Raw genomic sequence first — 144179 nt, forward strand, 5'->3', positions numbered from 1 at the left:
GAGGTTGGCGAGTGACAAATCCACCTAAAGCACTTGTTCTCAGGACTGCAATGCAGCCCATAGTTTGGAATGGAATTATAATTGTCCCAGTGCCAACTGTGGCTGGCAGCCCCGTGAAGCCGGGCATCGTGCATCATGGGAAGGGATTCTGTCAGAGTAGTGCAGAGCAGAGCAGCCCTTCTGCTTGATCAGAAAAAGTCATTTTGAAAATCATTATAAGCTCTCTGTATCTGTGCACAGATTACTCATCCTACAGTTCATTTTCAGGGATTTCTGGCTCTTTGAGCACACACTTACACTTACACACGTGCAAGCATATACACATACATGCTCACACACATACACACACACACACACATATGCACAGACACACAAATACACATAAAAAGAAGAGGGTATCCAGATGGGAAAGAATAATAAGACAACCTGCTGGTGCACCGGAAAATGTTTTTGTTTTTCTTTCCTGGAAAAAGGGAAGCATCATCAGCAAAGGTGAGGCATTTCTGAAAAGATTCCAACTATCATCACCTCCTGGGGTTTGACAGGATTTTCCTCTGTTTTGACATTCCCGCTAATTTTATCATTAATTAATTGCCCATATGAAACTTTATGGCTCCCAACTGACCATGGCTTCCACATTGCCAAAACCCCAGTCAACAGAGAACACCGGGCATTCCTTCTGCATTACAGTCCTGCTGTGCCTTGTAGAGAGGAAGCACCATCTATAGTACATTAAAATCAGCCTACATATTTAGAGAATTTAAATCTGCCCGATGAACTGACCATGATTTTGTGCATGCATGTTTCTGCACTGTGGCCAGCAAGACCCATCAGCTTGAGAATACAAACATCTTATTCCAAGGAAAACAAATAATTTGGCCTAACGCGTTATCCACAGCGATACAACACAATTCTGAAATATATTGCACAAATGGGGATCTTATTTGACATAAAAATGCAATCATTAAAAATTGCAGTGTCCACTTTCAAAAAAAGTTTTAGATTTCAGCCTTGTCTGGTGGAACTTCACATGTTCTTGCATTCCCAGCACTCAAATGAAAACATGTCTCTGTAGTCTTATTTTCCCTTCACAATATGCCAAAACATTACAAAGCTGGATTTTTTTTTTTGCAACTTAATCATGTCTACAAGCAGAACAATAGCATGCTATTTTCTTTAAACTGGGCCGTGTCTTTAATCTTCAAACAGAATCTTCTTTATATAAAAGTAGAAGAGGAGGAAGAAAAAAGTTGAAGCGTATTCCCCTGTTAAAAAATGTTTTCTTTCTGTCAGTGGTTTGGGAAAAAATGCTTCATGAGCCAAACTCATTTTGTGGTTGATCAAAAATCCAAGAAAATAGAATCAGACAGTAGAGTGGATTACATCTTAAACATAGAGGCTGTTATTAAAAAAAAAAAAAAAAAGTTTGCCATGATTTTCAGCTTGTAAACATGAACAGTCAACAAGAACAAATGTTTAAGATTTTTTGTTGTTGTAATGGTATTCACACATTCTTACAATTCTGAATACAATATTAAATACAACCTCACAGAAAACATTGTTATTAACTATTTTATTTTGTAAAACAAATTAAGGCAAATCCTCATATGCAAATAGGTCTCTAAAAAATATGATATGTACATACAAAAAAAAATATTTCCTAAAATCGAATCTTCTTTCTGGCAAAGTATGGAAGATGTATATTATTCACAACAGACTGTTTTCAATTTATTTAAAAAAATTGTTCCAAGTTATTTTGTTTTCTCGTCCAACCATTACTTATAGATTATTGCCACCAATTACCACAAAAAGCATTGGAACATTTAATTAATATCAGATTTCTATCAGATTTTTTCCCCCCAAGTGCTGCCTAACAGGATGTAAAACCTTTTTAACAAAGAATGCAAATACGTTGGGAAGAGTTAAATGCAGAAGTAAAATAATCATGGAAAATAATTTATAGTCACGGTAAACCATTACAAATCCATATATTTAAAAGAAAAATCATTTTTTTTTCAATTGTATTTCCAGTCTTCTGTATAAAATGTATCAGCATTTACTATTTTGAAAACAGCACATGTATTCAGGCATTTGCAACAGTATTTTCTGTACACTTCAAAGTATTTTCTGTTCACTTCACTTCTCTGGAACCCAGTGCAGATTTTTACCCCAGTTATTCAGTATAATACAAAAAGTTAAAAACACAAAAACACACAATAAAAATCCTTCACAAAAAAGGTAGATACAGACGTTTCAATACAATGTAATGTATAAAATATTCACATTCTTATCTATAGCATTGAAATGGTATGGCTTTGGATTCCGTATTCTCAGGCACGATGTGAGGGAGGCGGACATTTGGAGTCTAGCCGGTAATGCAGGCGCTGTAGTAGACGGCGCTGCTGGCATCAGACAGGGCGGATATCAAGGGGCTGCTCTCCTCACAGGATGTGTGTCTGCTGGACACCTTAGACATGGCGGCGCCATAGCCCTGCGCCGCCGCGGCGCACTCCAGGCGTGTCCGGCTGGAGTCCAGGTACTGATCCAGCTCGTTGCGGTCCACTTCCGTCCAGAACTCCGAGGGGGGTCCCAGCTGCTCCACGGAGTCCAGGCCGGAGGCTGGGGACGCCGTGGCCGTGGCGGTGGACTCGGGAGGAGGGGAGAGCTGGCCCAGGTGCGAGGTGAAGCCGCCCGGCTGGCCGCCTGCGTACAGGTGGCCGTAGTAGGTGCCGGCTTTCGTGGCCTCGGGCAGGCCGGGCTGGCTCTGGGAGTAGGGACCGTTCGTAGCTCCCGGGAGGTGGCACTTCTGGTGCCGAGGCTCGGGGGGCGCCTTCTGGCCATGGAGAGGGTGAAGGTGCCCGGGCCCGTGACTGTGGGGATGGTGAGGGTGGTGGTGAGGATTGGGGTGGTGTGGGTGGTGATGGGGGTGGTAATTAATCCAAGGCGGGAGGCTCATGTCGTCCTGCATGTGCGGGGGAAAGAAGACGGGGTCTCCTCCTTCATCCAGCACGTCCAGTGGTGACATCTCGGGGGTGGGCAAGCCATAGTTCTCGAAGTCCGGGCCGCCGCCAGGGTGCAGGTCGCTGAAGTGCCCGAGGGAGGACAGCAGGTGGTGGGAGTGCCCTGGCTGGCCGTAGCTGTCCCCCGCCACCCCGCCCCCACAGGCCTGGGACAGGCCATGGAGCAGTAGACTGGGCTCCATGCGTTTGATCTTCTTGGCCTGCTTCTTCCTCCGGGGGCGGTACTTGTAGTTGGGGTGATCCTGGAGGTGCTGCAGCCGGAGCCGCTCTGCCTCCTCCACGAAGGGCCTCTTCTCTGGGGTGCTCAAGGACTTCCATGACTGGCCTGCAGAATCACATACACTGTGAGCGTTAGCTGTTAGCTATGGCACATTCAGACTTAATTCAGACATTCAGACTTACAGTATCTGTCCAAATTACATTGTGATAACAACCATCACCTGATTAAGATAAAATATTATTTTTTCCTGTACCATCAACATGAAAATATTCATTCAAAAAAAGTCCATGAACTGTATTTATATATATTTTTAGACTACAACTGTAACAATGCACTTAATTAACACAATTGCTGCAAAATCAGAACACACAGTCAAAATGTACCGAGTAGTTTGATGGCGAAAGGCTCTGCTTACCCAGAATGCTGAATGCTGCTAGAGCAAACAGGGCAAAGAGATGTAATTACAGGCAAGTGGAAGCTCTTACCTAGCATCTTGCTGAGGACAGCGTTGTGTAGGTCTGGGTTCTGCAGCGCCAGCCGTTTCCTCTCGTCTTTAGCCCACACCATGAAGGCGTTCATGGGCCGGCGGATCCGAGACTCTGCCCCTGTCTTTCCCGCGGGGTTGCCCAGGGCCGGTGCTCCCGCACGGCTGGGATCGGGGCTCCCCGTCCGGCCCTCCGCCGCCCCTCCTGCTCCCCGTCCCACTCTCAGCGGTACCGTGGGCCCCAAGTCACCAACCAGGGTTTGGTCGAATCCCAGCCCGCGGTCAGAGCCGGGGCTGGGGGCTGGGACCCATGAACCCTCGCCCCTGGGCTGAGAACTCTCCTCTCGACAGTAACTAGACTCAGATATATTCATTCCAGCAAGACAACCTTGAGTTTGTCAAACTTTTTTATGGTGTTCTTTTTCGCAAGGAAAACAAACAGAAAAAAGCAAACTTAATAAAACAAATTGCGCGGGAGAAAACAACAAAACACAATGAACCTAGAGGATTTTAATAAACTGCAAAATACTGGTAAAATCCTAAACAAATCACTCTTTAAAAAAATCACACTGTCCAAAACTTGTCCAGAGCTTTTTTTTATCCCAGAGTTTGAAAGTTGTGGTGAGGCTTGTTAAACCCGTGGTGTAAATATACGAAGCGTGCACCAATCAGACGCCAGCGAGGCACGAGGGGGTTGCCTTTGAGAAAGCAGGAGGAGGAGTGCAGAGGGGTGTAATCTGAGAAGAGCATTGTTCCTCCCCACACGGACAGCACAGCCAGGAGAACAGGGCTCTCAACAGTGTTCTAGCACAGGAAATCTCACTGCGTTTCTGTGAGCTTGTGAGTTCTGTGCCTAACGCGAGGCCAGCTGCAGACCTCGGCTGTAGTCATACTCGTCTGTGGCCTGTTTTAATGAGAAAATTCTAATTTGCATTAATTAACTGTGACCACTATGGCCCTTAAAAGAAAAACACTTTCTTTATTCATTTTCCAAATGCACTTCAGACTCCAAAGTACTGACTGCAATCAAAACATTTGTACATTTTACACCCCATGAATCTTTCATTTCATGCAGATGCATTTGGATTTTGTTTTGCTGTTGTATGCATTTTTGGCTTGCAAATGTTATTAAATTGTTTAAATGCCAAAGTTAAAGTAAAACAATTTTTACATTTATATTGCAGTTTCAGTGCTTTTCTGAAATGAACAAAAGGTCTTTTTGAACAATCTGGAAAGTATCAATAATTTCATGTTTATTACAGACAGCAGTTTAAGGGTTTTTAAAGCAGTTTTTATCTAAAGTTGAAATTATAAGGAAGTCATACCAAATAAGGCTCTGTTTGACCTCAATTTGTGTAGATGTCCCCATAAATAGGCCAGGCACGGTGACTGACGAAGAGCCGATCCAATCATATCAAACGAAAGAAGAACTGGAATTAAGACCGCAAACACAGGCCCCTGGTGTTTGCCCGGCTCCTCCTCACCTACTGTAGGCTTCAGGAGCTGCATGGCACACAGCCCGCTCATTAACGCTGCGCTATGGGGTCAGTGGCTGCCCCTCAATCCCCCCGTGATGAAGATCTCACTGAATGCGTGTCATAAAGGACGCCCCAAAACATCATTCAAATGGAAGTCATCTGCTGAATGCATCCTACTTTCTTCAGCACGGCTGAAAAGAACTCATCAGCAAAACCGCTTAACCCCCATATTGCCTTTTCTCTTAATAAAAGGATATACCGTCAAGAGGTGTCAATCTCCAAACCTGAAACAAAAGCCCCTTGAGGTTAGCAGTTCAAACCATATATGCCTGACTATCAGATGAGGTCAAAGGGCACCTTAAAGTGGCATTAGAACAGCAGAACACTTTCATATGAAACACCGACACCTGCAGAAAAAAACTTTTTAAAAGTTTATCTTTTAAATTCAAATGTTTTCAAGTATAGAGCATTTCTGGCTATTTTATCAGCATCAAGGTTCAGAGAAAGTAGATGTTGCGAATACCTACTTTGGAGGCCCTGATTTATCTACTCCATCGCATGCTGGAAAGGCAAAGACTGAGTTAAATGCTTTGACTACTTTAACTCTTCAAAGGTTTCAAAATCAGCATGGCAGGTTGGAAACAAAATGAAGTGATTGTACAGACATGTGAGTTAACGTGCAAGTGTGCACAAATATAATTTTCTGTGTGTGTTCATGTGAGTGCATACGTGTGTGTGTATGTACTCCAATCCATGCCTTTTGTGTGCGTGTGTGTGTGTGCGTGTGTGAATGTCAGTTTGTTTGTGTCCGTGTGTGTGTGTATGTCCATTTGTGAGTGTGTGTGTGTGTGTGCGTGTGCGTGTGTGCTGAAAGGAGATATGAGGCACACCCACGCTGCACAGTCACTTTACTGGAAAGGGAGGAGAGGGGACAGACAGGGAGACTTCTGGAGGTAAGTGGCGTCATGGTCATGGGTGAAAGTTAGAAAAGTGACAAAGTGCCCCACGCTCCCCTGCTTCTCCTGACATATTCTCACACATTCTCACTCCACCCACCCCCCTCCAGCCTGGGACAGGAAGGCAGGGATGTTCCTGCTGGCCGCCGTGGCCTGGGCTGATAAGATCGGCTGCGAGGAAAGCTGGACGGAGTGCCGGGCGGGGAGGGACGGAGCGGCTGGGGAGACGAGGGGGTTACCTCTTTCAACCTCCACTACGCCCACCCACCCACGGCTACCGTGCCAGCCCTGGCGTCGGACGGGGCTGGCTCCCGGCCCAGCGCGCCGACCAGCGCTCCCCTCCACACGGCCGTCTCTCTCGCCCTCTTCCTCTGTCTCTATCCACCCCCGTCTCTCGCGCGCGCTGCCAGAGAGCTGGGGCACCACACCTACACCACAGCGGAAATTTGGCCACAACTCCAGACTCAGTGGCTGTAAAGAACTTCTCTCTGCTCTTGTTCTTTTCTTTATGCTTTTTTTTCCTTTTCTGTAAGGGAGAGAACACACACTGAGACTTTCTGATAGTTAGATACAGGGAAACAAACATAGATGCGCACACACATGCGCACACACACGCGCGCGCACACACAAACACACGCGTACACACATGCACACACACAGATGCATGCACGCATACACAGAAACACGCACACACACACTCTCTCTCTCACACACGAACACATATACACACACGCACACATACCCACCCACACACACCACAAGGGGACACAAACACACACAGACCACACAGGGACACCAACGCTCTCTCTCTCTCTCTCTCTTTCTCTCTCTCACACACACACACACACACAAAACAGATAGATATGCACACACACACAAATACCCCCACACACACACACATATCCACCCACCCACATACACCACAAAGGGACACAAACACACACAGACCACACAGGGACACCAACACTCACTCCCTCTCTCTTTTTTTTTTCTCTCTCTCTCTCTCTCTCTCTCTCTCTCTCTCCCTCTCTCTAACACACACACACACACACACACATACACAGGAGTGCTCCAGTTTGTGCACTGGGAGTGGGAGAGGTCAGGTTCACACACGGTGCTATTTTAGATCCCTTCAAGGAGGGAAGTGTGGTGATGGATGGAACATCATGCTTGGGAATCCCCCTCACCCCTGTTCCCTCACCCCAGTTCCCCTCCCTCTCTTCTCACAGACACACGCGGAGCTCACACTAACGGTACAACCCCATGACCATGACCTTTGCCCTCATGCACCTTTCAGCTATTGTGACAGGTTCTGTTGAATCTCCAGCTCATGACTTCATATTTATTCATTCTTCTTTTAAAAACAGAATAATCAAACAGTGATTGCTTTGGAAAGATAACAAAACAAAACTTTCATGTATCATACCTGAGAGGTGTGATGGTCAAGTGATCCAGGTTCTGTTTCTCCTCTTGGTAATTTTTTTTAAAAAGTAAAAAAAGTGTAAGGCCAGCACAAAATGTTAGAAAAGTGTCCAGTTTCCTTTTTTCAAAAGCCTTTAAAGATTTAAGAGAACAACCCCATGTTTTTAACCAGTCAGATGTCACCTCTGTAATTCTACCCAAGTCAGGATATCTAATCACATTTCCCTTCCCTGACATCCTCCTGCCTCTTCCTACAAATATAGGCAGAGTATACAGGAAGTAGGTTCTAACTTGATTGAAAAATGCCACTTCTGCAAAGAGAGCACTTCAGGAAGTGTGTATTTATGTTGAATGTCTCATCTGTGAGACACGCTCAATAAATATCTGTTACAGTACCAGAGAATTGCAAGCTCACTTTTTTGGGTGGGGCGCAGGTCACTTTCCCATGGTATGACTCACTGCTATCTGCTGGCCACAGATAATTCAATTTCTTTCTCTTTCCATTTTTAAAAACCTAAAGGGTCATATTATCACAGCGGGAACTGGACGGAGATAAAGAAGATGGAGCCCTTCGTTTTTTTTTTAGAGACGCAGCAATATGGGTTCCAAGCCACTTCCGAAACATTACATTTTTTGTTTAACCCAAAAAATGCTCAAAGAATACCTTGAGGCGTACAGTCTGCCTTAATTGTGATGTTATTACAGTAAAATTCTACATCAAAACTTGTTTCATTTTGACAGCTTTCCCGCAACGAATAAATAAAACTATACCCAGAGTACCCAATCTGAATGATAAATAATCCAACAAATCAACATATTTGTTTGTTATTTAATATCCATGTTCAGGGCCACTTGCCTTGAACAGTACTCGCGAGAGAACGGAAGACATACTGTAAGCAAGTTGTTTTACAAATGCATGACAATTTCTAGCCTTGGCCTTTTAGTGGGCGTCTTTCAGTAAACTGACTATTTTTCTGCCTCATATCAATTTCCGGTACAAATCTGTTTTTGCAATCCAATGCTTACCAAAACAAAACGAAGCATTTGCTCTTAAAAAACGTTTCGTGAGAAGTTAATACTGGATTGAAGATAACCCACTTCGTTTGTTGTTGCGCTGTGGGAACATAAATCAGATTTTTGTGATTCCCAAAACCCGACCCACAGGTCAATGCTATCAGCACAGGACACACTTCTACTTGGCTGAAGTTCACGTACAGCAGATAATGAATGGGACTGGAATAGTAACTGCAGTACATGCGCTGACCTTTGTCTGGATTTGCTAGTTTTATTTACAGATGAGGGGTCAGGAAACTTTTGCATGTACAGTAGGCACTGGGAAGATTTTTTTTTCCTTTTTTTTGATTCACTTTGATTTGTTCACTTTTTGTTTTGTTTTGTTCATTTTTCTTCCTCGGCAGTTCTGTTTTCTCATGTAATGTCAAAACTCTGCTGAAGGACAATGGCTCATGAAAAAGAAAAAAAAAACATTGAGGATAGCTAGAAATCAAATGCACATTGCTTGGGACATGCTTGAATATTTATTATTTAATGCCAGTATTATCTTTGGCTGTTTCATATTTAGGTTTTTGTTGTTTCATGTAAGGTCTCAAACTTAATGATTATATTGCCGAGAACTACTACATGTTACAACCAAATAATTATTTTTCATCCATTGTGGTGTCGATGCTGTAATTGTCATCCCCCCAAAATAAGTGGGTATAGCTTTACAGTAGAGCAGCATGTTAAATTCAGTTGTAACCATCTTAGAAAAGGGAGAGTCTCCAGTATTCCACTCACCACAAAACTAGGGAAACTATTTTGTGGTCTGCACAGCTATTTGGAAAATGTTAAATACATGAGGGAGGGGGTTTTAAACTACAGTCTGTGTTAAAGAGCTGGAGTGTAGCAGAGAGAGTGAAAACACAGTGCTGTTTCTTACAGTCTCCACAACAACAATTAGATTTAAATATAGCACGTTTAACATTTAACATCTCAGAGGGACCTCACTGTAATATTCCAGCGTGACCTCAGGGTTCACTTACCAAAGTCTGGAGCCTCTGAGCTCCCTGTAGAGGGGACAGTGGGTGTAGAAGAGGACCACAGAGGTGCTGATTCTGCAGTACAGCACAGACTGGTGGAAAAAACAAACACACATACACTCGCACAAGGACACACACTCACTCATACACTCACACCCATCCCCCCCCAGCCCTAACACACACTAACTCTCATACAATTATGAGAGTCATGAGGGAAATGAGGTTAGTCCAAGGCTTGTGAGCTGGATGAGTCTGTTAGTGTATTAGATCCCGGAGCAGATTAATTGTCCAGTGTGTGATTCCTGAATGAGGATGGCAAGGGTAGGCCTAGGGGTTTCTGGGAATTGTGCTGCTTTGGTGGGGCTTGGGGGGGCTCTTATTGTTGCTAATAAACAAGAAGTGCTGCTTTTGTGCACTAACCTGCAAACAGAAATCCTTGCATATTTTCATTTGGCTGTGCTAATATGCTATGCTTGTTTAGAGAATTCTATAAAGTATCAAGGACAATGTGGATTTAAAACAAAAAGGAATAAAATGAATGAACTGAAAATTGACTTTATGTATTTTTGCAAGCATGAATAAACCATATATGATAAATAACTAGTATTAACAATGTATTTTAAAAACTATTTTTACATGAATTTTTTTTTACTAATGTGAATTATTTGGTTTTGCGAATCACCGTATGGAAGAATGTCACTTTGAGGCTGATAAACGTGAAAAAAAAAAATTCTTGACTGGCCAGGTCAGTCACCCATTCTGATTCTAATTGAACATGCGTTTCATATGCTGAAGAGAAAACTTAAGGTACCTAGTTCCTGAAACAAGCAGGAGCTGAAGTACAGGCCTGGTAGGGCATCATCAGAGAAGATACTCAGCACCTGGTGATGTCTATGGTCACAGACGTCAAGTAGTAATTGCATGCAAAGGATATGTGAGAAAGTACTAAACATGACTACTTTCATTTACATAACATTAATATGTCCCAAATATTATAATGCCCTGAAATGGGGGTATGTATAAAAAGTGCTGTAATTTCTATATGGTGAAACCAAAAGGCATAAAACTACTCTGTAATAAAAGCAGTGAATCTGCACTTCAACCACATGCAAATTGTTTTATTACACATTATAAATTGTGGAACGTACAGCTAAATCACAAAAAAAATATGTTGTGTCCCAAATGTTATGGAGGGCACTGTATGTCCATTTTAATGTTTAAAATGTTCTCACATTTTTAAACATATATTTTTACAGGGAATATCTGCATAGTTATAATGATTTGAAGTAGGTAATGGATCCATTGGTGAAGGCATGTGGTATAATAGCACAATGACTTAGTGAATGTTAATGTTGAGAGGGACAAAACCATTTTAAGGTGAAGTGAGTGATGATTGCAGCTAACAGACATTAATGTCACCCCAGAGCCAACTCCATGGACGCTATGCGAAGGAAACACGCAGACTTTGTGTTTTGCCCTGTTTCTCTATTCTTCTCAGAATCCCCCCTGGAACCTACCTCGTTGTTTTTTTTTGTTTTTTGTTTTTTTGTTTCGAAAAAAAAAAGAAAAAAGAGTAACACATCTATCTGGTGTTGAGCAGGCTATGTAGGAAGTGTTGAATGGGAAGAACACTGTGTGAGAGTTCAGCGACCCATGCCTTCCCACAGCGGGCCAGTACCGGCCACCTTCCACAGCCCTACTGAAGCTGGCCAAAGGGAAGTACTATAATTCCCCAGCAGAGCTGGCCAAGGATGTGCCGGGGGGAGGGTGGGGGTGCTATGCTGGGAGGGCTGATGGGGGATGGGGGGGTGGGGGGGCGGGTTGGGGATTGTGGCATGGCACCATTGTGCACTGTATCACTGTACTTCCTGTCACTGGAATTGGGAAAAAAAAATTCCCTGTGCCCCAGTTGAATCTCAATTTCAGGGACAGGATGATGATGTCATGTCTCTTGGTGTGCGTGTATGTGTGTGTGTGTGTGTGTGTGTATGTTGGGGGGGGGGGGGGGTGTTGATAATTGTGCTGATAAACTAAAATAATGGCATCAGTCATGGCCTAAGTATGCCCTTTGTCTTGTGCCCTTGAGCCCTGCTTTATTCAAGGTGTGACCTTTTCGTCTCATGAAACACAGGGCAGACAGCTCTGACACAGCACAATTCACATGGATCATCATCAAAAATGCATGAAAAACATAGTAACATACTGAAACAAAAGCTGCTGAGCTTCACCTTAGAATACATATTGCTTCGTTAAAGGGGACAAAGGAAGGACAAAATTGCATTCGTTATCTACTAAACAAAGCAAAGATACTCTCTATTTCACTTGTCCACTAGGCTACTGTATTCAACAAAACGTTAATGTTACTTTACATTTACATTTGGACATTTAACAGGTATATAACTTTGTGGTGTACAAAACATAACAAATCATCACTATTCACTTGGACTATCAAGATTGTCCAAGATAGTGTTTTATGTGCCTGGGTACAGGTGTTTGAGATTTAGAGCATGTGCTTCTGTCGACAGTGAAGACTCTTGACAGAAACAAGATAACAATTCATTGTTTTGAATAGTCTTGGATATTTTTCAGTCCTCTCTTGTTTGCGGCTTGCCTCTATCTGTTCATGTGCGTACTGTATCTGTCAGACTGATTCAGCACAGAATTTTCCTCTGAACAGGCCTTTCAAATGAGACAAAAGGGTCGATATACCAAATGCAGCACAGCATGCCAACTCTATGCAGTGCTTTCCAAAGCAACTGTGCCTCTGTTATCTCATGTGAAAAACACCACAAATACCACGATGTGCTTGTCTCAGAAAAGGTAAAGCTGACACTCACAGAATCAGCAGACTTGTATATCATGGCTAAAGCTAGCTGTGTAAGTTACACAGCTGTTGTTGGGACCAAACCCCAGATCCATAATAAATATATACCAACAGCCTTACATGCACATGCTGTATGTCAGTTTGAAAAAAAATGTCAAGGGTTGGGTTGAGGAGTATTAGCATCCAGACAGTGCAGTGTGCCCTCAAAAATGTGATTGTTCTCTGCACAGTACATGCAAATAATACACTTGCAAACTTAAAATCTGCATCTGATCTGAACTGTTCAAATGCAAAGGGGAAAAACCTCTTTTCGGCCTCATGCAAGAAAAGGGACCATGTTACTCATTGCACAACCATTCCTGAAGGTTTGTCTCCCTCAGCATTACACAAGGCTCTTCTGTTCTCTTACCAGCAAATGGATATGTATGAGAAAGAAAATCTGCATTATTCCTCATTCGTCTTTTATTTGCACATGATGTCCCATGCACATTCTAGTCTCGATTAAAAGATGTGTTTGCTGTAGTTTTTTCGTGGGGTAATATCTGAATTGACGATGTGGCCTCACCTCATTCACAGAGACCTTTCTGCATGTGTGTTGGCAGTTTGTGAAAATGTATGCCTTGGACAATGCCTGTGGTGGTGACATGAGCAATTTCATCTCTTTCCACAGGAATGCAAAATTACATACATAATATTTATTTTCCTTTCTTTACCAAAAGTGTGTGATTGCAGATCTCCCTGCAGGGAGTTACAGAAGAAAATGTTTTATTCAGTGGTTTGGGGGGAAGAAAAAGTTGTTATGGGGTAGATATTCTTCTTTAGCACCAATAGCATGTATATTTCCACACTCTTGTATTTCTACTCTTGTTTTCTGGCTAAATTAGCCAGATCTTCTCTATACTACTTCACACTACTCCACAACACTCCCCAAACCAATACAGTTAATTAAACAATGAAGTGTTAGTCTTACTTCTGAGGACTGAAGATTCTATTCACAGTCCTCCAGGTCCTGAGAGACTGAGCCTCCTTTCACATAAAAATAGAACAAACAGTTTACTGAAAACAATTACTGAAAAAAGTCTATGCGAATGTATATTCATTGGGAAAGAGACTTTGGGCTTTCTGGGAGAATGATATTCTGTTCTTTGGTAGTTTGCCTACTATCTACACAGAGAATGCTGCTTTTCAACAGTGTTATATCTACCTAAGTCTAAAAATCCCAGTCTTGTCCGGATGCATTAAAACTGATGTGGCGTTGCTGTGGAATACAACATAAAGCAAAGTATATCGGTGCAAATAATGCACACAACTTTAAGCCATGTACTTGTTTGCATGTGTATATGATTTAAGTAATCAAATCAGTTAACAGAAAGAAATACAGAAAGTTCTACAAATTGTTTTTTTCTTGGCGACACATTGCACTGACTGAAAATAAATAATTCATGCAGCATTTTACAGCACATTTATTTGTTTAAGGGCTTCACACAGACACACACACACACACACACGCACACACACAAGCACACACACACACACACACACGCACACACACACACACACACACACATCTGATACGTATTAGACTGGATTATGGAGTAACCCAATCTTTCACATTTTTATGTTCTTCCCAAGAGTTCATTGTCTTGACGAATGGTACATTCAATGACAGGCCTGTCTTGTTAAAAAAAGTACTTGTCATTTCATGTCTATGATCACTTAATAAATGTTTCATGAACTGGAATCACAAAACCTAATTCACCAAAGGCCAGAACAAGAACATATGTAATCAGCGCTCTCATCACAACAAAACTGCATCCTGAAAAACAAAAGTTGTATCAATTTTGTTTTCATACAAATTTAAACATGCTATGAAATGCTCTTTAAACATTTGATTCATTGGTCAAAATTAAGAAGAAATATGCAGATCTATGTACAGTATCTGAATCAATGACTAGCATACAGTTTTCTAAATATTCAAATTTTATTTTAACCTGGATTATAAAAGTTATAGTAATATCATTGTTTGGAGTAGACAATACTTAATGTCTACTGAAAATGCACTAGAATCAGTGATAAGTGGCATTCAATTTGATAATGAATGGCAAAATTTTTCAGTCAATAATATTTTGTTTTTTAATGTAAGAGCACATAATTTAAATTGGTTAAAAATTCCTAATTTTGTTCTAATAATTACCTTGTAATGGTATAGATTTGGCCTGTCTACTGCCCTTTATGATTTGAACAAAAATCTGTTCCACTTCAACTGTTGTGTGAAACCCAAATTTATAATTCAGCAGATCCTACTCTTGAAACATAAAATGATTATCATTACTTAAGAATGTCGCTACAAAAATGCAGAGTTGTCACCAGCAGTGTCAGGAGCTCATACAATGGCTCATCACTGAAGTGACACAACAGAATTATTGTGTTCAGAGGTGACATCGAGCCCTTTGAGCAATACAATAAAAGAAAAGGCTCACAACAAAGAATCAAATAACACAGCAAATAAAATAAGTGCAACTGCGGTTCATGGCACAAAGTCACTAGAACCCATTTTGTGAATATTTCTCAACAAACTCAACCTCATTCTCTGTGAAAACAACAACTGCACCGACACTGATGTTTTTTATTTGTAGAAAAATGGTAATGAATGAAAAGGCCATAAAACAAGATGAATGAAACAGATTATTATTACACTAGAATGTATAAGTTTCCCTTTTTGAAGAACCATTTTATTATTTATTCAAAGATTGTAAAAGCCTGTGGCCCTCTATTTGACTGTGTAGGATCTTATATAGATTTTCAATGCCAGAAACTACAAATTAACATCAGCTGAGACAAACATAAAAGTTTTACCGAACTGCCAGAATCTCAAAATGCCTATAGGTCAGATTAACACTCATAAATGTCAAACATGATCCAGGCACAATGGGGAATGTATTTATGTATCTGAAAAGCTAACAGTAGCAGTGGGTGGGTCCTCTGTAAAGCAGGTTGGCTCCTGCTGAGGTGGGGTTTCCTTGTGTTACACACCACCACCCAAACACGCAGCGCATGTGAGCAGAGGCCCCAGGGGCCTGTGAATTGATCATATCAGCAACACTCTCTACCATTGCGGTTACTTCTACAACCTTACCACCACCACCTCTGCTACAACTGTTGCAACTGCAACTTCACTGCAACCATCATCAATGCTGCTACAACTACAATCTTATCACTGAATCCACCATCACTGCTGTTACCACTGCAAGTACAGCAATTAAGCTTCCACCGCTACAGTTGCTATCTAAAGCTGTATTATTACCAGAACTACTTTTTTGTTCAATGTGTTTTTCATGAATCATTTGTGTTCATTTGTAGAGGGGCAACTGGCTCCAGCTCCCACTGCGTTTTCTTGTAACTTCATATTTATCTTTTCTTTGCTATTATGATTCATATGAGGAAAACAACATATATGTCCTCATCCCTCACCGCCCCCCCTCAACCCGATTCACACCAATATGCATTTTACCAAAAGTGGGTCATGGACGTGAGGACCGAGATTGGATGTTGATAGTCAGTAGTACAGTGACCTCTAGTGGTTACCAGTAGAAGTCACCCCTTCCACTGTTTCCTTTCCAGTCTATGATGATGCTTCTATATGCACAGTATGCACATTTTTCACTGGGTATAAACAGCCTCAGTGCATGTACATATATTTTTAGCTATACATTCCCAGTTTCATACAAATTACAGTCACAATATTGGCAAGTATTTTTTAAATGTATGTCCTTAATTGTCCCAAAATATTTTTTTATACAGGCAGAACATATTTTTATATTCTAACTTTGAATGTTACTCCCAGCAGATGTCTTGTTCTGACTTCTGATTAGATAATCTGATTCTCCAAATCCACAAAGAGTTATTCCTGTGGCACATTTCAAACTGGTCTTGTGGTGTGCACAAAGGCCTGTTTCTTTGTCTAGGTATTGAAAAGGCAGGTACGCCATCCGCCAAGTCATGGCTTGGCGGGGCATGCCCTATGCCTATACAGCACAAACAGTTTGGCACTTTTAAAGGTGTCCTTCAAAAATAACCACAATGTCCACTCACTCTCAGCCCTTAGAACACTAACTTCTGCACTTTCTGACTTAATGTAAACGCATGGAATTCAGATACAACCTCACACATCCACACAATAAAGCTGCAAACTTGGGTTTTTTCCTGAGGTGCAGATGCAACATACGAAAACAAAAATGTGCAGCCCTGAAGTGCAAAACACAAATACAAAAAGAAAATGCAAAAACAAAAAAGAGCAGCCCTGAGGTGCAAAACACAAACATACAAAAACTAGCAGCCCTGAGGTGCAGATGCAACATACAAAAACAAAAAGGAGTGGCCCTGAAGTGCAACAGTGCACTTCTTTTTGTATTTGTGTTTTGCACTTCAGGGTTGCATGTTTTTGTTTTTGTATGTTGCATCTGCACCTCAGGGCCACTCCTTTTTGTTTTTGTATGTTGCATCTGCACCTCAGGGCTGAAAGTTTTTGTTTTTGCGTTTTCTTTTTGTTTTTGTGTTTTGCACTTCAGAGCCACCGTAGTTTTTCACATTTCACATATGAATTTCATGCAGTGACAATGGTCAAATTGACCGCAGTGGCATTTCTAGTGTTAACTAATTAAAACAACAAAAAAATAGGCTACTGTAGCTATTTTTCAAGTGGCACATTTTTTTTTAAATTAATGTAATGAACCCTACAAAGAACAGTTCAATGGAACCTCGTTGTCTGTGTGGCTCCCAAGAAAACTCCACCCACAGTTCTTGGACTCCACCAGATTCAGCCACCGCAGAGGAAAAAACTACAATTCCCAAACTCTTTCATGCTAGTACATCTCTGGACAGTTGTGTCCTGGCAGGCGAGCGCCATACTGCGGCACAGCAGCGGTTCACCTCGTTTACGCAGTAGACTGTGTAGAGCAAACTGTGGGCACATTTTGGATATAAATGGAGGATGTTGTAGCGTGTGGGAGTGTTTGGAAAATATATTGTTAAAATGGCGAAGGACCAAGAAGTCGAGCGCATTGCTAAAAAGCTTGATAAGATGGTGAACAAGAAAAATACGGTAAGTATGCTAGCCGTACTAACTAGGTAGCTGACTTTACACGCTAGTTCGCCAAATACTCCAAGCATCCGAAATCGTGTATCAATCTGCAGGCACTATTTTGCCCATTGTGAGTTACATTTGTTTAGCTGGAAATTTCTGGAGAGTTCTGTTCTGGAGAGCAACGTTTTGTTGCATCACCTGGCCCGCTCTTGTTTTGAGTGTTAGCCACTGTTCGGCCAGGTTGCTAGCTATCTATCTATCAGCCACAATTAGGCCATTCTAAAATATTGTCATGCCGATTCTTTCTAATGGTTTAATGAACTCTTGCAATTATAAGGTTGTCAGACACATACGTTAAATTGGCTAGTCGATGAATTTTACTTTCATTTTTGCTTCTCGAACACAGTTTACTGAAGTGCTAATATCCACCTGATTGGAAGGTAGCTAATCGAGAATGACCAGATCAGTTGCAACACGGTGTTAGCTCATGGAGGTCCGAGAATTCGTTTTTTGTTATCACAACACCAGTCTTATTTGCAAGTATTTATTAGCCTGCTTACTACAACGGGCATCTGTCGTAGACGGCTACTATCCAACTGTATCGGTGCTTGCCACACCTTGCTTCAGGGAATGGGAAATCTCATCAATGATATTGGTAACGTTAGCATAAGTATATTTACCTATCTATGCAAGTTACTGTCCAAACAAACGTATTTAAACCGAAACATAAACGGTTTCACTTCAAACACATTGGATGGTTTTACTTTCGGTAGTGCAGAAGGCAGTTGTTGACTGGTTAGCTACTATAACATATATTGAAATTGACTGCAGGTCCCAGGCTAGATAAAAAATCACGAGTGTCATTAATCCCATCTCAGAACGTTAATTGCTCTCGTTAAATGTAGCCTAACGTTTGTAATCACGATTTGTTTTCATCTGCTTAGTCTCGTGGTACGCTACAGCTACAGCTGATGAGGTGGCAGCTGGTCCAGCTCCAGAATGGTCTTCCGTGACATCATCTCTGAAGGACCCCATAATGAGGAGGGATGCGCGTATTTTTCTCATTTTGGGGCAATATTTCCGTCTTTGCGTTTTGGAAATGAAACACTTTTTTCCAAAAAAAAGAGAAGAAGATTCTTCTGCAAATCTTTAAATAAACGAGTACCCCATTATACGACAACGCAATGGAAAATTCATGAAAATCACCGTAAAACCAGAAAATGCATAGATTTACTAGCATCTGAGCTCCTCCCAAAATTGCATATAATGATCTAAACGTGGTTTACACCATCGTGGCCAAAACGTTATCTTTTAAGTAACGAGTCGTATCAATATTTAGAATCATGATCGTACGCAAAATAAGTAGTGATTTAACTGGTTTAAGGGGCAGAGAACGTGGGCCAGCAATACCATTTGTTTGGTGTTGGCTTGTCTAGAGGGCGGCACGGTGGTGCTGTGGGTAGCACTGCTGCCTCACTGTTTGCATGTTCTCAGCGTGTCTGCATGGGTTTCCTCCGGGTACTCCGCTTCCTCCCACATTCCAAAGTCATGCAGGTAGACTAATTGGAGACTCTAAATTGCCCATAGGTATGAGTGTGTGAGTGAATGGTGTGTGTGCCCTGTGATAGATTGGAAACCTGTCCAGGGTGTATTCCTGCCTCTCGCCCAATGTACGCTGGGATAGACTCCAGCACGCCCTGCAACCCTGATCAGGAATAAGCAGGTCTTGCCAAATATAAACTGAGAAATTAGTCAAGAGCAGCATTGTCAACTTCTTGTACTGTATCTGACCAGCCTTAACAGTTTAGCTTTAAGCCTTGCATAAATCTTTATATCACCATCAGTAAAGGGACCTTGATCAGCCTTTCATTTGAGATCAATGCAAATATATAAATGCAGTCCATAAAGTATACACAGATATACACAAACAAGGAACTGTCAGTTTTCTGTTGCAGCCATGTTAGTACCAAACAGGCCTTTGGTGAAAAATCCATCCATTAAGGCAGTGTTTTCCCAATTCTTTTTGGTCTAAATGATGAATGGAAATGCTGTTTCCCTAGCTAAGTCAAAAATGGCAAATATTTGAATAGAATGCTTACAGATTTGCATACCAGAGTAGATGTTGACTATGGTTGGCAAATGTTTTTTCATGTATTTTTTTCTTACTTTGTGATATGTTCTCATAATTTTCATTCATTTCAGGATGGGGCTATTGATTTGCTGAAGGAGCTGAAAAACATGACGATGTCTTTGGAAACGCTGCAGGTGAAATGAAGCGTATATTTACCGCAACGTTCAGCTGACTGCACCTCTTTAAGCCGTGGGTCTAAGGGTCTGTGTAAATATTGTTTGCAGTCCACCAGGATCGGCATGTCGGTGAACGCAGTGAGGAAGCAGAGCTCCGAGGAGGAAGTGCAGAGTTTGGCCAAGTCCCTCATCAAATCATGGAAGAAGCTGCTGGGTATGAAAGCACACGATGTGGCTCCAGTTATTATTTTCTGCCAGATGCAAAAATATTTGGGGTGAAATGCATTTGTATTTTCAGGAGTACCTCTACTCTTTGTTGTAGTATCAACATGTATTACAGTAAGTACAGTGTAAATTATTGTCTTTGTGGGAGTCTCAGACTTTTATATTTGAGTGGCTTAAGCGTTCTGCTGTTTATGTCGATATACTCAATAACATACTGATAAATATAGAAAAATATTTCGTTAGTAGTTAGTTAAAGTGACCGTTTCAAGTTAACGGATAGGAAGGCACATAGCTATAACTCACACTTGACTAGAAATTATGTCGAATTATGTTTGTTTTGGTGCAAGTTGGTGTGCAAGGTTTAAATTTTTGAGCATGATCAAAGTGAAACCTTCATTGTGTTCTGTTTGGCTGTAGACGGTTCTGACGGCAAGATGGAGAAGAAAAAGGACTCTTGCCCCCTAACGCCATCCTCCAATGACAGCCCAGGGTCTAGTGATTGGAGGTGGGTGCTCATTGGCTGCATACAAGTCCAGCATTTGCATTCATCTTGAATGTAGTCCATTAGCAAACTATGAGCTTCACCTCAAGTGGCTTGATTTTGGCTTCAAGTACAGTATGTGCCTACGCTTCAACTAGACACCTGAAGGAAAGGTTTTTTTTTGTTTTTTTTTTTCAAGAAAAAAAACATCACCTTCTTGAGTAGTATGACAGTATGGAAAGGAAAATGAAATGTAAAGGTGCCAAGTCTCTGAATGTCACCCAACCTACCCTCTCAAAATTTCTCAAATGTGGGGACAATGTCATGCGAAATTAGGCAACCTAGCAAGGCCGATTTGAGCATTTCAAAAGCGTGCAATAATTGTCTTTAACGGTGGGCAGGCTTATCTAAGAGTAACATTGCTACTTGATTGCTGCCAAATTGTTTAATAATGTGGTTAACGCTGCTAATTTACTGTATTTTATGGTAGTATAACTGACAGGATTGTGTTTTGAGCCATAGATTTTCTACATAGCCGGAAGTGTCTTCCTCTAGCTAATGCCTGTATGCTCTCAATTTGTAAGCTACAGTAAGATGAGCAGTGAAGCTTGATATGTTCAGGAGGTTGCAGATTGTGGAGTTTGCCGCAATTCTGATGAATATAATTGGGCATTGCAAAATGGGGGGTGGGGGGTTGCATAAACAGATTTTAGAAACGAGCTCAACTGTGTCAGTGCTATGTCCCTCAAATTGATGCATTTTTATTCACACACATTCAGTCATTTCATACATTTGCTTGATTGCAATTTACTTCTAGGCTGTATATAGAAGGAGGAATAAAATCTTACATGGTAAATTTTCATTGAACTGTTAAAAATGCCACAAGTTGTTTACTTGTAAATATGAACCTTCAATGGCAAATAGGCTATATATTAAAAAATCATTGTTGCTATATTTGGGGGGGGGGGGGGGGGGGGAGGGGAATCAATCATACTTGAATTTGATTTTCCAGTAGCAGTTACGTACAACATGTATCATAAAGAAGAAATCCTAAATGTATTTTGTCATAACAGTTGAGTAATTGAAAACAGGGCCCAAAACTTAAGTACATCAATCGTTTTATAAAACATGGAATATTCTCTTGCATAACCTTATCGTAATTAAAGTGTGAACCTGAAAATTAGGTTGCAGGCTTAAAAAGTATGTAATCTAGAGGATGCCAGTTTGACCCCTGCATTACTTGAATTACATTACATTACGTTACCACTACATCACTAGGCTCTGAGGGAGCTTTCCCGTGACAATTTGCATAGCTTTTCAGCAGTCACTTTAGCCACAGGCTAGCTGGTTTTTGAACAGCCGAGGTTCCCTCAGGGCATGACTACTGGTGCCGGTTCAGTCGCGTGCTTGTGACTCATCTTGCTGGCGGTTTTGTGGCGCGGCAGTTTTAATTGCACTATTTTGACTGCTGCATCGCAGTGTTTCCATACAATGCGTTTCAGTGACTCAAAGGCCTGCACGCTTCAGCAGTGCAGTGAATGAAGGCTTTGTTACGGATTCACACCGTGAACCTTTCACAACCGCCGAGCGCATTGTGCACTGTTGACAGCTTCAAAAAAAAAAAAAAAAAAAAAAAAGGAGTCAACAAAACAGGTTTTGGGTGTTCGCGGCTCACCGTTCTCTATTTTCTGTTTCAGTTCAAGCAAAACACAAGACATCCCAAAGACTCCCACCACCCCAACCACCCCCACCACCCCGAAGTTCACCACCTTTCCCCCAGCCCCTGTTACCGCCGACAGCGTCCGCACCAAGTGCAGGGAGCTGCTGGTGGCGGCCTTGCAGACGGATGGTAAACGCCCTGGCTTGTGCCTCTGTTCCTAAGTGCTGATCAGCTGGGTAGCAAATTAAGCTGTTTGTGCTTGTGGTGTTTCCTGTTCTGCTTCTGGTCTCGCACTGTAGGCAGTGCAGTGGCACACTCGGCTTCAGTGACAGATGCTCGTAAGGAGTTAGAAGAATGTGTGTGCAGTGCAGTGTGTGTGGTGTAGAAAGACTGCACTTTTGGATGAAGGTGGCCTTGATGCCTTAATCTATCCTCAGGATCAAATGGTGAATGCCTAAGGATAAAGAGCAAGGGGAAATTTAGTCATTTAATGGTTTGATATCACCTACTGTTTGTTTTTAAAAAAAAAATATTGCTAAAGAATATTATGAGCAAATAGAAAATAGTGTTTGTTATAAAGACGGAACAGAAAAAGAACTGACTTTTCTATTTGGATTGAAGTGTCCAAACCTGAGGGTTACCCCTTAGAGAATCCTGTTTAAACCTCTTGGTGCGATGCGAGGGAGAGGATTGAAGGAGAGAAAGTACTGCCCGCCCACCCCGATCTTTGGCCTGGGATTGAACAGGTCTCTGCACCACAAGCAGGACTTTGTAGAGTCCAAAGTCTTAGGCATGCCTTCTGCACAATTGGCTAGAAAGGATGTGCCAACTCTGTGGTCTCAAGTGGTGTCTGGTGTCTACAGTGCTCTGCTGTAAATTTCAACAGTGGCCACAGGAGCCTTTCTAAGAGTGGGTGTTTCTTTAAAAGATTTGTCCAATTTTTCCTTGGTTGGGTGTTGTTCATTTAGGCTATGCAGATTTGAGAAGTGTTGTGATAACTAATTTTGTGTTCATGTTTTTCCCTCTCCTCAGATGATTACAAAACTATTGGAGTAAATTGTGAGGACTTGGCTGCACAGATTGAAGATTATATCCTTTGGCTGGATTCACAAACCACTTCTAAGCATTAAGCCACTAATGTCTGAGCAGCTCCATTTCTTGTTTGACATTGAATTTGTGCACTTTTTTGAACGGTGAAGGATTTAACTATTTTCCATTTATGGTCACCAGATAGGGACAGAGCTTCGATTTGAGTTTCGGTTTGATTTTAGTTTTATTCGGTTGGTTTTTAAAGATCACATTTAGCATTTCGGGGTAGGTGCCCTGATGTCTGATGTAGCCGCTGTCCGTGCAGCGGGGACCGTGTCTCCTCCGTGCTTTAGCATTGTCCTTGACGGGGGCCTCTGATCCACGCATCTTCCAGGACTTCAAGTCCACAGACATGAAGTACAAGAGTCGGCTGAGGAGCCGCATCTCCAACCTGAAGGACCAAAAGAACCCAGATCTGCGCCGGAACGTCCTCTGCGGGAACATCTCTGCCGAGCGCATCGCCACCATGAGCGCCGAGGTGGGAACTCCGCCTCCCTCCTGCCGTCGTCACTCTTTTTCTACCAATACGCTGCTTTCAGTAGTGACATCACTGAGGAGTAATTTATCCCTATACTTTCTTCATTGCAAAACGTGAATTTGGTTGTTTGTGTAAATCAAGACCAACAGTGTTGTCCCAGACTATGTCAGGGTTTTTCCTTGCATGGAAAGGGTCTTTGGTGCTCACCATCATTGGGACAGGGTTAATTTGGCTTTTTTTTGGTGTTTTTATGTCTGCATGTTATGTCTGTAATCCTGTTTCCATAACTGATGTCAGTTTATTTTAGTCTGTATTTTCAACAAGAACCAAAGTCTTTGCTTCAGTATGAAGTGGTGATTGCCTGCGTGCTTTTCTGTAGCAGTATTGTTCCCAGTCTTGCAATGTTAGCTATTCGAAAGGGTCTGCAGTTAAAGGTGGGAAGTGGTCATTTGCAGTGGACCTGTAAGGGTTAAATTTTGTGGCAGTGTGTACATTTTGATTGAACGGACTTCTGTGCATATTTTGATGCAGGAAATGGCAAGTGCTGAGCTGAAAGAGATGAGGAAGGCCCTGACCAAGGAGTCCATCCGTGAGCACCAGCTCTCCAAAGTGGGTGGCACAGAGACTGACATGTTCATCTGTGGGAAGTGCAAAGGGAAGAACTGCACCTACACCCAGGTACAGTCTCCTGTCCTCACATTGTGCACGTACGATACACTCTCATAACTGCACCTACTTCCAAATCATTCACCTCAGGAACTACACTCAGACCAGGGACGGCACGGTTTCTGCTATGACCACGGATAGCAGGCAGCATCTTTCACCAGCCATGCTCTCTTTCTAATTCTCCCCTAGGCTGAATTCACACACACACACACACACTGTCACATGCACCTAAGAGCAAAGCAGCACACAGACATGACAGAGCGGAACCTCTGTGGGCTCTGCATGTTACTGCAAGCCAGGTCACACAGTGGGGGCTGTGAGTGACAGGGGGGGAGCTCAGAGAAGTACTCTAGAGTCGGCTCTGGAAACCTTGCAGTCTTCTTTCTCAGCACAGCTGGCCTCGTATTGATTTTTTCTTTGCCAGATAGATTAAGGTTATCCATAGTGCCCTTGGTGAACTGAGTGACAGATGGCCCTTCGATAGCACATGTATGTATTCACTGTGCGTGCGTGTGTGTGTGTGTGCTCATGTGTGTGTGTTTTACAGGTGCAGACCCGCAGTGCTGATGAGCCCATGACCACCTTTGTGCTGTGTAACGAGTGTGGGAACAGGTGGAAGGTAGGTGAAGCACTATACACACGCATCATAAAGGAACATGCTCACATCTGATCAAGTACACATAGGGACACGGCTAGTTATACATCATAGGAAATGCTTGTAAAGTGGGTCTGTTGTCAATGGTAACATCACGTGCTGGTGTACAAGAGGTTCTTGCCTGTCATCTGTATATTTATATATGGGTGGGAGGTAGAATACAGTACCGTCATGACTTCACTCCCTTTTGCACTTTTCTTACTCGGGTAATAGTGGAAATGTTGACTGCTAGCGTCCGTTGAATCACAGGAAATGCTATATGCTGGAAAGAGCGCAGTAGTGCTCAGGGTAATAGCTGTGTTTGCAGCAGCTTTGCATGTGTTTGTTCCTTGTTTATGTGTTGGTTGTTCACTAGTGCCTCGATTCCATCACAGATACTTTTAGGACAAAAATTCACTGCAGTTCTTTAAGTAAATATGTAGTTATCTTTATTTTGCCATTTTCTTACTAATATATAGCGAGATTAATTTTTGAACATTCTAGAATGTACCTTTTAAAAATTCTGTTGTGCTTGGCAAACCATTATTATAATTTGGCATTGTTATGCTTCTAATCAAGTGTGCAAAGACTATTACAATGAACTAGTGGAACTTGGAACTCGAGGCTGTTTTACCCTTTTGCCGGATAATTCCCCCTGGGTGTTGGTATCAAAACGTAAAGAAATGGGTGATTTGAAAGCCCATCTAGTCTCCACTAGGGAGAACTGAAATCTTGGCCCAAGGCATGACACCGCCTCGCTAGTTGCTTTTGATTGAAACTGCCCAAACGAGTGGTTGCCAGGTTCTCTAACAAGCCGTGTCTTTGTTTGAGTTGTTGGTACAGCGCTGAATGCATTATGATGGGACGCTGGCTGTTGTAGCATTCAAAATATCAAGCGATGAGTCTTACGTTGGAGAATTGGCTAATGAATAAAATATTTATATAGCAACTTTACAACATTTGCAAAGCATTAGCTATTCAGATTGCAGGTGACCTGATTTGTCTAATGTGGGCTAGCTAGCTAGCGTTGTTGTTCAATATGCATGTAGATTAGTGTTAATGACAGCTAACCTTTCTTCAAAAAGCCAGACTGGTGTCGACTCTTGTAACTCTAATAGACAACCGGCTACGCATTTTATTAGTGAGGAAAAGATGGGCATGCTACTGGTTTAGGAGCGTTGTTGGCGGCGGATGTTTTAGACAGATGCAAACACAACCTGGCTCATGAACCATAAAATATATTCAAAATTACAAATTCATAGTCACTATAATTTCTTTACTTTGCATCTTTCTATTTTACTCTGCAAGCTCTGGATGTCTTAATAATAAAAAAAAATATATACTTGTCTATGTTAGAAAATTGCAAATGTCACCTTTAATGTTTGTTTTTATTTGATAGTCTATTGTAATATTTTTAAACCTCTAAGTGAGGTTCATAGCTGGTTAAACCAAATTACCCTAAACTGTACATTTGACATGAATGATATAGTGTTGTTTGCAAGCTACATCTATCTAGGAAATCTAGTTTGTACTGCTTTCCTCAGAAATAAATGTACACAATTGATTGATTACATCAAAGCAGAATTATATCTGAAAGCTCTCACTGAAAATACTTGTGTGGGATATTCTGTGGTCAACTCTGTTGCAAGCTCTGTTGTAAACCCTTTACACTTGGAGCCTGTCACTGTTTCTGAAGTCTGTAAAGCCCTGGAAGGTTTAGTCGGTAAAAAGTCAGCAGGCCCAGACGATCTAGACCCACACCTCCTAAAGACAGCGGCTGATCTTATTGCAGAACCTATTCAATTTTTTTCTGTCTTTGTGATTTGCACCATCCACAATGTGCAGAAATCTACTTATGCCCTTCCTATTATTATAGATCCCTCCGATGTGAAGAACTATCGGCCCATATCTAAGCTCCCTGTCCTGGCCAAAGTTTTTGAATCCCTTGTGAATGCTCAATTAAAGTGGTTTCTGCTGGATAGTAACAGGTTCAGTCAGGGTTCAGGTCAGGGCGTAGCACCATAACTGCAGCCAACAACACTGTCTGTTGATCTGTCAAAACCGTTTGACTCTATAGATCATGGATTACTGCTGTATAGGCTGGGCAACATTGGTCTTGGTCAGGGAACAATGAACTGGTTCAGAAATTTACCCTGCATATAGAACACAGTGTGTATTTGTAGATTACTATAAATCAAGCTTCTTAGAAAGCAACAGAGGTGTTCCTCAAGGGCCCGTCCTAGCCCCAGGTTTATTTTATGTTTTTGTAAATGATTTGGGCAAAAGAGTCCGTACAGCCAAGCTCCATTTTTGTGCTGATAATTATATATTCAAGTACTCCCTCCCTTACATTGGCAATCAGAGCCTTGCAGGTTGCTTTTCATTTCCATTATTGGTCTCAATCTAGTCCTGAATGCACAGATAACAAAATTCAAGACCTTTTTATGTGCTCGTTTGTGGCCAGCAGATTATGTTAATATTGATACTTTAAAGGGAGTGGCCTTTGAAAGTCTCATCCTTCTGCTATTTTGGTTTATGGTTGGATGAAAAGCATATTGAAAACCTCATAAGGAATCAAACTGAAACTTTTTTCTTCTGCAACAAGCAATGCTTTTCTTTTAAGGCTAGACAGAAGCTTGTTCAAGCTGCATTCTTGTCTCGAATTGACTATGGTGACCTAATGTATATGCATGCTGCCTCCTCCCTGCTAAGAAAGATTGTGTTTACCATGCTGTATTTACATAAGAAGTTACACATGTACATCTTTATATATAAGACCATCGTTGGGAAGCTTCCCCGCTATCTTTGTAGCCTGCTTTGCTTTGCCTCTAGTAGCTACTGGACCAGGTCCACGAGAGGGCTACTTTTCAAAATAGCTAAAATAAATAAAGGTGAAATAAAATAATAAAGCATTTTTGATTTGCGCTGCATAAAATAAATATACAATACTAGCTCCTAGGTTGAATAATTGAACACAATGAGTACAAAAATCCACTGTGTTTTGATTTGATAAGTACACTAATTGTAGTATAGACAAGTTGAAATAAAGACTTGCATTTCTCTTCTTTTCTTCCTAGTTCTGTTAAGGTGTGGAAGAGTCCAGATTCGTCCTCAAGCACTCACATGGATAGCACCGAAGGTTACTTAGTTATAATTGCAGATTTCTTTCTTTTTTTTGTACATAAATAATACATTTAGAGTATTAAGCACTGCATATATTAATAAGTTAAGGTTGTTAATTTTATTTTTAGTTGTTTTTCTTACTAAGAACATGAAATCTTGTAAATATTTTGTTGATATGATTACTGTAACTTTAGATCTGATCATGTAAGGTCTTGTTTTGGGTTTTTTGCGGGTGGGGGGAGGGAGGGGGGCATTTTCTCAGAACGGTTATTTTCCACTCAACAGCAGGTGCTGTTCACTGGGGTATGATATGAAACTATGAAGCACTGCAGTCTTAACTTGCATACATTACCTATGCATTTCTGTTGTGACCAAATGAGCATGAGAGTGTTCATGCCAGAGTGCAGCATTGTGCAAAAAGCAGTGAAATGAGAATTTGGCAACTAAAACTCTGTTTCGCCTCAGCCCCTCTTCAAATAATACAGAATGGGGGAAGGTAGGGGCCAGAACATGGAGGGTTTTTTTATTTTTTTATTTTTACAGATTTATAATTTCTTCGCTATACATTTCATTTTTACTTTTCTTTGAGGGGTTCATGAATTTCATTAAAATTATGACATAAGCTTGTAAGTTGCTTTGCACGCTTCTTTCTTCATACGGTAGTTAATGAATATAGTTGAGAGGGCTTGTGAAAAATAACGGTAGCCTTAACTAGAAAGGGGCATCCTCTTCTCTAAAGAAATAATTGCCTCACACTGCCTAGCTGCAGTGTACGCTATGGAGGGGGTTGACAGGGTAACACTAGATGGGAAGTTTGGAATTTGCTTCTTAGACGCTGTATCATTTTCTGTGCAACTGTATTTCCCCTTCTTCCTTTGATATCCTAATTTATAAAGTGTATGTGGTAATGTTGTCCCTTAACTTAAAGGAAGATGATCACATGTGGCAGCGTGATAGGAACAAAAACATTAGTTGAAACTTGAATGAATCACCAAGAACCTTTTATTGGTTGTAGATATGTACTAGATCACTTGTCTTACACAAATTGGCCACAAGAGGGTGTGTGTGGGTTTTATGTAAAAAGGGTGAGATTCCAGTGCCCTTGGAAAATGCATTATTTCTTGAGTCAATTTGTATATTAAAAAAACAAAAAAAAACCCTGCTGATGATGAAGTAAAGTACTCATGAGGTGGGACTACAACAGTTTCTGGAAGGGAATAAGGTCACTGAATAGTTATAGTGGGGGATTCATTCAATTATTTCTGTGTACAGAAGTACAAATATAGACTTGATGTTCTCTACCTGTACAGTAATTGGACAGACCTTGTTCTTGACGTATGGTTCAAAAGCAGCAGTCAGTCTAGGCCCTTGTCACAGAGGTAGGGTTTGTGTGTCTGTAGATACTAGTTTAGAGTGGGACTCAGGAGACCTACAGTATGTGGAAAAAAATATATTTTTTGTATTTATTTTGTATATGGGGGGTGAATGATGTTGGTCGTGCCTCCAGTTTTTCAACAAAGCCGCTTGCTCTAAAAGCCTCAAGCAACATGCTGATCACATATCTGTTTTCTTCCAAATTTAGATTCTTGCTCTCGCTCCAACACACAAGCACTCTGGGTTTTGAGAATGCCCTGCAAGTCCACCCACAACACCATTACTGGCAGAGAGCAGCCAGCAACAGCAGGAATTTTCCCAAAATAGAACTTGAGAACATGTTTGGTTTACTTAGTTATAAACTTTTTGTGTGCAACTTGTGGCACAGAAAAATACAAAATAGTTTGGATAGAAGCAGTTGCTTTAACTATTAATTGTATTGGTTCCTTTAAAAATGAGTAAATGTAGACAAAATGTCATCTTTCTTCATTATGGGGCTTCACAAACATTTGTTACCCTCATATGAATGCACAGGCTGGTGCTGGTGTGAAACATCCGTCCAAAGTCATCATCATTGAAGTGAACCATGCCACCCACAAAATAAAAGGAGTGTCAGAAGTAGCTGGAGAAAGGGACTTTTGAACCCCCCCCCCTCCCCCCCAATGACCGAGTACACTCTTATCATTAAACAGCAATAGCTCAGAATGCAAGTGCTGGCATGACTTGGATGCTGTTCAGGGGGCAATTCAATTCTTAATTACCTCTACCATAAATAAATGTGCCGAGACGAGTTTAGACTGAGGAGATTAGAAGCAAAGGCCTGCTATGATCAAAGTCAAACGGCAATGGGCAGATTAGGCCTCGGCCACCCCGTCTGAGAGCAAATCGCCTAGTCCGTTTCAGCTGTTATTGTTCAAACAGGAGATCTGGTGGGGCTTAACTGTGGCTAAGCTCAATACTTTTATAAGTTAGCAGCACAAAAAAAAAAAAAATGGGTGGCTAAATAGATACATTTCCCCATCAATCTCTGACAAAGCTCCTGTGGTGGCACATGTCTAAACCAGTCCATCACTGGCCAAAGGGTTGTAGTTCTAAAAGGATTGAGGAAGGCATTGCAGGACTCAAAGTTTCATAAATTAGATCTGAAAGAGCACCGACTTGCGGTTTCTGTTTACACGTCTACCGTATGAAACTAATAATGCACATTTCTGGATCTACATCCCCACCACCCTGAGCCATTTGAGGTGTTTGAGTTGCTATAAGCCCGAACAGCTTGAGGATGTCACTTCCTCCTTCAAGTGGATTTAGCTTTTTGTTTTTAGTAAGTTTAGCAGCCTAAAACAATGAATGGCTAAAATTATATTTTAGTATAGCTACTACAATGCACCTACTAATATTAATTACTTGATCTGGCAACTCAGATTAAATAGCCTATGTTTTGTAACAAAAATACTTGAACTCCCATTTGCAAAATAACTGTCAAGTCAGCTTTTTTTGTTGAAAAACACCAATATTGCCAAATTTAGCATGTTCATTCATGTTTAGTACTAAGTACAGCCGGTTGTTTATGATGAGGCACACCAGTTTCTGGCGTTCCCCTTGAGCTACAGTTCTGTCTGATGACAGATGACGAGGTAAATGGCGGTGAATGTGATTTTACTTTGTTTTGGAAACACATTCATATGTCCATATGTGTGAACAGCAGCCAAGAGATATGTGTGTGTTGCTGTACCTAAACCTTCACGTTGTGCACTTTATTAAATGCAGTGATCTTTTAGTGGCTTTATGTTTACTGAGTTCTGGACTAAGCCTGGCCACGCAGCTGCTCCCCACCATGCCTTGGACGTATTCATGCATTAATAACCAGGAAAAGAAGATCCTGCTTCATGTTTGCTTGGAGACAGACATCTGGCGAACTTCATATTGCTTCATATTAATACCACATGCCTCAGCAGAGCCACTTAAAGACTAATTTATATGACAATATATTTGGCACAAACAGTACTGGGGAACTGCCCTTGGGTTAATAGGAAAAGAACTCATTGTGCCCTGTAAGTGTAGGCTGTGCTGTAGCATTACTGGCTCGATGGGGGATTCACTCCCTCCTGCTGTTGATCTGGATGCTCAGGGGGCAGAAGGGAATTGAAAAGGCAGCTTAGTTTACCACTGAACCTGCACACTGAGAGCTCACAGCATGAAATGCACTTCCCCCATCCTCACACCGTACATGATAACAGTTTCAAATAACATACATTAAAATCATGTTATTTCCTATGATTTTGTGGTAAAAGGCATTGCTCTCTTTTATAACCCATTTGAATAAGGTGGAAGGGGTCATGGTCATAAGATGCACAGTACTGCAGGGTCAGTAGGTCATTGCTGGAAAAGAACATGATGTAGATGGGGGGGGGGGGGGGGGGATCCTGAACCATGTTTAGGCATTGCCCAGAAAGGTTTAATCCTGGAGATCATTGTTAGCAAACCCAGTCTGCTTCAGGCCCGACACAAGGAACTCTTCTAGGGATGCATGAATAATAACACAAATGTCTTTATTATCATCTTTAAAAAAAAGTTTCAGCAATTGAATCCACCTTTTTACCGTACATTACAGATTGGCCCAGCAGAGGTCAATGTGAGTTGTCTAGTGTGGAGGTGTGTTCTTGTACTCTACAGAGTTCACCTTGCCTTAAGTTGAACTGCAAAAGCTGATGAGTACAGCTGGACCAATTTCTACATCATGACAAATTTGAAAATGGAAAAAAAAAGAAAAAGAATTTGGTCCTGAATCCGTCCACATATTGTCATACATAGTTGGCTTTGTTATTAAAATAACATGATATCAATAAATAAGTGTCCATAGGTCCTTCAGTCTGAAACAAGTCGTACTGCTATATTGTGTTGTGGCACTATACAGTATTGTGGCAATTTGCCAAGGCTGCTCAAAGAGAAGTATACAGGAAGTGAATCGATGGAATATATTCAGCACAGACAGAGCAAGAGAGGCAAGGAGTGATGGGTGTACACCTCAAACCCTACCTAACAAGCTGATCAACCAACTTCACCAGAACAGAGTGAATGAATTACTGTAAAATTACTTTGGGGGGGAAAAAAACGTACTGCTAAAATAAACCTCACGGTATTGAAAACCATGATGCCTCAAACAGAGCATGTGGTGTATGCGTGTATGCGTTTACACATGCACGATAACTCGGTTAACCTGACGGGGGATGTCTGAAGTCTGTTACTTTCAGCCCAGTTGCTAACTGTGAGACACAGACCATTTCAGACATATGGTTTCTGATTGTGAGACAGCAGGGATTATTGGCACCTCAAAGATAAGAATATGTAAACATGAGTCAGTCTATCTGTTAATCACTCTCTTGAAACCAATGGGAAAATGACTGGTGGCTTATAGAAAATGACCAGGGACACTGACTTGCACACAACTATTTACCCGTGCTACCTGACAGATGCTATATTACACATTCAGACTTGATGGCCATGTTATGAGCCAGCAGTCCTATTTTCCTGAACCATTTTTAAAAGGGATGAAAGAAGTCCACACGCAGTAATTCTGGTAATTCTGTTCTCATGTGAAATACTGGACCTGGCCCCCTCCGGTGGTTATTGAAATATGGAGATCTGTATGCAGAATCCCCATGTGCAAAGCAGTGCTTTGTCTCCGGGTTCCTATCTCTGACGCACCTGGGCCAAGGCACATTCAGGAGTACGGTTTTGTTTTTTGTTCCTTTGACTGATTTGATTAGAGAAAAACAAAAGCGTCAGGAGGTGAGAGGCCCAGCTCTTTGGGGCGTTTGCTCGGCTCTGTAAAAAAACCGAGCTGGGGTGTGTGACACTGAGCCCACACTGTCACACTCATCTTCCTGCTTTCACCCTCCCTCCCTCCCTCTCCTCAACTGCTCTGCCAGGAGCTCTCCTGTGGCTTTCTGTACAGCAGCCCATAAACACCAGATTGAGTATATGCTTGTGTGCACGAGTGAGTGTGTGTGTGTGTGTGTGTGTGTGTGTGTGTTTGTATGTGTTTGTGAACGTGTATGTGTCCACACATATATATATGTGCTTGTGTATGCGAGTGAGTGAGAAGGTTTTTTGAAGCAGGGACAATGGGTTTCTGAGAAGCAGCCTACAACTTTGTGGAATAATAGAGATTGAGGTACGGTTTAGGGCACTGCTAGATTCCCAGGTTGCACTAACCTGGTGCCAGGTAAGCAGAGATCAGTGGATCGTCAACCCACTGTGGGCCTAAATTTGCTTTGGCCTACTCACACGCAAGCCAATCTTCAACACCCATTCAGCCCTGATGTCAGCAGCCCAAACATTGCACATCTTCTATAGGCAGTTTCCTCTCCACCAAGGCAGACACATACAGTACCATCCATGGAGATAACTGTATCAATATTATTTACATATATGTATGCATATATATCCATACATATGTGTAAATAATACACATCATGCACAACTATTAAATCTTCTCATCACAAAAATAATTTAACATCCAATGCATCTGTCACTCTAAAAATAACAGCATTAAAAACTGCATTACTCCCCTTCATGAAGCCTCTGAAATTATTTTAAAAAATGTCTACATTATTTTAAATTTGATGTTATATAATATCATATACAAATATTTATATACTATTTCCATTTATTTACATTAAAATTGTAAAGGAATAACGCAATTTAAAACACTCCAAAAAAGTTAAAAAAAAATAACTTCAATGTAAACAGTGGGCAGACTTTCCTCTGCTGATGACTACCCTGCTCTATTAATTGGACCAAATGTGGGACAAAGTGGGACAGCATATGGACCACAGACCTACAATTACTAGGTTGAGGCAAGCCAGTATTGGCAAGGTTGCATGGATCACATAATCCAATCATATATCATATACATGTAATATAAATGGAAATACACATGAACCTAGTTAATGCCTGGAATCCCTACATTCAGCTTTGCATCTTTGGAAAATAAACCTGGTTAACCATAACCCATCTTTCTTCAACATCTCTAAACACCCCAATGCTGTACAGACATGGTGTACATTAATATGGTTGATCTATAATAGTTTGTCTATGAAATTGACTGACTTGCCTGTCAAACTTCAAGATGTACAGTAACTCACTGTCTCTTTATCTGTTCAGGACGCCATTTTGGATGAGTAGCAAACTCATTTGACCAATATAGTAATCTATATCTATGGAGGGACAGTCACTCGAGTATTCGAGCAAAGGTCTGCAGTCTCATCTGCCTGTTCATTTGACACAATCCCACATCAATTCCTCAAAGCAGCCAGGACACACCACCTTCCTAGCAACAAATGACAGCATGCAGCTGAACTGTAATTTTATCTGCTTAAAAACATGCAGGACGTCGACCAGTTTGGCCCTACCCAAAAGCCAACCCGCATTAGCCAAAGTAAAATACTAAGTGCTGGTGAGTAAAGTAGGGGGGCTCTCTCATGAAAAAGCAATCTAAATTAAAACAGGTAATGAAGACTAAAATATATTTTTCAAAGATGTCAAACATCTCACTATAGTCAAAATATATAAATTATTGCCACTTTCACTGACAGTATATTATTTTATGCATGTATTGTCAAATATTTAGTTCTCTCTACAATATATGCATATTGTAACATTTAACAAAGTGGTAACTATACATGTATTTTCAGTGTCTGACACATTTTTTTTTTGACATATATTAGCTTTTTCGTGAGGGCTGAGACCCAGGGACCCAGTGTTAGCACCAGATAGAAATATATTTCTCTTTTTAAAAAAAAAGAACAATATCATGTGCCTTCTAGTAACATCTTTCTGAGAAAAAAGTGGCACAGTTGCTGTTAAAGATATATTCTGTCTACAAAGTCATAGCAACAATGATAAAATCTTTTTAAAAGTCAGAACTGCGTGGTTGTCACTGTTAGAAAATGGCAATCAAACAGAACTGAAGTTTACATATACATATATTCATAAATAGGCTTATCTTTTGGAAACATAAAGACCCGTTCAAAGATCCAGCTATTATTTACATGGAACATTTCATCATAACCATCTGCTAATACTCCAGTAACTGGTCAGCCAGAACTCTGAATATAATCCATCTGTATACAAATGAATTGCTATGCTTAAATAGTGCAGAACATTGGTCAATAAAGAACTGCGCTCTTCACAAAGTGTAAAAATAAAGATGAAACCTGACAAGAGCAGAAAAAACAAGGTGTGTCAAAACTGTTTGGTAACTCAGCAAGGCGTATTTCTCCTTATGTCCAATCTGTAGAAAAATGGCATGGAGAACCTGATAGAATTTGCTAGAATGTTGTCAACGACTGGACTGATGGCTGATAAAGCTCCTTGAGCTTCTTCTTTCACCAGCTGCAGGAGCTATCCAAGTCTCCAAAAACATTCTGCCTTCAATAAATCTCTCTAGGAAAAGAATACCCACCCCTAATCCTGACCACTTCCATCTAGTGAAGAAAGTTTGGAAATGAGGATCATTTCCAAGATCAGTGTTTTGAGTGCTTTTTGATCTGTCCACACTTTTCCATTCCAGTGAGCATGGGTACTAAGATATGGAAGTCAGCTAGAATGGAATGGAATTGACAGATCTGGACTGAATACAGACTCAACGGAACTAAACACTATTGGAACAGTCTGGACAGAGCTTAACTTAATGGAACTTGCCAAAGTGGTTAGTAAGACAGTGTAGACATTCTCAGCCAATGAAACGGTCAAATATATAAGTGCACGCACGCATGCACACACAAACACACATGCATGAAAATGCATGCGGATTCAGACACGCACGCTTGCATGGACATACACAAACACACCTGTATTGTAAAGGGCACATATGCCTCAGGTGTTTAACATTTAGTAAGTGTGAATAACACTCACCAAAATCCTTCTCTTCCTTCAGAAGAAAAAAACTTAAACACTGAGGCTTTAATACCCCTTCCAGAATTAGAGTCCAGTGGACTATTTGATATGGACATGTAAATATGTAACTCACCTATACAAACACACTACCACACATGCATACACACAGTTTAGACATGGGAACTGATTTGTCTCTTACTCATGATGTGGGAGATTTTGTCCAGATGTATTATAGAATACAGCGATGTGTTTGTATTTTCCATGATTATTAATCAATTATCATTGTTACTTGTATGTAACTGACTAACAGGCACACACACACACACACACACATGCACGTGCTGTGATTGAGATGATGATAGCTCTTCAGTATGGGTATGGCAGGTGTCCCAGTAAAGGAGAACAGAAGAGGACAGAAACCATGCATTCTCTCATGACCCACAAGTTGCTCGGCTTGTGTTCTTGTGTTTGACGCTCCAGGTAGTTCTTACATATGTACAATAATATCACAGTTAACAAAAAATAAATAACATCGATAATACTTCTTTAACAGTGCTTTTTGTGTGACACTCTAAGACCTAGGGATCTTATCTGAAGACAGCCATTATACTTGGCTCTTGTTACCAATCAGTTGTTACCAATCACTAGCACTTGTTTTTTTTTCTTTTTTGCACCTGGGAAAGCTCTTGCCCCACCTCTCCCTTTTCACCACCATCACTCAACCCCATGCCTCAGATGGTCAGTCACAGCAGAGAGGTCAAAGGTCAGATTAATCCAGAGTAATTTAAACCAGCAGTGCCCAGGTGTAGAACTTAAAAAAAAAAAAAAAAAAACAGACTCCAGTGTCTTATTGCAGAGCTATCTCTGGGCTCTCTTCACTTTGTGGCATCAGGTGAAAAATAACATATGTATTTACATACAGTATATTCTAAAGTAATTTGTAAATCAGTAGTAAATGCAGTAGAGCTGTAGCCATGAGCAGTGGAATGACTGAACGAAAGTATTTCTCTATGAACGACCCTGTGTCTTCCAGTTTATGTCTGTGTAGCTTCAGTAAGTCCATCAGTAACGAGGGATTTTAAAAAAGCATGGGGATAACAAAAATCCAACAATGATAATAAAAACCCCAGAAGAGGGGTGTTTCTCCTTCAGTGGTTGTGCAATGGAGAGAAAGAGAGAGAGAGAGAGAGGAGAGAGAGAGCGAGCAGAGGACCTATGATTCAGAGGAGGAGCGAGATCCCGTCTGAAGAAGATTTTTGTATATAGAGGAGTTGAGGAACCTAGGGTAGGAGTCTCTGTGCATGAGGGTGTAGATCTGAAGCTGGGCATCCTCAAAAGTGTGGGGCGTAGGCTCCTGCATTTTCCTGTTGATCACCTCTCGCACCCTGGAGTCCAGACTTACCTAGCGGGAGAGAAAGAAAGGCACGTGTCTCTTACAGTGAAGAGACCAAAAGGCATGGTTAAGTGCTAATGGTCAAAATAAAATGATGAAAAAGGAATTTTCTCTTTGATATTGCCTTTCTTCTGTATTTTTAGAAATGGGAATTTAGAGACTGGTATGGTATGTACAGTACTGCTTCCACAAATATAGCTGTGCAAACAATAGTAAGAGAGATGCCAGGTTACATTATGGCAAAAATTCAATGCTGATTACTTACTCCAAAGCTTAACTTTACTGTGGAAGAATTGTTTTCTGTGTTTTGTCAGCTGGTGAGACATTCAGTTATTAACCTTGTACCTTAAATCCGAGCTGGCCTCCTCACCCCATTTTAAAGAAATCCCAGAAAATCATTTTGCTTGTTTAGTGTGGGGGGAGCTGTCTTTGTGAAGAGCACCATGTGGCACTGGTGCTCTGGGCAGGGGGTGTGGGAGAGGAAAGACTGAGAGCCCCTATTAATGGACTGTTCACTGGATGAGGTGGGGACACACTGAAGAGACTGTTAGCCGTATGTCACAGCTCGCTGAGCACAATTTCGGGGACACCCTGCACCGTTGTATGGACACACAGGAAACACGGAACTCTCCTGTGAGTGAAACCCTCCCTCCGTCTATTTATAGACACTTCTGCAGCGGCAGGGGCCGCAATTTGTGGCTTCCTGTATCCATCCTTTACTGCAGAGTTGTTTTGGGGGGTTTTGTCTTGGAAAAGGACTAGAGTAGAGACTTAAAGAGGCACCAAGCTGTGCACTTTACAGTTCTAAATCAGACTTGTAATCAGACCTGACAGACTGCCCCAGGCAGACTCTAAATCAGTGGTTCTTAACCTTGTTGGAGGCACCGAACCCCACCAGTTTCATATGCTCATTCACCGAACCCTTCTTTAGTAAAAAAACTAACTAACTGCAGACTAGACTGAGGGGTGGACCTCTGCGGCGGAGGCTCCACCGAACCCCTGAGACCGACTCACCGAACCCCTAGGGTTCGACCGAACCCAGGTTAAGAACCACTGCTCTAAATGAAGGAGGTTTCAGCAGACCACTAAGAAAAGTAAAGTAAAAACATACCAACAACATAAAAATAACAGACGTGAACTCACACTTGTCAGTGAAAATAACAAAAGAAACAAAACAACAATTTGCATATCGCCTATTATTTCTGTAACACCTCTTCCTTTTTTGCTTTTGTTTTATTCATATTTTTTTAATTAGTGAAAATAAAAGATACTACAAAGAAAACAGATATTCTGTTAATAAGTAGTAATATATATGAATACATATACATACAATAAATGGCCAAAAGTATGTGGACACCCCATCTAATAAGTGGGTTTGGCTACTTCGGACGGCACCTGTCCGACAAGTCAGATCGTCAAATTTCTGCCCTGCAAGAGCTGTCAACTGTAAGCACTGTTATTGTGAAGTGGAAATGCCTAGGAGCAACAACAGCTCAGCCATGAAGCGGTAGGCCACACAAGCTCAACGAACGAGACCAGTGGTTGCTGAATCGTGTAGCACGTAAAAAGCGTCTGTCCTCGGTTGCAACACTCACTACTGAGTTCCAGACTGCCCCTGGAAGCGATTACAGCACAACAACTATTAGTCAGGAGCTTCATGGAATGGGTTTCCGTGGCTGCCCAGCGCACGCAATGGCAAGCTTCGGCTGGAGTGGTGTAAAGCACACCGCTATTGGACTCTGTGATGTTTGGGTGTCTTTTGGCCATGTAGTGTATATCGCTGAAATACATGTTAAAAGTCATATTTTTTTGGGAAAAAATGTGGAAACCCTAAATATATGGTACAGTATGCCTACCATAACATATGCTCTACTAATTATAACATCACATGATCGAGTCCCTTTCATGCCAGATGAAACCAAGTGCAACTACTCTAAACAAACTAATAAATTAACAAAAAATAAAAATGAAAACAAACAAAATTTGACACACAAAAACAACATAGAAATTGTTGTCCACACAAAACAGTAAATGCTTAATGGGCAGAATGTGGTGTGGGTCATGTATTTGTGGAAGTGAAAGCCAAGTAGGCTAGACAGGGAAGTGCCATCCTCAGCTTTAAAATGTCAGTGTGTGTTTGTGCGTGTTTGTGCGTGTGTGCATGTGTGCGTGTGCGTACGAGCAGACAACAAGCGGGAGGCACTGGCCTGCTTTTTTGTGCAAGCATAGATGGAGCAGAAAAATGGATTGGTCTCCCTTTCACTCAAGTGTCTGCCGACTTTAGTAATTTTTTAAAATATACTGTGGTGACACGATACTGCTGCTGCTAATTTGGCTCTGCTCTCCCAACAAATTTCACTCATCCCCTGCTAAATTCTGCTAAATGAACCGGTTATGGAAGGAACAGCAGTGGTTTGGGGAAACGGTATAAACCCTTACCTCCTTGGGTGAGAGTATCGAGATGTAATCCTCGTAGATCAAGCGGGCCTTCTCCTCGACTACCGATTTATTCAGCTCTTTTTTGAGGTCCTCGCAGGCTAACCAGAAAAGCATGTTCTCCTCGCTGTACTCAGTCCTTAAGAACTCCCTGAAGACGTTGCGTCCGGCCGGGCTCTTCATCAGCTTGTCGAAGCACTGCGCCCACAGCCGCATCTCGTCCACCGTCGGTTTGGTGCTGCGGACGAACGGCGGCACGTGTGAGGTCACCGAAACGGAGCGCGGCGCCGCTACGACGCTAAACACGCCGCTCAGCTGGAAACATTAACCGCAACCATAGGCGTAGATTTCGGGGGGGGGGGACGCAAGGGATACGGCCCCATCATTTGTCCCCCTGAATTTTGTGTTTTCCTTTACATAAATAAAGACATTTCCACCATAAATTGATGCAGAAAAGGCTCAAATTGGTACATAAAAATTCACCAGAATGCAGGAAATGAAGTGTTTGACACTCAAAATTTCCTGGGGGAGGAACCTCAGACCCCCTGCGTAATGTGTCCACCCCAATATTCAAACAAAACCTACGCCACTGACCGCAACCCCAAACAGTACACACAGACAGAAATCCACCTCTCAACACAAAACACTGACACAGCTCCTCTGAGTGCATGTACAGATTACCATGACCGATAAGCTGATCTGCAGGTTCTTTCTTTGTTTTTGGTTGGCGCTTGTTGTTCTGTAACTACTATGTCTGTAGCAAGTCCCCGCAGCCTATGGATGACTGGGAGAACATGTCAGTCCACATGTGTGTATTTGTGTGTGCGTGTGCTTGTGTGTGAGATGCGCTCACCAAGGTTCACAGTTTGGTATGGTCTCCAGCTTGGTCTCCTGGGACTTCCTCCTCGCCTGGTTCTCGTCTTCATTCCTAACAGTAAGACTGGAAGGTGGTAAAAGGGCATTGAGAAATAACGGCACAGCCCACAGCTGCTAGGCCCGGTTGCTGTCGACTTATGACATACAAACATCCCTGTACACACACATGCGCACATGCTGAGTACACTACTGCACATGCCATGCATACATGTATACGTGCACATACACGTTTCACAAACACACAGCATGCATTCAAATGTACATGCAAATACTGACAGAGACCTGTAAAAAAAAAATAAATAAAAAACTATTATCTTTGTCTCAGAACAAAATCTATACACTTACTCTCTCCTTCACACAAGTCCCTGTAAGTCACAGTCAACCAAAAGGACTTCTCTAAAAGTATAGTTTAAACTGGATGACAGAGACATGCATAAGAAAACAAGTGTTTTCTTGTGCAATAAAATAAAGAATATCATGTCATCTCACTAGTTTTTAGGCTTGCTGAAAATATAGGCTACATGTATCAAATTGAGGGTGCACTTTGGGGGTTGCCAGGCGCTATGAACAGATGAGGCCACTTGCACTTGTGTACATCACTTCCTAGTTCAGTGATGTACACAATAGTCTGGATGGAATCCTGACCCTGACAGGTTTAACTGTAATCTGAAGTCTAGTGATGCATAATTGGCCTTAGTGTCACCAGGGTAAGAAGGGGCTCAGTCATGTTACGGATATTCCCTACATCACTGCACTGGTGATTGGATGCCTGTGATCTGCCAGCACCTGCTGCACAGTCTTCTGTCACCTTTGGTAGGATAAGCATGACAGTGTTCTCCCTTCCACATTTACAAAGGATGCTACAGCGATGAAACAGATTACAATTTTATTTAAGTATTCCAAATTGGGGAACAAATAAAGCATTTCACTAAATAGTTGTTAAAAAAGGGAACTGTCCGGTCTGAAGGAGGGCAAATGGCTTGAGTTTGCAAAAAAAACCCCTCATCTTCAGATAAATGCTGAGTCAGCATATCCTTAGTAATCATACCAGTGAAATGCCTGTTGGCTTTCTGCAAATGAGCGAGGGTTCTGGTGGCAGGCAGTCTCTCTAGCAAATATTATGACAGACATTTTGGTTCCTCCATCTGTTGCTATGTGCACTGGTTTACCTATGTTGATTGTGTGCAGGGATACATTGAGCTGGAGGTTTTCTGGTGTGCCAGCTTTCATGATTAATTTTGCAGACTACCCCTCTCTTACTAGACTGTCCATAGGATAATTCTTTTTAATTGTGCAGGAGATGGCATGATCCATCAAATGAATACATTAACTGTGTTATCAAACTGCAGAACTTTAAATTGTAGAAAATGGCTAGCAAATTTGTTTATTGAATATTATCAATATCATTCGTTGACATGGTGTTTAAGTAATCATATTTAGAGAAATCTAGATGTGTTTTAATGTCTGAGCACTATTTCTACACTTGTGCATATGCTCAACAGTACTCTAGTGATATTTTACGACCTCAGTAAAAATATATTGACATTATGGATGCAAAATGCCAATGTTTTCCTTTCTGAATGACAGCATACCTCAAAACTCAAACACATAAACATACCCTAAGTGAGGTCAGACATAATGAACCATGAATAATTCTTTATATTTATATTGGTCTTCTGAGACGTTGTGCCATTCTGGCTTTTCAGTGATTGGTCATCAGTGTCTCCAAAGGTAAAACGACCACACAAATTGACTTTGATACGAAAGTGAAAACAGTGATACAAAATAGGAAAAGCGAGAGGAGAGAAAAAAGTACAGGGAGGAAAAAAGAAACTAAGTAAAACAACCAAAAATGTGACCAGTCCATTATTTCAAAGACCAAGATAGTTTTGAAAATTATAATTTTGTCGCATTTGCTAAGTGTTGATTAATTGCCCCAATAAATGATAATGAAAAGTTCTGGTAAAAGTACCTGCTAAAAGACAGGTGCCAACGAAAACCCTGAAGTCACTGTTTACTGGTGATTAAAATCCTGTCAAATTTGCTTTGAAAGTATTTATTTTCCCCCAGGGAAACACACGCTTCCCTTAAAGATTCCTGAAGCACTTTCCTGCCAAAAAGGCAGAGGCTAAATCACAGGTGTGAAAACAGGTCTACTGTCAGGGATGTGCACACATGACTTATGTGCATGACACATGATTTATGTCAATGGCTTCTCTGGCAACAGATCTGGATAGCTTTGTCAGTTCTCTATAATTACACTGCAATTACACAGTTTAGCCTCAGATCAGACCTCTGCTGTTATTCCAATTGTCCATTACACCATCCGTTTTCCAGGTGTTCCTGTGATCACGGGAAAGCCTACGAGGGCCACAGCATGGACAAAGGCAGGCATGTATGTGTATCAGACCTGGGTCAAATAAGTATTTGTTTGGGTTTCAAATATTGTTCTACGCTTCACTGATCTTGTCTGGTGTATTGGAACCAATGAAATACTCTCAAAATGTGCAAACCCCAACTTTTGGTCATATTGGCAGGCTCAATTACACCAGGCAAGATCAATAGTTTGAACCTAAAACAAATGCGTATTTGACCCAGGTCTGATGTGTATATGTGCATGCTTGCGTATGCACTGCAGTGCGTGAACCCCCTGCGATCACACCGCTCCGCTTCCTCTCGGGACACGCAGAGACGAGGCGGCAATGTCAGGGAGATGCCCTAATTACTGGCACTCGCTGTGACTTCACTTAGCGCACGGTATGAAAATGTGGCCAAGCAGAACTCAAACACCCTCAGAGGAGGGGAGTACTTTAAATACTGCTCGGACTGGTGCTTAAGAAGTCTGGAGACTCCACACATTTTCTAGAGCACAGAAAAGGGTATCACTTAAACAAGGAGTGGAGCTTTTATGTAGTAAAAAAGGCAGTGAAAAAGATTGCTGAAGAAGATGCTAAGTAGCTCTGATACATTGGGACAGAGGTAGGCCTTGCTTGTGCATTCCATTTGTATTTGCCTTCTCTTCAATTTTGAAAGCATTCTGGAAATATTTATGATGAGTGGGAAGCACTTTGCTGAAACATGGACATTTTTTTTCTAGTGGAAAACAACACAAACCACTGAGAAAACATACATTAAATCCTCATCCATACTGGAAAACCTAAACAAACATTGATTGATTTTTTGTGCAATGACTCCACAGAAGGCAAAATGTGTGGAACAAGTGCTCAAATTCAGTCCTGCCACTGACATTTTCCCTTACCTTCCAATAACAAATGTAAGGTCAATCATTGTTTTGGGACTTCCTTTCATTTTTGCCTTGAAATTAGTTAAAATGTGTCAGTGATATATAAAAGAAGTGATTGTAAGATCAGGCAGTGAAGTGGTGGGGCTGAATCCCTTGCTGAGGCCACACATTTCACACACACGGTGCGGTGTAATGGCGCATGTGACGTACCATGAGCAGCTACAGCAGCAGCACCAGCAGAAGCAGCAGGCGTTGGGGCGCTGTGCCCCCACCGGGCGAGCTCTGCCGGGGGACGTCTCGCTCCGCGGCATCGGAGACTCGCGCTCTGCCGGGATGGGGCCTGTGTACTGCACACACACACACACACACACACATACGCACACACACACGCACGCACACATACGCACGCGCACACACACACACACACACATGCACACACACACGCACACACAAACACACGCACACACACACACAGGCACACACACACACACGCACACACACACAGGCACACGCACACACACACAGGCACACGCACACATACGCACGCACACACACACACACACACAGGCACACACACACACAGGCACACACACACACACGCACACACACATGCACACACACACAGGCACACGCACACATACGCACGCACACACACGCACACACGCACGCACGCATGCACGCACACACACACACACACACATACGCACGCACACACACACGCACACACACACACACACACACACGCACGGACACACACACACACACACACACACACACACACACACACACACATGCACGCACGCACACACACACACACACACAGGCACACACGCACACACACACACAGAGGCGCACACACGCACACACACACACACACACACACACGCACATGCACACAAACACACACACATACACATAAACATAAACAGGTCAGCTGCACAGTCAATAGTCCATCAACATGCCTAATGATGCCCATGCCAGACAGCTACAACAGCATATGGTCAAATTAACCATTTTAGCCAGAGCCAAAGGATAAATCACTCCAAATCTCAACACTATAAAATTTGCAGAAACAGCTAAATACATTGGTTTAGCTGTTTCTGCTCATTTTTAATTATGTACCTTAATTACTTTGTGCACAGGATACTACTGTTATCTGTGACAATGGCCAGCTACTTAAATAAAATGCATTCAAAAATCTGGTAACTAGTAACAACTGTAATTGCCTAATCAGTCACTACAAAATTAAAAACAAAATAGTGGTAGCCAAAAGTACAAATTGCTATTAAGCAAAAGGGCAAAGTGTACAACCCCCAAAAGACTTGGATCAGCATATCTGGGAAGAGTACTTCCTCAAACCTCCAAAAGACTTCAGCAGAGCATCATTTAGCAGAGCCTTCCCAGAAGCATGTATACATTAATGGCTTGTAAACTGCTAAACAAATCTGATCTTATCATATTCCTTTTACTACATTTCACATAACATTTTAGAACCACATTTTATCACATCGTCTTATTCATAGGCCTGTCCAATGAATGCAAGGTCTTCCATAAATTCAGGACACTCAGACACGTGTTCTCTAAAGCACCTGCTGCCAGCTGCTGCCAGTTTAGTTTCACTCTGCAGTCCACCAGCTGGGCTGCACAGTTGCAGCAGTAGAGGAACACACTTCTGACTGCAGTTTCCCACAAACAACAGGAGGCACTCTTGAGTGCAGACAACCATCAAAACCAAAGTATCTTAGAGTGCGTACATGCCAGTGATTTGCACTATGAACACTGAGGGAAGCTCAAAGGTTTGATCATTTCTGTTGTTAATGGACGTCCATGCAATCTGGGACAGTTCTTTAAAATATGCTGTGCAAATATTTGTTATAATAGCTGAGTGTGAACAATGTTACTGCTGTTTCCATTTGTGCGTTCAGCTAAGACAACAGCTCATGGCATGATGGCAATTGCGGTTTTGACATCTCTGGGCAGGATATAGGATGTTAGGTCAGGTCAGGTCAAGACAGTGGCTAGACCAAGTGTCATAGTTACCAAGCAGAAAAAAGCATACCAAGCAGGGTGCCTGCAGAGCAGGAAGTAATTTGCACAACCCGTGCTTGTGGGAATAGACACCATTACATCTACATGTAAAACATAATATCTAAACACACGTAGTAAAAATTCAGTATTGTAAATAACAAATGCAATGGTCCTGTAATACTCCCAGACATGCAACACACTTTGAATATTTTCACAGACATAATAATACATTAATAATACAGATAAACTATTTAAGTTAGCTCATTTTGCATCTCCTTCAGTCTCTGAGGATTAAATTAACAGTAAAAGAGTCACAAGGATGAACCACTGGGCATTGTCTGTTTTCCACTTACTTCTTCAAACTTATACACAAGGGCGGATAAACTCATCGATGCAAGAAGGTTGAGTGTTCAGTTGATTTCTTCCAGGAAACACAAACCTGACAGCTGGCAGTGTAACTGGTTTCCGTACCTCACACAAATGAAAGAGCATCATCTGCTGCAGAGCACTGCACTGGTAACCCCATTAAAGGAATGTGTGGTGACACGCTGTGGCCTGGCGGTTGGGGCGGAAGCGCAGATTTGACAGGCATACGCAGCCCTGCGCATGCCGCTCAGGTCGCACACGCACAGTGTACTGTGGAGACATTTGCATTTGCTTCCGGAACTGGTGCGTGCAGCGAAACGGCAAGGCATCGTGTGATTGTGCCATAAGCACTAAGCTTGGTCTCTGTCATCACAAGCTTGCACAGGTGCACACGCATGGTACCGGGGAATTCAGATGTACACATGCACACACGCACATGAACACAAACGCACAGTCGCATGCATACTCATGAACACACACATGCACACACACACATGAACACAAACGCACAGTCGCGTGCATACTCATGAACACACACATGCACTAGAGTTTAAGATTTAGATACAAAAATCTAATATTCCTCAAATAGGAAAAGTGTTAAAATTACCGTTTAAATATGTTTTTCTTTTAATCATATCGGCACCCTACAAAAAGTTATTCAAACATTATCTCTTACTTCTGAATATCGGAAAGGGAACTGTACTTCATGACTTTTTCATCACAGCATTGTATATTTTGTTCTTCGGGTCATTCTTACAGAATGGGAAAGGGTATAACCCTAAAGGGTATAAACCCACTTAAAACCCTGGGCTTTTTGTAAGAATCCCTCGTCTTACATAAACACTATTATCTCCAAAACTATATACAGTACAGACACGGTACAAAACTGAAAATAAAAAGCACATTTGTACCAAATCGTTCAAATCCCTGATCCTATGGGAGTCTCACTCAGTAAACATTCAAGACATATTTATTCTGAAAAACAACAAAGAAATTCAAAAATCGTTTTGTAATTTCTTTATTCTGTAGTGCTTACATGTACTTCTGATTTGGACCAAACCAGATTTATTTTTCCAATTGGACCCCAAGATGTCTACAACAGGAAAATTTGAAGTAGATTGAACAAAGCAATACAATTTGACATGTTATTTCTTTCCCAAAGGTGGGCCCAAGGGTCCTCAAAACCTCTCCAAATGGCACCAAACCAAATGATAAAATTGTGTTTATCTTTTTTCCCCAGCCATATTTCACTTCCAGAAGATAATACTTTTGAGAGTGGTACCCTCTGGAACCCCAGAAAACAAATACTCTTTATTTATCCATTCACCTTATTTGGCTAAGCCTTGTATTTAAGTCAAAATGTGTCCTTTTTGGAGAGCTTCTATGTTCAAAACATGTTCATAATGATTACTCATCACACTCTAAATTCACTTAGAAACAGTGAAACCACGTGGTTTTACCTTGCTGTGCACTCTGACCTGCACTCAGCTGCAGGCTGCTGTAAGTCAGGCTTGTAAGTAGTAAGTAGGCTGCTGTAATTTGTGTATGCAAACATTCGCTGTGGCTGTATGAAATGAGGCAAAGCCACTAAGCAACCTTGTATTCGTTATCAAAGCTTACAAAGGAATTTCACAGGGAAATGTGAAGTGAAGGAACCAATATCTTTCACCAACAACCTCATACGCAGACATAGATACACACACACACACATCAGCTGGCAGTGCTCTCTACAATAACAGTTGATTTGAATGTGCTGACCTCTCATCTTAGATTTGTCGCAACACACATCACAACAGGTGGAGAGCCCACAAGGAGTAAATTTGAAATTATTTACAAAAATATATAATCAAATCATAAATAATTTTACAATAATATAGTGCCTTTTATCACTATCTCAGTGTCCTTTATGCAAACATTTGCCAATAAAAAAAACAAAGCTCAAATAAACAATCGACAAAGCGTACGTTAAGCTGCCACTAGTGTGCTATGCAAAAACAGGAAGTGAAAGTATGTTGGCACACAACAGAATAGCTGACCTATTCAGCTAAAAGGAAGCCGTAAACTATGCTCAAACGCTGTGTAAATAAGCTTGAAGAACACAAGACTGTAAGGTTTCTGTAACATACAGTATACAGGGTTTCCAAGCAGTGGGAAAAGTCACGATGGATCGATCATAGAGAAGGTTCATTTTTTCAGGTAGTAGCTTGTTTTTAGGTAATTTAATTGCATTTGAAATTCTATTTTCCTACATAGAAATGATCGTTTTAAAATGCACCTGAAAATACTTTCAGCTCAATGGAAATAATGCATTGACTTTTCCTAGGCTATATACAAAGAGAGGTTTGATTGCTTATGGCTCAGAAGTGGATTTTGGCAATCACTGTAGTATTAACAGTTGTTTGACTTGTTGCAGCCAGTTATTAGATTATAAAATATCATAATCATCAACCTGAGGTGTCAATTTCAGCCCTCCTTTGTGAAAAGGGACTGCTTTGTTATTTAATTCTTTATCTGTAGTTGTTACACCAATCGAGACAGGGATTTTTTGCATCAAAGTGCGGAGAGTGTAAGTTTTACAATGGTATATGGGTTATAGCGTTGTATCTTGAATCAATGACACATAAAAGCAATAATTTAAGAGAATATCATTGTTAGACGCTGGCATCTAATTGCATGGCTATTGGCCTTTAAGGGATTAATTGTTATGTAATCTCTTGTAAATAAGCTTTAACCAATACAGCGTTTCGGTAAAGCCATTTCGTGGAACTTTACCCTCCTTTGCCTTTGTGCCCTTCTTGCACCCTGCTCTGGACACACATAACAGGAAGTTATCCTATACAGTAAATGACCTTGCAATGATTATGTAGATTTTGCAATAAATATTTGAATATAATCAAATCCCAGTTATTTTTGTGAATACAATATTCAAATACATTTTTTTGGTCTGTTTGTGTATTAGACAGCTCTAATGCACATATGAACACTTTACTGAATACTTCCAGACTCCATACTTACTGTACAGACAGACACAGGCACCAAAATCCTCATCAAACTCAGACATACATACAAAGACAGACAGACACACACACACACACACAGACATCTAATAGAAATAGAGTGACTATGACTACGCAATCTGAAGCTCTATTTTATGAGCTTCAGATACTTTTTCCACACTCTCCCCCATTTGAAGCTATTTTTAATTTGCTAAAAAGCTTGAGCCATAATTCTTTTCCAATTACATTTGGCTCAGCTGTCGCGGACAGGGAAGCCCTGTCCTGTACTGTATATTAAGTGCCTGTGCAATGAATCACAATAGACTGACAACAAAGGAGAGAACAAATGTGCTAAAACAAGAAACTTGTTCCCAAATGGCCTGTTTGGGCTTCAGTGAAGTGTGTATAGACATTCGGACTGTTAATACTGGGTTAAATCAGGAGAGAAAAGAAAGATTGGAATAAAAAAAAAATGGAATCATAAATCAAGGAACTACCAAATTATATGTGAGGCCTTTGACTGGCCTGGTGCACAGAAAGAAAAATAATAATAATCAGAATGACAGTTTAAGGAGGAGAAACAGGAATGTGAATGAGCAGAGTGTCCTAATATGCACTGAAGCTGCAGACGGGACCTTTGTCTTTTGGTGTGTTTATGTGTTTGTCTATGTCTATGTGCTCAGATCTTGTTGTGAGTCTCTCCTACTTTTAGATATGAGGTAAGAAGACAGAAGGCAGCACATGTTGTCCGTCACAAGCAGACACACACAAACAGGCATGACACACACACACAAACTGACAAAGACACAGACTCAGAATACCAATCTCTCCATCACTGGCCTACACAAAGTGTATCTCTGTCCACAGTTTTGGATTAACAATGAGTATTTTATCAATCCAAAACTTAAACATGGTAATCCATGAACCATGGTTGTTTTACATTAAAAAAATGTTACGCCAGTGTAACTCTAAGAATGATTCTCTCCCTCAAACTATTTATTTCTGTGCTAATACTCTTATTTCCCTAAAAAACATGTCACTTTGGTTCTTCTGGAAACTAGTGCTCATTACTGCCAGTGGGTATATGATTCATACAAAGTACAGTTGATCATTTGCACATGTAAGAAGGGAGGGTTGGTTTGGTGGGACATGGTCATGGCTTGCAACACTAAAGCTTAGGGTCAAGAGGGAAGCGCTGGAGGCAAAGTCTTTCAGTTCTGTCCAACCAAATCAGAGTGACTGTGACTGCCCATGGTACCAACAGTCAATTAAAATGACTAGTCAACCACATGTGTGGAGAGTGGTGATACCTTAATTCACCCAAGCATCACTTACTGAGAACTGGTAAATAAATGAATATGTTTAAGCACATACAGGTAGTTCACAGTAATCACTTTTTCAGTGTTTCCATTTCCTGTGCAAACTATGTTTTCATAACTGAGTGAAACAGCCAGTGGTGACGTCTGATAAAAAGTTCTCACCGCTAAGGCAATAGCAAACAACTAGAGATTAAATACTGATCCAGAAACATCAACTTATAGAATGCCTAAAGTTTCTTTCTGAAAGGAAATTAAACCGAGAAGCAGTGGCATGAACATACCGATCATTTCTGAAAGGGCTGTCACATCTGCTTAGACGTCGGAGCTGTGGCAAGGAGCCCGTTCCTGTAATTAGGTCACACAGTTCAGCAAGTCTGCTCAGTTTAATGGCTGCTCTGTGCCCCACAGTGTTCTGTAAAACCGCATACAGGAGCTCCAGTGTGGACAGATCAAAGTTGGATATGTAGTGTTTCACACGAAGGGTGATGGGTGTTAGCTCTTCACAGCACTGTGGTGCCGTGGCAGGACCCATCACTTTAGAGAGGTTTTCTGCTTCCAGTTTAAAAAAAAAACAAACAAAAAAAACGTGACACCATAAAGATGACAATATGTGACTCTGAAGGATAAATGACAGCATTGGCTTTGTATGCGTGGTGCCATCTTTCATTGCAATTAAGAGCCCTTTCTCCCCTAAATTAAGAAAAATACCCTTCCTGATTTAAAGTTTGTTGTCCAAAAACTTAATTCTTGTTTTATTGCCCTTGCAAGAATTCAGTTTTGCTTGAATCATATTCCAAATGATGCTTTAATTATATTCCTTTGATATTTTGATGAAAAGTAAGGTGAATTATGAATATGAATTATGTCACCATGCTTATCAGTTCTGTAGGTCTGTCCTGCTTCGAGCATACGTTTGCTTGGTCTTCAACCAAACCTTTGGTTCTGCCAATTAATGCTGTTTCATTCTCCCATACATTGCATATTCACTGAAGTGGCCAGAAAAAAGTATGTGCAAATACCTACAGTAAATAAGCAAGGCCTATGACAGCAGAGATAAAACATTCAAGGTTCTGCAGCTGGTTTCCTGTCAGAAGGGCATTTCCTATTGCTACACTGCTTGCAGGAGGTTCAGCCCATAAGTTGGGTGTTCACAAATATCGTACTCCTACTGAATTTGATAGTCAGCTAGAAAAGCGACAACAAATTTAGTGTCAATTCAGCATGGCTGGGAAGAGTGATGTTTATCTCTGTTTTATTCCATGCTATCACGTGACATTTGTCGAACACAACGCTGTGTGTCCGTGTAAGGGGGATGATGTAGATGTGTATATGTGTATACGTGTATGCATTTCCCTGAATACACGTATCTAACTGGGTCTCTCTGGGTTAAGGTATTTAAAGGTAACCTGAGGGGTGAGAACAAAAGCGTGTTCAGCCATGGAGAATAGCAGCACGGTTTGTTAAACCCTGTGCATGTGAATGTGTTTATCTGTGTATGTGTTTACCTATGTGTGTGCGTTTGTATGTGTGTGTGTATGTGCTCATTTTTCTATCTATGTGTGTGTGTGTGTGTGCATGCGCGTGTGTGTTTGTGTGTGAGTGTGTGTGAGTGCGTGCGTGCCTGCTTGTGTGTGTGTGTGTGCATGCGCGTGTGTGTGTGTACATTCAGTGGTTCACACTGGGGATGCAGATGAACTTGCCGATCTGACCCAAGGTAGGCATAAAGAGAGGCCCATTGAAGGGCCAGTTGTCTGACGCTGCGCTGTGTAATCTTACACCCCATGAATGTCACTTCACTCTGAAAAAGCCATCCGTCTCCATCTGTTGTTCATCATTTTCTATTCACTCTTTTTTTTCCTCGTTGAGGTGAGTCAGGAAGCCAAGAGGCAGTGGTAAACAACTGCATGGGAACAACGTATCATCTTTACTCGTACTCTCCGCTGACCAGTGCAGGAAAACCCTCAGATAGCACGACAAGCCCACAGCTGTTACTGCTAAAATGTGCCAGTGATGCTAACAATACAACCAGGGTTCAATGCAAGATGAGGCAGTAGTGTGTAGGGGTAACAGCAAGGCTTTTATAAAATACGCTAACACAAACATGGACCTCTAATTTGAGTATACCACACATGCAGACCTAAATGCCTGTTTCTCTGTGGCATCTGATGAGCCTTAGCACAGTCTAATGCATACCCTCAATTGTTCTTCTGTGAAGCACATTGGGCTGCAAACCATTGTATGAAACATGCTATATAAATAAAGTTATTATTATTATTATTATTATTACCTTGCCTGATCGACCAGCAGTCCCAGCGAAGAGAAACAGTCCTTTTAGACTAATGTGTGATGCTTGTGCAAAGAACTACTGGGCCTGAGATCTTGAGAATGAGGAACCCCTTTCCTGTTTGGCCTCATTACATATCCAGGGCTTAACAACACCAGCTGGAGTACATGTCTTCGGTTTCAGGCCGATAATAATATAAAAATGTGGAAGCGGAAACGACTACATAAATCTTAATTTTATTTGGCCGTTACATTGAGATGTAACATGAGAAACAGCAAAGGCAGCGTAAACATGAACTTACAAAAACAAATAAAGGCTTTGACTGCTAGCTGTGCCACACTATCTGTATGCATGTAAGACTATGTCGACGCAGATCTGAGAAAGGGACCTTATTGTTCATCACTTTAGCAAGGTTACTTGTTAAACAAGACCAGGTCAAAACCTAGTATATGGCTGGACCTAACACACTTCATCCGGCCGACCAATGGTATAACTTCATAACTCAGTCACTCAGTCACAGACATTCGCGTTTGTAGGGCTGGCCCGGCTGTTGCGGTCCAGCCAAAAAGCTTATTCAATCACCAAGAAAAATAAATGAGTGTCACAGTACTATAAACACACCCCTGCATCATGCCCCCCAGCGCTCGTCTCAAAACAGCTTTCTTACAGAGTTATTGTACAGCTGTGAACTGAGGACATCTTTCTCTCTCAGTCACCCCCTGCTACCCCCAAGGGTTTAGACAGACTCCGAGTCACCCGCGTTTGCACTAAACAGCTGTTGGTACTCTACGTGTATCTTCATAAGGGGAGCCTCTTTAATCAGATCATTTTCAAAAAGCCTGTTTTTAGAAAAGGCATGACCTTTCGCAGAGTTAAATAATGCTTCTCCAACAACGGCGGAGGTGTTTTTAGGTCGCTGCAAATTTGCAGTCTCATCTCCCCGCCCCCTTTTTTTTTTCCTTGTTTTGTTTTTTTCAAATGTCTATTTTTTAACACGGGGTCACTGCAGATGCGAGTGGGCAGCGGATCCTGTTTAACTTCAAGGCAAGCGGCATTAATCGCTGCAGTGTGCAGGGGGCTGCAGGGCTCCTGAAACAAACAAGCTAACAGTCTCGGGCCCACACACTCACAGACACTGTCAAAGCAAGCAGCGCTTTAAAATAATACGCACCCTGTTTGTTTTCCACACTCTCCAAAAACGTTTCAGTTTCCTATGCTCTCCTTCTTAGTTTAAAAACCATTTTTGCAGGAGTAACATAATGAGATTGCGCTTTTATTTCCATGACAATAATTTCATCCTGAGATGAGCACAGTGAGCCCAATGTGTATGTTCACTGAAACATGTTGAAGGGACATCTAAACACTTTTTTTATGTTCGGTACACTTAGCATAACTTTGTTAGGCACCATAGTTGAGAACTATTTTAACTATTGTTCAGATCGATACTCCAACCTGTGGTGGAACAAGTGCTGCATATAGTTCTGAAACACCCAGTTGCTTTCTAAAGAACAGTTTTTTAGTGCAATCAAAACTATGAGGCATATACACCCACTTCTGCTTTAAAATCCCCTTTCTCTACCCATTTGGGGAAGGACCAACCACCATTTTACTCCATGTCTGCCTGTGTTTCCAGTCTACATCTGCTGGAGGTCTTCCATATGTAACAATCCTTTTATATGGGCAAATATATACTGAACACCGAACCTCACAAGAGCATGTCAACATTATCTGCATGCTGATATTTCAGTAGCATAAAAATGTAGGTGGTTGATACAGGGGAAAATTTCAAGGATCGGGGCCAGCAGAAGTTTACTGAAGCTTTTACTGAAGCTTCAGTAAACTTCTGCCAGTTACTGAAGCTTTTTTTGTTAATTCAGCATTCAATACCAGACAATGGGCCCATCCATACTCTAGAACAGCGCTTCAACAGGAGGAGCCACCTAGCAGCCCCATGACTATTCTTCATGTTTGAAAATTCACAGAAACTGCCCACCTGAATTAATGAACATTCTGTAATTGCAAGTCTTGTTGTCAAAGAGAGGACCAACTTCTATTCAAGATTAAGCATTTTTAGGTGTGCACAGTACATTTTGAAATGCTATGTGCAAATTATGCTCCCTTCAATGAAAGATTTCAGTCTAAGCATTATGCCAGTAAGAAAGACGAATTATATAAAGTGAAAATAAAACATGTCAGATATGGTAGTTTTCTTAAGGCTGCGATGCTCTCCGCAGTCCAGAGTGGATTCTGATCAGCGCTGAATGTGGCCAGGCGTCCCTTGGGGTGATGCATAATTGGTCACTCAGAAAGCAAGGGTTTTAGCCAGCAGGGTGTCCTCTGCCAAATCACACAAGAGTAAACACTCTGGTTGATAGGGCATCTGTGATCTCCCCGTGCCAGCTGCAATGTAACGGTGCAGCTCAGCTGGCAGACTGCTGATAGAAAAGAACCAGTGTCTGGCTGTGTGCATTCTGGAGGACACCAGTATGCTAGCACATATGTATATGCCCTCCCAAATATGACAAAGGATATTATACTGATGGGATGGCTCTATGATTACAACTCAGCAGTCTAAACTGGGGGACAAAAGAAAAATTGGGAATTAAAGAAAATAACACTGACAAAATTATTTAGGACAAAAACATAGTTAGATGATATTACAGGACCTGTAATGTGCTGATGGGGGCACAACTTTAAATACAGCCTACCCAACTACACATGCAATGCAGTGAATATCAGACAGGGTCAATTTCCCTCGTCTCTGGAAGCTCAGGAGGGGTGAGAGAATAAGCCTGTACATTGCATAAGACAATAATTCTGGGATTCCTACAAATGAAACAGAACGTTCCTTCTGGCTGAATACACATTTCCTCTTTCGCATAATGTAAAGTAAGGCAGGACACTTTTTTCGAGCTAACAATTTGTCAATCTGTTTAATTTCATTTTACCACTCAATAGGAGCTATAATTAGGGACACGTGAAATGCAGTATTAAATTTTAGGGATCTAAATTAGCTTTTTCTGGGACTGGATCCCCAACCTTTGTCATTGAGAACCACAGAAACCAGATAATGTGGAGTCAACTGTTTAATGTGGAGTCAGCTGTTTAATTAGTTAATTTAGCAGAGAGTAGCTGACTAGTAAAAGCATAAACAAGCAGACCCCACGGCTCTGTAGGACCAGGGTTGAGGGGTTTGGTGGTCCAGCTCTTAGGACTCAGGGCCGTGTGTGTGTTTGTGTGTGTGGAGGTGTGGGGGGGGGGGGGGGTGGGGGGGGGGGGGGTTGGGGGTGCTGCTGGCATGTCCACAGCGCCCAGTGTGGAGCACACCCAGGCAGGGCTCTCAAGGCAGAGTTTCCCTCTTTCTCTCAGTGTGAGGCAACGTCCCTGCGTTGCGACACTTCCCCACTTTGTGACATAGCCAAGAAGCCTTCAGGGTCAGTCTTAAAAGCAGGGGCACTCAGAGCCATTTCACAGCCACAGGAAACGGGACCTTGGAAAATCCCATCTTCCGAGTGCAAATGTTGATTTCGCATGCATGACCACTGAGGCCTACTTAAGAAACCCGCCAACTGTACAATGACCTGATCTCAACCAATTCAAGCATCAAAATGACACCAGGTGCAAACCTTCAACCTTCCTCTTATTTACCATCACCTATGCTTTTAAGACGCCTTGTGTGTACTGAGGAAAATGTATTACAATAAACTACTGTAGCTTTTATGAATATATGACCTTTGGAACAGAACCCTGCTATTAAAAAGCCCATAACTGTTTAAAATTACACACAGTAACAACAAGACAAAACCTACTGGCTTAAAGCTCTTGATTATTGTGAACAGTGAAAGTGTCAAGGTTGGTTTAAAGGCTATGCAATACACCTGCCGTCAGTGTCTCTTATTGTAGGAACCAAGATGATCTGCTGTAATCTTATTACTACCCCTTCAATCCTGTTAGGAGATTTGGTTTAGCTTTGCTGTCTTCAGTATCACCACATTTTGCTATAATCCAGTAAAATTACATACGATGGAAGTGCGGGTGAAAAACACATATACAACACTGCATTTCACCCAAACAGGAATGCTGCAAGAATGGCAAGTTACAGCTTGTTTCAAATCAAAGATCATTGCCAAGACATCTCACAGATTTAGCCATCAGTAGGAGCTTGTAGGCGGTTACTTGGATAGTCATATATATCCCAGTGAAACAAGTGCAAATGTGTGTGTGTGTTTACTGTACATATATACATACATATGTACACACTACCTGTACATGGAAATCAAGATGACTGTAAGAGAGAGTTTTTACAATGGAAGGGCCCAAACAGAATGACTACAGTGCTATTTCCTCCCACCCTACTATAAGAATAGTACAACACAATAAACCTCTAATACTGCTTCCACCATCCACTTCAGACATAATATGACACACACGCTTTGATCTGAGATTATAATACTGTGCAGGATGTGGGCAGAGGGGCTAGGGTTAGATAGGGAACTGAACCATAGACCTGCGTGCTTAAGCCCCATTTTGAGAAGCTGCTGCTGTCCCCTTTAAGGAGACACTTCACTTTCTCCACCAAATAAACAAGAAGACACTTCTCAGTTTCTCAATTTCTCCAGGATATAGGACACATCCATAGGAAAAAGACTATACTTTGTCGTGGTGGTTGCTAACCAGGCAAATGCAAAATTGTTTGTCCAAAGATTATTCTCATATACAGGATTTGGCTTGAAATAACACAATTAGGGATGAAAAGAACAAACATTCTGGTCCAATAACAATGGCCAGTATTTGTCAGGCCATGTTAGCAAATACTGGTGCATGATAATTCCTTGTTTTACATTAAAGCATAAATCCATACTACAGTGAGCTCTGCAATGTTTGGGACAAAGACATATTTTCTTCTTGATCTGGCTCTGTACTCCAGAATTTCATATTTGCAATCAAACAATTCATATGTGGTTAAAATGCAGAGTTTATAAAAAGGTATTTTTACCCTTAAATTACAGCAGTTTTTGTACATAGTCCCTCCGTTCCAGGGCAACATAATGTTTGTGACAAATAGCTTCACAAGTGCTTCTGATGTGAACCAGAGTTGTGCCAATGAAAGTCAAGGAAGCCATTATGAGGCTGAGAAATAATTTTAAAAAACAGTCAGAGACACAGCCTAAACCCTCATCAATTGTTTTGAATATCATCAAGAAGAATCAGAGCTCTGAGGAGCTCAGTAATCGCAGAGGACCTAGTAGGCCAGGAAAGACCTCTGCAGTTGATGACTGAAGAATTCTCACCATAAAGAAGAAAAAACCCCAAACACTTGTCCGACAGTTCAGAAACACTCTTCAGGCTTGGATGTGTCAGTTACTACTGTCCACAGAAGACTTCACAAACAGAACTACAGAGGCTACACTGCAAGCTGTAAACCACTAGTTAGCTATAAAAACAAGATGGTCAGGTTACAGTTTGCTAAGAAATACTTAAAAGAGTTCTGGAAAAAAGGTCTTGTGGACAGATGATACCAAGATTCACTTGTATCAGAGTGATGGCAAGAGCAAAGTATGGAGGCCTGCCCAAGATCCAAAGCAGACCCACTCATCTGTGAAACATGGTGATGGGGGAGTATGGGCATGTATGGCTACCACAGGTACTGGCTCACTTGTCTTAAGTGATGATGTAACTGCTGACAGCAGCAGCAGAATTAATTCTTAAGTGTACCAAAACAAGTTCAAGCAAATGCCTCCAAACTCATTGGACCGTGCTTCATTCATCAGCAAGACAATGATCCTGAACATACTGCTAAGGCAACAAAGGAGCTTTCCAAAGCCAAAAACAGGAAAATTCTGGACTGGCCTAGTCAATCACCCAATCTGAATCCAACTGAACAAGCGTTTTACATGCTGACAGAAAAACGTAAGGCAACTTCCTCCAAAACAAGCAGGAGCTGAAGATGGCTGCAGTTCAGGCCTGGCAGATCATCAACAGGGAAGATGCTCAGACCTGGTGATGCCTATGAGTCACAGACTTCAAGCAGTCACTACATGCAAATTATATGTGATTACTTTCATTCACATTACATTATTATGTCCCAAACATTATGGAGCTCACTGTACATCCAGTGATGGGAGAGCCTCTGTAAAAAGCAATCTTGGGTCTAATTTTTATCCACATTCTTTTGAACAAGTGCAATCTTCATGAAGTAATATCACAGCAGTGCATGTCTTTTTTCTGCACTGGCTAACACAAAGCAGCTCTTTAAGTCTGCCAAATTCCTCCTTGAATCTGACAAACATTCAAGTTTTGGCAATTTATTTTCCTGCCAATTGGAGATTCTGCAGTAATCAACTGTAAATGTTTGTGGCTGTAAGGTGACGGCTAAATAACTCATTCTCGTTACAAGGATGTGCCCCATGCTATGAAATCAAATCTTGCCACTTCCAAAGCTGACTGTGGCTGACAGACCCACAGGGTGGTGCATAATTTCATTCATTCATTCATTCATTTGGGGAGGGAGGGATGGTGTCAGGGAACAGGGTTTCCCTACTTTTCTTTTGGTGTCCTGTGGTCAATAGAGGATCTTTGCCAGCTGCAACAGTAATGGTGTCCTCTGACATAACTGACTACACAGCAGGGCTGCTGGGTTAAATTTCCACGCCCAGGCCAAAAATATATTATTATATAATTCCCGGTTGTCGTACCTGGTTGCCCCTGAAAGCACTGAGCAAATTCCTGAAGGAAATTAAAAAACAAGAAAACCAAAAGCTGGCAGGGAAAAAACAGACCTGAAAAATGATAGTCGAGAAATGCTGTAGAGAAAGGTGGTCAAACACAACAATGAAACAGAAATAAACGAACGCAACCCTGATTATTATAAAGGCTGCTGTGCTTTAGCTGAGCTGAGCTCTAAATTCCCATTAGCAGACATGAAGAAAGAAGGCCCTCCTTGACTGACATGCTGTTTGTGAGTCGGACTGAACTATGACAAGCAACACACTGTATTTCTCCTGTTAGAACATGCTAGAAACCCAGTTCAACACAGCACCATCTTAACTTCTCCTTCAATTCAGACAAGCAGATTTCTTGAAAGAGAGAAGTAGTGGCTGCTTGTTAAAATAAGATGAAAGTTCCTGTGTCCTGGTTGCTAAATGTATAGCTATAAACCACACTAAAAAAGTACTTGAGCACATTACAGGCTATAGGAAATTGTTCCGTCATGTGGGATATTTTTATATGGGAAGGCCTAGAGGGCAGGGGACAGAGTGGCGGCAAAAAGCCCAATGTTTTCCCACCATCCAGGGAATTCTCCCATTTCTGTACCAAACATGGAGCTCTGGTGGAGTAAGTCATGCATTTTTAACAAGTGAAGTTTTCCACAAGTAACCAGGGGCTTAAAGCCACAATAAAGCCCAAAACTATGAGTCCTTCTGAATGAAATCCCAGCAAAACTACATTTGAATTTTTTTTTTTTAAAGCACAAGAACATCAATTACATGAGGAATTCTAAATTTATGCCTGGGGATGTTAGAAGATATTTCAATAAAAAAAATGCCTCAGCATTATCAGCAGCCTTGTCTTGTCTTCTTTCAAAGTAAACTTAAATCAGGGATTTAAGTCACTTCAAACTACTGCAAGTATAACATGCACACATGACCCAAAACACAAAGCCAAAGTATTTGTAACATCTGTGATTAGAGTCACATATTAAATGAGGCAACACACGCACACAAGCACATGCACACACACACACATACACACACACACATACGCTCTCACCTTCTAAATAAGCCAATTTAAATTGATTACCAAACAACTATTTGAAAAAACTGTTTGTCCTCTTATTTTATGGGAATCCATAAGCTTAGCTTAGTTTTTTCCATTATGGACAATATGTTTCAAAAAAAGAAGAAAAACAAAACTCACCATCCAAATAGAAATGTGAGGATTACAGATGACCAAAATATTGGTCGTCTTTTCTTCTTTTTATATTTCCCCCCGAATCCTTCCATCCACCAATGGGTCGAAAGTGAAAAAACGAGTCAAAGTGATATGGAAACCCCTAGAGAGCACATGGCAAAAGACTCTGTGATAACTCAGCTAAGCCCAGCACCCAGAGAGAGAGAGAGAGCAAGAGAGAGCACAAATGCACAGACCAAGCAAAGGGGAAGTGTCGAAACCATGCAGATGTTGTAACTGACATGAGGTATGTGTGAGTCGGCCCAACCCACCCCCTCCCCCCGTTTCTGGTGTTCCTTTTTCAGAATGGTGATTACTAATATACAAAGACACAGGCCTATGCATCATCCGCTTGAGTTCCTGTGGCCTGTCCTCTTTATTGTGGTACTTCATTGCGAGAGCGCAGTAACATGCAAATTTCCTGTACTCTGAAGGCTACTGTATTTGTAATACAGGTAAATATTACAGTACAGGCTCTCAATCTTCAGATCTCAACAGCTTCTCTGTTGATGGATGGGGTTATAAGGACTGAGCCGAATGAGTTTATCTACGTGTGTGTGTGTGTGTGCATGTGCGCGTGCATGTCCGTGTGTGCATGCACATACGTGGCTGTGTTGCCAGGGCGAAAGTGTCTAAGATCTATTCAGGAAAAACTGTACATAATGAAGTGTACAACAGTACAGTCTCTAACAGAAACCCACATACTCAAATCTTCTAACCAGGCATCCCCATATATGGAAGAGGGGCATCAATGCGTTGCAGTGGCAAAGGTTCTAGGCCCTAGGCCAAAGAGGCCTGGGTTCAGATCTGCATGGAATGCTTATATACTTCAGCAAGGCAAAACACAATCCATGGATACCAGCATCTGTTAAGCAAATAAATGGTGTTACGTAAAACTGTACAGCACTGTAATACAACCTGACTGATGGCATCTGATATCCAAACAAATAGGCTAATCTAATATTATTCTACTCTATTCTTGTCTTTTAATAAAGAATTTAGCCTTCCCAAATATGCCTATTGGTGATCGACAGAAAATATACATTTCTAGAGGGAATCTTCCTCTCTTTTGACTAACAGGTCTGAGGCAGTAATCTCATTTACAATAACAGAGACGGATTGCCTCCTCCAGGTGACTGAACTCTGTACACTATTATTCTAATCAGCATTAGTGCATTAGTCATTTTATTTCTGGTTAAAGTGGCCCCACCCCAGGCATCCTGTTAGGCTTATATACATATCATAGACTCTGCCACCCTGACTGTGGATATTTCAATGGAACGGTTTGAGAATGTAGCAGAGAGCGAGGGGGGGGGGGGGGCAAAGATCAAAAAGGGGCTATATATAGTTACTGATAGGACAGTAACGTGAAAATAATTGAAACTGAATTTAGTTGCTGGTGTGGTGGTGAGGCCATGGCTGAGGCTCAAAGGAAAGTTATCCCCTTTCCTTCAGGGTAAGAAACCAGGGGCAAGCTGAGCTTCAAACGCCGGGGTAGGAAGTGGAGCACAAAAGAGCCACCAGGTCTTATCAGCAATGCTTGCAAGAGCTTGTCTCAAGATGAGCCTCACTATGATTACAAAAAAAGAGTGAGAGTAAGAGACTGCCCCTGCATGTATGTGAAGTCATGATGACCACTTAGTGATTCTGTCAGCAGATCAATATTGATTAGATTTAAATTTAAATAAACTAAATTTAACCTGAGCAGGCTACCACAGTAATTTATTTACGGCATTAGTCGATGTCATTATCTGGCAATTACAATAAAGTTAGCTTATTTACGGCATTAGTCGATGTCATTATCTGGCAATTACAATAAAGTTAGCTAACTAACAGCCAGATCTTTGCCAAAGGTTTAAAAAAAATTTTTTAAAAGTTATAAACACAATTAAAATTTTTTTTTAAAATCTGAGGTAACAAACCGCAACATTTGAATGCAAGCCGTAACCTAACTTCCTACACCATGTGCTGCATATTCTCATCCTTGTTAAAACAGGAAGGTGTCCTACTCTAATCTTGTTCCTTATGTAATACCAATAATTAGGCAGAGAAAGAAACACTAGACAGTGGAATTTGCTAAGGCATGACCTTACCAGATCTTCACATAGGGGTGACGGTTTTAACCCTGTTCGAGCCTGCATCCAGCAGTCTCAACAACATGAGAGCAGCTGTCTGGTGTGCAGTACCACCATAATGTTACAGCTGGCAGGACTCCAAGAGTACAATCCCCATTTTTACTTTTAGGTGTCTAAGGGGTTGGAATATGCAGCATGTTGATCAATACCAACCAAAGATCACATGAGAACCAAATGCTTTTCCTGCAGAATGTTTATGGTAAAAAAAAATAAAATAAATAAAATAAACAGACGTGCAGGCCTTGGGCCCCACTCAGCAAAACACAGAGAACGGGAGTAACAGGAATAAACCTGAGCTCTGTAGGTCTCATTTGAGATGACTACACAATAATACTACTACAGTTTCACACCTTGCCTTTACAAAGCTTTACTTTCACAGGGATAAAAGAGGGCGTCCACACTATGACCATCAGCCTCAGTGCTCTAATCTGCAACCACACCGCTATTCGCTTTAAGATACCATTCAGGAAAATAGTATTCATATGGTCAGAATCTGCAGTGTGTTGGTTGTTTCCCCTACTTTTCGCTGTTTCTTTTCACATCTGAAACCCGTATTCGAGTACGCACATCTATCCCCCTCTGATCAGTCCTTCACTGAAGACCCGTAAAAACATCTGCACACACTTGATTACAGTCTTCAGGGATAACACAACAGCTTTCACATGAACAGTAAAGTTCATGGTCTCAATGGCCCCAAAAACAAACTAAACAAAGAACCTAAATCAGACAACAGGCTGAGTTTCCACTGCAGGTTTCTCTACTGACTACAGACAGTTCCTGGCTGTGTTCGCTGATGAGCTAATCCTGCTGACATTACTAGAGTTCATCAACCTAATCTTAAATAATTATATGCACTACTCAACAGTTGTGGTTTCTGTCCCAAAAGTAGAGGAGTAACTGGCCTTGTGATCGACTGGGCAAAAAGTGGACTTCAAAAACAAAGCCCCGCCCACCCAGTACCCCTAAGCATCCAGCCACAGACTGACACGTTCACGACCTGCCATGAAAACCACCTAAAAAAGGCAAAAGTACAACAACAAAAAACAAAAAAACAAAAGACAAAACATAAATGGGAGAATACAATACCAGTATGTCCATCATGGCTTGAGAGCTCGCAGCCTAATAGTCTTAAAATCCTCAACGTTGTTAACAGCCTGGAAACATGCATGTCATCCCCCTGTTGGCCGTGGACCTCTCCTGTGCACACCACAGTAACAAAAACAGAAAAAAAGAGAGGCCACATTTTTCCTTTATATGACACAGGAAAAAGGACGTCACAAATAATGTAAAATACGCTCTAGACCCAAGGGCATAGTCTAAAATGCCAATAACTCTTGAAAATATTACACTTGACAGTATGTCTCAGTGACTTCGTGGAATCTGACATGCATTACAAAGTTGAACATAAAGTTTATTTATTAATATATTTTGTGATCTCTAATTATGACTCAGGATCAGACATCCCAATTCTAAAACATACCTTTTGTAAAAAATATAAATACTCTTTTTTGTTTAACTTAACCCCATTATAATGCCACAGAATGCATTATCATACTCTTTTATGATACACGACATTAATATAGAATTGCAACCGAGACAAATTATTTTTACAGGCTACACGCTTCAGCACTTGCCAGTCCCATTCTGTGAGCATGTGAGGCCTACCGCTTCGCGGCTGAGCTGTTGTTGCCTATGACAGTGCCATACTGAAAGTCACTGAGCTCTTCGGTATGACCCATTCTACTGCCAATGTTTGTCAAAGGAGATTGCATGGCTGTATGCTTGATTTTATGCACCTGTTAGCAATGGGTGTGGCTGAAATAGCCAAACCAGAAATTATTAGGAGTGTCCACATATTTTTGGAAATGTAGCATATATCTCCTTCCCATATTGACCATGTGACATGTTAAAATGGTTTGCAAATAAAGAGCAGATCAAAATCCTTAACTCACTTGGAAATTATCATCTGTAATATAACTTTGTAAGTAAAAAGTACAAAGAACAAAGCTGAAGTGTGTTGGTCTTATGATCTTCTGAAGGTATGACAGGGCAGTGCTCTTATTAGCCCAATAGGCTAGCACAAAGGTTTTAAATTTGATGTGAACAGTTACGGCTAGTGAGTGAGAAGAGGGAGTGGGAGGCAATGTGAGAGTATTTAGGGAAGTTGTATACCAGGTGAGCAGCAGAGCTCTGGAAAAACTGCAGAGGCCTGACAACAAAGACTGTGAGGCACAGAGGAGAAAGTTGCAGTAGTCCAAGTGGGACTAGAGCCTGGAACAGAAGCTAGGCTGAGCAGGTGGTGATGAACAGCTGGATTCTTCTGATGTTGCAGAGGAAGAATCTGCATACCAAATGCAAACATCTGAACATGGAACACAAGGGACAGCAAGTGATCACACAGCACTGTTTTGTGGATGTTGAGAGAGAGACTGAGGCCATCTCTACACCCGTTAAATTGAGCAATGCATGTGTTGTTAAATAATTATGTTTGTATACAGTAGAACCTCACAGATACAGCAGCATCAACAATGAAAGTAGCTTGGAACAACACGTTTCTACAGTAACTTTGAAACTGACAACCAAATTCCAAATATAAATAATTTTAATCCATAAATTACATTACTGTTACCTTATTTTTAAATGGGTTCCTCTAACTTTGTAACTATTAACCCGTAATAAAACCAGCTGTAATCAGAATCTTTTAACTGTTTTATGTGCTTTCTGAACATTGTCTCCATCTCCTTTTCAGTGATGCACTATCTTTGGATTTGGTTGTAAATGTATTTTATTCTGGTGTTTCTTACATTATAAAGTGATTTTTTGGTTTAATGTTTCTCGTTTGGCATTAGAGCTTGCTATTTATAAGCCATAAGCTACTCTGAGTTTCATAGGAATATAGCTGACTGGAAGGTGCACCAAAGAAACACAGTTGAAGTGGAAAATACATTTTATGTTACTTACAGAGCCTGGTAAACCCAAAAAGTAATACAGTGTACAATTTCTATTTTTAAAATGTACAAGTGATAAAACAGTATTTTGTATATCCATTTAAGATTTTAAAAAATACACTAAATAAACGAACATGAGTCCTCATACTCTAGTTCAAAGACTGTTGCAACGACATAATTTGTTTGAGGTGGGTTTTTTGAGGTTCCATAAATGCACATGTGGCGAATGCATCTCCCAGAATATATTTGACATGACAAAATTTCCAATTCACAATTGACTTCAGAATCAGAATCAGAATCAGAATCAGAATCGGGTTTATTGCCAAGTAGGTTTACACATACAAGGAATTTGTTTTGGTCAGGTGGTGCGTAACAGTGAACATAAAATAAGATAAGATAAATAGAGTAAGATGTACAGGTATTAAAGGGCAATAGTGGTCAATCTGATTTGCCGTAATGAAATCAATCCTCCCAAACACTCACATGTAAATCATTCTTCTTAATCCAACCTGTTGGATCTCTGTAGTCAGAGTTGTCTAAATTAAGAGGATATGCTTTCATTTGCTATTTCCTTGAGTTATTGTGAGAGATTTACAAATGCATATTGACTGTTAAAATATTAAAAAATAAAAAAGACTTAGCAAGCTAAACTGATCCACTGCAAATTTCAACCTAGGATGTAAGCAGGCAGTTTTTATCAAAAACTATTGTGAAGAATGAACTGTCAAGAACTACAGACCAGGATACCACAGACAAGTTGCAATGCAAACCACTCATTACATCTGACAATGCACGTTTGCAATCATAGCCCTGCTAAAGAGCACAGGCACTGGACTGCTGAGCAGGTCGGATGAATCATCCTTCTCCAATGTTTGCAACAAACAAATGAGTGCAAATGCTGCACGCACCTAAACAAGCCTAAAGGCCGGAGTACTTGGTTCCAACAGTGAACGGTTCTGACACATGTAATGATGTGGGCTGGATTTTACTGGCATGGTTTGGGTGCATGTAGAAGGCAAGATCAATGTTAATCACTACTTAATGATTTTAAGTGATCACCTTCATTGCATGCATGACAGTGTTATCCACATGGCATGGCCTTCTCCCACCTCCATCAACAACTTCAACAACTTTCTTGTAGAAGAATGGTGCTGAATTTCAGGTATTGGCAGATTCTATGGCATGACAATACAGGCTGTTCTATTATTATTATTATTAGAATTATTATTATTATTATTATTATTATTAGTAGTAGTAGTAGTAGTATTAGTATTAGCAGAAGTAGTAGTACTCAAAACAAAGGTGAACAAGTGCTGAGGCAAACAGCATCTCCTTTATGAGACCGAAGAGATGAGCAAAAGGAAGCTGAGCTTGAAAAGAGGAAATGAGTAACAATATGTGAACCAAAGGTGGAAAAACAAAATCAAGGCCAAATGGTGGCAGAGCTAATCTCAAGATCGAGGCTTCAGTGCCAAAAAAAGTAATAATAAAAAATAATAATAACAATTATAATAAAATATCTGAGTGCTTTTACCATAGTAGTAATACACAACCAAAATAGCACTGTATTTAATAGAATGAACAGGCATTACATGGCTCTGCTGCACCATCTATTCTGATCAATTGGTAAATCAATTATGTTTTCATGACTGGCTATAGCCTTCCTGTGTGACACTATTAAAGGAGAACTGCTTCTCTTTTGGAATGAGTTTCATGTCCTCTTCCATTTATCTTTCCTGTAAGATACAGACCTGAGACAACTGGACTAAAAAAAGCAAGATGGGTGCTTATTGACATGAATGAATCACATTTCCACTTGACAATGCATTCTCATTGAGAAAAGCTGTATTCAATTCTGAAGTGTCCAGTGTCCGCACACTTTCTTTAAACATAGTACAATAAGCCAAATACAATTCCTACTTACACATACACATGCATGTGCATATCCAAGAATAAACCTAAGCCACAATTTTTTATTCTTTTTTTTTTTTTGCTTTAGATATTTTTAATCTTATGCCCTGAGGCAACAAGTACATGAAAGGGACCCATTTACCATGACTATAGCCCCTGTTTGAGCTCCAGGCCTTTTAAAATAATGTGACCTCATGAAATACAGACCCTGTACTGAACAACTTGTACTGTTCGTTTATTCATACACTCTCCAAGACATAAAATGAAGGCACAGTTCAAAGCACACTGAAAAAAGGACATTTCAGATTGTTTTCTATCAATTGATTAAAATGTATGGAAAACTCGGTTCTATAAGTGAACAGAATCAGTATGAGGCTGGTCCTGACGTTAACTCTAAAATGCAGAACAATCCCACAAAGCTGTCCTGTAATTCTTTTTTGAACCAAACTCGTATGAAGACCCTTTCCTGCTTAGATAGTACTCGGTGTGTTACAGTTATCTGTGCTACACCTGTTTATCAAGATTTTATGGCTGTCCATTTCTCTGATCAGTACCCATTGCAGACAATAAATAATCTCCCAAGTTTCCATAGCCTTGAAACAGATTTAGCTTCCACTCTTTTGCATGTAGACTTCAATTCATTACACTTATAGTGTAAAGACCTACAGTGGGAACACTTGCACATAGGGCACAATAACAAATACAGGCCTGCATGTAGTGTGTGATGTTTTTTGGACATCATACAAAAAACAAGAGGACTGAAGAATTTTAGTCGTGCAACTTGAATTGTTATATTTTCCATAGGAATTTTATCTCAGTCTTAATGAATTAACTGTCTTAATTAATTACGTGTCTTCATTAGCACCTATAATCGCATCTATAATCACATCATAAATTTCAGTCACAGGTCCAAGTTTTGCTTACCTTATAATGGTACCTGTTTTATTAAAACACATCCTGGTAATGTAAAACCAACGTAAAAAATATACATTATAGACAACAGAACTGTGTGTCACTTAGCAGCAACATACCAGGGTATCCTTATTCTCTATATGGCTTTTGTCGATGCAGCTTATCATTACGAAAAAGCTCTTTTGCACATATCTATCTGAAGGCTGTTTTTATTGTATTCTCGCTTGTTTTCCCAGTGTTGACCTGTCGACCACAACGTTTCTCCTGACAGCTCCGCCATTATCGTATTATAAAGATTAACATCACATACCCTATTTTGAGAGATAAGTATTTTTAAGAAGAGTTCATCTAAAATGTCACAATTCATCCAAGATAATTCTACCAACATCGCTGTTTAAATAGCTGTTGTTGCATGCCCAGATAGATAGGGGATCTCTGCATATACCAAACTTTAGTTGGTAGACTATATCAATACCACGTATCTGTGTTTAACACCCTAAGACAAATACAGGCGAAAAGAGGAAACTGGGTAATTAAAAAAACAACTAAGCAGTTATCCACACTAGAAGCACTCGAGCCTGTATTATAACGGAAACGTTATCTGCTCTTTGATTTCTCTTTTAAAGCGCGTGCCCCTTACATTTGCACGCGCAAGCGTCCAAAGCGCTGCGCCGCCACGCGACAGCGAGGGTCCCGCCCCCTGAACCTTCTTTTCCAGTATGAGTACTCGACTCCCGCCACGCGCACACAAAATTCATTCACCCGAAGGTCTCGCGCAAACGTCGTGAACGCGCCTTACTACACAGCCACAGAAGGGGAGAGGGAGTACATCCTTTCAGGAGAAACACACGCGAACCTCAAGAATTTATTTTACAATCTGCAGTATCGCCAACTACCCCCATTTAGTTTACAAGCGCAGACATTAAGGTGAAAGAAACGCTACGATTTCCATGTCATATGGTGCACTTTCAGGCAGTAGCAGTCATTTTATATTAATACACGTTTGAGTTATAACACAATATACAGAATTTACCAATTATAAGTGTCACCTTAACATGCCCCACATTTGACGTCGTTCCATGCGTGCCAATTAGACAGAATAATCGATATGATGTTATATGATGTTGTATTCATAGTTGTATGCATTTAAAAATACGTTTGGTATACCATGTGGAATTAATTTCTCATTTGCATCGATAGTTTAATAACAGATTAACTGAAATGGCAGCTCATGTCCTGTAACATTGGACCGGTTTCAACCGACACAACTGGCAATTTACCATCACACTTTGCCCATGATATGGTGACAGCAACCCTTCTCGTCTTTAAAAATTATAACTAGCTATTCAAATTATATCACACCAGAAAATAAATCACTCTCCTTTTCAAAAAGCTGGCAGGCTAGCTACAATGAACATATCGTTCGACCTATGTCGTTTCACCTGAGAATAAGCCATATACTTGCGGGCTTAAGAACAACATCATAATTTTATAGAAAGATATAGGACACAACTACGATATACAAGCAATTTACTACTAACACAAATTAAGCATTCAAAAACTTATACACTTATACACAAATAAGCGGTAGCTAGTCATTCCCCAGTAAAAAAAGAAAATAAAATTAGTACAGTGATTATAGAAAAGACAACCACCCGTCTAACCCGAGGAAAACATAATTCACAATGCATCTATGCAATTTTGTCCAAAACTACATCGAAAAGAAGTCTGGCGGTGTTAGAATCATGGGGAATCGGGGATTGTTAAAAGACGACCTATTACAGAGGAATCACGAACCTTTTCTAAACGGGTAAAAACCACAATCTAGCCAACCTTTTGTTTTAAAACATGCGATAGTTAACAATACTTACAATGTTTGCATTACAATTATTTGGAGGGCGGTAGCCGTTTCGTTTTCTGAAGCACATCCGTGTCTTTTATGCTGCTTTATGTATATAAATATAGTATCTTTTTTTGCTCCAATGTTCCAGCTTCAGAATCGACACCCTAACACGGGCAGGCAGAGGTTGAACTGCGCATGCGCTCATTTAGACAGTTCTACTCAGGCGGTTCACAGAGGACTTCCTCCATAATTGTCATTTCTGTTGGAACTCCTTTCTGTGCGCGCAACAACTGAAAACTAGGGAGCCATAACTTAAGTCACGATTTACACTCATTCATTAAAACGCACACGCACACACACGAGCGCACACACACACACACACACGCACATACACACACACACGCGTTATCGGATTCACATGTAAGGTAGGCAATAAGCTCTATTCTGTTTACTGTCATTGGTAGGCCATTGGTTCTTCCTACTACCAACAACAACACCACCAACAAATAATAATAATAATAATAATAATAGTAATAATAAATAGAAGAAGAATGTTGTAATTTTGTAAAACAGAATGGATCATCATGAAACGACTGCTTTAACATAATATGCGGTAAAACAAATAAAAAACATGACAACAATTCATCATTATTTTAATGCATCTCACCGTACCTGTGAACAAACTGTGCTAATTACCGTTTATATGCTCAGTAGTTCGATAGTGGTTAAATTCAATGGGAATTGACATAATAATGTGCCTGACAGCTTATCCAGGTTGTACTAAATGCGTTTGGTCATAGCCATAATGTCAGCTAGGCTGATGTTTTAATGTTAACCTACTCATATCATGACGCTCATGGAAAAATTGTATCAGTTCCACAACGGTTGTTGCCTACGTGTCGCTACCACATATGGTGGTTTGGCAGCTCGTATATGGTCATCATAAAAATGTATAATTTTAATTTATAACATTTATTATTTCTCTAAAAACATAATTATTATCATTAATTGTTTACTGATTTGCAGATGCCATTTTTTTTATTTAATCCTTTGAATAATACTCCACAAATTAATTAAATTATATTACAGCTTTATTTTATTTATTAATTCCATTTCCTGTAGAACATTTTAGTACACGCTTCCCTACATTTTACAACAGAAGCAAAACAAACGTATTTATTTTGTACTTGCATGCCCAATGCGCAGTGGAGTGCCTTGATGTTCTTCACTTAACCAGCAGGGATCGCCCAATACCAACAATAGAAAAACAACGTTTTTTTTTTTACTTGCCATAGGCCTATGTAATTGTAATTCTACTCCATTGTTGTTCGTTTTAGAGCAAGTATTAGATTTTACACTCTGAAGCTCTACAGGTTAAGAAACTCCAACGTCTAAATACATACTGTTTTTGGCCGAATTAAAACGTTCTAGGTAATGTGGTTTTGGGATTAACATAAATGTTCGGTAATAATCCATTGCTTTATTTGAAATACTTCTCGTTCATAAAACTTAATAGTCCGTGGTTTACAGCATACGGCATGCTGACAAAACAAATCAATTTAATTAAGCAGCTATTTACTTAAACATAAACAAGTAAATGTCCTACAAGTACACCATAAATCCAAGCCTCTGTATTGCATTCTAGTGTAGGGCATGCGAACCAACCACTTGGTGTCAGTAAAGCCACCGTTTGCCTGTTTAAAGCTGGGGGGGGGGAGGGGGGCTTCTCTTTATAATTCTGTATTGGGACATTTCGGGTGACACGCTGACTGCACGAATGTTAAGACACATTTAATAATATGTGCTGACGACACTACCTTTGTCTCATTTGCTCTTTTAAACACCAAAGTTCATACCTGCATGACTGGATTACTTAGGAAATCCAAAACGTCTGTTCCTCCTGATAAGGGGTTTCTCTGCTGATTTTCCAGTCACTGTCACAAGCTCTACAGTGTCTCCTTCCTGCTCAGTTAAGAATCTTGGTGTGACCTTAATTGACCAGCTGAGATTCTCACGGCACATTGCAGGAACCATCTAGAACTACAGTTTGTCCCTTCACAACATCAGAAAAATCCACCACATTTTTAACTAAGAAGGCAACATAGCTACTTTTACAAGCTCTCATAATCTCTAGTCTGGGCTATTGTAATGCCTTGCTGGCCAGCCTACCAACCTGAACTACTGAAACTGCTTCAGAATGCTGCCTCCGCCCTGGTCCCAAATACCATGCCACCTTTGAACACCCTTCACTGGCTTCTGGTGGTTTCCCACATTCAATTCAGATCTCTCACTCTGGCATAACAAGCTGCAAATAGTACTGTCCTTTCCTATTTTCAGACAATGATTACACTATACACTCCAACCAGACCTCTCTTGCCAGCTAGTTGTCACGTCTCTTCAAGCATCTGGCAGCCACTGTCTGCTGCTTTATGGCTTCTCTGCCCTGATCACCTGATCGTGGAATTACCCCAATACATATGAAAGAATTAAAATGTTTAAACAATCAAAATTTTTTACAGTATACTTCTGTGTGTCTCACCCTTTAATCTCACAGTTCTTGAAGCATGCACCTTGACAATGGCACTGATCTGATTGTAACTTTTATCTCTAGCTCTTGTGGTACGTTTGCATACTATGTGAAATGTACATTTGTAAGTTGCTTTGGCCAAAACCATCTTGAAATTGCAGGCATTTGAATGGCTTTAGGTAGAAAGGATAATTTATCAGTGGACCACAGACAAGGCTGGGTACCAAATATAATGTGCACTTATTTCCCCCAAGCAATTTTTCCTTTGTTGTTTGAAAACTGATTAAACAGACTTTGTGGTCACAACATTTTCAGGACTTGCTGGATAACTAACTAGATAACTGTCTAGATATCTGCACACTGTCTTGAACAATCCTAAACATGTAATTGCACTGTAGGCTAGGGGTTATGGATAAACATTTTATATCCAACTGGACACTAAATATACATGCTCAGAAGTACAAGTCTGCTGCTATAAAGTAATATCACCCTAATGAATCTGAGCACATGACTATTTGTTCAACATTATTGTTCTTTTTCAAGCAGAAAGGAGAAAAAACAACCAATTTTTACTGCAAAAACCACAAGAAAAGCAGCTGTAGGCTTAAATATTAATTTGTCTTCAATTATAAAAATGACGTTTGATGTAGATGGACGTGGATAATTTCAGGTTCACTGGTTTGCTAAAAATGAGAAAGAAAAAGTCCAGTAGTTTTTCATTTTATTTCTAGCAATTCAGTGAGAAATCTGATGCATGCTAAAAAGTATCTTGACAAAGTATGGCCACTCTTATTTTTCAGATGTAGAATCTGAAGCAACTTCCAAGTGAATGTAATATGGCAGGACACGCTCAAGATCCTGGGTTCTGTCTGAATTGTTACATTGCTAAAAACAAATGAGGTCTTTAAACAGAAGCATGCTTGGGAACCAAGAGAGATGAGCAGGTTTTTCAAGACAATGCAGCTCCACTTCAAGAAATTCAGTCTGACTGTGTTGCTGTTCCTACAATAACCTTGCAGTAATGGTTTAAGTCTCAAAGTATTCAAACTCGATTTATTGTCAGCCCCTTCTCATCCTCCAGGATCTCTTCAATTCTTCTCCTCTGTAAGAGAGAAACGGACAACTATAGAAAGGCTTTATAAATAAAGCTCAATCACAGAAAATATCTCTCAACCTAAATAAATAAATAACTAAAGAAATGACCTCAGAATAGGAGGTGAGCAAGAACACTGGAGGAATCATAAGAAAGTTTCATTCTATATATTTGAAACAGCAGCCCATGAACTTTGCTACTACATTTGTAGGAGCACACTAACACAGTCATGTGTCACATTTATCAATATAATTGGGATACACAATTGTGGATTGATTTTTGTTCAGCTATTTCTTCTTTTCCTGAGATGTCAAGACATTAGCACTTTGTAAGTAGTGAACATTTCAGTAAAATATTCAAACAAACCTGTGAAGGTGAGGGAATAGGTTTGTTTGAGCCATGTAACAACTTAACAACAATCTGAATATATAATATAGCTAGCTTTGTAATTATACGCACAGTGGCCTCCAAAATTATTGCCACCCTTGATAAAGAAAATTTTCATCACTGTATACTAGTACATTTGCTCAAAGAAAAGGTTTTTTTTAAAAACAATAACTTTATTTCTCAAAAAGAAAGGTGTCAAAATCAACAGCACCCCTGTTTTCACCACACCTGTGTCCACCGTCCCTCCATCTCCTCAGTGTTTTATAAAATTGGTGAAAGTATTGGGGGAATCATTCCACCATACACAACCTTTCGAGATCCTTCAGATCCTTTGGTCTACACTTGTGCACTGCCCACTTCAATTTAAATCACACATTTTTGGTTGAAGTGCAGACTGAAGTGCAGCAAAACAGTCATTTCTGTAGTCAGTTTGCCATTTCTCAGCGATATGCGACCCATAGCAACTTGGATGAATCAGAACTCCCAGCTAGATGGAGGTCAATGGTATTGGGTACAGATAATGGTTGGGTAAGAATGCTGCCACTTATGGAAAGGAGTCTAGTGGTAAACAAGGCAGAGAATATGTGGCAAAATATACACTTCACGTCAGGGAGAAAATAAGTTAGCAACAACCTGTTTACTGTATAACAAATAGCAAGACCCAGAATTATTTTCCGAATGAAAGTGGCAGTACAGTGAGAGTATGGGCCTAGAATGGCCTGACTATATTTGGACAATGTATAAATAAGGGCTGAGTGATGCCTTGAAACAGCAGAGTCAAAAGTATCAAACTCAGTTTTACAGACATCTCCAAGTGAGAAGTTATATCCAGATAAGTGAGATACATAAGGAAATTATGAAAGAATTCAGCCCCTTTATGTACTCTTTGATTAAACATCATGCCAATATTAGAGTTGAACTTCAGTTTGAAGCAGTTAAAAACTGAAGCAGTCTTGGTTCTTGAGAGAATATGCATGAAAAGTACAACAGTGTTCGGTTATGACATCAATCCAACAGGTAAAATATGACTCACCATTACCTAGAAAATGCCAGAGAAGCCATGTCTTTCAGAAGTGGGTTTTTATAAAAGATTATACTTTTGTTCTTTTGGATAAAGTGCCTTAGGAAACTGTAGAATAGAGATAGGCCCCATCATAAGAACACTGATTTTTACCATTAAGGCTATAAACACAAGACTAGCTAGAAATGTCAAAACCCCAGGTATTAAAGTAGAGGGAACCATCAGAACAAATATATACAATGGAAAAATGAATCTATAAAATCAATGGGCAGTCAGATCTGTTTGAACGAAGGTGTAGTAGATGGGAATGTACATTAATTAAAATAAAACACAAATAATCTTTAATTAATATACATTCAATTTGCATTGGGCTGGATAGTATCCTTGAATGAGGAGCAGAGCCTACAATGGGGAGTAATATTTTACAGTTTAAGTCTTGAGCATGGTTTTCATTTCTGATTACTTTTTACCAGTTCTTTTAATTGAACAGCTACAAAAAAGTATTTAGTAATTGAGCTAAAGGCTTGCTGTCTGAATATGTAACTACTACACACCTAATGTATTGACCAAGCTGAACATTAACAAGGGTTTCTGCCACCACCACACACACATCGATTTACATAATTGTTTTCTGATTAAAGAAATCACCAAGAATCCCAAAGAGCAATTCCAGATTTCCTGCCTGTACTGTCATATACACAATTATCATGTTAAATGTCCCTTTCTCTGTACATCATCATCATCACATGACAAGAAGCACTTGTTATTACATTGTATCTTCAGATGAATTTGTCCTTTGATATTGTCAGCTCTCCTGTCCGTGCACATTGCATTATGAGGCCATCAGGCAGTGACAGGCTTGCTGAGTCTGACACTAATATAATGCATAGATAATGACAGCCCACAGTAGGGCCTGTCTTCCACAAGGCTCTTTCCATTGTCTAGAGTGCCTTCCCACTCTCACAAGTGCAAACAGAATTAAAGAACATGATTCTCTCTTGTGGAGTGACCGGAGTTGTTGGAATTGCCATATTTAAACAAATTTGCAGAAAAGGATGAGACGATTAGGCTGTCTGGTACAAGGCTGCCTGTTGTTGTCTTGTTTTGAATAATGGAGCATGCAAAAACTCCATGAACACATTAGTATACTTCTCAGGCCGGGAAATGCTAGCAGTGCAAGAAACACCAGAACATTTTGTTCTTTTGTGTAATCTTTCTGTAAGAGTGTCCTTGATCACAGTAAAAGCATATGCATTTAAGTTAGTGCGTGACTATATTTGATTACATTTTTGAATCATGCTATTAGAATCACAGGGAAGCATCACATTTTTAGCTGCAAACCCCAGATGATGTAGTATTTTCCTAAATTCATGGAGAGCACCTGGCTCCAGCTTTGGTGGATATTTTTGAGATTACATCAGTATTGTGACACTCAACGAAGGACAGTTAACACTGGCCATGCCTCAGGTAACAAGCTTGTGTCATCTAACTTTTCAAAATCATGACAAATAAATTGTCTAGGGTGAAGGTAGGGACAAAATTACTCTCAGCAAACGCATTTTTAATCCTTAATGTTACTGAGATATAAAGATCACGAAAGCCTAGACGTAAAGTAATCGCTATGTATAAGAGACCAGATTTCTCTTGTAGACCTTTTCAGTTATTGATATCTGTTGCAATATGAAGGTAATTTAACCAAAGCTGAACAAAACTGGTCTTACAGCAAACTCACATACTGGACCTTTAACATTCTGGTGGCAAACTCTCTGTGGAACCTATTGGCAGCACTGAACTTGGCTGAGATCCACTGGAGGCTGGTGGGTTTTCTTTTCTTGTTTTTTGTAAAGGTCACCACTGGCTCCGGGCTCAGTTACTGTGCCTCCTGTACCTACCCCCTTTGAGTGTTCAATAAAAGAACATAAAAAGTCATAAAGTCTCTTTCTCTGGCTCTCCCTTTCAATCCATTTTTGCGATTCCTTTAAATACGATCTGTGAATCTTGATTTCAACATTCACAAGGAAAACAGCAAGAATGCATTTTTGGTGCCTGTTGTAATAAATCCCTTGCCTCAGTACTTTCAGTACAAACAAGAAAACTTCCCACTGCATTTATTTGCCCGCCAGTGTTGTAGTCAACAACCTTCATCAAGACTTGAATAGGGTCACCAACTGAAATATGAAACTTTCCTTTTTTGTTGAAAGTTCTACAATTTGAATCCACGGGTCATGAAAATGAATAATTTACTGATGTTTCCACTCATAATCAAGCAGTCTATAGTAAATCAGAAAAAGGAAAGCAGAAAATTGAAGCAGAAACTACAGGTTGCACGGCGAGGCCTCACCTCCAGTCTATCCAAGCTATCACAGCCCCTTAACTGGCTCACTTTAGTGGGTAGAAGCATCTCCAAACGAACGGCCTTCAGTGCAGTGGGCTGGCATGCAATCATTAAATTAATTTCCTGCGCCTATATTTTAAAAGATTAGTCAATTAAAGAAGGACACTAACACTGTCATTGCTAATTTTAAGGACATATGAAGGACTGAGCCCAAAAGAGAATGCATAAATAAATAAATGAATAAATGAACTTTTCAAAAACGAAAACAATGGAAATCAGACCAAAATTCACTGGGTAGGCTATATATAATATTAGAACACAAAGAAATTAATACATAAACAAGAGAAAACAGGTGCATAAGAAATAATATCATGAATGATATAATAACGTAGGCTATTGAATAAAAAACACAAGATTGTAACCAACCAACCCTCCTGTTCTGATACCGCAGTCTCATGTGTCGAATTCTATTCCGAGCCTCCGCGGCCTTCAATTGGCCTATCAGCGTGTCTTGCCGCTTCTTCTCCAAATCCTCATTTTGAGCCGTTTCTTGATTTTTCCTGGCCTCGGCTTTTCTGGCACACAACCGCTGATTCGTCACAGACATCACCTTCTGCACTTCCTTGGACGGCTCCTCATACGCCAGGTACCGAGCCCTCTGTTGCGGACACATTCTCTTGAGTTCCGCGGCTGTCACACTGCCTCTGTTCCTGCCTAAGGTTCCGTCGCTCTTTCCTATTGCATTGGACATGTTTGTTTCGTTTCTTCCACCTCCTCCGTCTTTACTGACTGTGGAGAAACAGTTTATTTCAATCAATTATTTATTTGTTAAATGCAATTAGCCTATAGCTTAAGAGGTGCTGCAAGCGATAGAGACTGCTTGACAAGAGATATATCTATAGCCGATTTGTTGCTTAATGATCCTGTTGAAATGAGACTACGCCTGCTTGCATCATGGTAAAATGTGCTTGTGAACAAGTTGTAAACAGTGAGCCAACTGGCAAGCTATCAGCAACAAATCTTTGCCAACCACTTTGAAAAGTCCAATTAGCTAAATCACTGAACATTTGTACTATAGGCTGCGTATACAGAAAATAGATAAAATGCAATAGATAAAAAGAAATATAATGAAATATCGGGCCTTACCTAACGAAGCTTCCACTTCCTTTATTCTTTCGTATTTGTATGTTCTATCGATGCCAGGACACTCTATGGAAGGAAATGAAACACAAGAAAAAGCACCTACTGTTTACTAGTGTTGCCATAGCAGCCGCTTCGGGTAATTTACCATTTCTAAAGGCAGTGAAGCTGCAAATGAGCGGGTTTCTCCATGTGCCAGACGAGTACAATCAACATTATTTATTGTTTTATCTATTTTTACGAAGCTACATCTGCCAAATGCAATCTTACATTTGAATGTCTCTTGTTTACACCCTAGTGGTCATCCAGACTGCCAATGAATAAAAGAAAGAAAAAAAAAAAATATATATATATACATTTTATTTTACTGACTAAAAAACAAAAACAAAACATGTAACAATTCTGCTGCTAGAAATACTATTTCTGGTTTGATACTATTTTTTGTTTGTTTTTAATTGGCTGCCATACTGAAGAACTCCACAGAGGAATTCTTGAACACACACACACACACTCACACACATGCACACATACAAACAAACAAACAAAAGTAGCTGTTCAGATAATGCGGTGTTTCTTGTAATTTTGTCCTGTAAATAACTTTTTTTCTTGAAAAAAATAAAATGCATGACATTATTATGCAGGATTATAGTTATGCAGGATAACTGCAATGGTACCATAGTATATGGAACTATTGGAGAAATGAAGGGTAACATTAGGTGGGGACATTGTATGGGAAAGTGCTATGGCCTATTGTATGTTCTGGCTCTACTGCTGCTGGACCTACCCCCATGTATTCTGGCGATTTTCTGTTTGTATAGTCCTCAGGTGAATTTCTCTCTTGTGAAGTTTCTGTATGCAAAGCTGAATTAGACAATCCACAGGTCCAAGGGACTATAAACATGAAGCCATTTGATGCCAGCCAGTTTTACTCACAAGACAATAGTTGAGGCTGGAAAATTCCAATGCGTATTTACTTAAGTAAATTGTAGCCTAGCCACCTGACAAGGTAATGTTTAATTTAACAAAGCTGTCAGTAAAAAAAAAAAAAAACTGCTTGGAAATCCCTTTTTGAACCTTGCCAGCTGTGGTGGATAACGGAAATGTTGATAAGCCGATGCGCACAAAGCATGCCACCTGCTTCTTACTGATAAGAAACAGAGGGGACAGATGTCAATGCTTACCAATGGATTGTCTCTGCGGTGGTGAAGGATACCCAAACAGTGTCTTTTTTTGGTTTCTTGTATGTGTCTGTGACTAACTAGAACAAAATGTCATTTCTGACTATTTAGATATTCCATTTCAAAGCATAATCATGGATTCATTCAAGTAGTGTGAGAGATTAGCTTGTTATTCTTCACATGGCACACCTGATTTTTAATTAACATGTCTTTAGTGCTATGTGTAAAAAGGTTGGGACTGTCAACATGGTCTTCATACTTGTAAGTAATTCTTGTTAAGAGTATGTGCTGAATAGCAGTGAAGTATAAATAAACATTTTGAAGATGCAATACTGACTGGGTAATTTGAAATAACAGTTTGAACAGATGCTCCCTTGTTTAGAGCAATTTACCAGAGAAAGCTATTTTCTCTGAAGTGTTGTCTGTTTCTGTACTTACTTACTGTGCAGGTATGTTGCATCCTGTGTTTCTGTAGAAGTCAATTGGATAGTTATTTTCAAAAAATTCATTCTCAAATTTTTCTACAGGTTTCCTAGTCAGTATAAGTGCTTTTCCCAAATGCATATTTATATAGTTTATGTCTTACAACCGTCTTTATCCACCTAGTTGAACATGTCTGCATTTGATGCCCTTCATAATTTTTGGGATAAAGACATATTTTTTCTTGATTTGACTCTGTAGTCCACAATTTTCTATTTTTAATGAAACAATTCACATGTGGTTCAGTGCTTATTCTCAAGTTTTATTAAAGGGTATTTTTATACATTTTAGTTTCACCATGTAGAAATCACAGGACTTTTTATACATAGCCCCCCATTTCAGAGAAGCATAATTTTTGGGACACATGGCTTCACAGGTGTTTCTGATTAGTCCAGTGAGTTCAGTTGCTTCCTTAGTCCTGGTATAAAAGAGTTTTCCATAATAGACTTGATTGAGCTTTTGATTGTCTTTAAAGTTTGTTATGGGCATTTGTCAACATGAGGGCCTGAGAAATGCCAGTGAAAGTCAAGGAAGCAAGTTAGAGGCAGGAAAATAAAAAAATAAAAGAGGCAGAGATATAAGATAAACCTCAGGCCTACCAAAAACGTCTGTTTGGAACACCATTAAGAAGAAAGGGCCTGGTAGGCCAAGGAAGACCTCTATAAGATAACCAGAAAATTCTCATTCTGAAGAAAACCCCCCCAAACACCCCTCGGACAGATCATAAATACTCTTCAGTAGGCAAGCGTGGATGTGTCAGTGACTACTGTCTGCTGAAGACTTCACAAACAACTACAGAGGCTGCACTGCAAGATGCAAACCACTAGTTAGCTACAAAAACAGGATGGCCAGGTTACAGTTCGCTAAGAAGTACCTAAAAGAGCCTGCAGAGTTCTGTAAAAAGGTGTTGTGGACAAATGACACCAAGATTCACTTGGATCAGGGTGATGGCAAGTACAAAGTGTGGAGGCAAAAGCAACTTCCCAAGATCCAAACATGGTGGTGGGGGTATTATGGTTTGGGCATGTATGGTTGCCAGAATGACTGGCTTACTTGTCTTTGTTGATGATGTAACTGCTGATAGTAATAGCAGAATTAATTCTGAAGTGTGCAGAAACAAGTTCAAGCAAATGCCTCCAAACTCATTGGATCGTGCCTCATTCTACAGCAAGACAATAGTCCTAAACATACTGCTAAGGCAGCAAAGGTGCTTTCCTAAGCCAAAAACTGGAAAATTCTTGACCGGCCTAGTCAATCACCCAAATTGAATCCAACTGAACAAGCGTTTTATATGCTGAAGAGAAAACTGAAGGCAACTTGCCCCCAAAACAAGCAGGAGCTGAAGATGGCTACAGTACAGGCCTGGCAGTGCATCTCAAGAGAAAATACTCAGCACTTAGTGATGTCTATGGGTCACAGACTTCAAACACATGCAGCAAAGTACTACATGTGACTGCTTTCATTTACATAACATTATTATGTCCCAAACATTATGATGCCCAATTCGGGGGTGGGGTGGGGGGAAATGTATGGAAAGTGATACCATTTCTACATGGAGAAACCAAAATGTGTATACCGTTTAATAAAAGCTGAGAATAACCATATGTGAACTGTTTGATTAAATATGTCCATTTCAACCTCAAGTCATGCCTAACCAAGCTGTAGGAGAACACTTTACCCAGTTCAAGGACCGATTCTATAATACTGATGTCTCTCAGTCATACATCCTGATGTGAGATTGGCTAAAAAGAAAGAATGTAATCAGCTATACCAATCTTTAGTCAACCTGCATGATTTCTGATGCAAGCTGGAGCTGGTCTCATGGAGGAAGCCCTATTGGGAAAGCTGAGTTGTTGCTTTAGTGGTGTTGGTGGGCCAGCAGGGGGAGTCTTCGCTCTGGACCATGCAGGAAAATTGTTGAGGGCACTGGACTGTAGGAGATGCCATTATTTGAATTATATGGTCCAGAATCATTTACGTTCAATCCCACCACCAATATATTGGCCTGTTTTCCTATTTCCTGTATTTCTACAAAGCATCTTTATGACAGTGTCTCTATAAAGGGCTATCCATATAAAGTTGAATTGAATGGCGGGGGGGGGGGGGGGGGGGGGCGGGGGGGGGAATTGAGCCTGGTCAAATATCCTGTCAAAACTTCTTATGTAATCCATGGCATTGCCACCAGCCTTGATTCTCTATTTCATCACTATAAACAAGAATTACCTTTCTTATTTTAAATGCTTATTTTTGCTGTAAATAAAGCTTAGTTGAATGTTAAAACAAGCTTTGGAGGACGTACAGTGTTCTTGGTGCCACCTCTTGGTTACAACTTGAACTTGAACTTGCTTTTACTCTCCTGGATGGCTCTTAAAGCACTTCAACATGTCCTTGATGGTAATAAAATGATAACTGTAGTACCATCAGTTCTGCAAAGTTTGTTATTTAGTTTTAACCTTTAGATTCAGGGGTGGGGTCATTTTGGGAATTCTTTTCAAACCATTGATTCCTGTTTTTTTATGTTCAAAAATGCATTTGACCACCTGTTAATAAATAGGTCCCACAACAATATTATTCTGAATGCACAACAATTAGAATTTTGTGATTGTCTTTCTTACTTTTGAGATAATGGCGTTTTAGTGTCATTAGGTGTACTTTACCCAATAATTTCTGATGGGAATTATTTTGGAGAGATTTTATGAAATATTAGAGATGTTATAATGTTGTGGAATAAATTAATAGAACAGTTTTCAAGTAAAATATGTGGTATCTTCCTGATATGATGTTGTGATATCTTTGCTATCAAGTGTCAAAATGTGTAAAAAAAATAAAATAAAATCATTTAGATATAAAAATCTTTCTAGATGGTTAAATGTAAAAGAACTATCTTTGGTTAAATACATGTTCTTATTTTTAAAGGCAAAAGGCAGATTTAGTACTCCAGCCACATACATGTGCATGTCAGTATGTATGTGTTTTTAAACAAAACGTTCATAAAGACACTTCAGGTCAATGAAGGCATGTTTATAATTAATTTGACAATTAATTAAGAAAATTTGATATTTTCCTGATATCCTTGACACAAACATTGAAGTGTGTATCTGAGCATCATTAATGGAAAAAGCAGGTTTTCTGCATAGGCTCACTGATGCCCCCATCTGCTTAAATGTGTATGTTGGGCGAGCCATGCATCAAAGGGTTAATGCAATTAATGGTTGATTAAATTAGTAAATAAATAAATTGGAATGCAATACCTGTATTTCAAAGCAAAAGTCTGAGTTGCTATTGGTCCCAGTGGCGTAGGTTTCGTTTGAACATTGGGGGAGGAAACATTAAGCGGCAGGTCTGGGGGTCCTCCCCCAGGAAATTTTGAGCATCAAACACTTCATTTCCTGCATTCTGGTGAATTTTTATGCACCAATTTGTGCCTTTTCTGCATCAATTTAAAAGTCCTCTACTTCTTTCATGTTTTTATTGGGGAGGACAAATGCACGTGTTCTAAATATTGAGGGGACGTATCCCCTGCGTCCCCCCCCCGAAATCTACGCCTATGATTGTTCCTAACTGCAGCTGTTCCAAACGAGTCTACAATTACCATAAAGATTTTTCCTCCTAGCAATAAATTACTCCGATTGCTTTGTCATACTTAAAAAAAATACTGTTTTGATTATATAAGCAATGGGATGTTACACATTCTTACAATGTGATATTTATTGGTTATTGTGTATGCATATATCACGCACTAATGCCTTCAAGTATTTCTTTGTGGGAGAATGCATACTGACCATCTCTAAGATAGAAACAGCATAGTAAATGAACTTGGCCTAAATGGCCTTATGTCCACAACAGGGGTAAAACACATTTAATGAAAAGCTGTGACCCTAGGATGAGGGCAATGAAAACAGTAATTTTTGATTACATTTATATTGTTTTCTTTCTGTTTTTCTTCTTGACTGTTAGATCAGTCATGCTTTATGAGCCATAACTGCTGCCAAAACGCAGTGTGCCTTATAATTTTTCATTTTATTCTAAGGTTTGTTTCTTTACACTTTTACTGCCAAATAAGGTAGAAAGACATCAACAAACATTCTGTACCAAATGGGAGCAACCCCTGGAAAAAGTTCCCACATAAATCTTTGCAGTTTATAGATACTGCGAGGGAGACTGGCACCCTTGACATTCCTCAAAGAAACCCTGACAAGGGTAAAATCCCAGAGGATCTGTACTTGTCAGAGATTTACGTGAGAACTCTTTCAAATGTTTGACTCCTAAATTAAGAACTGAGAAGTGCACGCAATCTTTAAAAAAAGTCCCAGAGTTGGCCAACTCATAGACTTAAACACCCTTTCTCTGTTGAAAGTGACTTTTAGTCTTTTAGTAGTGAGCTTAATCTGTATTTGTGAAATAGCTCCTTGGTGTTTATCTCTATCTTTCCCTTTCCCTCTCATGTTTTGTCGATTGTCTGATAGCCTCGCAGTGTGCATCCACAATATGGGCTTTGTATATATCCTGTACATATTATGAAATTAAAGGTAAGAATGATGTCATTCACTGTGAATGCAAACAGAAGTCTGTTCAATGCATCCACTAATTAAACAATACAGGTGGCAGGCTGTTATGACTGAATGACTCCATCTCAGTGGTGCGCTTGTGAGTACAATGGGTTTGAGATAAATGTGATAATTCTATGCCTAATAAATGAATGAATATGTCTCTGAAAGCTATGTGTATGCTCACGTAGCTTTCGGTAGGCAAACCTTAGGTGACAGGTGGAGGTAATGAGAAAGCAAACGCATGAGAATAGGATCACAAAAGATGTGTCCATCATAATCTCTGAGATGTTTTTATTTCAAAAATGTAACAAACAGCGCCTGGCACCCGGCACAACATCTCTTGTTTGCCAGCTGTTCCTCTTCTGCAAAGCCAGAAACTTCTTTGGGAATAGATTTGAACCCTCTTAAGCCTAAATTCTTGTGGGAATTTGATTTCTTTCTTTTTTTTAAAGCTTTTAGTGTTGGCTGAAACTGAATATTTTGTGAGTCCCATGCCTGTGATGGTGTCTGTAATTCGGCAGCGTGAATTTTTATGTGCAATTATAGATCACTCTTTGTCAGAACAGCTGTGTCCTCAGACAGCCCTTGCTGAGGGATTGGCTCGCGCTGAACGGGGAAAGTGTCAGTGGGGGAGGCAGTCAGCCTGCAGCTCTGTCATGAGAGCACAGGAGGCAACATTTCCTCATTACACCGCCTGCCCTCGTAGTGGCTGCGTGTGTGAGTGTGCATTAGTGCCTGCGCGTCTGTGGTGGGTGTGTGTGTTTATTGTGCACGCTTGACTGTTCTCTCAATGTTGGCAGCTCAGCTCCCTTCATATTGCTTTCACATGCAGGCGGACGCCCCCCCCAATTGACACTGCATCTTAATTTCTGCGCAAGTTCTTGTATTTGGCTCATGTGCTTCAGCAGATATAATAATATGTAGGCAATGCAACACTTTAGTGGATCTATATCATTTTCTTTTTGCTTTCTGTAGCCTGATCCTGTTAGCACAGACATTGGCAGACAACTAAGGTCTAGAAGAGAATGGTTGGGAGAGGAGTAAGAAAGTATAGCTTGTTGCAGCTTCAGTTGAGTAATGGGATAAATCCTCAAGAAGTGGGGCTGAGGTAGATGGTGGAGGAGGAGAGGACTCTCAGGTTATGGCAGACAGTGGCAATAGGAGAGGGTGGGCAGAGTGATAGTTTGGAGAAGAAACAGAAAGAAGAAAAGAGAAAGATACAAAGCGTTGTTCATATTGATAGAGAGGGTGATGATATAACCATTATTAGTTATTTAGCAATGTTGTCTGTTGCATCTGTACCCAGCTTATTTCCCAATTGTCAATGCAAAAGCGAAATCATTTTGTTTCATTTTCAATGACATATGGTAAAAGGCTCCTTGTGTAAATCTGTCTCTGTGGGGTTTAAATTTAGTGTGTATGCTGAGTCACTGTCTGAAGATATTGTGGGAAAGATCCTGTCTTCACCTAAAAAACAACTGACTTGAATTCTATGGTAGAGAGAGAAAAAGAGGAATTTTGCAGATTGAACTTTGCATTTCATTTAATTACTTGACTGTTTAGCCTTTCACTTCAAATGAATGCACATCACATCACAATCAAGGAGTATGTTGTCAGACCCCAGTTGTCCTTTGTTAATGATGTCTTTCTCTCGGAGGTGACATCTCCTGTTCAATGGACAGAATGTTTGAAATACAACAGAACCTTTTGCCTGCTGAACATGCCCAATGGTATCCAACCACAGTTGCCCAAGTTGGATATTTGCACACACACACACACACACACACACACACACATTTAAACAAAAAGGAGCCTTCTTGATTTAGGACCATCAAATTAAAACATCAAATTGAATTTTGAAATCAAGGGGCACTAAGTAAGGCAGCAGGAGGAATGTAAACAAGACGCTAAGCATCTGTAATGTGCTGAATAACCAAATAACTAGATCAAAATGCCAGGTGTGATGACCAAGTGGGGTTAGAACTTGGAATTCTCCGAAGCTGGAGTTCTCCTGTTACATCCTTTGTTCCTCATGTCTTTTCTGGTTCCCCTTCCTGTGCCTTACATCTTGATCCTCGTATCTGGATTGCGGCCCTCTCACAGCGCAAGGTCACGACGTGGTCATCACTGTGGCTGAGTAGACCCAAGCCCTCCGCGAGCACTCCTTTGCAAAACCTTCTTCAAATGGCGAATGTGTTTAGAAAACTAACCCTGCTTCCTGTGTTTCATTCTCTGTGCCTGGCCCTCCTATTGTGCTCTAGAAATGTTCCATACACCCAGGCATTTTCTAAAGGGAGTAATAGGTTTTTTTCTGCTCTTCTATCCGTGATTGATAGTTTTAATCCACTGTTCAGAGAATAGTACATTGTCCGCCTGAAATGAAAAACACAATGTGAGTTCTCAGAACATCTCATATGAACTGTATGGACTTGGCCGTGGGGGCTGCATTGCACTTGGGCAATTTTAGCTTACTTATTTAGCATCATGTCATAAAGTAAAATGAATGGCTTTTCTTGTGTCTGTGTAACCCATGCTTAGCTAGAGGAGAAATTTGATGGAGCTGAGTTGAAAAAGCAATAGCACTTAGACAGCATGGTACATGTACCCTTTATTGTTTTACTGCACCACTGTTTCTCATCTCCGCTTTGCCAGCAATAATATACTTAGTCATCTTGGTGCCATTAAAGGGTAGGAAATTAAATACAGTAAGCTGTCTTCAGGGTGCTAATAAGCTCTATTATTTTTCCCTTTAGGTTGTGAACTGATTTATCTGTCTGTATTCTGGCTAGATTTGGTGCCATGTTTTAAAGTTCTGATTGTGATTTTAGCTCAATTTGCTTTATTTTGATATATGATGTATGTCTCTAACTTGCAATCAATTTGTTGCTGCCTGTTTTGGCCAGGTCGCTCTTGAAAAAGGAGATTTTGAATCTCAATGAGCCTATCCTGGTTAAATAAATAAAAAATCAAGGAAGACAATGCTAGGATGCATAGGTAAAGGAAATAGTAAGTACTTATGTCATATAGGTGTTGACTGGTCAGAAAAAAACAGAAGCAAACTAAATTACATCGATTTCTAGTTGTAATTGTCAGGTTGCATTGACAAATGCAGTAAAAGATGGAAAGAATAGTATTTTACATTTGACCTGTTAGCATATTGCTTGTTCAAAATTTGGCTTGCTCTACAGGCAATTTGCACTGATACTAAGAATCTGCTCCAATCTGGAGCACTACGATTCTATTTTTATTATCATTCCCAGGTTTACCCCAGTTCCTGACTTCAAGCTGCCATGGCAAAAGCTCACCATCACTTTCATACACACATTATTGCTCTCAAATAAATAAGTAATTTTCTTGTGAATTCAAGCCCACAATTATTTTGATCATTTATGGCATATCAGCAGATTATTCAAAATGACAAATAGCTTTGACACTTTCCAGGTGTCTCCCTTTATTTGAGGCAAATTAATTTTGCCAGATACATTTTCACGGACTCCAAAAACTGGAGCATTATTGAGCCACACAAACAATTGGCAGAGCTATAAGTTAAAACAATCTGTTTTCAACAATGTTACATATGATGGACTATGAACTATTGTAGAAAATCGTTTAATTTTTCATCTTATATAAAGCTATTATTACTTTATGAACATTGGCTGTGCAGTGTCACAAAATGAAACATAGGTAATGGGAAACAAAATCTATCTAACCAAATTATTTTAATATCAGTTTTTCAGGAGTGCCTTAAAACTACTTTTTTTCCCAGCTTAATTATTACTGTCGGCATGCACTGTACCAGTGCCAGGGGTATTTATAAGCTAATGTGTCAGATTGCAAAAGGGAACTTGAATGACTGTCGAACACAATTGCTTCACTTTTATTATTTTTGATTCAGCTGAGATTGGTTTTACACTGCATGACCACCACTCTGGCAGTTCTGCAGTGGAGCCTTCCTCATAACTCGTCAGGTCCGTTAGATTCCCTGTCATCTGCAGTTATATTTAGGGCAGGGAAGAAAGATGAGAATGGGAGATATCGTGTGTGTGTGTGTGTGTGTGTGTGTGTGTGTTATGATGAGAAACAATCCAATAGAAAGTCATTTTATTTGGAAATACACTGGCAGATTTGCTTGACACAACAATATTACTATATATATATATATATATATATATATATATATATATAATCAAATGGTTAAAAATCCAATTACTTTACTTGTTACTGCTCCAAAGAAAGGAATGGATAAGCCACTTTTTGAACACATCTTGATAAGCAAAAAAAAAAAAACTGCACTGTCCAAACATTAGAGGATTAGCCATCATAGCTTTAGAGACAGCTGCGACTTTCCTTTCCAAAACACCCCTTTCACTAAATATGAAAGGGCATCTAGGTGAGACCAACTTTATTCCTTTTTATTTTGAGCAGCTATCCAGCGACACACAGAAAATAAACATTTTCTTCTGTATTTTTCAGTTCATCTTCCCTGGTTTAGTGTGAGCCTTGAAAGGAAAGAACAGCCTTGGCAGGCTTACAGTAGCGATTGACTTCATTTAATTAGCTGCACCTACAGCCGGCCTGTTCCAAGATATTGCCTCCACATAATCAGTGCTTTTGATCCTATGTACATGCATGTTCACTCGCACACATATGGAAGACCTACGACTGTGACTGAACACAATATGAAGACCATATCATTAGCCTGTTAAATCACTGTACACACACACACACACACACACACATATGTATATATATATATATATATATATATGTAATTTTTTTTATTTTTTTACATTTTTGGAACAATATGCTTCATTGTGTAATACGCTGTTATGTCTGTCTATTTGTTCACCTAAGCATTCAGCAAAGGTTAATCAAAAATCTATCTAATAAGGAAAATTACTCCAATTTCAGTTGACAAACCTGATGTAATACTGTATGATTAAGTAATTACAATAATTACAAATTGTGCCCTTGTTTAACATTTGAAATTTTGCAAACAACAGTTTTCCAAACTGTGAAAAGCTTAAATAATCAGACAAGAAATTGCTGTGCCTAAAATGTAATACTGAAGCACCAGTATTTTTCTTTTGTGTTTAAATTTTATGGACGTAAGTATGCATGTTATTAAAACAGGGAGATATTTGTCTTTAGCGTTGCTTTTTCATGGCATGTATAGGTCTCTTTTTTGCATATGAGAATAGAGAGGCTACATTCAGAAAACATCCGAATGGCTTGTGACACATTACATCTGCATATTTGGACACAGGCTTGCGTGACTTCATAAAATAATCATGATCATGTTGCATAATTCTAACTCAAGAACAGGCATGCTGTAAAGCCTTCTGCCTCTCACGGATCCTATGCACAAGCACACTGTGCACCATTTCTATCTGATAAAAAAAAGAATGGACTTTAAAATAGGGAATTAATTTAGCAAGTATTTCTTCCACCTAAAGTGGAAGAAAAATTAATGTCACTTTTTTTTTCTTCTTAGGAAATTCTCATTTCTATAATCACGCTGCAACAAAAGTCTTTGGATAAAAGACTGAAGTAGATAATGAATGTATGACTGGGTATACACTAATAGTGGTATTAACCTTCCATCCAAAAAGCATATGACAGAGCCAGAGGGAAGGCTTCAAAGAAAGTCAGTTTCAGAACACAGTCAATCATCTGTAGGACCCATAGAAGATACTGGTCATATGACTTGAGAAACACATGAGATGACATAGTGTACTGGAATATAGTGTACTTGGTTCAAATATGATTGAAAATGTCTCTATAGTAAAAAAGGTGATGATAAATACTGTATTTAAGGAAATTGGGGGTTTCATTTCATTGATAAACTCATGCTGATGTCTCCTTTCAAATCCTTCCACCTTCTCCTTGCCAGAATTCCACCCAATTAACTGCCTGGAACATAATTTATATACTGTAAGAATGGCAACATAACTTATTGTATGCCTGTCTTGTACTAGTCATGGCTGGCGCGTGTAATAGGTTGCTTGTGGTACAGTCAAAGAATATCCTTACATGTTTTCAGACCATTAACTTTTAATAATCTGAGAAATCACAATGCTTGGTCTGCTGCTCCTTCAGCATTCATTAGCCAGTCATATGTATTTAGAATGTAAATACAATGTTATCGTTAACATGCTGAGGTAATCAGCTAGCCAAAGGAGATCAGTACCAAAGCAAAATCTAGCCATGGTTACATGGTCAAAAATTCAACAGCTGCACATGCATCATCAACAGAAAACAGGTTACTCCAACTAGATACCAAATATAACAGTATAAACATTTTCAAATTAAGCTAACACCTCTCTTGTGGGTACATTTCAGCCTCTGCCTTATTATTTTACTTTATGGTTATTGCTCCCATTAAGTCCATATTGTTTGACTCATTGGATATTGGATTTCAAAAATAAATAAAAACAATTTTAACCAAGATGTGCATACTGTACCTAGTTAGCAAAGTTGCTGTAATTTAAGCAGACAACACATTGATTTAGTAGATTTAGTCACCAGAAAGTATGTGCGCTCAATACTGACTGCATCTATTTCCCGCTATTGTTGGTATTTCTCCTTTTTAGGAGGGTATCGTGCTCCCTGTTCGGTAGGTTATGCACGCTGGTGCGTGTGCAGAAGTACTTAAAGCAGGTCCATTTTCGGAAAAACCAAAATAACTGCATTACATCATCATTAAAACATTTGAATACGTTAGTTTCCTGACTGAAATTTAGCAAATAACATCCAAGCATGACTTCTGGTAACTGATAATGACTAGTATGGCTTTCAAGAGGAGACCTCGATGACTTTGAAAGGGGGATGACTGTTGTGGAGTGTTGAGGCACATTTGGCAGGCACTTCAGCTGCCTCTTCTTTAAAATGCAGTCATATACTGAGCGTCTCCGTGGCACTCACCCAACAATGACAGAGCCGATAATCCACATAACTGCTGCTGCCGTCCTGTCTAAAGAACACGACTGGGTTCAAACGTGTTGCATTCAGAGGTCTTTATTACAGTATTCAGAGGCCTTTATTAATGTACTTTTCTGCTTTGTGTGGCTTAGACTGCATATATCTGAGAAAACTTGACTTTATTATTGTTTGAATATGAGACTTATTCTTGCTGTGTGTCTTATGGGCCTTTAAAGATGATTCCAATGGCCCTAACTGACAGGGGTACTCAAAAATTTGTGTTGTAATTGTGCAGGGATGGAGTGGCCTGGTGTGGTGGGGCCCAATGTGAGACCCTAATTTCACGGAGTCCAAAATCCCTGGTGGTACCCCTGCATCTGTATATCTTAGCATAGCTCAAGATATATTTTAGGTCCCAAGAATAGATTCAATTATTTTAAAATGAAACCCTATCAGCAGCTATTAGCTGGCTTGATGTCAATACTGATTGTTTGATAGCTGCAGTATCGCTGCCAACCACAACATTGTATTTCTAATAAAATTGCTCTTTTAAAAGTCAGGAGACCTGTAGAAATGTACTCTGTATACTGTACAGGAGCATCCTGCAAAGCAGTCACAAGGAGTGGGCAACACAATCTGGTGTGCTGTTGGATTGAGTTTGTCATGCCATCTGTGCCCTGCTGTGAATGACATCCATGGAACATGTCAGTGCCAGTTCCAGTGCTTTTCACACCCTAAATGTGACAAACCGATTACCACCCCATTCCCTAAGGAAGCTGAAGTCAAGGTCAGGTTTAGAAAAATAATATTCCCAGCAGTTTTATCTCAACATCTTGCTAAAATGACACAAGAATATGGGGTTTTTACTGAGTTTTTGTCAGTTTGTTGAAAATTTCTTTGCAACAATTTGAGCACGTTGGAAAAACAAGGAATACAGTAGGGATGGTGCCCAAAACAAATACCGTATTCGGCAACACTCGAATAATGCATTCTCCCCGAATGTTTTCTCCTCCCGAATCTGGCCAATATAATTCGGATTCTGATCTTTTTTTCCATCTTTTTGATGCGATTCGCTCAGACGTCAGCACCAGGTTTCTCAATTAGACACACACACACACACACCTGCAGAGAAACAGCGAGTGAGTTTCATTTAACACTAGATAGGCCAGAGCGACGCCAACATCGTAAATGCTCCTCTTTCCGCGACTTATTTGTCCTGGGTTTATTTAACCAGGCTAACAGTTTCACAGGTTCTAATAGGGAAAGAGAACACAAGGGTTAAATATTTTAATGCTACAATTTCTAAGGGCAAGTGTTTTCCAGCTGTGCTTCCTGCAGTTGACTTGTGGTCTGACATTTCTCTGCATTATAATTTCCTATTAATTAATCCAAATGGGAGAACACACAACACACATTCTGTTAGATCTTTTTTTTTAATCAATCAATGTTACAGACAATTTTTCTCTCTCACAAGAAGCCATTTTAGGTGTTTGGACAAATGGTAATTTGAACAGAACTCATGAACAGAACATGAAATTATCAGGGCTCAATATAAAATGGTATAGTAAGATTTGTTTCTATTATATTTATATATTTTATGATCTATTTCTTTACAATATAAATAATATCCTTTGGGTATTGATGGAAATTCTGGGCTTCCATTAATGCCACAAACAGTGCAGTTTCCAGAGATTCTAAGCATGAACACTTATTGCAATGCTTGGACTCTCATCTTACAGCACCATTTAATTTTTGACGTTTAAACTCCATCATCTGAAGATAAAACGAGGTGACTCACCAAAGCATGGACATTAAACCATTTGCCAAACTAAAAGTGTAATAACTAAAGCAATGAAGAGAAGCCATTTCATTATCTCCAGCGTGAAGCGCATTTCAGGACACTTGGAACTAATTCAGAATCTTCAGAAGCTGTTGTGCTCTGTATTCTAGGTGTAGAGGGAGATGCCACTACTTGTATTTGCATTTGCATTTGGATCTAAACCTGAAAGTGTGTGTGGCATCAACCGGAAATGGGCGAGCTGTAAGGGTTAAACCATAGCTGAAACGTAAATAAAATAATTATTATAATAATAATACTTACCAGCAAATTAATCATCCATTTTAGAAGAAGAGTAAAATTAGAACAATTTTTGGCCTATTGAAGCGTATATATGCCGTAGTAAATCGACCCCCAACTGCATTATCTAGGTATGTTAGTCTGACTCTGAAAAAATCGACTTTGTATGATTTCAGTCGGACTACAATGTTTACATGTATGTTTAGTCCAGTTTTAGCCGGACTAAAACAATAAATCGACTTTTTCAAACATCATGTAAACCCACTGAGTGTCTCCTGTGACCAAACCTCAGCATGTTAAATAGGCTGTGCTCTGTTGCAGCTGTCAGTGTGAATTATATGTGATCATCCAAAATAAATGAAACAAAGAGCATTCTTCTTGCTCCTACATCCCACACAAACACAAATTCACATTAGGTGACACAGAGAGAATTTTTTCCTACATCTCACACCATCAGATCTCCTCACGTGAACACATGTAGTACGCAGCCTTTCACACAACCCCATAATATTATAAATAGCCCATGTATACCAATTGCAGGCAACTCCTTATCACAGCTTCCACACAACCCAAGCAAAATATACAGCAAACAACCCTATTAAAATATATGTTATCTTACTTAACCAATACAGCATGTGAAAGATCCCACTGACACAATTTATATACAGCCTCACCTAAACTGTTATATTAACATACACCACCTATACATATGATACTTAAAGCTTATCATTATCACGTGAGCAAAATACAAAATACTCTTTTCTTTTCTTAAGACGGTTAATTTGAACATAATCATAGTTATTATATAATACTGTAATATACGCTATATGACCAAAGGTTTTTGGCTAGGCCCTTTAGTTCCAGTGAAAGCAAATGCTGCATTATACAATCACATTCTAGGTGATTCTGTGCTTCCCCAACAGTTTGGGGAATGCTCTTTCTCATTTCAGCAGAACAATACCCCCGGGCACAGTGAGGTCCATGTTAAAATGATTTTGTCAAGAAGAACTTGATTGGCCTGCACAGAGCCCTGACCTCAACCCAATCCAACACCTTTTCGATCATTTGGAATGTCAACTGTAAGCCAGGCCTAATCACCCAATCAGTGCCCAACCTCATTGATGCTCTTCTGGCTGAATGGAAGCAATGCTCCAACATCTAGTATAAAGCATTCCTAGAAGAGTGGAGGTTGTTAAAGCAGCAATGGGTGGACCAACTCCATATTGATTTTGGTTCAAATGTTGGATTTCAGGTGTTTACATATATTTGGCCATGTAGTGTAATACAGTATATCTGATATATTGTTTTATGTGCTACTTCCCTACTAAACAGAAGGATGATAAACCAAATCCACCATAACATGTTAACCTGGCAGTCCATTAACGGCATGGTTAAGACAAAAAAATGTATTTCATGGAACTCAGAAAACAAAACTGCGCTTAATATTGGGAATTAAAATATGACACATTTACCTCATAGTCTTTTTTAAAATCGTCCATAAGAAAAATGAGATTGAACATTCTTTTATCTATAACATTTTAAATGCACATGAATAACCATAATTGCTGCCCTAAAATAGTTTATACCAACCAGCTTTAAAATTCAAAGTGGTCTATAACTTGCTTAAATAAATACATAAATAAATAGTATCAACAAAAAATTATTGAGTGATATGAACATTTTTATGCAGTCAAAAAACCTTTATTTATATTTCAGAAAAAAGGTATTAAAATGACCTGTGCATTGCAGTCCATAACTTAATATTTTTCTGAAAAACTAAAAATAGAGAGAATGGTGAAGCCTTTCCATAAGGAGGAACCATTACTGGCTACTCAGGGGCGCTAGAAAATTGGAGAGCACCGGTGACACTTTTTTTTAAAGCAATTTCTGGTTCAGTTGAAGTTAAATGACGGAAATGAATTTTTTTTTTTATTGGGGAAACTGAAATGTTTCAGTATGTAGCCTTCAACAGACTTTAACAACACATGATTTTCTTATTTCACTGAACTACAAAGGTAACTAGAATTCTCTATCTCAGTGTACGAGGTCACTACCAATGTGTGACAAGCTGCAGACGGTTCAGAGAGAATAAAAAATGAAGAAAGATGTCATGACCTGACATAGTAGGCCTATATTGACATAGTGTGGTATAGTGATTAGTGCATCTGCTAAGTCGATAAATGTAAAGTAATGATGCCAAATCATGCTATGCCTACTGCTTTGTATTTCAGTTTCAATTATAATGGATATGGAAATGCCTCCCTGCTATCTCTGGTTTAATTTGTCTGACATTCACGGTGTTCAGTAGACTGTGGCTTCCCGGCTGTTTTTGTACAACTGATATTGCATTCAACAAATGCAGCTTCAATATATGTGGTACTGGTTCAATTAAAAGTGGGAGATGTTCATATAGAAACCGTGTGGCTCCAGCAAAGGAGCCTTGACAGAATGATTGCAAGTGGGTGAATCTATTGAAAAAAACTTGACCATGATCTGTTCAGAACAATGCCAATACAAGGCCAATCAAAACCTGCATTTGCTTTTCTTTGAGCCAAACAAAGGTATATAAGCAGATCAGGTGAGTTTAGTGGTAGTTCAATGAATATGAGTGGGGTTGGTGAAAATTGGTTGATACTGACCCCAAGGACAGTCTGTGCAGAAGCTGTTTTATTCTAAAATATTTTTTGTGAAAAAGATTGGCTTTTTTTTCTGGCATGATAATTAATACACGCGATTTGTAATGGGGTAAAATCGATAGCTTATGGAGTGTAAAGCCTGAACAATCATAATCCTGTGTCTTCTTATTCCATTCCACAAGGTTGTGCAGCAGTGTTCTCTGAGACAAGCATGACCGTTATTAAGCAATGTCCTTTGTGTTTTCGGGTAGGGAATATGTATGTAGCTCAGCCCCTAGTGACCCTGCATGCTACTATAAAAATCAACTCAAATAAAAACATAAAGACTAATGATGTTTGTATCCTGTGATGCTGTCTCAAGAAGGCAATTATATGAAGGTAATTCATATCTTAAATATTTCATATTTAAATGATTACGCAATTCATTTAGTACCTTTCCTACACAGAATCTCCAATAAATTCACATGGAAAATTCAGTGGCACAGACACCAAGTGTGATTAAAAAAGGAAGGGAAAAATATTACAATTCCAAATGTAACTTCATAGAAATGTGGCAAACAACTAATAGAAATATGTCATGATAATTAATTATATAACACACAGCACGTGTGACAATCAAAAGAAAAACTTGACTGAGTTAAATGTTTTAAGTTTTCGACCATTATGTTTTATACAGGTTTCCTATCATGATAATCAGTATGCTTTGCTTGTTCTTTGAACCCTGAACTTAGTTTCAGCGTTAAGTCTGTGTAAGATCCGGAGAATAAAGAATTCAACAGAAAGAGGTGCTGTTTGCATTAAGCCAGCAGTGAGATGGGTGTTGGCATGCATGGAATGAATGAAGGATAGCCAAGGTTATTTTCAGGTTGCCTGCAGAACATTATTTTGATTGATATCACAGAAACTTAATTATCACAGATATCACAGAAGATTCAGAAACACTCTAGTCATTCAAATATTGTAAAGCTTTTAATAATATGAGGTATCCACATATTCTGACCAGTCTTTTTTTTTTAAATGTAGAATTAAAAAATGTGCTAACTATGTGACATTGGTAGGGATGCATTTCTAGGAATGGATGGATGGATGGACTGATGGACAGATAGACAGATACATTTTTTTTTTCAGGTTTGTCTATGCCCTGTGATAGATTGGCGGCCTGTCCAGGGTGTATTCCTGCCTCTCGCCTAATGCATGCTGGGATAGGCTTCAGCACCCCATGTGAGCCTGCCCAGGATAAGTGGGTATAGAAAATGGATGGATGTATGTATGGATGGATGGTTTGTCTAATTGCACATTTGAGTAGAGCTATGATTGAGGTAGATGAGATGAATACCTATACCCCAAGGATTTTCATTTCAATCATTTTCATATTAGGACTGCAATAACCTGTGTGAGATATGTAAGTGAGGGTTAAAAATGTGATTCAATAATCCTGAAAAAAAACACATTTCACTCTGATATCAAGCTATATTCTTCTTGTCTATTTTAATGTGTTGTATATTTTTACACTTTCAATTCCTTTTGTAGGATTTTGGTCTATGTAGTGACATTTCTGAAGGTTGAAATGACACTCTGAAATGCTACAATTATTCTGTCCATTCTGGGTCAAAGAATACAATGGAGCTCTTCCTCAAATATGAAAAGATCCAAATTAATTTCCTAGCAATTGTCACTATAACCAACTTGAATGTTCCCATCAGGCAAAAAAAAAAAGAAAAAAAAAAGGTCTTTGTTACCGGAACTGATTTGCAAGTGATAATTCAGCCAGGGTGAAAAGATGGTGGCTACAAGGTGAATTAATGAATGTGAAATGAGAGCGACAGAAATGAAAAGCAGAAGATTTTGTCTCTGTCAGCCTTCTTCCTTAGGGAAATAAAGGGGAGTTTGTTTGCTGCTGCATGGCTGCCAATTCAATTAGGCAAGGAACTGCCACAGCGCCCCTTTCGATTCTGCAGATAAGCATGGAAATCGCAAGGCCTGTTTCAGTTGCATTTAAGATGTATTTGTCATTTTGATTATTTTAATGCTTAAAATGTGATCTCGAGAGTCGACATAGCTTGACAATATAATTTTCAACGGGAACAAGATGCTTTCCCATTTCCCGATCAATTTCTTGGTCAGGCTGATAAGCACTCAAATGTAATGGCATTGAGGTTATTTCTGATTGCTTCCAGTTATTTTATTTCTTTATAATTGTTTTATTTTTAAAAAAATTTTTATGAGACGGTGGACCAAAAACATACTAAAGGTAAGGTGTTAAGGTGCTAAAGGTGTTAAAGCACAATTGAGTCACTGCTGAGTGTTACTCTGTTTAATGAGAATACATTAGCAAATGTAACATTAATCATAAAAATTTAAAATGATAATATAAATGCCATTATTTGTCTATTATTATTTTGATCAGTTGCATAATACATTTTAGGGGATACTTAAAACACAAATGATTGTTGCTATTACTGTTTCATGCTAAAATGAAATAACTAACTGACTAAATAAATAAATAAATAAATAAATAAATAAATGCATTCCCTCCTGTATTTTGCAGGTATTCAGCCATGCAGCTTGATGATGACACTTATGTCGCCTTTGCTCATTTCCAGCTCCGGTAGTGTCTGTTAATAATTCTGATAATATGCATTGCAGAATAGTAGTCTTGTTTTCAAGATAACAAACACACAGTCATTAACTTATAACACCTGTAACACTGTGCACGCCCATTGTTAAAGTTCAAGGGGAGGAACTGCCGCAAAAATAAATTGTTAACTTTAAAATTGTTATCCAGTAATATAAAGTTGTGTTCCATGGTTTTATGTTATCATTTACAGTGTCCTTTTTATAGTAGAAAATTACTGGAAAAGTGGATACTCAAGGTGATACCTTTGTCTAGTAGTCAACTCCGCATGCACTCACATGCTGTGTAGTAGTTCATAATTTGGATATGATATAGCTAAAGATGTGAATTATACTGTAGCTCATCATTAATGATAATCACCAGAAAGGGGAGGAGGTGGGGGAAATCTCAATGAAAAATGGACCATATAACAGTAGTGGCAGGCTGACAGCAGTCTGATATTAACCTGCTGACCACATACACATAGCTGAGTGTGTTTCAAATTAATGGGAAAAGATTGAGTTGTAAAAAAAAATTTAAAAATCACTTAGCAATAAAGGACCACACTGTTAGATCATCATTAAGAAAAATAAAAACGACTTGAGAAAAGAGAAAATAATATACCATGTGGGGTTTACATCCTTATTGGGTGATCTGTGTAGGAATTACAACCCTCTTTATACATAGGTATTATGTATCAGAGCTAACAGTATGTACCTTGTGCTGGAGTTACGATACAAATACTTATGGACTGCATTGTATATGTAACACACTTTAGCATACAAAGGATGAAAAAACATGCAAAATTTATGCCACACACTGTGCCCTGAATAAAAAGTTGCCACCCCCGAAATCTGGGACTGCCCCCCAGTCAGGGCAATCTAGAACCGGGGCTGCTCTCTGGACACACCAGAACCTTTAAAGCTAACCCGAAGTAATCTTCACACCACAGCCATCGCTTGAATCACTCAGTTGGTTTAAATGAGCCAAAACACAAATATTAATATCACAATTGATCACACCCCATCCCCAATTCCCAGTACTGTCACATTTGGGACATTTGAGTCTGGAGAAGTAGACAGGTCTATAACTGGGCCAAAGCTGTGCTTCCTCTTTGTGTGACTGTAGGGTGACAATTTACAGTTTCTGCAGAAGGCAATGTTAAAATTGCATTGTCAAGTGGCTCAGCCCATAATGGCTTGTACTACAAGGGCAGACCAGACACTTATTCACATATTTTGAGCCTCAAATAGAGTATGCCATTAGCCAACAATTACCCAGAGTGCAGTAGCTGGACACAATTTCTATCTCACAATTTGCCAATGGTAGGTTGAGTTTAAATCAAACATGATTGGGCTACTGCTAACTTTGTACTAGGCAACCAGTTATGTTCCAAATGAAATACACTTCAGTGCCAATCAGCACTATCTGACCATGCTGTGTGGTCTGTGTGGTGTAAAATGGGCACAGATTTACCAAACCTATTCCAAAAAATGTTTGTAAAATTTCTAAGTTCTAGGTTCTTAGGAACAGTAATAACAATTCTGTTTCCATGATGAATCACACATGCTTAGAACCGGCTATGTCAGTACATGCTGGCGAGGGCCCAACAGTGTCACTAATTTGTACAGGTTAATTACACATAATGGTGGTTTTAGTGCTGTAGTCCAGCACTGCAGTCAATAATATGTAAATGTGCAATATCCACCTAATACCAGTCCTGGCTTTCCAAACACTCTCCTTGCATCGGTCTTCAAATTGCAGATCAGTTGCTTGGATACCTACTGAAGAAAACCCAACAAAATCTCTGAAGACATGACAGCTAATCTGAGCAATCTGCTTCATTGCCCAGAGCTTAACATGTTTATGCTGATAATGAAGTCTTTAAACCCCTGTTGTGGGTGTGTAACAGTATGCACCCATTGGCAAGAAAGAATGTTGTATTTTCAATTGACACTACTGCACTTTATCTATCCTGTGTGTCAGGTGAGAAAGATATGCTGTCACTCAGAGGTGCTGCAAGGCAGACCTCAGTATCCTTACTAAACAGGGAAAATCTGTATCCTTGTTCTCTGATGTCAAAAGCAGGACACCATTTTGGATAATTGAATGGAAACCTGGGGCCTCATTTATAAAATACTTATGTATTAAATAAGTACTTTTATCTTGTGAATTCCTTTATGAGTCTTTTATGATTTGAGGTTCTTATACTCAATCTGCCTTGTAGCTTAATTATTCTGGTCTGATTTTCTGAATATAGAATCTATTTTTGTCAGGAACAGAGGTCGGGGGCAAAAAGTAGAGAACTGTAGCTATTCATGCAACACAACCACCACCCAGATTGTGCTGCGTACTGGAACTATGTGAAACTGATTAATCAGTGCTGATTGGCTCAGTGTAAATGATGCCCATGCCACCTTCAAAGCTGTTGATGAGCTCTGTCATGGCACAGAGTAGTCTCGGGCTTTTCAATTAGGTGGGGGATGGTTCCTGTTCTGCTCTGCTCTTTTGCAGAGATGGTGCCTATAATTGCACTCCAGAAGGGTAACTAGAGGAGGAAAAGCAACACTGACGATGTTTAAACATAATTTAACTTTAATATAAAACATGTGCACGAGCCCCAGCTCTAGCCCACTTTGGCTGGGGGGCGATGATGTACAGTGACATGAAAAAGCATTTGCCCCTTTCCTGATTTCCTCTATTATTGTATATGTGTCATACTGAATGGTTTCACATCTTTAGACAAAAGGTAATATTAGACAAAGGGAAACTGAGTAAACACAAAATACATTTTTAAAAATTATTTTTTCATTTATTTAATGAACCAATTAAGTTAACCAATTAACCTAATTTATTTGATAATTACATTAACCTGACTGAAAACAGCCTAGTTTGATTGTAGCCAGCCCTGTTGAATCTAAACCTCACTCATATTAAGCCTTACCATCAGAGTGAATTAGTCACCACAGTTTCTGCAAGTTTATGCCACAATTCCAGAAGAGATGAGAAAAAATGTCATTGATATATATCATTCTGGAAATGGATACAGAGCCATTTCTAAGGCTAAAATTCACAGTGTGTGCTGTTATCTGAAATGGAGAATGTTTAGAATGGTGGTGAATCTTCCCAGGTGTGGCCAGCCTATCAAAATTTATCAAAGGGTGCAGTGACAACTCATCCTGGAAGTCGCAAAAGATCCCAGAAGAAGATCCAAAGAACTGCAGGCCTCAGCTAAGGTCTGTATTCATGACTGCACAATAAGAAAGAGACCAGTGAAACAGGATTCATGGGAGAGTAGCAAGGCGGAAACCACTGCTAACCAAGAGAAACATCAATGCTCATCTGACATTTGCAAAATGTCAGACGAGCATTGGGGATCATCCAGCATGCCTTTTAGGATAATGTTCTATGGACAGATGAGTAAAAAGTAGAACTTTGGATGATGACTCTCATTCCATATATGCAAACCTCAGTGCTACTGCAGTAGCACCAATCAAGTCTTGGTTATTTTGTTATTTTGAACAAAGCATTTTTCATGAATGTCTAAGCCTCCTGAATAAAGACTGGGAAATAAGGTGAGAAATATTAATTTGAAAAAAAAAATAAATTGATCGATCGAAAATAATGGAGACAATGGTCAAAGTTTGGTTGGGCAGAGGAAAAAGTGTATATTTTATATAAATAAGTGTATATTTTGTATATACAAAAGTAAAAAATTAGAATGGGTTACTTTTTATGTACTATAAACTAGTCAAAAGACTTCTTCACTTGAATGCTCTACAACAGTTTTTTCAGGACAATGGCAGTGCATTTTTTTTTTTTTTTATCCTGAGGATCCAGCAGTGATAATATATTCCTTTGGCACACTGTTTGGAGATATAAATTGAGTTGTGAAACTGTGAAGATCAAGGCCTCTTCGTTATAATTTACACAGATAGCCTCAATCTGTAACTGATTAAGGCCAGTTGCACACCTGCTGGTGATTTTAATTAACATGTCTTAATAGCAGAATGTGTGAGCAGCAGAAGGATGGCCATTTAGTAAGAAGAGATTTCTTCTGTGATAAACTTGTGGTTTTCCTTTGTATTAAAAAAAAAAAACACATCTGGGATGTTTTTTTAATCAATCAGCTTTTTCACATCGACTTTTTCACATATAATTTTTGGTACTAATATGGTTTCAGTGTCAACCGAGACTGCCATAAAGGTCTCTCCTGCTAGAAGAATGAAATCCGCTTATCCGCATGACATAATTTGGAAAAGAGATGACTGTCATTACAGTGTTTGTCTGTTGTGATCAGTGAAAATGTATTATTGCTTGAATTTGCATCGTATTTGGCTTTTAATACTGAAATATTCATCAATCTCCACATATTATTCTGTCTGCCAATTCTCTAAATGTTCAGTAAATATCCTCTCTCAGTAAACTTCAGCACTAATGGCCTGTCCTTGAGGCCTAGTAGTTCACCAGACACCTCCTGGAAGTGATTAATCATGTTATGCATGACTAGAACATAATTAATATTATATATATATATAATATAATATAATTAATTTAAAAATGGCATTGCTCATGTCTTTGTAGTCACCAAATCTTTTGTGAAGTTTTGTGTACTCCTAATAGATCACATTTTGGGCTTGTTGCAGTAATAGTTACCATCCATCTTTGAAGCACACATGTGCAATCAGTCACTCTTATCAAACCCAGTCACTTAATGATAGCATTAGCCTTGCCATGTACTTAAAACTATCTGAGTTATCTACAGATATTACAGAAATTCTAATACATTTTATATATGAAAATAAAATACTTTTGAAAATATGATTTAAACATTTGTTACAGTACCATACAATCAAATACTTATGCATATGGTAATAATTTCCAGTGAAGTTAGCATGCATAATAATACCAAGTATTAATTAAACCTCCCCGTGCAAAAATGAAGAGAATTAATGTTTAAAAAATTAACTGTTTTAAGTGAAGTGCTTGCATTTGCCAAAAGCCTCAAAAAACAGGAAATGAAAATCCTCAAAAGACAGGAAAAGAAATTCATCAACCCTTTAATTAATTACTATTTAGTGCTTTTTGTGACCCTTATTGTAAAGTGGGAAACATACATCCCTTAAGTAATATAATCTAATATCTTTATAAATTATTTTATATTATATACTTATACACACACACTTAGTTAACATGCACACCATTAGTAAATTATTACTAGATACATTAATGGTAAATGGATTGCATTTATATAGCGCTTTTATCCAAAGCGCTTTACAATTGATGCCTCTCATTCACCAGAGCAGTTAGGGGTTAGGTGTCTTGCTCAGGGACACTTCGACACACCCAGAACGGGGATTGAACCAGCAACCCTCCGACTGCCAGACAACCGCTCTTACCTCCTGAGCTATGTTGCCCACATTAGTTCATTAATGCTGATTACTGAATTGAACTGAATAACTAATGCTAATTAACGTGCCCTAAAGTGTTACCAAATTCTTGCAGTGGTTCCATCTTCGGAGAATATATTTTTCCATCCAACATTGTACAATTGAACTAACCAACTGATTGCTGTCTGCTTCTTCAATCGTGGAAATAGATTTGTCTGCACTTTACTTTGGCCAGTGCCATTAAAATCTATAAGTGAAAGAAAAGAAGAGCTGCTCTACTGATGCTATTTCCATTTTCCCCAGGGAATGGAATGTCACAGTGTTTCTAATATTACCCATTATATTGTTGATAGTGGGAACTGAGTGTACTTGATCTTCAAGAAAAGCCTGCAGTAAAGCAATTCTTGTTTTAGGCTCCTGAATTGTCCTTGGTGGATACTTAATGTTCTGCCAACAGTGACATTTTCTGATAGGGTCTTCTTCTTACGCTAATCTGGATCAAGTCTTGATCATAAAAAAAAAACATAAGTCTGCAAATGTATTCATTTTTATCTGACATGGGTGCTGCATTTATCTTTCTAAATAATTAAACAAATTGAAATATGAAATTCAGGCATGGAATGCCTAGCTCCCTGTTCTTGCGAGTTCTGGTCATTGTTTTCTGATGCAGAAGAGAATGATAATTTGTCCCTTTTATAAATGTTACTGTAACATAAATGCCAATCCTTTAGTCTTTGTTTTACATAATCGATCCCTGAAAATATCTGTCATGTTGAATTTTTAAATGTCAAGCAACTTCCCTTTAAAACACAGTGCAAGGACAGTCTACACATAGCAACAGTGCATGAACTGCACTGTTTCGACACACTTATTCCTGGTTATGGTTATACACTTTGTTGTACGTCGCTCTGGATAAGAGCTTCTGCCAAATGCCTGTAATGTAATGTAACTGAATTATGACATATACTTACTGAGCTCCAATAGGGATGTACAGAGTTATATCTCTCTTAAGAATATTCTTAAGACCCTATTGCTTGTTGTTATATATTATTTTATTTTTCAATAATTCAACATGTAAAGACAGTGGGCTGTAATTTTCTCCTGAACATGGTCTTTATGGGCCAATGTGAAAGTTATAGCAGTAACAAACCTCAGAGTATGTTAGGAAGACTGGATTGCATATTGCCCCCAGGCTACAAATGCAGTTAAACAGTGGCTGTGCGATGCTTGTGCCTCAATCAAAGCTTTATTTCATGCCATTTATTATTTAACACTTACATATAAAGCATACTGTATCCATACAACATCTAAATGGGCCTCACAAAGAAATGTGCATTTTCAAATTTAATTCAAATTGTCAAATGACAATACAATCCACAAGTAATACTTTGTAAGACAAAGACGATTTTTACTTTTTTAAACCTCTGACCAGTTATTTAAATGAAGTATACATTTTCCTAAAGGCCTTGAGGTATGCTTTGGGTATGGTAAGTAAGTCCAATATTGTGTGGATAACTGGAGCGAAGGACAAAATGGTTAATCCTGAATGGCTCATATTTTATTCCACATTCCCCAGTGTGAGCCAGCTTGATTTATAAGTACAAACCTTTCTGAACATGACCCTACTTCAGTTCAGTTATTCCCCTTAGCGTCTTTTAGCACTAGGCTACTACCCTGGAATGCATACATCTGCATGAGAAGAATGCAGAGTGGTTAAAAGTAAGGCTTTAACATAAATGCATGCAGGCCAGTAGAGAGTCTACAGTTCCCTTGACAGCACACAATACCCTGCCTGTGTGTATTATAACCTACATGTTCTCCATGTTGAAGGTGAGGGTGCTTATGTGCCTACACAGATCACAGTCTGACATGTGAGCCAGTGGGACCAAAATGTAACTAAATATCCCTTGTATCAAAAGGAACAGACTGCTCAAGATGAATGGAGCGCAGTATTAAATATTAATTTTACATTAATTAGAGATTACAACCTAATTTATTTATTCACCATAAATCTAACCTCTTAAAACTGCACTCCTGTGCTGATTTTTGCGTTTAATTTAGATATATATATATTTTTAATTATCGGACCAGTTCATTGTACTATATTATTCATGTGTTCTTTGTATTGCACTTGAGTTTGTTCATGTGGATCAACAAACAAATCTTTGCTAAGGGCATCATAAATAAATAAAGGATATATTAAATCAGAGCTATGATTCACAGATGGTAAATTACAAAAAAAAAACAAAAAAAAAAAAAACAAGGGACTCAGAGCAAGTCAAAACCATACCAGGCTCATTCCGCAGTATACTGCATATACTGTATGTCATAAGCCCACAACAAAAAGAGGAAAGAAAAACAATTAGTCATACATCAAAAAACAAATTACATTTCAGCTGGATATTTAAAATAACATTAAACATTTAGCATTAATAAATCATGGATATTAACTTTTTGAAATAGAATAAATATATAATGCTATATCGTTATTATGGTGCAGCTTCTATGGCAGAAATGTGCTTCAAGCTTCTCTGTCTCTGCCAGTGTAGTGACATAAAATGGTCCCCAGGTTATTGTTCTCACTTTCACTTTGATTGAGGGCAGAAGAGAGCAATTATGCTACTCTGCTCATTTATGAGATGAAACAAAAACAAGGAAATATGTGTGTGTGTGTGTGTGTGTGTGTGTGTGTGTGTGGCAGTGACATTCTGTTCAGAAAGCCAAATGAATTGCTTATTTTCTGCACTATCTGAACAATGAGTCATCAGGTTTGATTTGTTTGCTGACTGTTCAGTTTCTCTCATCAGTCTCTCTGAATCCTCACTTAATTAAGCTGTGTTTGGTACTGTCTGTGATATTTCTGCAGGAATGTTACAGAAGGTAGTTGCCCATGCTTGGGGGGACTGAACGTCCTCCTCTATGTCATCCATGGAACAAAAGCAACCTGCAGATTTACTTTGTTTTAATTATGAAATGTGTTTGACAGGCGACAATGATTTGTGAAACCTTGTGCTTTGTATGCATTCTAAACATTTTCTGTTCATAATAAAGCACCTGCAACCATGAATAAGATGCTTTGTAGGCTTTATGATAAGTATAAACTTAGCATTAAAAATGAATTGCATGGGCACTGTCAATGAACTGTGGGCATCAGAAGGTAGACACACTGACATCTATCACAGAGATGTATTTTATTATGGATTTAACTGCCCTATGAATTATTTAGAAGTGATGTCAGTTGTGGTGAGACTATCCGCTGAAGCATATCAATATTCATGCATGTGTTGTTGAGTCTCTCTCCTTGTTAGTTCATATTCTTTTGCTAAGATCTCTTCTTCAGTAACTGAATATGTAATCTGTAACTAATCCACAGGGCCTCATTTTGATGTTTTCTTATTGATCCTCTCTGTAGAGTGACATGTGCGATGGACATCCTCCTGAAGCAGAATCTAGCATTTGCCTTGAACATTACATCTCTCACTCAGTCCAACACTCTAGAAAAACCAAAGACCTTCCTTAATTTACATTCCATTGGTACACAAACTGTTAACATTATCATTTAGTTTAAGTGACATGAAAATGGCACCATTTGTCAGCGAAAGTGTAGCTCTATGTCTTGAATTATAACTAAACCACAAGCCATGCCCTGAGATTGCCTGCATCTCCTATTCCTATCCATTTATTTATGCTTCTTGCATTCCAGACTCTCTTAGGGGATTCTTCTTGGTGTTCTGTTTTTCCTTCATTAAATATGAAATTTGCTGCTAAAATGAAAGTCACCAAATGTCCTCCCAACAAATCCCTTAGCTCAATTAAAAAAAGAATTTGCATATTAATTGTCAATTCAATGTCCTCAACAGACATTTTTAATTGCATTTTAAAGGCCTATCATAAAGTGTGTCCCCTGACACACACACCCGGATGCACGCACACACACACACACACACACAAGGAAGCGTCCTTCAATTGCATACAGAGGGCAAAGACAGGATGATATTGGAGAAATTGGATCACTAAGATATACCACACATAAAATTAGCAGACCCATTTGACAGATATGCTTACCAAGCTGTATTTAGCTTGGACATGGCTTGGATTTGCATCTTTAGACTTTCTGAAGACAGAAAGTGAATATAGTGGTTCAAGGTAAATCAGATTAAATGAGGTTTTTGTTTGACTCCATTAGTGCTACATATACACATGCAACTTACAAAGTGTAGTCTTTAGAATGCTAAACAGTTATGAAAACAAACAAGTACATAGTAAGTTCATTCATACAGAAGTAATTTCTATGGTTGACAATTCAACCATACAAAAGCCTTTTAAAGGGGCTTAAGAAAAATTGAGTGTCCTCTGTGCAATATGTAAGAGCAAAGAACATTTTAATTCACTAATTACAAGATTTCTGTAAGTACATAATGCTGTATCAAAGAAATCATTTTCAGTCAAGGAGATAATCCCATGCACAGATAAAGGTTTCATTTCAATACCAATAATTCAAGAGCACAAATCGTGTAACAAGGCCTCAATTTTTAGAAGCGCAACTGACTTGCTTTTTGCATGATCAATGTGCATTACAAGTACGAGTGATTTGATAATGCATGCATGCAGTATCATTATGTGGTAATGCATGCATAACTGCCTTTGAAAAAATATGAACAATATAGTTTCTTTCCACCTTAATTTATTCAGAATAATAGGACATAATTAGAACTGATATCATAGTGTCTTTTGAATGACAGCAGGTCATTTCCTGTGACAACATGTCTCATGTTCACTGTAATTGGATTCAATGCTCGATTTGCAAATGCGAGACAGGATGGTTGCAGTTACCTCATACAGTTCAATTTTCTGTTGGCTCAGAAGTGACATTGGTTAGTCAGTGGAGGCAATTTCCCCACTGGTCCAAACAAATCCCAACACCTCCCCCCCCCCCCCGTCCAGTTATGGGAATATGTTGTCTGTAGGAAACAACATTTTTGTAAAAATGGAAAAACATCTGTTAAGTCATGAAAATTACTGTGCTTTTTAAAGGTGTGTGCATCTTGCGCATCCTTGTGATCTTGTGAGCATTGGTGGCACTTGGAACACTGCACTGGAGAAAATGGTTGCTAGACTTCTTAGGCTGTGCAATCATAAATTGCCTTGTAGCGCATTCACTTTGTGTTACACACTATGACATATAAATAAATGCATTGCTGCGTTTATGCAATTACCACTCCTGTTTCTGCTGTCAATAATGATCACTATTTCAACGGTGAATTGATCTAGGAATGGTCTCGGCAAGATTAAAGTCTATATTTCTATTCGTCTCAGACCAGCGATCCGGACTGAGAGTTTGCCTTTGAAATTGCATTACAGCAACATCCTGCTCCTGCAGTGACAGCTGCACGTGTTTTACGAGGGCAAAACGTCCGAGAGCAGACGTTTCTGGTGATGGACGATACAAACATGCTTCCTCATTGTCAGTGTCCCCATGACTCACCGGATAATTTGATGTGCCTGTAACCAACGGGGACAGAGTCGCACCACACCGCCGCTGCTGCCTTCAGTGAGAAATCTCTCAGACAACTCCATTTTAAGATTGTGTTAAACCTGATAAGACAAAGAGATGTGTGTGTGTGTGTGTGGGGGGGGGAGAATGGGGGCTGGGGCTGCTGGTGTTGTAGGAGAAGGTTGTGTAAGCAGCTGTAAATCCTGAAGCTGCTTTGAGTGCCTGCTGCTTCACTGAGGGAGGTGATCCAATGCGCAGAGAGAAGAAATTTACCTTCAGAAACTGTGGCTTGTGTCTTGTGGAGGGCGCTGTAATTCCACCAGAAACACTGGTCTAGCAAAGATGCAGAGATGAAAGGCATGTGGGTGTATAATGACACTGGAGGGGGCATCTATTTTAATGGTTTGGATGGTGACAGAGAGGGAGCAGAGCATGCAAACAAGTCATGCTGACGTTGATTTTGAAAAGCAAAATCACTGAAATGGAATGAGAGAATGACAGAGAACAGGAGCATCACAGATTTATAGAAGTATAAAAGGATAAATAACAGCTGGAACTACAACTGGGCCTTCATAAAACATCATGGTGCATGAGCAAGGGGAGGTTTAGGGAAATGACATGCAAGACCAATATTCCAGTTATAAGTCTTATTAAATCTTAGTGCATGTCTCACTTGATGTTCCACCCCTTTGTGAGTCTACACTTAAGCAATCCTTGTTATTGCCTAATTAAGGATTCGTCAGCAGTAGAGAGCATGAGGCGGGAGCCTTTTTAGTCAGGCTGTAGAGGAAGTGATGGCTGCCGTAATGACTCCTTGTGGGATGTCAGCAGTGACATTCAGAGAGAGAACACTTGGATGAGGTGAGCGAAGTGGGTAGAGGAGAGGGGAGAGGAGGTGGTGGCGCCCATGTGAATGAAGCTCTCCGTACCTGCAGGGTTGCCATTAGCATGCACTCTGGGTCCCTCCACAATAAATTGTGCTGTTGCTTTGCGCTGTGTGGTCCTGCCGTCAGGTTCAATTAAAATACATTTAAATTGTATTTTCAGGGTTATCTTCATTATATTATTTTCATTTAAAAGCCCCCCCCCCCCCCCCACTCCTTGCATTCCATTGTGTTTGGTCAGATTTTTAAATTAGATTTTTAATATTGATCCTATGCTTTCTCTGACTTTATTGAAAAAGGTTTCTGTTTTCAAAGGCTCTGGGCCTTGTTTTGGTGTGAACACAAGCACAAATGCACCTGGGCACAGTTGGAATTACTTGTTTTGTTTTGTGCAATATTGTGGAATATGTTTTTTTTTTTTTACCTGCTCCAGGGTTTGTAGTTTCATTGTCTGCAGTAAACCCATTTGTGTTAACTTGGGTTGGGTGACACAATAGGAGGTGTGCCAATAGAAACATCTGGTGCTGTGGAAATTTGCACTGAATAATGTGTTTGCATTTAGACCAACTCAAACCACGTTTTAACGCAAACGCTGGTGCCTTGTGCAATTTTGGTGGTGTTATGTACGTGCTGCACAAATGAACATGACACAGATGCAAGAAATATGTTGATTTCAATTTGTCAATTTGAAATGCAAACTATGTTCAGATATGCAGTCTAATGCAGGCAATTTAGGTAATGCATCTGCTTGGAGTTAATCAATGTAAGCTACTTGAATAAGAAACACAAAGAAGGTGGAAGACCGGCTCTACACCCATCAAATAGTATAAGATACGCATTGGTTAGAATCGTGGATACTTACTCCACATAGTGAGCCAGGAACTTACCGACAACTTGATTTTAATCATGCTTTTGGCGGGGCTTGGTTAATAATGAAGCAAACCTTTGGAATGTTGAAATGGAATGCTTTTCAATTTTTGGATTGTTCAGGTGGTACATTGCAATCCAGTCCTCAGAGAGTCAGTGCATTCTTTGTGGCATTCTGTGTTCTGCATTACACAGCCAAATTTCGTGGTTGTGTCACAGTCCTTGTAGAGAACACATTGCTGAGCTTTACAGAGAGAGGCAGTTGCATGTGATGATTGTGATGGTGATTCCAGAGGCACAGACTGAAGGAGAGAGCAAGGACAAGTTGGCTACAGCGAATGGTTCAATACATCTTATCACATGTATGTCTGAAATGAATGAAATGTAGTTGAAGTGGTGAACTTTTTTTTGTTTATTTCAAATATTAGCATTAAATAAAAATTGATAGCAAATAAACTAAAAAGCTATAGTAAATTCAAACTAAACACACCTTCTTCCCCATCCTCTGGTTTGCAAGCACAATGGCTGTCATGTTGAAATAATAGTGGCAGCAGCATAATGGTGAGGCCAACTGGAGGCTGTCTCTGCCAGCTGCCTCCTGTTCCTGGCCACTCTGGGTATATCCTCTCTGCATCTGTGGAATTGCTCACAGGAACCATCTATTATAGTTATTAGCACTGCCATAGAAATTGAAAGTATATTTTTTGAGAGGAAAAATAAATAGTCAAATTAAAACTATTCAGGCTCACCTTTCTTTTGATATCAGAAGCAATGGTTCATAGAGGTGATCATAACTTTCATAGTGTTCTTGCTATTTGACCATGACAAAATTAGCAGTTAGCTGTGGCGCTAAGGCACTGGTTCTAAAGTGAAAGAAAGGTGGTGATTTGATTAGCAATAACAAAACCAAATACCCACAACACCCACAGTTAATCTATTCTTCTCAAACCAGCCTCTTTTACAACTGCACCGCAGTTGCACTAGCCTGGAGCCACAACATCACTGAAATTGAGTTTGACACGCCTTGATTCCCCAGCACCTTGCATTAACGCCAACATTCGACAATTGTGCCTTGACTACAAAGATTTGGCCGTAGGTTTTAAATATAAAAAATCTAGTTTATATTGAAAATGAATCACAACCAACTTTAGTATAATGTCTCGAGTGACATAGCTACTTTAAAATGTAAAAATATTCTCACAATACTGACTAAGGCTTTCTTTGTATTTCTATAGTGCAAAAAAGGGCAGTATGCTACATTCACTGCATTGGGATCTGAGAAGATGTTTGTTCAGTTGTCAGACCTATTCGGATGTACTGCATTTGCGCCAATTATATTTTGAATAGTGCAGATCATAGTTACTGGTTACCGTGGTTATCATTGGCATGAGCATGTATCAAATTTTCTCTGGTGCCACAATAGTAACATCTGTAATCTGCTAATTTTCTGCACATTAATTGTGCTGCATTGCGACAATAAAGAGACTGGCTCATTGCTTGAGATTCAGATTCTAAAGGTGGTTTATTATATTAGCAGGTGTTTCATTCACTTGAAAATAAGGATGCCTTTGAAGAGGTTGATATCATTTTGGTTGTACAAGAGTTGTGAAAAAAAATGTTTTTGACACAGGCTGTGAAGGTGATCTCAGAAATTTTACTTAATTTAAGATGTTAACGGTCTGGAGTTTTATTTATTTATATTTAATTTATCTATAATTAACCAGACAGGACAGCTGAGAAATCAATTCTCATTTGCAGTAATGACCTACAGCCATGACCTGAGGAGTCAAAACAATCCAGCGTACCAGTTTCTTTTAAAAAATCAGAATCTTAACAAACGAGTGTTAAACTATATAAGTGTTTATCTTTTAAAACTAGTGATCCTCTTGGGGTAAACTATTCAATGACAAATTAATCTCCTATCTGTCTATCTCCAGGCAGCATCATGTTGTGTTCTAGATAGAAGTCTGCAAGATATGTATGACTTAATTTGGTGGTCTTTATGTCTTGTATTAGACACATGAGAGAGAAAGAGCTAAAATTTCAGCCGTTTGTCCAAAATACAGAAGAGAGGAGTGTGTCTTTATTGTATATTTATATATTGTATTTGTTGCATGCGATACACAGTTGTTTTTACCAAGATTTGTTATTTAGAAAAGTAGAATTTGTATACATTTGTATACATTTTTATACATTGAATTTTGCCTTCTTCACAGCAATAGTTCAGGATCTCATTCATTATTAACCCCCCAGGACAGAGGATGATGACTGCGCAGTAGTCCTGGAAAGTTTATGTCTGTCACAGGCAAAGGACGAATGTCGCCCGAATAATTGATTCAGTTGCTCTGCTTGGCTCTAGCAATTATTTACCAACAGGGCAAAGGCTGGAGAGGGAAAGCACGGATGGCTAAGCAAATCTTATGGGGAATTTTTAATTAGTTAAAAGACCTGAGAGATCCATCTCCATTTCACAGATAAGTCCATGCGCATTTGTAACTGCCGCCCCCACCACCCCACCACCTTCCTCCCTTCCTGTAAACCTGCACATCAAATGTATTGCTTGGGAGCCTCTGGCATCCTAAAGAAACATTATGGGATCAAATATAATTTACAGTAATCCTTGGCAAATATGATGCATTATCCTGGTTTCATGTGATAACTTGGGTGTCACAGGGAACATGTTTCCAGAGGGGCTTAGCTCTAGATAATGGATCATTTGCATGGCAGTTGATTCAAAGGGACAAAGCAGTCAGCATGGTGGAGGAGAATCACTCATCAGAACTGATCGGATTCATAGATTCATGTTACTTTTTTTTAACCATCTACTATTCATAAGTTAGCACAAATTCTAAACTAGTATCTCTAATCTCTGTACAAATAGTTATTTTAATAGTTTCATTAACCACCATCATGGTCAAGGTTCTTCTACTGATGGCTCATCTACATGAAAGTCAATTTTAATTGAATTGAAACATTTTCTTATGAATGATGCATGACAAGTAGATTGATCAACTTCTGTGACCTTCTCAATGATGAACTGTGGCAGGACGTGCTTTGGCAGACATATACGTGATTTGAAAATCAAAGATCTTGTTATATCTACTTTTTAGTTTATTTGGAGATAATAGTTTTCTTGAAACAGTTGATGTTGCCCTGGATCTACAATAGTGCAGTGCATTCATTAAAACATATTTTAAGATTTTTTAAAAGAGATTAGATATACTGTATGTGGTATCAGAAAAAATATGTTGAGAATTGAAAATGAGTGCTATTTGATCATTATTGTCTTCCTCTGCACAAATATTTACATTATGAATACTAGGGGTATATGTATCTGAACTGAAATACCCTATTTTGGAATGGCCAGGTAATGCATTGTAGCTGAAGTAAAATGATATTCCATTGTGGACATCCCAAACACAAACACACACACACACACGCACGCACGCACGCACGCACAAATACACACACAAACACACGCACATGCACACGCACACGAACACACACACACACACACACACACACACAAATCTGGATTCATGGAGAGAGTGAATGTGCTTGAGATACTGCCCTTTTTATTCCAAAATGATGCTGAGGGAGCGAGAACAGTAATCACCAAAACTAAAGATAAAAATATCAGCTGGCAGAAGAAAAAACAACAACAACAAAAAAAAAAACAATTACATTATGTACTTGGTGAAGCATGTTGATGAAAATGAAAACCAGAATTCCAACATAGTTTTCTACAATAACAATAAACATTCATGATCATGATTAACACATTGCTTTAATTTAAACATAGATGGTCTGATCCTGGTACCAAAAATACACTGGGTGAGAACGCTTCACTGAATAGCATTTTGCTGCCTTTGGCTGCTGTTTGAAAGTGTACAGTAGCACTGTGCTGCAGCGCAGTGGGGGACAGCACTCCCGCCCTGAGGCCTGCAGCATGGAGGCTATCTGGGGCTGAGGTAGGGAGACAGCAGCTGAAAAACATTATTCTGTCACACTTCTGTCTCCCAGTTCCTCGTCGCCTTCGCCTGGATAAAGGGAATCTAGTGGATCCGGGGAGAAGCTGCCGCTCCTCCTCCTCGCACGGCTGTATTGCTCGCTGTCTCTCTGTTTTCTACTCCTCCGGAAAAAAAACTGCCTCAGAGCGAACTCAAGCCGAGCTTGATGTGACGTGCCCCAGTGGGAACAAAAACTGCGAGTGCTGAGCCTGCTTATGGCTAGGCCTGTATGAAGCCATTACCACTGACTGCCAGACATGCCCTACATGTTAACTAACCTCTCCTGTATGTTCTCATCCTACACCCGAATGTACTTGAATAGCCATTGTTGCAGTGTCCTCTCTTCCTCAGAGTTGTGCCTCTAAATAAAATAACTAGCTAGGTAGTGAAAGGGAGAGTGTGGGTACTATGCAATATCACTTTATCATGCATTTAGCAATTTCTCCATCACCCCTCAACTAACAGAGAATAGTAGACAGGTCTGATTAAGAAACTGCTGCCTCAATAAAACATTTTTGGCTGCAATGCAGGTTTTGCGAGGTGGAGGATGAAGCAGTGTGTCATTTTATGGCCATGAGATCCTCAATACTCAAACTGCAGGAAGGCTGAGTTTAAATTCTGCATGTTGCTATTCAATTCTTCATGTTTAATTGGGTATATTTTGTACATTATCTTGAATAATGCACACTGTATGTACCAGACTAAATTTGGAGACTTCAGGATAGCAGAACAGCTGACAGACGTAATTTTCAGAGCCTCATTCATGTAATACGTAGCCTTTTTTTTCAACCTCTTGAGCAGCCGTTCTGCAGCAGTGTGTCTGCCAGACACGTTTGATGAAAATGTGCGTGATTGCTGTGCAAGATTGCTGATGTTCTAAGAGGTGAGAGACTGCAAAAGGTTACTTGCTGCTTTCTTTAAGAGAATTTGGATAATCTGTCCAGGATAGCTCAGACAGCTGACTGGAGAGGGTTTGACCAGGGTCAAGGGAAAGCTTGCTGTGCGAATGCCATGTGCTCATTTAGTGGGTTAATTCTCCTCTAAATGCGTGTGTTCTTCAAAGCCTGATTCATAAACCCTCAGAACAGCACGCATGTTTATAGAAGGCAGTGGAGGGGGGGATCAGTTTTTATAAGGCTGCTGGAAATTAAGCAAGACTGTTTGTTTACTGTGCAAACTGTATAGTGTGACACTTTTTTTTACCATCTGTGAAAGAGGATGCTTTCTGGAAGAAACACAATTCCCTCATTGCTTTTTTGAGCAATACTGCTTGACTGAAGTCATTAAGGATTTACATTTTTGTTGCATAATGATTTCTTTAAATCAAGTGAAAGTCAGTGAGATTTTAGAAAGGTAGTTACTGGCTTCTAACTGCATCATTCACATTAGAAATAATAAAGTGTTGCAGAGAAATGCTGTGCACAGTACTGAATAGATGGTGGTGTCAAAATGCGATGCTGTGTAATGCAACTCGCTATGTAATGGTATGTCAGTAGTGCCAGTGCTTGCAATAAAACCTGACCTTCCTAAAGCAAGAGAATCACTCAACTAGGGTGTTATGTCATTGAAGAGGTTGGGCTCATTTACAGCAAGTACAGGTGACAACAAGATTTGTTGTTTAAGACTTATTTGAAGGTGACTAAACACAAGTATGTTGAAAGGTAATTCAGCTTAGGGATTGAATACCTTTAACAAAAAAGGAACATCACAAAACAGAGCTGAGCAATAGAGTGTAATTTATTATCTTTTGTTATTTTGGATTCAAGATCAAAAGATTAATATGAGACAAAAGTACAGACAATGGCATTTACATATGTCTTACTGTGTTTTACAGAAAAATACAAAACAGCTAAATACAAATGTATTGGGGCAGTTCTGTCAAATTGTTTTCTTTTTCCTCTATACTAATCAAATTTGTATTTCAAAATCAAACTATGAGGCAAAATTCACAATGTATGCATTTATTTCACAATTTTTTAAAGAGACATTGAACCATATTGCAAAAATACCATTCAATGAGTCAAGTCCCCCCCAAGTCAACACAAGTATTGTGACAAATGACTATCACTGTCAGCTGTTTCAAATTCAACAGGTGTGCCATATTACTCCAATTATTTATAAATGGAAAGCTATGTGTCAGGCCATGGGACAAATGCTTTGGAACCATTTCGTAGAGTCTGTTTCAAAGGCAAGACAAGAAAACTGCAGATGGGGGACAGATAAGAACGACAGCCAAGAAAGCTATAATGAGGATGAAGAAACAAACAAACAAAAAAAATCAATTAGAGCTATTGCGGAATGTTTGAGTATCCCGAAGTCAACAGCATGGACTGTCCCGAAGAAGAAACGGACTGCTGGAGGACTTAGGAATCACCACGATCAGGCTGTCTGCAGAAGACACCAGAAAGTGATAACAGGGTGATTATACAAGCTGTGAAATAAAATCTTAATTGTCAGCTAGAGTAATTGCTAATGATCATCATACATTTAGGGTGAAAGTATCGCAGGATACTGTCTGCAGAATACTGCGAGAGGGAAATTGCAGAGGCTACACTTCCAGATGTAAACTGCTCATCAGTGCCCAGGCAGAAAGGTGAGATTGGAATTCACAAAACCTTTTTTTAAATGAGCCAGATGAGTTTTGGAAACAAATCTTATGGACATGCTTATCAGGCAGAAAAGGTAGACATGGTTGATGTGGCCCAATCAGTCACCAGATTTAAATCCCATTTCACTCGGTCAATATGCACTGCCTTGTGTGTCCCAGAGTTGGCCACACTGCATGGGGTGCTTTATGTTCTTCCATCTGCTGGAGGTGAGAAACCACAATATTGGAAAGATGTTTTCCATTCCACCATGTGTCACCCTGTGTGTGTGTGTGTGTGTGTGTGTGTGTGGAATATATTTGGTATAAAGAGAGTAGTGGAGAGGTCCAAATATCGAGCCCTGTGAGACCTTACTAAGAAGTCTGACAACACAAAAAGCCGTTTCACATGAAGTCATAATTTTCAAAAACAAAAGCGAACTATTTTGAAACTGAATGGAGTTGACATCATGGAAAAAGTTTTTACATACTGATTAGGTCTCAGTCCTGAGCTCAGTGATTGAGGAGCATAAGCAACGTACATTTCAGGGGAACCTTCCTCTAATGCAAATTAATAATTAATGTAAGCACAGGTCTATATTTTTTGTACATTTATTGCAACCTCTGAGGCAATTTATAAGTAGCTCATTATGCCAGTCAGCTGGTTGGTGAATAGCTAAGGTAGACACTACAAGTGTATACTTGACACCAACGTAACATTAAGGTTGCAATGGTTGTAATGCATGCAAGTAACTGGGAAGTGGAACACTGATAACATGCATTTGCATAAGATGACCTTGGCTCTGATGATGGTGTCACTTTTCATACCATAGGCTTCTGCAGCCAATCAATGCTGGTTTAATGACCAGCTTCAATAGAGCAACAGGGTTAAACTGGTTCAGCTGCGATTGCCATAAACCAACCAATTCAAATATGTGCCTTTTTCATTTTTGGTATAAGTGATTGAAGACTGAAACACATAAAGTCTCCTTTAAGTTTTCATTGTGGATTCTTGTAATCTAACTATGTATATGAACAGCAGCAATAAGGAACCCCACAGAAAGTGATGACATTTGATATGAAAAAATGCATTACAACCAAATGTGAACAATTTCAAATTGCAGTTATATAATGGGAATATGTGCAGACGAAGATTCAGCAAACACAGTAAACAAAGTCAACAACCTCAACAAGTCCTTCCTTTGACAACCTCAACACAATGATAAAATATTGATCTTCTATTAGAGGAAGAGCACTTTATCAATCTAATTCATGGAAATGGCTGCAGTGTCATATGTCAAATTTTTTGTTTTGCCTTCGTCATTAGCTGCAGGGTTGTTGGGGTTCTTAGAGACAACAAATGATCATTATGTGGACTCGTCATACCCCTGGATATAATTAGCATGAATTATGTCTGTGTTCCTAGGAGAAATTGCTCCCTGGCCATTAATTGGGCATGCCAGTTGACCTCTGCACTTTGTTTTAATTGCTTTGTGTTCCTCTGCATGCTATAGTCTGTCATCTCCACATATTTGCCAATACAGCTCGGAGACATTTAAATAGGAAATGCCCTTTGTCTGATATGTTTAGGCACAGGCTAGCTGCAGAAATTAGTTGATGCTTCATTATTGGCAGTTGCAACATTCTCAGCTGTGTTTCGTCACGATATAATATATCCAATTCAACATATACTTATATTTATAGCACATTAACGTTCATTCAGGTATAATGTTCTCTAAAGCTAGGTTTCTGACAGGTTTTGCTTAGATATTAGTATCAAGGAAACTGTATGAAGGAAATTACATCATCACATAGATGTTGGCCACAATTTGAATAACGTTTCATTTCACTTCAGATGGAGATGAAAAAACATGGGGCCAGGTTACATTAAATAATTTAGGAAAAATTGGGTGGATTTAGAATAGAGCTTGTTTAATTTGTGTGAGCTAAGATAGCCAATATTGTTTGTTGTAACTTGGCCTCACTTTGACCAGTGCTTTTAACAGTAGGTCTACAGTTTTAATTAATGTCTTACAGACAGTGCTTTGTATGCTTGAGTAACTTGCCATTTCTGGACTGTATGTGGAAAACATGTTTTTGTTGAGACAACAGCATATAGGAAGAGAAGTGGAACAACACGCATGCATGCAGTCATAACCATTCTTATTTATTTTATTTTTTTCTGATAACACTTTGATTAGCTCTGCTCAGCTTTTACCCATGTTGTCATCACTGAATCCAGACCTCTTCAATCTAAAAGATGTTCCTTGCATTGTAATTACAGTAATTTTACAAGAAACACTGTTATTTTATGGCAATTTAAAAATGACCAGAGACCTGATGCCTGGTGTACAAAAAATGCAATGCTTTTTTAAACATTACAAATTATAGTTATATTTTCTGGTATGCCACAGAAGCCAATAGCAAAACAATTGGTCAATGAATCTGCCAAGAAGTAGGGATTAGTGCACTTTTATGTACAGCAAAACCGTGTTACTTGGCATTATCTCAGGTTTAGCATTTCTAACTTTTATGTATAGGCCTACATAATACTGTGTTAAAAAAATGTCGTGATGTTCTTTTGTATCAAATACTCTCAAATTCAAATTTTTCATGAGTTTTTAATTTTTTTTTTCACATCAGCTTTATGAAGGACAATCCTCTGTCATTGTGCATCTGTGATTAACATTAATTTATGAATGTATCAGAACAAGTCCAAGCATTGCTATACTTTCTCTACAACAGCTACACAATGAGGTAGCTGGATGAAAGCTGTCAAATCCCGGTAGGACACTTATCCCTCTACCCATAGGAAACTGACGGGTATGTCTTGCAGTTGGATCACATGTTTATGCAATGGAGTATTTAATGTTAATGAATCCATTTCTCTTTCTCGCTCTCTCTCTTTCTCTCTCTCTCTCTCTCTCTGTGAGTGTTTGAAGACTTTGAAAGTTTGTATATCTCTCTGTCAGTCAGAAAGGAAGACAATATCTCACAGAACAGAATACTATCTATTTAATTACTTTAATATTCCTCACTATGTTCCTGCTGGGGTTTCATTTATTTTTCCACTTTCCTGTATGGACATTTTGCTTTGTATTCATGAAGATTATTGAAGATATTTAGTTCACATTTCCTGGCTGGTACCAATGATATTGGTGGGTACAAGGAAAGATTTTACATTTTGGTCTATGTGTGGAAGGATTGTATGGCTAAAGCACACACACAAATGTGTGGGCTTTGGACTACTAGGTCTATTTCATGTATGTATTTGAAATACTCATAGTACATAAAATTCATGAAGTACATAATGCATGATACATGAAAGTCAGACTACTTTTTTACATATGAATGGTTTGTAGGATTGGAGCCTACTTGAGCTGAAATACTTGTATATGTATTCTCCTAACATAAAATAAATGACATGCTAAGGCCAAATGATGCTATTTTAAGGAAAGCCATGTCTAAGATTATTGTATATAAGATGTACAAGTAAAACATAATAGAATGTACTTCTGAAGATTTATTTTTATGAAAATTCCAGAATTAGTCCAAAAGTATGTGTAAACTTAATTTGTACAGTCCATGATGAATATGCAGAAAGCATTAATCTTTTTTTTTAAAGGAAGGTATACTCTTATGGGTTATGCAAGCTAAAACATAAAACATTGACATCAGTGGCATTCCTTTTGGTACTCTGGGCAAAATTTCTAAAGTACGTATTCATGCACACATTTCAAAAGACATGCAATAAGCTGAAGTAGAGGCAACATCGGAAATGTGCTGCAAGAGCAGAAACTTACTGCAAAATATGATAGCACATGTAAAAAGGAAATATGCGGGAAGTTCAGAAATTATGCTTATTAAAACAAACAAAAAAGGAAAAACATTTTCGAAGCAAAAATAAAGGCAACAGACTAGAATGGAGAATGAAGCGCCAGCCCTGTGAGCTGTGACTCTTTCAGCAATTTCCCGCCCTAGGCAATTGCCTATTTTGCCTGTGCCACGTCTTATTGATGCTACTTTCAAATGAATTCATTTTATTCTAGTAATTCACAGTGCTACTAATATGGTGCCTTTATGGCATTTAGTGCTAATTAGAAGAGAAGACAAAATATGTTTTGCTAAATACTGGAGATAATACAAATGAAACCCCCTATGATATGATTCACATTAACTTATTTTGATTGATCATTGAAGGCACTGTTTAGAGATTGAGGACTTAAAGAGAAATAAAAACTTAATGAGTATCAAATAGACTGCAGACCTAGGTTACTTGTGGATTTCTTTCTCATGGGAAATTTATTTTGTTTATTTATTTATATTGTTAGATGGTAATTAAAGTAACTCACAGCACACCTTGGGCCAAAGTGCCTTGCTCAGCACGCTGCTGCTCCATCATTGCATGCTTGTAAGAACACTGTGACTTGCTGAAGTCAGCTCAGCTTGCTCATGCTTCTTAAACAGAAGTGTCTAAGGTGATGTCAATATGGAAATCTACATGCTCCAGATTCCCAATGTCCATGAACCAATTATATGTTTAAGGCAAAACAGGCAAGCAGCCACAAATTACTGTAATTCTTCAGCCTGGGGCATGAGCAGCCAGTTTCATTGAAATTGTCATGCCCCAAGATCATTGAAAATGGGAGGGAATGTGCAGGTAGACAAATGAGCTGTAATACATCCGTTTTCAAAAAGGCTTCACCGATCGAAAGCCTTTTTTAAATGTATCTTCCCATGTGAGTGTCTTAATTTTCTTTTCTTCCCTATTGAGTTTTAAATGTACATTTTTTAGTTAATTACCTACCTTATGGTAGTGTAATAGCAGGATTAAAAAAATTTGTTAGTGTAAGTACTATATGTTTCACATGTACGTATGTGCGAATGTTTGTAAGAAGAGGCAATACTGTAATGCCCTGAAATGAAAAGATCAGTGACATTTAACCTTGAGGCACCGAAGAAATACAGGACCTCTTGTTGAGCTGAAAGCACCGGTTTCACTTTGAATTCTAATTCTATATATTGTGGTGTACTGTATGGCTCTGTACCAAAAAAACACTCATTCACTGACATCAAATGTTTTTGGAACAAAGAACAATTCTAGAAACTCATTATTCTTTCCAGAAATTCACAGTACATTACAAAACAGTACATTGCGAAGATTCCCTGAATAAAACACATTTGGCAAGAGGCTGCCTCCAAAATGTCTCTCAATTTTTTTCTCAGAACTCAGTTCTTCTATCTTATCTGCAACCTGCTCCTCTACAGAGAAAGAGAAAATAAATCTATTGACACACAAATTGAGACAGCACACAATGACAGCTGAATCCTGCACTCCCGTTCCTGAGGGGAAGTAGCACTGACCCTCACAAATCACTCAAATTCAGCCTTTTAAGCACTTACCCTTGTGTGCCACTACTCAAGGAGCTCCAGCTGGACATGGACCTAGTGCCCACTCAGCTGATGTGGTTTGAGCGTTGGCCACAAGATGAGTCACACCACTGGGACCACCCACCTGAGGAAAACAGCTGGTCTACAGATATGCTATATAACAGCATGCCTGGATTTGCTGGCTACTGACCTTGGGGGACTGGGAAGTGAATAAATGTGGTGATTATTCAAAATGAGTGCCTTGGAACTTGTTAACAGCAATAAATATGTGTCTGCTTTGTGCCTCTGGGCTCTATTTTCCACCCTGGAGCACAGCGTGTTGCGAGCTGTCTCACAGGCAAAGTGGTATTTTCTTCATGGATTTTGCCTCGCCTTTGCTGCTTGGTCATTTTGTGACTTGCTGTGCACTGAAGTGCTGCCGCTGCTGGGGATGTGCAATTTTGGTGCTGGTGATTAAAAATTTTTGGTCAGTCTGGTCTGCTATTTGCGTCCTTCAGTGCCCGCCTGCTAAGACCTTGTCAATGGCTTAAGTCACAGCCCATTGTGCAGCGGATTGCTAATTTTGGAGATTTCCCATCCAATGCATGCATGATCATAGCCTATTCAAAAGCTAATCAACGGTTTTTGTCAATCTAGGATGTCCAATGTGACTTTGATATAAACCCAACAAGCAAGAAACATGAATACTTTGCATTTATTTCCTGTATGTATTTCTGTTTTTCATTGTTTATAGCTGTTCTTAGACTGCATTGTGGTCCCTGAGGTACTGTATTTCATTCTTTTCCCCACATTCATCTGTACTGAGAGGAATGATGAGAATAAACCCAACTTGAACAATTGTTTCATTTTAATTGACTGTAGTAAAAACAATAGCTTTGGCACAGGCACTAATTACAGGCAGACTGCATTTACAAACAGAGATCTAAACAGAGTTCTAAATGCATGCACTCTCATTTATCAGTGACAGCGAGCTGTATATTTGAAAGTGCACTCAGAAGGTTTTACTTTGCTCTATTCTAAATTGAAGAGAGATGCCAGAAGCCACACTTTTATAGTCCTTTTCATGCCTTTTAAAGTTGTGCTTACTCCTACCTCTTCACACGCTATTAATTCACTTCCTGTGCTCCTTACTGTCCCTTTCTTCCTCCTGGAAGAAAGCTTCTACACAGAAACCTCCATCGACTTTAAAACTGAGGATGTGAGAGACACAGCCATTAGGATTTAGTGTGTGTATGTGAATGTGCGTGTGTGCATGCATGTGTGTGTATAGGGGGGATTAATCACAAGAATCAATGTGTTCATACCATACATATTCCAATGTGCACTTACAGTGATGTCTTCAGCATTGCATCATGAAAAACATTTGCATCTGCAGCAGAACTCCAAATAGCCAAAGGGAAAAAAATACTCTGGCATGCTCCTTTAGCTCTGTATGTAAACTTACCAGCTGATGTCATATAAAGAAACCCAATCTGATGTCAATAAAATCTATCTGTTATTAGTGTTTATGAATTAAAATCAAAGAAATACTTTTTGACAGCATGAAGGGGCTTCACAACAGTATGTACAGGGAGGGATTTTTGTTTGTGCAGCATTTTTGATGCACACAGTCCATTTCAATAAAGATGTTATTTACTGGTGAACATTTTAATCAGGATGTCTAGCTTAAATAATTTATTTGCAGTATATTTACTAGGAGGAATTGCTGTAAATAGCGTCCATAAAAATGTGTAACTGTGTAATGCATGATTAATGATGCACTTGATAAAAGGCTTGAGTCAAATTGACAAAATGTCCATAGAAAACACCAATTTCCTTTGTGGAGTCATACAGTTCCCCTTCCCATTAATACATTGACACAATTGTTTTGCAGAATCAGATCAGGGGTCCTATGGTGGCCTTCAAGACATTCTTCACATGGAGTGTTCTCAGGTGTTCTCGCTAATTTACAAACCTGGATTAGTCAACCTACCGCCTATTCATCCCCTGATTTTAGTTGGCTAAAAAATGTTCACTTCCTCTCCACCTCAACTGATGTGTGTGTTCTGGCATAAAATGGTTGCCACGCATCATCCAGGTGGGTGCTAAACATTGGTGGTGGTTGAGGTGAGTTTCCCGACATCACTATAAAGCACTTTGAGCATCTGGACAATTGCTATATAAATACAATGTTTCATTCATTAATTCCTAAATAAATTGATGTAAAAGGATTGCATTAGCAAGTGCTATTATTCATTGCTGGCATTAGTTCCTGTGGGAGTGTTTTTTGGTTCCAAAGCAGAATATGACAATGAACTTTTGTCCTCATCAGTAATAATGGTCTATTTTTTGCATGGTAAAGTATGTATCCTACTCCACCAATATTATTGTCATGCTTCAGCATTTTATTTTTATGTTTTGGAATCACTCAAGTGTTTCCCTATACATATGAAAGTCTAAACTTTAGTTTTGAAAGACTAAAAACAAGTGGCACTATGCAGTGCACAACGATGAGTAATTTAAGGGCCACATCTATCCTTTCTGAGAGATTCGAACAATATCTTTTGGCTGTACATATCTACGTAGAATATGGAGTTGCCACTGCTCTTTGGTGTGGACTTGGAATGCAATGCAGCTGTGATCATTTTAGCCTCCTCAAATTTCAGCAGTGTGCCGTCCTGTGCCATGCTGATCCAGTTACTGCTGCCATCTATTTTGATTCAACCCTCAGTTCTCTATAAATATTCCAGGCAGTGTACTATATTGTGCTCTTGTCAAATGATGTTTGCCCACAGAAAGCCATTATTTCAGAAGAATACTAAATGCATCCCAGGGCTTTCCCTTCATTGTGGGTGCTAAAAGAGTGATCTACTGAAAATCACAGGACAGCCTAATTGATTATGTGAAGGGAGGATCAGGTTCCATGTTGTTTCATTTCCACTGCAAATTTGTGTTACTGTGTACTCCCTTGCAACCTCCCATAGCACACACTCTCTCTCACACACACACACACCCACACACCATGTCATTTCAGACCATTGAATATGTTCTATTAAAAACTGAGCCTGTTGTATCACTTTGATGAGTTCCAGGAATATACAACAAATCTATCACGTCTTCTTAAATATCACTTATTCTAATTCATAAATAACTTAAATTGGTAATGTAAATTTAATACATTTGTGCTGTGCACTGCAGATCTGCAAAGCATTCTGGCCAAATTTACAAGAGGGTGTAATTTACAGTAAATCAATTTTATCTGTAAATCTCAAAACAGTTTTAGACCTATTTTACTGAAAAAGTTTTCCAGCAACAAAAGGCTATGCTAACGTCGCTGTCCTCAAAATCTGGGTCATTTTGAACATTGATCTTGTTTTCTATAGTTTTTGACATAATTTCGATTGATCATAACCTACATTCATACCCTGTTTTGCATAGTAGTCTACATTGAATTCTTGCAATAATAATACAAAACATTAATTGAATCACAATAGTTAAAAAAGTAAATAAATGAAAACCATAATACATACTGTGGAATGTATTACAGCAACTTACAAGCTGGCAGAAAGTTACTGTACAATTTACAGTATTCCCATTACATTGCATATAAAACAGTTTTGGATCACAAATCAGATCTAAGGCTCTGGCCAGTCATAAAAAGATGCTAATAAATAAGTCCAATGCTATTATTCCCTGCGGGGTACCAGAATACCTCTGTTTGATTTGTTGTCCTGTGCCCTACAATGTTATTCTGTATTATTATTATTATTATTATTATTATTATTATTATTATTAGCCACAGATGAATCATGGAATGCATTGCTTGATTGATTATCATAGATGTTTCTTTATTAACTATGAAGCAGTTTTACTTGATCTGGGTAGCCACATGGTCCTTGGCTGGCTGCTGTTCATTCCATATTCGGCGTTCCCTTAGTGATCCTGTATCTTTTATGGTACCACAAAAACCATTCCTCTATTTCTCACGTTCAGTGTATCACTTCTTGCAGCTCTTATCTTAATAGCATGCAGTGTATCTGAAATGGACCCAAGTATATGTTTTCTTTTCACATTTCTACCTACAATGTGCAAAATTTTTGTTTTCTATACTAACAGTCGTCAGTTGTCAGACGCGTGAGTAGCCAGTAGCCAACATTAGTTGCGTCACTCTCGTTCACACTTCAGTACTATCGACCAACCATTACGTTATTTGGAGATGAATTGTTGGGAAAGATGTCAACGGATGAGCAATAGACCGGAATTTTCTCTCACACACACATTAGAATGTTCCTCTGAATACTTGAAAACAATTATTAAATTAACAAAGGATGTTTCAACATTGAGCTATTCCAGGGAGGAATTATAGCAAGTCACTAAAATAATTTACTGTTTTGTCATATCACACTTGCTGCACCATCCAGGTTTTGATTTCTTTGCTCACAGACGTATGATGTCGTTCTGTACTGTAGTGCACAGGAAAATGTCCAGTGTCAAAATGCAGCTATGATATGAGATAAGATATGAGTTCAATAGGGATTCTGTAACAGTTGATTTTACCTGAATTTTTTTTTACTGTGGGGGTTGCCACGGCGTTGTATCGTTATTTCGCTTTTTACAGTCCCAGCACATTTGGAAAAAAAAATAAAAATAAAAATCCGCAGAACATGATGCACAAACAGCAAACAGTAATACAATTTCCAGAGGAAAACTCGTATTTCCTGCGGTGATAGCGGGGATCAGTGAACATGCTGCTTTTTGCAGATTTATGTTTTCGTGTAGCTAACGCCTGTTATTTTGCTGTGTATATGTGTGTGTGTGTGTGAGAGAGAGAGAGAGAGAGAGCGTGTGTGCGTGCGTGCGTGAGTGCATGAGTGTGTAAACAAAACAAAATAGAATCAAATACTAAATTATTTTCCACCTAGTTTTTCCGAGGCTTTTATAACATACGTTTTTCATGCCAAGCCTTCAGAGATTCACAGAGTCAGTACCACGGACAGCGGTCAAAATGATTCTCCTTTCCGGACTCGATTTGAACAGAATTTCTCACAACACTAAGATTACTGCCGATTAAGTATTACTGGAAAATGTTGAACGATAAGTAGATTGTTCGTTTGATGTGTTGTCAGCTCAATTTTGACAAGGTTTCAATTGAATAAATTTGCAATGCTTTTTGTTAGGTTGACAAATATCTAAGGACACTTCAGCGAATAGGATATTAAGAACTTCACAGATTCGTATGAAATAAGTTGCTTTTGGCCAAAACATTCAGTCAGATCTGACGGAAACTGTTATGAGCCAGAAAGAGCAACAGTCATGGGTAAACCCATGTCCTTTTCCCCTATTTTTTATTTATTTATTTATTTGTAAATATTCGATACAAATCTGAACACTAGCTCCCCCTGCAGATGTGTGTTTCACACGTAATTAGACGGCCTTGGAAAGCTTAGCCTCTTTGATATAGCCTGACTATATATTAGGTTGTGTGTGTGTGTGTGTGTGTGTGTGTGGGTGGGTGTGTGCGTGCGTGCGCGCGCACATGAGTGTGCACAGTAAAATGTCCAGAGTTAATTCAACTCTAAGAGTGCTGATTCAGCTCTTAACAGACACCTCACATTTGGTCCCACATTCCCACACTGGAATGCGGGACCAAATGTTATCTGTTGAGAGTTCAATAAACACTGTTACAGTTGAATTAACGCTGGACAGTTTCCTCTGTGTGTGCGCACGTGTGTGTATATGTTTGTTTGCTTGTCGTATGGGCAATTTAATGTATAAGAATAACAAATTGGAGTTAAATGTATACGTAAGATATATATATTAGTTTTTGAAGTGTAATTAACGGGCAGCAATTTATTCAACTCCACCATCCTGAGCTCTGTAATGAAATAATCGATTTATATAACAACTTTTTTGACGCTCCATATGTGCATATCTGGACATAGGAACATAGGAATAGGAGGGAAAAGGCACGAGGGAACAGAAAAAGGGGAGAAGGAAAATGAGAATTAGAAAGAAACACATCATTTCTATAGCTGATGCCTACAGACATACTGAAAGGTAAGAAGTGAAGCAAGAAGGAGAAGAATATATATAATCAGTCCTTTCAGCAGTTCTCCTAGCTGTGCAAGGTTGAGGGCAATCAGACTGAGAAGCAGAAAAGACAGAAAGAGGGAGAGGAACAAAAAGCATACGGGTGCAGAATAATCGAAAACTACCAGCAACCGTCCAACCACACCTCCCCCTCCCTCCGCCCTCCTTCGTTTGTAAAAAAATAAATAAATAAATAAATGAAAAATGTTTCGTTCATCTTAGGGATCTTCAGTAACCTGTATTTCCCGCGTGTATGGAAAAAAGATCTCAGAGAAGAAAATACAATTTAAAGACGAAAAACATTCACAGCACGAAACAGCATCTGAGCCCGAAACGTTGAAATTTTGGAGGATACGCTTATTGAAAACAAGCAGACGAAGCAGGTGAATTATCGCATATCGCATAGCTCGCAATACGGTATGTGCAACTGTGCCTGAAATCTTTCTGCAGTCAATTATTTCAGGGCGACGTTTACATATTAGTAGTTTGTCTTTATGTGAGAATAGAATAGGGTTTTCCGTGCGGGGCACTTTCCATTTAATTGCTTGGATTAATAAGGCATTTTAGCAGTGTGGCTTGTAAATATCGAGGCGAACAGCTGAATGTAATGCCCGCAATGCTTCTTGTATTATATATGAAGTGTATGGTATCATTTTAATTAAGATATCAACATCTTTTTTTTTTTAAGTTACATTTCATAAGAGTAAATGTGTGCCATTACAAATAAAACCTCTACTTATGCTATGGTACTACATTATATTTGTGTTTTCATACCAAACTTAGGTTTTTGCGCGCTTCACCATGGAGTTTCCAGATGATCCCATTGGGTTTAGAGACCCCAGACATATCCGATTTTACAACGAGTCTATTTTCCAAAACAACTTCAGTGCATATAACGAGACAGACGGCTTCCTGTCCACGAGTGTGAAGATCACCATTGTTGTGGTGTACATGATCGTCTGCGTTGTGGGGCTTGTGGGAAACTGCCTGGTCATGTATGTCATCATCAGGTAAGACTTCATGCTTTTCCTATATTAAACAGGTTCTTGGATTTACACGTACTGTATGCAATATACGCGTTCTATTCCGAGTCTAATTTGACATGCCGAATTGTCATGTTTTTGTTAATGGGACACCTCAGCAAGACAGTGTAGGAGTTACCATTGCCACAGTGGCAGTGACTCAAGATGGGTAACCATGGTCACTGGTTATAGTCCCAGGAGAGACTTTGCTGGAGAGGACCCTTAATTAAGGCCTTGATGGCTCCTCTGCACGGTTTCTTGTGATTAGTAATATACAATAACAATATACTTTTAAAATACTGTTCATTTCAAATATGACCTAATACAAGTTTATTTAAAACATGGACGATGGAAGAATTAATTATGTAAAACACAATTTTCACATAATTATGCTTAAATAGATGCAATAAATGAACAAAAATATGAATTATTGTTATGATATCATACATTACACTTTTCATTATCATGTGTATCACCATGTATCATGGGGATCACGAGTACAATAATGCAATTCGTTGTGATCCTGGTTTTATACATCAAAAATTTTATTTCATACCTTAGCATCATTTCACCTTCCTCATTACTGTCGAGGTTCCTTTCCCTTTTCTCATTGTTCTCCATGCTGAAGTATGTATCCCTAAGACGCAGGCCACAACCTTTTTTATTTAATGTGTCCTTGGGCAGCCACTGGTCCATGCAGCCTCACTTCTAGACTTATGGAACAATTGTATAATAATAATAATAATAATAATAATAATGATGATGATGCATAATTATTATGGGTTACATGGATCTGAACCACCAGCAATGTATGGCACATATCTTGTGGAAATATAGCAGTCATTTTGCCCTGAAATGCTCACCAAACATACAACTTTACATTGTGCTACTCTCTAATGATATTCATTCATTCATTCATTCATTCATTCATTCATTCATCAATTCATTTTGGAGTCGATACAGTAATTCAATTTTTTTGAAGGTGTATTTACACTGGTTTTGGTATTCTCCTCCTCACTTCTTTTCTGTGGAATTCTCTGTGATGCAATTTACATGCTCACAGTTTGTTACGTTTAGAGATTACGTTTGGGCACTTTTCTTCAAAGATAATTTTCATCACTGAAGTTTTTTTGTGTGAAGTGAGATTGTGCTGTGCTAGTTGACTGTTGCCACATATAATTATACTGTTGGCACATATAATGTGTTTGTTCACGTCCATGCTGCACTTTTGTTAATGGAGCTGAGAGCTCTGATGGGCACAGAGAGCTAGAAAGAGGCACAGCAAGAGACAACCCAGTGCTCACTTCCTTTCACTGTTAGACACTTACCATGGAGATACATGCGTGTGTGTGTGTGTGTGTTGCGGGGGGGGGGGGGGGGGGGGGGGGGTTCATATCTTAAATAATAAATATGTGCTCATATCTTAAATAACATTTGAAGAAGATGTTTAAGGAGAGAGTTTAAGAAGATTCCAGTTATCCTTAATTTATATACATTTTTTTACCAGGAGTAAAAGTATATTTATGTCAGATCTATTCTGAAGACACTGCTCCTTAATGTCAGTCACTCTGAGTACAGTCACTAGCTACTGTCCATATGTGACCATGGCAATTAGACACAAAATATATTATGGATTGCCTTAGTGTAGTTACTTAACATACACGCCTGGTCAAAGCTTTATTAAAAATTCTGTTATCTCAAATAAATTAAAAAAGGTGAAATGTGTCTGAAAATAAATTCAGAGAGAGAGAGCTCAGTTGGATGTTTTCCACATGGAATTATTGGATGGTCCTGAAAAGTTGAATGATCAGTGCTTAGCATAGTGTGATAGTATTCGCAAAGGTATTATTAAATAAAGAGAAATATAAATAAATACAAGGAAAATCTGCATGCCCCATAATGCACTGTGCCATGGACCATTATCCAGAGCTCAAATGGGCTAAAGTATCATAAGACTGTGATGCTACATTTATTGGCTTTGAACCCACATACATATACACTACATGACCAAATGTATCTGGACACCCCTTGGTGTGCGACTGTTTTTTGTGGTTTTGGCTAGGCCCCTTCGTTTCATTGAAGGCAAATCTTAATCTAATGACATTCTAGACGATTCTGTGCTTCCAACTATTTGGGAAAGGCCCTATCCTATTTCAGCATGACAATGCCCCCGAGCACACAGCAAGGTCATATAGAAATGTTTTTGTCGAGATTGGTGTGGAAGAACTTGACTGGCCTGCAGAGAACCCTGATCTCAACCGCATCCAACACCTTTGGGATCAATTGGAAGGCCATCTACGAGCCAGGCCTAAATCACCAAAAAGAACATTGTTCACTATTAACCAAGAGAAGCATCGATGCTTGTCTTACATTTGCAAAAAAGCACCTGCATGATCCCCAAGCCTTATGTTCTATGGACAGATGGGTCAAAAGTAGAACATCATACCAACAGGCAAACATGGTGGTGGTAGTGGGGTGGTGTGGGGATGCTTTGCTGCCTTGGGACCTAGACGACTTGCCATTATTGAAGGAACCATGAATTCTTCTCTGTAATAGAAAATTCTTTAGGAGAATGTCCAGTCATTTTTCTGTGAGCTGAAGCATAATTGGGTTATGCAGGAATACAATGATCCAAAACACGAGAGCATGTCCATAACTGAGTTGCTGAAAAGAAACAATGAAAATTTAGGAATGGCCTGACTTGAACCCGATAGAGAGGCTGTAACACAACCAGAAAGTTCATGCTGGAAAACCTTTCTAATTTGTCTGAATTAAATCAGTTCTGCAAAGAAGAGTAGGCTAAAATTCCTCCACAGTGATGTGAAAGACTGATATAAAATTATAGGAAGCATTTGGTTGCTGTTAGTGATGCTAAAAGTGGTGCTACCAGTTATGAAAGTACCCCTCCAGATGTATTTTAAAACCTTAAAAAATATTATATTATTGAATGGCTTAGTAATGGCTTAGTAGAATCTCTACACCTATAGCCTCATTGACAATGCCAGCATGTATGAATATGCAAATTGGAAATGCTTGCTGCTGTAGTCCCCAAATATATCGCAGGCATGTCATCCGGATTAAGAATACATTTCTTTGCAAAACCCATTGACTTCTGCATGAGGTTCTGAAAGTAGTTATCTGTAAAATGTGAGTGACAAACACGGACTCCCACAATGTTGTCAAGTCCATCCATGTGATTTTTGTAAACAAATTACACCTTGTGGTGGTGAACCGGATTGGTCTTGGCTGCGCCGGCTGGTGGAGAGAGCACACACACCTGGGTTGCGTAAGCTGATCAGCCCAGGTGCTTAAAGGTGTGCTGCTCTCCACAGTTTGGGGCCAAGACCGGGAGCTCACACCTAGAGCACGTTTATGATTTTTGTTTTGTTTTATTTTGGAATTTGTTCATGCTGGAAAGAAAAAGAAAGTAATCCACCACTAGAAAGTAGGAGTAACAAATGGAGGAAAGTTACTACCTCAGGATTGCATCCTAAAACTGTCCAGTCTGCCTTGTTCAACACAACTGTCATAACAATTTCACTAGTCAGTCAGCTTTCTGTGTGTGAAGGTTTTTTTTTTTTTACCACATCGCTTTCCTGTATTTTGCATTTCTTTGCATTGCGAACCATGATAGGAACAATATATTTGTGACCTCACAAATTTTGCTCGTACTACATTTCCAACTCAGATTTCATGAAAGTACAGGGAAGCTCTCTGTCTACGGTGAACTAATGTGAGAAAGGTGCTCAGGTGAAAAGGTCTGCACAAAAATCAATCTGTATTTGAATCTGATTTCATGCTTCCAAGAGGAGTTAAACATTTTTGAGTAGAGGTGGTCTTTAAGTTTAGGGGGCAGTAACTTCTTCACATGAGAGATATTGGTGTTTGATAACTTTTTCATTAAACAAATTTTAATAACAAATTTAAAACTTGTTGTTTTGTGTTTACTCAGGTTCCGTTTGTCCAATATTTTGTCTAGTACTCTATGATGCTCATGCATTAGTGTGATATGTAAGGAAAAACAGAAAAGCAAATCTTCCTCAGGTGACTGAGAATGTCAATGCAGGACATGATCAGACTGTGTCAGCAACTACACAGAGATATTATAATAGGGTTGCAGTACATAAATCCCTCAGTGGTGCAAAAACCACAGGCACTGATCTACAGAGATGTGGAAAAAAGTGATATGGTCAGATGAGTCAAGCATTCAGGCCTGTACAGTTCTCTTGGTGTAGACTCACCATACTCTCAACAAGTGGACCAGTGCATGTGTGGACTACACCAAGAGAACAGTAGAGGCCTGAATGCTTGACCCCTACAGTGAAAGGGTCTGGTGGCTCTGCTATGCTGTGTGGGGCATTTTCCTGGCATGATTTGGGTCCACTTGTCCCCTTAGAGGGAAGGGTCACTGCAATACAAAGTTATTCTGAATGATCACCTTTATCCTATGATGAAACCTCTGTATCCTGATGGGAGTGGTCTCTTCCAGGATGGCAATACTCCCATCCACAGGGCACAAGAGGTCACTGAATGGTTTGATTTGTGTGAAAATGATGTAAGTCATATGCTATGGCCTTTGCAGTCACCACATCTCAAGCGGATTGAACACTTATGGGAGTTTTTGGGCCGACGTGTTAGGCAGCGCTCTCCACCACCATCGTCAAAACACCAAATGAGGGAATATCTTTTGGAAGAATGGTGTTATGTCCCTCCAGTAGAGTTCCAGAGACTTGTTGAATCTATGCCAAGGCACATTTAAGCCGTTCTGGTGGCCCAACACCTTACTAAGGCACTTTATGTTGGTTTTTCCTTTAATGTCTCACCCGTCTGTATAGGTCAAGTGAACAGAACCATATAGAGCCCCGTATGCCATCTAATGCATCAGAAATACTGGGGAGAGGCTAAGAGTCTTCAGTAGTTAAGTGAAGTAACCTGCCTGTAGTCTACACAGAAACAGAGTTTTTCTTTTCTTTTCTTACCAGCACTGGTGGAGAGGCCCACGGGCTTTCAGAGCAGTGGATAAACCCGGGTGCTGCCATTTATTTCTTTTGTGCCTCGACTTTTGCTTTCTGCACCAGGGGAATAAGCCACAGCCACTGACGAATAGGCAGGGCTGCACCTGTATCAATGTCATGTTTGGTGACATTAGTCCATGTGCATTCACTGTCTTTGTCCAGAAGCGGTTTCTGAAATTCAGCTAGGAGAGTGTGTAGCTGGCTGCTCCCCCTGACTGAGCTCCTCATTACTGTGCTGCAATAGCTCTTCTACCACTGTTTGCAGGACAGTGGAGCTGCTTGCTTTGCATGTTGCACCGCCGTGGTTACTGGAAGAGGGTTGGGGCAGCTGCCAGCCTTTAAAGTGGAGCCACTTGGTTGTTCTACTTAGTGGAATCACTGCCATCTGTTCCCCAAAAATGAGCCCACTTTCAAAGTCACTTAGATCTTTTCCTCTTGCCATCTTGATCCAAAATCGAGGTCAACTGGGCCTGCTCAGCATGATGTTAATAGCTTAATTGTATCATGCAGTACACCTGTATGGAAGCATCATTTATTCAGATCACATATATAATGCGTTCATAGTGTGAATGAGCATTGAGTAATTGCTTTATTGTTTCATAGTTGTTTGACCTGAATTAAACAACCGTTTGGAGAATGAGTGTCCACAATAATAAAAGTGAATACTCAGAAATAGCACACTACACAAATGAGGAACTATTTTTTTAAACAAGAAATATATTATTCATTTATTTATTTATTTTGGTCTTAGATGAAAAAAAATGCATCTCTCCTATTCATGAAACAAGTATGTTATGTTTTTTTTTTTTTTCTTTTGCATTGTATTAATATATTGTTTGCATTTTATGTAAGTTTAGAGATGAGAGTGATAGATTTGATAGAAAATGTCAAAGGGTTGTTTAGTTCTTGACAATCACATTCTATTTCACTTGATCAATATGTTTACCCCTTCATTAGAGATTGTAGGCTGATTTTTTCTTGGGCAAAAACGAAAACAAGCTGAACTGGCGGGAATCTCCCATCAGCAGTGTGCAAGCAAGATACACAGTAAATGACAGGAATGCAATAGTTTGCTTGGAATTTGATTGACAAAGTTTGGATTTTGATTGACAGATCTAAACCATTGCTGCTTTTTTGAACTGGTAATTTATTTTCCAGAATAAAAATAAAACAAACCATAACATTGAATGATATAATTCTGTTCAATCACCACAAAAAAAAAAAAATCTCCCAATTAAAAATTAAGCAACTGCTTACAATAGCACTTTTTAATTTGCTCAAACAGTTCAAGAGTTTCTGTAGATAATACATTCCAAACTCTGGTGACAACCCTTTTATGTTGGCACAGCAACCATAAATAAATTGTATTAACTCACATTCTGCTGTTCAGCGAACCAGTCCTGTAAAATATTTATAGCTTTGTTAACTCCGTTTTTCATTCCAGAGATTAATAATTTTACACTGGGCCAATGTAAAAAAACAAAGGTGTTTGTGGGTTAAAACATTAACAACGGATGGCTACATTCCATCCATCCATCTATCCATCCATTTTCTTTTGGTCTTACTCCTATTCAGTGTGTGAGCACTGGGGAGCAGTTGTGGGGAGCAGTTTGAGGCCTATCCTAGGATTCTGGCTGTGTGGCAACAGTGCTATTCACCACACCACAGTGTCACCTGTGATAGTGTGATCTTGAGATTAATCTTGAACTAGTGCTTTTATTATTACTTTTACAGCATCATATAAATATATATGCATTACATCTGTCTACAGGCATGGTAATCAGGGTATTTTTCCTCATTATAGTGCCACATCACTACACGGAAATGGATTGTGCCACTAGTTGATGTGTACTTTTTCATTTTTAATTATCTTCTCTGTTTTCCTGTTTTTGATAACTGATAATGAGAGACAGCTCTGAGGTACCTGAACAGTAGTACCATCTATATTTTGGTAATTGGCGGATGTGTACACCATGGTATATATACCCACAATATTTCCTTTTTTGGGTTGCATATACCTTCCAGTGCTTGGCCTTGCCTTGAAGTGAGACAGTCTCCCATAATTTAAATTAATATTACAAACAACATGTACAGTAATTAGGTTACTGCAGGGCAATTAACTGCCCAGGCAATGACAGAGACAATGGGTCCAGGGGATGCGGGTGGCGATTTAGAAAACCATTAGGTAAATGGCAATGAGATCATTCCACAAATCTGGAAATCATATTAAAGTGAAAACCCCAGACTTGCTGGCGGAAGAAGGAAGCAATTAATGAAAGAATTCCTAAGAATTCAATTCAAGCCCCCACTCAAACAGACTCCATTGCACAGCTGTGCTCTCATACTCCGGAGATTGAAGCAGAAAAAATTGCGGAGCTATTTCTGCACCGACAATATTACTGTTTATACTACTCGGGGAAGCATGAAAGTGTTTATTTGCTAGGTGAGGGGTAATCTGTACTGTGAGCATACAAAAGCCAATGGGAGGTGGCAGTGTCCATGTTAAAGCTGTGGTGTTGTGGTGTCGCTAGGCATTAAGGGTACTGTGGTTTTTATAGCAATTGAACAAAAGGAGTGAAGTAAAATCAGAGCGAGGATTTTGCCTTAACGGTAATGCTTTGAGGAAATATGATAAATGAAACTCTGATTTGGCACCTGAGTAATGTCTGGCAGTGATTTTGTGCCAGAGTGCTTACCGTATATTAGTTGCAGTGGAGAGGAAAGGATTTATCATACGATAGACTGGGGGATGATTAGAAGAGTTGATTGAGAAAAATTGATTTTTTTACATGACAAGACACTTGCCTGGGGCAAGTCAGTAATCAGAAAATAGGTTGCATCATCTCTGCAAATGTCGATGTTTTATTTCTTTGGCTATTTCCATCTCCAAGTGTAAAATCACACAGTGCCTGTCTCTGTATAGCATTTATTGTTCACAGACTTTTTTTTTTTTTTTGCTGAATTTTATATTTGTGGCCAAATTTTGTTTTGGGCTTTATTTTCAAATCAAATTGACTTCACAATGATATATAATTGTTATAATATAACAAGTCATAATGGGAAATGTATTATTCAGCACAGTAAAATCTCAATTAGAAAGATTTTCTGATAAAACTAAGCATTTTCCTTTTTGGACCCTGGGAACTCATTTTGTGTGTGGCTATTTATTTTAAGACATTAAACAGAAGGGTCTGACTGACTCTTCTGATTAGACACTTACTTGACAGATTAGATTAATTCATTGAACAATTTAGCTACCCCCTTTCAGTTTTGAGTGATTAAAATCAACTAAGCACTCAGTATCTCCTTGACCTATCTTTGTCCTTTTGTATTTGTATTTATGAAATGACTTGTGACACGGCAGTATTAAAAATTCAAAGGGAGGATTTATTTTATTTCTTTATAGACTTTTCAAAGTCAGGTTTATTAAAATCGGTTGACATATGAAAATATATCATCAGTCCAGGAGACCCTGATAATTTATTAATGCTTTCATTTTAAGTTCAAAACATGTCTGATAGGGCAGTCTGGGAAGCCGGTGAGGGTATGAGTCCTGATTGTTGCATTAGCGACTCCTACTGGTTGGTCGGGGCGCCTGTTCAGCAGGGAGGGGATCTGGGGGAGATAGCGTGAACCTCCGCACGCGTTACGCTCTCCCAGTGAAAACTCATTGCTGTCAGGTGAAAAGAAGCGGCTGGCGACTCCACATGTATCGGAGGAGGCATGTGGTAGTCTACACCCTCCCAAGACCGACAGAGGATAGCGCATCGACCAGGACCATGATACACAAGGTGAATAGATATAAACACTAAATTGGGTAGAAAATGGGAGAAAAATGGCAACAAACAAAAAAAAAACATGTCTGATAGGTTGTGTACCTGATAAGAATGGCTCATGAATAAATAATTGAGTCCTACCAAGGGAGCATATTAGGTTATATTATATAGGGCCCAATCCTGGCTCGATAATATGCAAGTTAAACTAGAATTTCAATGCAAGTCAATATATTTTTTCCTCACTTTCTTCCTTGCTCGAGCATACTTTTTTGCAGCCTTTGCTCTCATGGAAAAGTGAAATAAATAGGCTAAACCAATCTACCAGCAGATGGAATTTCAGCTCAATGGATTTTTTTTTCTAAGTAGACAATAATGGTGTGTATGCAATACTGATCACCCAAAGTAACTTCATGGAAATTCAGACTTTTAAGTTCAAATTAATGTATTAAGTTAAAATGGCATACATGTTAAACCAATATTTTAACATCACCATATTTGATAGCCCATGACTTATGAATTGTAAATGTCGTATGCTTCTTTCAATAAAACACAGAATCCAATCAGCACATTCCCAGGCTTCCAGGCTGACGTATGTGTGTCAGCCACAAAAGACTGCAGTAGTTAGCCTGCTGTTAGCATTGGCTTTTACAGCCCTTCTGTGACTTTTAATAATAAAAATGCATCATTCCATATTCTGCCATGCTGCCACATTTGCCTGCATGCACTGCGTATGACTACAAGAACAAGTCATTCTTATTAGCTGAAGTAAGTAAATGCTGGCTATCTAGACAGAAAAGACCAATATGGGGAATCCATAATTGAGGGTGTGCAGAATTTGTGATGAAACCATTTCAGGGGTGTTTAGGAAGAATATTAGGAATGCAAGCAAAATAACCCATATTCAGGGCTGATTGTGTGGTCAAACAACAGTGTTTATCCAATAGGGACCAAATGTACTCAATTAGGCTAAGTTTACAGCACAGGCCTTGATGCCCAGTTCAAATTTTTTGCCAATATCCTATTTTCTTGACCGCATGTTTACATCCACTTTTTTAAAGTGACCCTTTTTCGATACCTGCACTCACATGGTTTACATGGGAAACAACCCACATGGGTACATGAGGGTTTGGTTACCAATACGAAAGTAAACAACCAAATCGCGACGGTCATATCGCCCTCGACAATGGACACAAAACGAGACTTAAATAATAATTGAAGCTATTACTTTTTTAAGCACCTCAGGTCCGCAAAAAACATCTCCTGTATTTTGGCCTATACAGACTCTTTGCCCCACATACTTAAAGGAAAAGGAATTAGAACGGATTGAACATTTTGCTGTGCATATGAAGTTGTATCAGAATGCTAGATGAGATCATTATAAACATATGTCCATGTTTGCAAGCACTGAGAGTCTGTGGTCATTGTACTGTAGGTATTCTTGTGGAATGCCAATGTCTCAGTGTTGTACAGGGCTCCACCAACTTGTCAAATGGCACACCTGCAGCCTCAATAACTAATAACTAAAAATTACTAAAAACGACTGACAAAATACAACCTAATTTCAAATCTTTAAATGGGTCCCAATTAAAACAGAATACTATAGTTGTACTAATTAATTAACTTGCATTTTTGTTTCTTATATTCAATTTTATTGGAAAAAATTATACATTAAAATATTACACATCTCTATATTCTGTTTTGTCAAGGAGAGGTCTATAATATAGCACATTTTGGCAAGGTGCTATATTTAGCAAGACTACCTGTCACAGCTAAAAACAAATGTTATTTTAATATCATTGCACATGCTTGGTCACCGGTGAAATGGGGTTTGTTTGAAAGGTTTACAGCATTGCAAAGGGAATGCATTCCCTCGAAATTATGGAGTGTGCTGACGCAAGTGCAGTTAGCAATTATCCTTCTCTGCAATAAATTCTGTAGTAAAATCCCAGTAATTTATTACAAATGAAGCAGGAGGCCATTATTCTCCATGGAGCATTCACATTGGCCTGGCACATTGGCCTGGCTGCATTCACTGCATAAAATGTTCTGTTTAAAACTATATTCAGGATTCAGGAGTAGCACCTGCTGAAGTGAAATTAGGCATAGGAAAAATAAACAAGACTAGGCCACCTGCCTGAAGTGATTTTGGGCTATTTTATAATTTTAGTTTAGTCAAATCTCCATTTGGTGCCCCTAGGTTAGTACAGTCATATTGGTTACTGAGACCATGCATTCCATTTATTAAAAAAGACTTTAAAAACAATAAACTGAAAATTTACCTCTCCTTGGTGAACTTGGTATGTTAGGTCTGATATGATGGAGGTTTGATATTGGAAGAAGGAAACAATAGACAAAATGCTACAGTACCTTTTCATATAGAATAACAGACATATTATCAGTGTGTTCTGGATACATTGACTGATTATTTTATTTATTAACAGTGCTAGAAGCCATTAAGGTTGAGCAGCTGCTCCTTTTTAAAGTTATATTCAGTGTACTTTTATAACTAGTCAAAATCCATCTCTTACCTCTTTTGCAGTTCATTCTGTATATCTTACAAACACGTTTCTTGTTCAGTAGCTTTTGGTTTATTTGCAATTGACGCATATACATTTTACAGTTTACAATGTTTCCGTTTTTCAGAATGCAAGATGGGTAGCATTTTTGGTAGTAGTCATCAGTCTTATTTTTCCACTTAAGAAATATGACTACAGTGAATGAATGAATGAACAAATAAATAAATAAATAAATAGATAAATAAATAAATAAATAAATAAATAAATAAATAAATAAATAAATAAATAAATAAATAACCAGATGAGAAGGACAAAGCAAAAGCCAAAACTTTGCAGAATGCATTGGACTTTTTGGAATTGTTCATTTGAATGTGCCATTGCATAAAGGCAAGATGGTGTCTGGTTTTTTTTTTTTTTGTCCTAGGCTAGCTACTTATTATTACCCCAAAACATATTTATTTATTCATTCATTTCATTATGCTTCATGTCACAAGTAATCTTTGCCTTATCCTGGCAAGTACCTATTTTTTGGGGGCAAGCTGGTTTCTTACGTTTGACAGAACAAATGTGAAAAACCTTAATGCCATTACAATTTCCTCTGAATACAAATTTTTACTTGAACAATGCACGAAATTAAAAGGGACATATTTTTGCACACCAGCAGTGTTACATTATGCTGCTATGTATCTGTAATGCCACATTTTATTTCTCCTATCTCTTGCAATCTTAATGCATCTTTAAATTAATCTTCCCTGTTTTTGTTTTGTCTGGGCTGCATTTTCTTCTCACTCAGCAGTGTACTCAAGTGCAAATGATTTTATACCGACTGCACGGTTTGTACTTCTCTTTACCTGAACGCTTTATTTTCTAGAGAAAAGAGAAGAGAAAGACTGTTCGCGGAGTGTTCTCTTCAGGTCCTTGCCCAATCATTTCCACACAATCCCAGCAAAGCTCATTTAAAAAGATTCACACTTGTGAAGAGAATGCAATTTCATCTTACAAATGTCAGTTATAGAGGGGGTGATACAATGAGTCTGTATGCTGGATAGACTGGTTTGGGACAGGGCTGATAATTTATATGAAGCCCACAGTGTAAAATGTTCAGGAAGTTCAGGAAAACTTGTTGGGGTATGTATTTCTATTTGTGTTATGAAGGTG

At 39.4% G+C, this 144179-nt stretch overlaps 6 protein-coding genes across 13 annotated transcripts in view; 2 read left to right on the top strand and 4 right to left on the bottom strand.

Annotated features, from left to right (window-relative positions):
- Positions 1–1119: 1119 nt before the first annotated feature.
- Positions 1120–4647, bottom strand: sox18 (SRY-box transcription factor 18). Its single transcript, XM_035380739.1, has 2 exons — positions 3726–4647; positions 1120–3345 (listed from the first exon to the last, which is right to left on the bottom strand). Exons 1-2 carry the CDS (start codon positions 4096–4098, stop codon positions 2366–2368), a joined length of 1353 nt encoding a protein of 450 aa, XP_035236630.1. The 5' UTR covers positions 4099–4647; the 3' UTR covers positions 1120–2365.
- Positions 4648–6029: 1382 nt separating this feature from the next.
- On the bottom strand, positions 6030–7913 carry LOC118208705. The gene is made up of 2 exons (XM_035383623.1): positions 7585–7913; positions 6030–6684 (listed from the first exon to the last, which is right to left on the bottom strand). Exons 1-2 carry the CDS (start codon positions 7815–7817, stop codon positions 6246–6248), a joined length of 672 nt encoding a protein of 223 aa, XP_035239514.1. The 5' UTR covers positions 7818–7913; the 3' UTR covers positions 6030–6245.
- A 9382-nt stretch (positions 7914–17295) lies between these two features.
- On the top strand, positions 17296–30492 carry tcea2 (transcription elongation factor A (SII), 2). Its single transcript, XM_035380872.1, has 10 exons — positions 17296–17544; positions 19729–19791; positions 19882–19987; positions 20416–20503; positions 22177–22328; positions 23172–23228; positions 23552–23706; positions 24238–24384; positions 24920–24991; positions 28084–30492. Exons 1-10 carry the CDS (start codon positions 17476–17478, stop codon positions 28090–28092), a joined length of 918 nt encoding a protein of 305 aa, XP_035236763.1. The 5' UTR covers positions 17296–17475; the 3' UTR covers positions 28093–30492.
- Positions 30493–32031: 1539 nt separating this feature from the next.
- rgs19 (regulator of G protein signaling 19) lies at positions 32032–71244 on the bottom strand. 5 transcript variants are annotated; one of them, XM_035380876.1, is made up of 6 exons: positions 71073–71227; positions 64517–64627; positions 44563–44699; positions 41086–41172; positions 40236–40470; positions 32032–37805 (listed from the first exon to the last, which is right to left on the bottom strand). In XM_035380876.1, exons 2-6 carry the CDS (start codon positions 64529–64531, stop codon positions 37617–37619), a joined length of 663 nt encoding a protein of 220 aa, XP_035236767.1. In that variant the 5' UTR covers positions 64532–64627; positions 71073–71227; the 3' UTR covers positions 32032–37616. The 5 variants fall into 5 exon arrangements, with proteins under 5 accessions (XP_035236767.1, XP_035236764.1, XP_035236765.1 ...); XM_035380873.1 differs by lacking the exon at positions 64517–64627 and having other exon boundaries at positions 71073–71244; XM_035380874.1 differs by lacking the exon at positions 64517–64627 and having other exon boundaries at positions 41086–41160; positions 71073–71243.
- Positions 71245–72117: 873 nt separating this feature from the next.
- On the bottom strand, positions 72118–79822 carry LOC118207413 (protein LKAAEAR1-like). 2 transcript variants are annotated; one of them, XM_035380940.1, is made up of 4 exons: positions 79554–79822; positions 78838–79196; positions 78414–78503; positions 72118–74673 (listed from the first exon to the last, which is right to left on the bottom strand). In XM_035380940.1, exons 2-4 carry the CDS (start codon positions 79156–79158, stop codon positions 74614–74616), a joined length of 471 nt encoding a protein of 156 aa, XP_035236831.1. In that variant the 5' UTR covers positions 79159–79196; positions 79554–79822; the 3' UTR covers positions 72118–74613. The 2 variants fall into 2 exon arrangements, with proteins under 2 accessions (XP_035236831.1, XP_035236830.1); XM_035380939.1 differs by having other exon boundaries at positions 78414–78536; positions 79554–79812.
- Positions 79823–130843: 51021 nt separating this feature from the next.
- oprl1 (opiate receptor-like 1) overlaps positions 130844–144179 on the top strand; it is a 21464-nt gene continuing 8128 nt past the window's right edge. The window contains exons 1-2 of one of the 3 annotated variants that reach the window (XM_035381013.1): positions 130853–131075; positions 131476–131702. In XM_035381013.1, coding sequence (XP_035236904.1) covers positions 131494–131702 — 209 coding nt within the window. In that variant the 5' untranslated portion in view covers positions 130853–131075; positions 131476–131493. Of the gene's footprint in view, positions 131110–131475; positions 131703–144179 lie in introns of all 3 variants that reach the window. The other 2 variants (XM_035381014.1, XM_035381015.1) reach the window with 2 other exon arrangements.

Source organism: Anguilla anguilla, chromosome 11, assembly GCF_013347855.1.
Source record: "Anguilla anguilla isolate fAngAng1 chromosome 11, fAngAng1.pri, whole genome shotgun sequence".
NCBI classification, from domain to species: domain Eukaryota; kingdom Metazoa; phylum Chordata; class Actinopteri; order Anguilliformes; family Anguillidae; genus Anguilla; species Anguilla anguilla.

Excerpts from the sequence above, each read along its gene's own strand:
- rgs19 (XM_035380873.1), bottom strand. The coding sequence starts at position 71,129 with ATGTGCTTCAGAAAACGAAACGGCTACCGCCCTCCAAATAATTGTAAT. Across the intron at positions 44,700-71,072 it reads ATAATTGTAATGCAAACATT|TACACAGGCCCCATCCCGGC; the intron begins GTAAGTATTGTT and ends GTGTGTGTGCAG. Across the intron at positions 37,806-40,235 it reads CGATACTCTCACCCAAGGAG|GTAAGTCTGGACTCCAGGGT; the intron begins GTAAGGGTTTAT and ends CTCTCCCGCTAG.
- LOC118208705 (XM_035383623.1), bottom strand. The coding sequence starts at position 7,817 with ATGTCAGGGAAGGGAAATGTGATTAGATATCCTGACTTGGGTAGAATT. Across the intron at positions 6,685-7,584 it reads TTGACCATCACACCTCTCAG|AAAAGGAAAAAAAAGCATAA; the intron begins GTATGATACATG and ends TCTCCCTTACAG.
- LOC118207413 (XM_035380939.1), bottom strand. The coding sequence starts at position 79,158 with ATGTCCAATGCAATAGGAAAGAGCGACGGAACCTTAGGCAGGAACAGA. Across the intron at positions 78,537-78,837 it reads TGCGGTATCAGAACAGGAGG|GCGCAGGAAATTAATTTAAT; the intron begins GTTGGTTGGTTA and ends TTTAAAATATAG. Across the intron at positions 74,674-78,413 it reads ATAGCTTGGATAGACTGGAG|AGGAGAAGAATTGAAGAGAT; the intron begins GTGAGGCCTCGC and ends TCTCTCTTACAG.
- tcea2 (XM_035380872.1), top strand. The coding sequence starts at position 17,476 with ATGGCGAAGGACCAAGAAGTCGAGCGCATTGCTAAAAAGCTTGATAAG. Across the intron at positions 19,792-19,881 it reads TGTCTTTGGAAACGCTGCAG|TCCACCAGGATCGGCATGTC; the intron begins GTGAAATGAAGC and ends TATTGTTTGCAG. Across the intron at positions 22,329-23,171 it reads GGCGGCCTTGCAGACGGATG|ATGATTACAAAACTATTGGA; the intron begins GTAAACGCCCTG and ends CCCTCTCCTCAG.
- sox18 (XM_035380739.1), bottom strand. The coding sequence starts at position 4,098 with ATGAATATATCTGAGTCTAGTTACTGTCGAGAGGAGAGTTCTCAGCCC. Across the intron at positions 3,346-3,725 it reads TGTCCTCAGCAAGATGCTAG|GCCAGTCATGGAAGTCCTTG; the intron begins GTAAGAGCTTCC and ends GTGATTCTGCAG.